This window comes from Solanum verrucosum, unplaced genomic scaffold (assembly GCF_900185275.1).
Source record: "Solanum verrucosum unplaced genomic scaffold, falcon-dt-bn FXZP01000007.1, whole genome shotgun sequence".
Classification (NCBI taxonomy): domain Eukaryota; kingdom Viridiplantae; phylum Streptophyta; class Magnoliopsida; order Solanales; family Solanaceae; genus Solanum; species Solanum verrucosum.
This window is the reverse complement of record NW_026020177.1, coordinates 6,190,477-6,334,655: the sequence shown is the minus strand read 5'-3', so window position 1 is coordinate 6,334,655 and position 144,179 is coordinate 6,190,477. Positions and strand designations below refer to the sequence as shown.

The 144,179-nt window shown below is 36.2% G+C and overlaps 1 protein-coding gene across 1 annotated transcript; it reads right to left on the bottom strand.

The window, feature by feature from the left end:
• Positions 1–136,061: 136,061 nt before the first annotated feature.
• LOC125829141 (uncharacterized) lies at positions 136,062–136,600 on the bottom strand. Its single transcript, XM_049508398.1, has 2 exons — positions 136,493–136,600; positions 136,062–136,376 (listed from the first exon to the last, which is right to left on the bottom strand). Exons 1-2 carry the CDS (start codon positions 136,598–136,600, stop codon positions 136,062–136,064), a joined length of 423 nt encoding a protein of 140 aa, XP_049364355.1.
• Between the last annotated feature and the right edge of the window lie 7,579 nt (positions 136,601–144,179).

Sequence of the window (144,179 nt, the reverse complement as noted above, 5' to 3'; positions counted from 1 at the left end):
GTCTCCTTAAGTTATGCATGTTCTAGTTGAATCCTTGTTTAAATGAGAAAATGAGTTTTCATGTTTTATGTTCCTCATGTTGATGTGCATTTGATATGAGTTGTCTATATGCTTCATGAGGCTAATTGTTGAACATGCCTAAATGTGCTTTTGAGAGTAATTTCATAATGTGCCTAATGATGTTGTGTTGAGCATGATGTGAGTTGGAGAAAGAAGTTCCTCCAACGAAATGAGAAATGTTGATGTTTTGATGCATAAAGAGTTGGTAGATGTTGTTCCTACTTTCTTGAATTGCTTGAAATTTGTTTGAGCTTATTGATGTGGAGTTGATGTTTCCTCCTATGTTTATGCATTGTTTATGATGTTGCATGATTGTTGGGCTGCTAGCCTTGAGTTGTTTTCCCTTAATGTGTTTCAAGTGTCATTCGAGGACGAATGTTCCTAAATGGTGGATAATGTAACGACTCGCAAAATGGTAGGATGAATTAGAGACTAAATGTGAGGGTTAATGTCATGAGCTAAGGGGTTTAGTTGTTGAACGTTAAAGTATGTACTAGACCGCTAAGCTTATAAGACCTTTTAAGGTTTGGATGAGGGTGCAAGGCTAAGAGCCAAGCCAAAAAGGGGGAAGCCTAAGCCAAAGGCCAAGGCTACCCAAGTTGGCTAGACACTGCCAAGGACCACGACCACTTTCATGACCAGTGGTCTGCACCACGGTCCGTGAAAGGGCTCGTGAAGGTCCCTTAGGCATGTGTGAGGCATGGCATTAAGGCCTAGCCAATGCCTAGGAACCACGACCTACACCACGACTCGTGGTCTTGACCACAGATCGTGGGAGGTGTCTTGGTCTTGCCTTGGCATTGTGGGAGCATAGGGTGCATGAAACACCATCTAGACACTGCCTACCATCACCACAAGGGTCTTCACGACCCGTGGTGGCCACCACTAGTTGTGGTACCACCCGTGGTGGAAGGACAATGAGCCTAGAAAAGGTGCCAAGCCAAGACACGCTTCACGAGCCACTTCACGACTCATGGTAATGACCACGGGCCGTGGGAAGGCTCGTGGGGTGGCCTTAGCTTGGTGGGAGTGTTGCATTGTTGAGAGTGCTACTTCCCCAAAGACCACAGGCACCACCAAGAGCCGTGGTGCCCTAGACGGTCCGTCAAAGTGGGTGTGAGACTCACTTAGCCTCAAAGGAGGCAAAGCAACTTTGCCTAGGTGCTGCCTCCATGATCACGAGCATCACCACGACTCGTGGTGTTGACCACGGATTGTGAGAGCTTCTGTAGTCTTGCCTTCGCCTTGGAGGGATTGACAAGGTTGGGAGGCACACTTCCTAGGGGACTACGGGTACCACTATGAGCCGTGGTGTCCTTCACGACTCGTCAAGTTGGGGATGGTACCTGATGGGGCTGCCCAAAATTGGGGTAATTAAGTAATTTTGTTTGGTCTAATTATTAAGTGGGGTTGATTTTAAATGGTTTATATCATCGTCATATATGGTTCTTAAGTCTTTTAACAAGTCCTTTACCCCCTTATTACCCTAAAACCCAAATCAAAACAAAAGAGTTCCTCCTTTCAAATATTTTCTCTCTAAAACTCAAGGAAGAAGAAAGAATCCATCGAAGCTTGGGTTTGGGCGATTTGAAGGTATTTCTTCCTCAATTTTCGTGGAGATTCAATAGCAAGGTATGGTAGTCTTCATCCTTATATAACTTTTCATTCAAGGAGCCAATTCAAAGGATAGTTCAAACTATGAAAATCTAGGGTTTTACTCAATCTCATGGGTTCTTTCATCAAACTATTTCAAAAGGTTTCTAATATCAAATTATGATTATTTTAGTGTTTAATTGATGATTTATGATGAAAATACTCTATGAACCCATGAATTCTCTCAATTCCTATTGTATCTTTATGAACTGGGTTTGATGATTTTGAAGGCTTATGAATGAATTATGTCTAAATTGCTTTGGCTTATCGAATTATGTCATTATGTATGTCTTAATTATGGTAAATTGAAGGTTTGTTGGTTATTTGTGATCATGGCCTTGAAAGGGCAAGTTATGGCTAATTTCATGTAGAAGTAGAATTGAGATTGAACTATTGATTCACTTGAAAGGTGGAGGTGTTTACTTACTAAGTATGTTATGATTATGGCCTTGTAAGGCAAAACGTGAATGATTAAGGTATGATTATGATGAGAACTATAGGTGTGTGGTTACTATGAATGTATTATGAAAATGTTTAGAAGACAATGGTATGAATGATAATGCTATATGTGAAAGGCTATTCTCACATACTCACACACTCACGAATGACTAATGAATGAAGTTCTATGATAATGTTAATGAATGTTGATTCTATTGAAAGGCTTTTCTCAATTTCACTCTAAATGAATGAAAAGACATATTGTGAAAGGACTTTCTCACAATATGGGATTCCTAGGTGAAAGGCTATTCTCATCTTTGAATCTATGAGCTTTCCAATGAATGAATAAATGTTGGGTTTGGGATGGGTACTCATCCATGAGTTGAGGCGGAGTACTTGGAAATAATCTCTTATCCCTTAATGAATTGATGTAATGAATGTCAAATACTCCGTGAGGAATAATGCCAAGCACCGAGTGGATATGGATTGAGATGAGTGCTCATCCGTGAGTTGAGGCGTGGTACTTAGTAGCAATCTTTTGAGATGGATGCTCATCCGTGAGTTGAGGCGGGGTATCTAGTAGCAATCTCCAATCCCATAAACTATGTGCCAACATAGGTCTAGCTAGTGGATCCACTTAAGCTATAAAATGATGGTCCTACCTTAGGCAAGTAGGAATCCCTTTATCCGGTGAAGGTGACATCGGGATTCCATGTTAAGCTCTCATGATCTATGTCGGTTAAGGCTTACCCCCACAAAGAATGTTAATGAACTATGGTTTCTAAAGGATGCACTACTTAGTGTGGGTGGTGGTATGGGATTCCACCTATGCACTGCACAAGTAGGCTTTGAGAGGGGTCATGGTGTGTTCCTTTATGATGTTAATGGAATGAATGGGATCTTATAATGATGTTAATGAAGGTGTTGGTCTTATGTCTATTGAATGAAGGTGTTCTTAATAAAGTTAATGAATGATGACTTAAATGGTTATATGTTAAATGTTAATATGCATGTCTTACTTCGATTGTAAAGGGACGTGTCCCTATCTTGTTTAAAGTTTGTCTAAGATGGCCATGAGAGACTTTAGTATTCCGCTGCTTTATGAATGAGTTTTATATTATTGGTTTTATTAAAGAAAAGTTTTAATTCTGTACTATTTCTATTACCTATGAGATGAATAAATGCTATGAGGCTTGTATAGGACCCCTTTGGGGTCTAGTATGTCATGTTACGACTAGGGGGTGCTCTCGGGACGTGACATTAAGGATGTATTTTTTTAATGCTATACAAACACATGTCGTTTTTGGCTTTTTCATCCGATGTTCGAAGTCCGCATTGGAGCTCCGACTAAATCTGAATCATGCACTACATTGCCCATTAGGGGTGACGCTCCCAATAAAATTTTCTCAATATCCAGGGCTTGAATAGTAGGTCTATGATTAAGGGTGAAATAATCTCATCACTGCACCACAACTCATCTTGGTATACTAACAAAAGGTACATGCAGATAAAAAAAATCAAAGAAATAAAAAGGATATTTAAATTAACAAACCAACTCTATTTTACTTTTGACCAGTAGACTTCAAAAAATAAGTTAATTCATAGTTTATTTCACTATAATACTGATCTTTTTCGACTGTAATTTTTACTTAAAGAGCTGATCAATTTATTACGTCAATGTTAAGTTAAAAATAATACAAGGTGGGGAACACATTTTATACCCTAACTAAAGCGGGTGAAGGAGAAATGTGTGTGATTGTTGTTGACACTCAATTTTGACCCTCTACAATCTAATTAATTTTTAAGCTTCTTCAATTTCAAATAATTTGAAATAATTGTTTTCGATAATAAAAAATACTCTAAAAATTATTTTCAAGTAAATTTTGTCAATTCCCCTATAAAATATATTGATTTATATAATTTTCAATTTGAATAGACATTTAGAAAAATAATTTTACCAAAAATAGAGTTTTAATTAAGTACACATTTTCTTTCCTTTAAAACTAATCACAATTTAATTAAGATCTTTCTACCGAAATATTTATTTTTGTGTTGTTAAAGTTAAGAAGCTTGAGTAATTAGTAAGAGTTTATAATTCGTCTTATTCCCATTCTATCAAATTTGAATTTGACGGAAATCTAAATCAAAGGACCTGATCCTTTGGATCTTCAATTAGATCCCATTTTTGGATTTAACCTAGCCCAACCACCTCATACCCGGCCCAATTCCTCTTTAAATCCATATTCTTCTCTCTTCCTCACTCTCATCGACCCTACACACTCCCCACTCTCTCTGATTTCTCAAAAAGACCGCACAAAACACTCCTACGCCCCCCTCTTTTCGTTCTTCTTCTTCTCCAAGAAATTCCACCCAAAAACCCTAAAGCCTTAACCAAACAAACCCATTTCTTCAATCTTGTACGAATCATACTTCAAATCGTGTTGGGGCATGAGCCTTTTGTAACAAGAGTAAGACCCTTGTAACCAAGATTTTTGAAGACAGAAGAAGAGAATAGGAAAAAAGAAGAAGAGAGAGAGAAAGATAAGATATTTTTGAATAATTTTTTTGCATTTCTCATTGATATTATTAAGGATATATAAGTAAATGACAAATACAATCGTAAGATGACACATATCTGCTTTTCTTAACAAAATTTAGGACTGAAAAGAAATTACTAAGTGCGACTAATTAAAACTTAAGGGACTAAAACAATTTATTGAAAACTTAAATAAACTAAGTAACAAACAGACAGTTGTGACACTCCATCCTCCTTGAAATCAGTCTTGCCTTCAAGAATCATCAAACTCGGGGAACTGATAAACTGATAATCTTCCCATGTGGCTTCTTCTGGCAATAAGTTTACCTATTGCACTAAAATTTGAGTAGAAGCTATGTGTCACTTCTTGACCATTCTTCTGTCTAGAATAGCAACTGGCTCAACTAAGTCTCTTGAAGAGCCAGTGGGAGGGTCCATTGCCGGAACAACATGTTTACCCACTTTTCTCTTGAGTTGGGAAATATGGAAGACTGGATGTATTTTAGGTAAAGCTAGCTTATAGGCTACTGGTCCAATCTTCTGGATCACTTGATAAGGACCATAAAATTTAGATGCTAGTTTCAAACTCCTCCTGATAGCTATAGACGTTTGTCTATATGGTTGTAGCTTTAGGAATACCTAGTCACCTACTTCAAACTCTCTTTCAGTCCTCTTGTTAGCAGCATACATCTTCATTTTGTTTTGAGACTTTGCGAGATTTTCCTTCAATGCTTTAACCATGATCTGTCTTTCTCTAAAGTACTCGTCAACAAAATAAACACTTGATTGTGCAATTAACTCGAAAGACAGCTATAGAGGTTCATAACCATATAACACCTTAAAAGGAGCAATTTTGAGGGACGTATAGTAGTTGATGTTGTACAAATTTTTTGCTAGAGATAGCCATTTGTTCCAGTCATTAGGCTTGTGTCCTGTCATATATCTCAGATAGTTTTCCAAACACCTATTCAACCTTTCAGTTTGTCCATCATTTTGTGGATGATAGGAAAAATTGTAAAGTAATTTCACCTACATGAGTTTGAACAATTCCTTCCAGAAATTACTTAAGATCACTTCATCTCTATCGGTGACTATACTTTTAAGGTAGCCCATGCAACTTGTAAATATTATCCATGAATACTCTAGCTATTCAGGAAGCAGAAAAAGAATGAGACAGTGCAATGAAGTGTGCATATTTGCAATACCTGTCTACTACCACTAAAATAGTGTCCTTTCCCTCTGATTTTGGCAGACCTTCTATGGAATCCATGGATATGTGTTCCCATACTCTATCAGACACAAGTAATGGTCGAAGTAAACCAGGATAGGCTACTTTTTTATTCTTACATCTTTGGCAGATATCACATTCTTGGACTAGAAAATTTACTTGATCAATCACGACAGACCAATAGAACACAACTTTCAACCTCTCATATGTAGCCCACACTCCGTAATGACCTCCAAGCCTAGAGTTGTGAATTGTGGAACTGACCATGCTTTCCTACCCAAGCCTCCCCCTTGTACATCCACACATGTTGTTGTAAGGAGATGTCCATTGTAGGATTAAGACTGCTGCTGAGAAGTGTTATAGCTTGTAACACCTCTTGGTCTCCCTCATAACTTTCTAGAATTTCTTCAATCCACTTGGGTTGTAATTGTGTAATCATCATACATTGTTGAGTATTAGTTCTCACCAGATGTTCTTGCTTCCTAGATATTGCATTAGCTACAAGATTTTCTACCCCTTTCTTGTAATGAATTCCAAAGCTTAACCCCATAAGTTTTGTTAAACCTTTGTGCTGTAATGAGTTAGTGATATTTTATTCCTACAAGAACTTCAAATTAAAATGATCAGTTTTAATTATGAAGAGTTGAGGATGAAGATAATGTATCCACTTGTCCACAACACGAAGGAAAGCAATTAATTCTTTCTCATATGTAGACAACCCCCTGATGTCTTTTACTCAATGCTTGGCTCATGAATACAATTGGTCTCTTGTTCTGCATTAACACAACTCCTATTCAAGTGTTGCATGCATCTACTTCTAAAACAAAAGACTTAGAGAAATCAGGTAGTGCCAACACAAGAGCACTAGTAATAAAAACTTTTAGCTGATCAAAGGCTTTTGCAGCTTCTGAGGTCCATTGAAATTTTTTATTTTTTGAGTAGGTTGGTTAAAGGCTTGTTTACTTGGGCATATCCATGTATAAATTTCCTGTAGTACCCTGTCAACCTTATGAAACCCCTTAACTCCTTCACTATTTTGGGATATGGCCATTCCACCATAGCAATGACTTTAGACTGATTTGTGCTCACTTTATATCATGTGATAGTGTTGCCCAAGTATTCAATTTGTGGTTGTCCAAACTCACATTTGCTTAGTTAGGCAAACAACTTGTTGTTTTTCAATAACGTTAACACCATTTCTTGGCATTTAATGTGATCCTCTATACTTTTCTGTATATTAGTATGTCATCAAAGAATACTAATATGAATTTCCTTAAGTGATCCTTAAGAAACATACACGAGGGATTGAAATGTGTTTGGAGCATTAGTCAACCCAAAAAACACGACTCTAAATTCCTATAAACCATGATGGGTTCTGAATGCAATCTTGTACTCTTCTTCTTTCATTCTCAGCTAATGATAGCCAGCTCTCAAATCCACTTTAGAAAAAATATTATCCCCAAACAACTCATCTAACAAGTCATCAATCATATGAATAGGATATTTATTTTTAACAGACTGTTTAGCTTTCTATAATCGATACATAATTTCCACGTCGAGTCTTTTTTCTTCACTAACAATGTAGGGGAAGCCAATGAGGATTGTCTTGGAATTACAGTAGTTGCTTTAAGCATGTCATTGATAATAGATTTAATGGCATTCTTTTGGTCAAAGAAGTACCTGTAGGGTCTTATATTGAAGGGCTGAGCTCCAGGGATCAAATTGATTACATGATCAGAACTCCATTCAGGTGGCAATTCACTTGAAATATAAAGTGTTCAATAGCTTGTCTATGCTAGGGTGTATGTCTAGTATGTGGAATAATTGGAGCTACCATATTAGTCCAGTCCATACCAAGGATCATGTCGTAACTCTCACTTTCATAAATCTCAGTTTAAAATTAAATTATTTCATTTTGCATTTTTCATCAATAAGAAAGGCATTCCGTTTAACAACTTATTTATTGCCCATTTGCAACTGTCACTCTTATAGGCCGTTGCATTGGTTGAACTGGCAACCTTAAAAATTTGACACTATGAGGATCAATGAAAGAATGAGTGGATCCACTGTTAATGAGGATTGTCATAGGAAATTTTCCAACATAGCCTATAATTTTAATAGTATAAAATCTGCCACTGTGGTACTCATCCCAAACAAAGCATTTAGAGAAACCTTAGCTTGTTCCCCCACTCCCTCTTCCAGGGTCTCATGTACATCCACAAATTCCTCTGGTTGTTCTCCCTCAGGTTCTGCCTCCACCCCTTCAATAGCATGTAAACACCTCTGTTTACATTGATGTCCAGGAAAATACCTTTCCTTACGCCTGTAGCATAGTCCCCTGTTCTCTCAATGCTTCCAAATTAGGTGGTAGAGTATTTGGTTTGAATGGAGCTCGGGTTTGCAATGACTTTTAATTAGGATAATTAATCTTCAAAGGTTGTTGATGAGTAACAAGAGGTATACTGGTTGTGACTTGTGGATTTCGAGGATATGTAATGGCTAGATGTCTTGTAGTAGTTGTTTGAGGAGGTCTAGTTGACACAAAGAGAATGAGAGCCTTAAAGGATTCTTCAGACAGTTTGGCCACTTCAAAGGCATCGAACACTGTCAAAGGATGTGCAAACTTTACTAGAAGCTTAAGCTCAGGTCTAAGACCACTAATTAAGCTTCGTACATAATGAGTCTCATTTAACAAGGGATTAATGATGGTCATATAACTTGCAAGCTCCTCAAATTTATCTTGGTATTGATCCACAAGTCCAACTTGCATGAGTTTCATCAATGATGTCTTGAGGTCTAATGTTGCCAAACCTCCTACAGACTTCAATGTAGAATCTCTCCAAAGTCATTCTTCCCCTATGGTTCATCACATAACTATCGAACCATATGTCTACCCTTTCCTCTAAATGTACTGAAGCATAACTTAGTGTATCCTGCTCAGATATGTTATATAATTTGAAGAACTTCTCACATTTCCTCAACCAACTCCTTGGTTTTTCTCCTTCAAACTCTCAGAAATTTGTCTTTGGTTTCACGGTTCTTTAATTGTTGGTAGGTTTATGGACATGAACAACAGGTGTGGGTAGTAATGGGAGTGTTGTAGAATGAGTTGGGTTCCTAAATATAGATGGGCTTGAAAAGATTGGGGCATGTTGAAAAGTGAACCCACATCCCACTTTAAACGTAGATTGAGACCTTACCATCGCTAATTTCGTGTTCGAGGTCTGATCGGCTTCCTATTCGTGCAAAATTCCTTTTGGTTTTGTATTTTGAGTCGACCCAGTTGATAATGGGCTCAGAGAAGGGGTTTTTGCTGGTAGCTCTAAACTTGAAATAATAAGCTCTAATTTCTGGTTAGTCTCTTGCATCTCAGAGAGTTGACTCTGGAATTGCCCATGATTTGATTCCATAGTTTCAAATCATTTGTTCGCGTCTTGTACAAAAACAGAGAGTTGTTTTCGAACTGCTCTTACGCCGTCTTGTAAGCTTTGAAATTTCGGTGAATAAGCCATCGGCAGGAGCAGAGGAACCTGCTGCTCTAATACCATTTGTAACAAGACTAAGACCCTTGTCACCTAGATTGTTGAAGACAGATGAAGAGAATAGAGAAAATAATAAGAGAGTAAAGAAAGATAAGATATTTTGATAATTTTCTGTATTTCTCATTAATAGTAATAACATATATAAGTAAATGATAGATACAATCATAAGATTACACCTGTCTGCTTTTCTTAACAAAATTTAGGACTAGAAAGAAATTACTAGGTGCGACTAATTAAAACTTAAGGGACTAAAACAATTTATTGAAAACATAAATAAACTAAGTCACAAACAAACATTTGTGACACCCTTGTACACTCAAGGCTACTAAAAGCTCCACAAAGGTATGGTCCATAATTTTTCCTTTTCCTTTTTCCCATTTCCGTTCAAATGGTACGAGTTTGTATGATACTTAGTTGGCAATCCTTATCTACCCGAGAATTTTGAAAATCCAATTCTCCCACATCGAAAATACTTCCAGAATTTTGAGATTTTCGGTGCTATAAAAAGGCCCTCTCCTCACTTTTCAAAAGGAGGTTTTTTTGAGACTTATGAGTACCCCGAAAAGGCTTGGGAATTCTTGGTCCAATAGTTTAAAGTTTTGTGGCTATTTCGAGTTAATGAAGAGGTGCAATTGTCTCTGAAAAATTGGTTGTTCTGGCTCGCTGCGCTACAAAAGGTAATCGGCTGCCTCTACCTTTATTTATGTTTTCATTTATATCTTACTTGTATGTTCTTAGATTAAGTTTAGGTTTTTTACAGTTAGATATTTTGATAATTTTCATGTCTATTTAGAGAATACCAGATGCGGGATTGGTTTTAAGTTTGTATTAGTTGCTAGTTCTCTCTTTTGCTGATCATAGTTAGGCATATTCCCTATCTTTAAACGAGTTTGAATATTTTGCTCAAGCTAGACATATGGTTAATTTCTTTTCCCTGGTCATTTATGTGCATTAAGTAAGGATTAATTTCTCTTTCATACTCTTCAAGTTAACTGTCTTAAGCATTGAAGTATGTTAACATGTTCTTGCCTCGTATTTGAACTAGTTGAAGGTTAAGTTTGCATATTTGAACTCTATTATGTAAGTTATTCCTATTTTACTTATCAGTGACCTTTATATGATATGAATTCGGCTTTAAGTATGGTGTTCAGATTAGTGTATTTTTTCTCCTTGTCTAATGTTTCTTGGCAATTCAGTAGCTTTCTGATTCTATCTTGTTGTTTTGGGTGCACTTTATTTCATTAAAATTGTGTTATCACTTCTTTACCTACTCTTCTTTGGAAATTATTTTCATTAATCTTCTTTAGTTAGCTCCTTTCCCATTCTATAACTGTTATCTCTTATTGTGTATTATAAAATGATACCTTAGAGTTCTCTATTAATCTTTTCTTTAACTTAAATGGAGATTGCTAAAGTTCTATGTCCATTTCAAATAGAGAGTTTTTTTTAATTAATATGTTAGGAATTCTAGATGTTTACATTGTTTGATAGCAAAATGTATTTGTTATTTAGATATGATTACTTGTATAAGATACTGCTTACCCTTTCTATCTTACTTTGTTTTGCATGAACCATCCAGTTTGAGTCCACTTGGACTCCCCATCTCTTGCATTCTCCTCTCTCCGAGTCAACCTTCTTTAAGCCGATTGAAAGGGAAGCTAATATTATGGGTTAAAATCCAAGTAACCACCAGCAACAGCAGCTCAAAAGACTGAAATGAGAGTGTTTTTGGTTTCAAACCAAATGGGCAGAAATCTGAACATGGTAGCAGCAGCAAGGAGCGTTTAAGCCAAGGGCCTAGATTCTTGTTATTAACTTTTGTTATTCTGTTTCCTGTTCTTATTATATTTTGGAAATGCTAACTTTTTAATTTTTCATCAATTTAGTTGAATCCTTAGACGAAGAGATCATTATTTTGAAACTATTATTTCGCAATTTTAATTTACTCAAGTTCTTCCTATTCAAGGTTTCTTAACTCGGATAAATTATTAAGTTAAAAATATTTCTAAACGAGTTTTTCTTTTTCATAAGTGGATGTGATGACACTTGTCTTTTCCCACCAAGACAAGCCAGCCTCAACCCAATGAAAACAAAAGAAATATGAAAAACAATAAAGCAAAAACAAGACAAAGGCGGATAACTTATTCATTCTAAAATAATACCCCAAAACCTGGTTGTCACGTGTACAAGCCACTAAAGTAAATATAGAATTTGAAATATAAATACAAGTCTCGACCTTTGTTTCTCCAAATCAATAAACTCTTTAAAATAAAACAATAAAAAAAGATTTGTTCATATGGAAATGAAGAAGAAAAGAAAAAACCAGAAAATTAAGCTCAAATCATTACTGTTTAAGGAGAGTCGAACTCACTGTGTGGCTTGAATGAGAGAGAATGAAGGGTCTTTATATAGCAAAAACACGGAACGAATTAGGGTTTCAACAATGGTAGAATATTACCAAATTTACCCTTATTATTGGCTTTACCCTTATTAAACTCAAATTTGATTTAAAACTTTGGATGTGATATGAAATTATGAGACGAAGTTGAAATTTTGTTTAGACATATGATTTTGACTTTTTATGTTGTACTAGCTTTTCAGCATGTGTGTTGCACGTGTATATATCAAGTTATGTAATATTCATATTTATTAATATAGAGATTGAACGTCTTTTTTTGATTGATTTTCTTTAAATGTAACTATAGATGGGTTGATCATCTATAAAAACTTATAAGGATAAAAAACATTAGAAGAATTATGGATCAAAATAATGAAAGTAAGAATGCATTTTTTTTAATGCTATACAAACACGTGTCTTTTTTGGGTTTTCATCCAGTGTTCGAAGGCCGCATTGGAGCCCCGACTAAATATGAATCATGCACTACATTGCCTATTGGATGTGACGCTCCCAACAAAATTTACTCAATATCCAGGGCTTGAACACGAGGTCTACGATTAAGGGTGAAACAATCTCACCATTGCACTACAACTCATCTTGGTATACCAACACAAGGTACATGCACAGCAAAAAAAAAAAGGATATTGAGATTAACAAACCAACTCAATTTTATTTTTGACCAATAGACTTCAAAAATTAAGTTAATTCATAGTTTATTTCACTATAATAAGAATACTGATAGTTTTCGACTGTAATTTTTACTTCAAGAGCTGATCAATTTATTACATCTACGTTAAGTTAAAAATAATACAAGGCGGGGAACACATTTTCTACCCTAACTAAAGCGGGTGAAGGGGAGATGTGTGTGATTGTTGTTGACAACCAATTTTGACTCTCCACAATTTAATTAATTTTTAAGCTTCTTCAATTTCAAACAATTTGAAATAATTGTTTTCGAAAATAAAAAATACTTTCAAAATTATTTTCAAGGAAATTTTGCAAATTTCCCTATAAAATATATATTTTTATATACTTAAAATATATATATTTATATAATTTTCAAGTTTAATAAATATTTGGAAAAATCATTTTACTAAAAATAGAGTTTTAATTAAATACATATCTTATTTCCTTTAAAACTGATTGCATTTTAATTAGGATCTTTCTTATCGAAACAATTATTTTTGTGTTGTTAAAATAAAGAAGCTTGAGTAATTAGTTGAGTTTATGATTTGTCTCATTTCCGTTCTATCAAATTTGAATTAATTGAAATCAATTTGAATTTGATGGAAATCCAAATCAAAGGACCTGATCCTTTGGATCTTCAATTAGAACCCACTTTTGGATTTAACCCAGCCCAACCACCGCATACCCGACACAATTCCCCTTTCAACCCATACTGTTCTCTCTCCCTCACTCTCAGCGACCCTAGAATCCAATAATGTAGCATATGTTGTTTGTGCATGAGGGGTTTCGAATGAATGCACAACACCCTATCAGGAATTCAGAGTTTAAGCACATAAGTTGATGTGCTAATAGCTGTTGCAGCTCAGGGTTTGCCTTGGGTTTGTGGAGTCTAGGAACCCAAGCCAGCGCATTCGCACACTAAGGGGCCGCGTTCGCTGATGGTAGCAGCCTTTGGCATTCACGTGAAGCAGCTGCATTTGTGATTCCCTGCTGAGTGGCCAGTTGTGTTTGTGAGGGTCAGCTCACTAAACTTTCAATTATGACTAATAGCCCATTTTATAGCTTTATTCCTATTTTTTGAAAGATGGTTTTGAGAGCTCCAAATTGGGCGATTTCAGTTGCAATGATCTGGGTTTTAGAGAGGTGACGTGTTGGAGGAATGGGGGAAGTGTGACGAGCTTTAAGAAGAGGTAATTTCTGCCCGAAAGGGGCTGCCCAAGTATTTTTTAGTTGACTTTTCTTTTATTTTATTGCATAGACTATTTTATCCCTTTTCCGAGCTTAGATTGTGCCCATTTTTAGGGGTACAAATTCCTTTAGCTATTCATGACCTTTTGGCCGAGTCATTTCTTAGATTCCTAATGTGGGTCCCACTTTCTTATTTTGACTCAATTTTTGGGTCTTTCTCTAATTATTACAAACTTTATGTCTAAATGTCCATACTGATGTTGTGATGAAAAAATTGCTAGCATGGTAGTGCTCAGAAGTTTTTTGAAGAGGAGAACTCAAGTTTAGTAGTTTTGGAGTGCATGTGTTTTACTTTGAGGTAGATTACAATCTACTTGTTCTTACATTGAGATCTATTAGATAATGTTTTCCATTTTGTTGGATGCGATTTGGCATTGTGTGTTAAGGGTTAGTATTATCTTCCTTATCCTTATTTATTGATTCCCGTTTACCCCTTACACTAGTTTATATTTGTGCAATCCTTAGTTTAGGTTGGAGTTTCCTCTTTTAGGCATTTTTTTAGTATTGTTTATCTCTTAGGGGTTGTTTCCCCTTTGTTTTTGGGTAGTCATTGCAATTAAGTCCTTGGAATGAGTCTAGATTGACGCTTAGCTTTTATAGCTTCTTCTTAGGAGTGTTTCGCTAGTTAGGTTCTCTTCCTTGGTGTTGGGACCGTGTGGTTTTTCTTGATTTCCCTAAATCAATCTTCCTATTCTTGATTTTGACCACAATGCCTTTACCTCGCATCTTAAGGGGAAAGATTTGATTTTTAGGTTCCACCCAAGTATCAGTCGGGTACACTTCCACTTCAGCCCGTTTGCCTAACTCTGTGATCAAAGAAGGGACAACGATGAAAAGGCTATGATGGAGTTTGGATTTTTGGAACTCATTCACTACCAAGTGTCCCACATTCAAAGGCATGTCATCAAGTACACAAGCCATAATCAGTGCCCACAATGCACACAAATTACATCCATTTTCTAGCTTCGACCATAAAATCTGAGCATAGAATTTCGAATTTCGTAATAGCCCATGGTAAATTTTTAACCAGGCATAGCTTTGATTCTAGCTAAGTGCTTGAATCACAATCCTTAGAAAATATCTCACTAAAGCCAGACCATGTTCCCTTAAGAAAACATCACAAAACGACCAGGGGGCTTCTAATGTGTAAAATGCAAAAGATAAGAGGGGTCACTAAAGTGAAGATCGCTTTTGGGATAGCGTGGTTGGTTTCACGACCAATTACTTCCTTAACATGAACAACCAAATCGTTTACACCTTTTTTCGCACCAAAATCAATTTCCAAGGGTTTAATTCCAACAATTATCAAACAAGCAATTCGAGAACTCGATAAAATTCACAACAAAAACTTCTGAAATTAATTTTGAGTTCTAAGGACATTTTATCAAACACCTGGTGAGCAACCTATTTATTCATCATTTTGATCATTTAATGGTTACTCAAGACTTCCCCAAATACAATAAATCAACCCACACACGTAAAATCAACAAATATCAAGCAAGATTTGGCCAACTCACATAATATTTTAACCCCCCAAGTTGAGAAGTTTTCACATCGACCTACTTTCTACAAAGAAAAAGGAATCCAAGAAAAAATTACCTTCGTAAGACAGTAAAAGTGAGAAAGACATACTAGATTGTGCTTTCAAAATAAAGAAAAAGAGTTTTGAAGTAGATTCGAGAGAGAAGGGGAAGAAAGCAAGAAGTTGGACCTTTTATTTTTATTTTCTGACCGTTTGTTTTCTGCATTTTGACTTTTGATAGCCTTAGTCTTGCTTAAGCAACGTTTTGGTCACTTTTGAGACTTTTCATTAAATGGTGGGGTTCTCTTTATTGAGTGCCCCTCTGCTTTAGTGATGTTTGCTTTAGCGCAAGGTTGTCGCTTTGCAATCTTCACTTAAAAGAACCACTTCTCGCTTTTGCAACTTCATAGACCAATTTTCGCAAGTCACTTTCTATCCATATCGACGAGCTCAATGACCATTATGTGATCCGCCCAGCCTTATTGGGTGAGCCTAGGCCCTAAAAAGTTCTCCAAGTCATATTTTAGAGGGGTTTCTGCCCAGAATATCATTTCCTTAAACTTCCCTGTATCCAAACCTAATCAAATCAACTCCAAACACTTTAAAATCATGAGGATTTGTCAAAATAAAAGTCTAATCTAACCTAAATTCAAAAAGTCAAAATTAAACTATGAATTAAATTTGTTTACATACTGATGGGTTGCCTCCCATCAAGAATTTTTTTTATCATCGAGGCACGACGCGTGTTACATCACCCTTTGTATTTCCAATTCGAGGCAATGAACCTTCTCCCCAGCTATAGATCATTTTCTTTCCAAAGATCATGGGTAGTACATGAGAGCATCAAGAGTTTTTCTCGATCTCTCCACTTTGATGACTTGAATTTCTTACCCAACTTCAAATTATTATTTTTCTCTTTGGAGCATTAGGCAAGAGTAAGAAGCTTAGTAGGCCATTTGAGCATTGAGTTTCATAATCAATGGCCTCCAAGTGAGTGATTCCGGCATCTTGGAATGTTATTGGATTGAAACGGTTGCATATGCCCAATTGCTCATAAATGATCATCTCAACCCATTTTTCTTCAAGACAAGGCAATGGTCTATCATAGGGCTTACGAGCCCAAAATTTTTATTGTTATCACATGAAGCTATAGAAGCAAATAAAAAAGAAAGTAAAGATAACTATTCAATATGTAGATGGAAACAAGTAAACTATAAATCCTTAATCAATTCAATACGCCTAATGGTTCCCCATCAATGGCACCAATTTTGATAGCACTCAAATTATCCTCAAAATAAGTTAAAGAGTAAGAGGTTGTTAGCAATAAAAATACCAAACAATAAAGTTGTGGTCAAATCCCAAAAGGAATAATTTGTCGGCAGTTGTAAAGACAAAGAAATACAAGCTACTAGTTTGAATCTAAACTTCATAATACACAATTATAAAAATGTGGTTTGTGAAGGTAATCAAATTAAGAATGGGAAAAGAAAAAATAAAGCAAGGGAAACTGGGAATTGGGAAATTTGGAATTCAACCCTCATTAAATGATCCATTGCAATCTCAAGACCTGCTAATTCAATAATAGGTAGGCTAGGTCATCTTCAACAGCACAAATCTTATTTTTATCTCATTATGCTATATCATGTAATCTATTTTCTACCTCAATCATGTATTACAATAAAAAACCTAATACCATAATTTAGACCTCTCTTTCAAGCAAGCTTTGCATTAAACAATGAAAACCTAAATCTCTCATTCAAGCACCCTCAAGATTCAACGCTAAAATATAATTATCAATCTAATTCTCCACTTCACGAATTCTCTTTCGAGCAACCCACTAAGATCTAAGCTAGATCTGAGTGTGCACTCTCAAATCATAAATGAAAACATGAAAATTAGACAAAACCAATTTCATGAATAAAAGCATGGAATCAAAAACAAAAGCAATAGAATGAGAACTCAAAGATCCAAAGGAATTGTCTATTTCTAGCACCAAACCCCAATCTCAATAAGGAATTACACCCATAATTCATTCAATATAAATCAAGGGAAAGAAGAAATGATATGAAATATTACTGTGAAGAACAGAATCTTCAATCCAAAAGATGAATAATGAGGGTACTTGGCTTCAAAGTCTCAACCCAATACTATTTAATTTCAATACTATGAGTTCTACAACAATATTCTAAGCTAAACTAAAAGATAAAATTTAATAATGATAAATAATTGAATAGTGCAAGAATGTTTCTCCTCAATCGTTTGTGAGAATTTAGGTTCAAAATTCGTAAAATTCCAATTCTACCCTTGTCTAGATATCCAGGTCTTGCGAAATCGGCTGGACGTTTGCAAAAATGAAAAAGTATCGCTATAGCAAACCATGCCTTTCTTGGCGCCTTCGAAAAAATGTACCTTGCCTGATCTCTTAGAAGACCAGTTGACTTTAGCTGACCATCTTAGAGAAGAGAACTTCTATTCGCAAGAGGAACCTTAGAGATAATTTTTCTGCAAGTGTAGCTCCTTTTTCAACTCCTTTCCATTATGTTCCTTTCAAGCAACAAATACTTGGAATCAACAAAATTCATTGAATAATAAGACTCTTTCGCTACTTGAGTACCACAAAATCATAAGAAAAGAGCCTTAAATAAGTGGAAATTCCCACTCATCGGTAATGTGATTCTGACAATTTCGTCAACTCTTGAAGGACCATTTTAAGCTTGAGGCATGATTGGTTTAGGCCACAAGGCTCCCTGTCTTAGTTTGTGCCATTAGGCATTTAACATTAAAGCTTAATGCAAGGTGTGATTTTTGTCAACATTCTTGGTAAAAAAACTCGGCTTAAAGTTCCATCAGCTTGGTAGATCCGAAATGTCGAGTTTGATACAGAATGTCTTTTATGTTGTTCCTGAGACTGGAATTTTGAGGTCTACTGTGGAAGTTGTTTAAAAGAGAAGCTTGGGAGTGAGACTCACTTTTTGTCAAAACGATCTAGGATACAAGTTTCGATGGTTCCTTTGAGTTTTGAATGTAGAATCCAATGATGTAGCATATGTTGTTTGTGCATGTGGGTTTTCAAATGAATGCCTAACACCCCATCAGGAATTCAGAGTTTAAGAACAACTTATGTGCTAATAGTTGTTGCAGCTCAAGGTTTGCCTTGGCTTTGCGGAGTCTAGGAACCCAAGCTAGCGTATTCGCACTCCAAGGGGCCATATTCACGGATGATAGCAGCCTTTTGCATTCACGTGAAGCAGCTGTATTTGCGATTCCCTGCTGAATTGCCAGTCGTGTTCGTTAGGGTCAGTTGACTAGACTTTCAATTAATACCAATAGCCCATTTTATAGCTTTATTCCTCTTTTTTGAAAGATAATTTTGAGAGCTAGGGAGCTCCAAATTGGGAGATTTCAGTTGCAATGATTTGGGTTTTAGGGTGGTGATGTGTTGGAGAAATCGGGGAAGTGTGACGAGCTTTAAGAAGAGGTAATTTCTGCCCGAAAGGGGCTGCCCAAGTTTTTTTTGGTGACTTTTCTTTTGTTTTATTGCATAGACTATTGTATCCCTTTTTTGAGCTTAGATTGTGCCCATTTTTGGGGTACAAATTCCTTTAGCTATTCAGGACCTTTTGGCCGAGTCATTTCTTGGATTCCTAGTGTGGGTCCCACTTTCTTATTTTGACTCAATTTTTGGGTCTTTCTCTAATTATTGCAAATTTTATGTCTAAATGTCCATATTGACGTTATGATGAAAAATTTGCTAGCATTGTAGTGCTCAAATGTTTTTTTGGAGAGGAGAGCTCAAGTTTAGTAGTTTTGGAGCGCGTGTGTTTTACTTTGAGGTAGCTTAGGATCTACTTATTCTTACATTGAGATTTCTTAGATAATGTTTTCCATTTTGTTGGATGTGATTTGGGATTGTGTGTTAAGGGTTAGGATTATCTTCCATATCCTTATTTTTTGATTCCCGTTCGCGCCTTACGCTAGTTTATATTTGTGTAATCCTTAGTTTAGGTTTGAGTTTCCTATTTTAGTCATTTGTTTAGTGTTTTTTATCTATTAGGGGTTGTTTCCCCTTGCTTTTTGGGTAGTCATTGCAATTAAGTCCTTGGAAGAGTCTAGATTGACGCTTAGCTTTTATAGCTTCTTCTTGGGAGTTTTTCTTTAGTTAGGTTCCCTTCCTTGGTGTGAGGACCGGGTGGTTTTTCTTGATTTGTGAGGTTTGATATTGTTATACTTGTAATTTTAATGAATCCCCTATCCTTTGGTTATACTTGAATCCTTGGATGAATATTATCCCCATAGGATAGAGCTAGTTCTTCAGTACTTTTGCGAAATTTTATTCTTGTAGGAGAGAAGACTCTTGAGTTAAGTTAGTCCTTCGCATGTTTATTATTTATGATCCCTTTTGATGCTTGATTAGCTTTTTGAATCCTTTTGTTATATTTGTTGAACTAAATAGAGTATTTCAGCCCGAGGCCTTGGTCGAGGACAAATTGGATTTCAAGTCAGTTCCTCTTCACTACGAGTGTGATGTTTGCAATTTATATTGTTTTTGATCATGAACATTTTTTTGGATGTTAAAGAAAAAGTAGATTGTAGCCTACTTGTTCTTAAGCATCCAAACCATCACGACCCGAAACTACTCCTTAGTCATAACACAATGCTTAGAATCAAAAGTGACTCCAAGCTAACCCTTGTTACTGGCATAGTTATGAGCAACTAAATATGAGCATGTAAAAGAATTAAAATGACTCGTCGAAAACATAATTGTGTAATAGTAGTTCAATATATTTTGTAACAAAGATTTTGTATATAACAATTGTAATCTTACAAGAATATGGAATAGAGTAGAGTGAATACATCAACTCTAACTAAGCCTATATATATAGAGAGAGAGAGGGAGAGAGAACAGTAGGCCCGCCTACGTGGTGCCACCACAAAACAAGATTCCCTTTTAATTTATTTATTTTCAAAACTAGCCTTCCATTTCATGAAAACTTGTGACTTTTATTAAAAGTTGTAAGTTTTATGAAAAGTTGTGACTTTTATGAAAAGTTGTGACTTTTATGAAAAGTTGTGAATTCAATGAAGAGTGATGACTTTTATGAAAAGTTGTGACTTTTATGAAAGGTTGTGACTTTTCCGAAGGGTTGCAAATTTTCCAAATAGTTGTGACCTTTCCGATAAGACACAAAAAATATTTGTTCACACTACTCTTTGTTGTCTATAAATAGAGGGATTTCTCTCATTTTAAAACAACGAAAATTCTGAACTTCTTATTCTTCTTCTTTTTCTTCTTCTTCTACACAATTAATATTCGTGTACTTTGCTCTTGTTGAGTTGCTCACTGACACCATTGCTTATGTTACAGATCCTTGTATATTTTTTTACAATCATAAATTTATGCTTATGTTATTAAAGATAAATGATAAGATGTTATAATTTTCATTTTCCTTTACAATATTAATGTTCTTTACTACGTAATCTTGTATATAAAATAATATAGTGTTTTAGTTTTAATCACTGATAGGTTTTAAGTATTATTTTATAAATTCTGTGATATTAAATTCCCGCGCGAAGCGCTAATAATTTTACTAGTACTTATTATAATGAGCAAGGACACGACCCTTTCTCCTTTTAATAAATACATGTGATTATAAATAATGTACTATAACTAAAAACTGATTCAAGTGCTCGAAATAAAAGAACTCATCACCTGTTGGCTTAAAGCTACGATTCAACACATTAGGATCCCGATAGTAAGAACCTGGATCAACATCACATGAAAAATATAGGCACAAGAGGTATGTGATTCAATACTTTGAGTGTACTGAGTATAAAATATATGCATGATAATTTGTAAAGCTAGACATGATGAATCTAAGACACAAAATGAATATTAAACTGAAATACATTAACTTATGTAATGACCAAGTAGTAAAACATGCAACTAATATATACTGAAATTTAAATAACTAAAGGTAAGGTTAAAGCAATAATCTGAATATCATAACATAAGATTATATAATAGTCTTTAACGAAGTCATAAAAACCATTGAAGAAAACATAGTTCTTTTATGAGAAATTTACCATTAAGCGACATAGACCATATATTCTATAAGATGAAATCTGGTGTCTTTCCCACACCGAAAAGAGATTTTCCTACTTGCCAAGGTAAGGACCATAAATATTACGTTAGGTTGATCCACTAGCCATGTGTTCCTAAGATAAATCTGTCATGACCTGAGCCTAAACCCTGGGAGGGACTCACACTCGAGAACCATTGTTGGTCCCAAGCGAACCCTTGGTCTGGCTTAACTCATAGCGAAAGACTTAAATAACAAGATAATATTTCTAAAAGATAAACTTAGGAAATAACTTAGAATGTCTTGAAAGAACATTCATCTAGCCAAAATGACAACTCAAATTTCAACATAAGGCAATAACAAGATAATGACAAATGAACTAACTAACTGTCTATGAAGCCTCTAACAACTGAGATGGACGTCGGGACAAGACCCACGGCATCCTAATGAACTAACTAATAAAGCAATAAAAAGGGATCATTCGGAAGCAAGGAGGCTCACCAACAACTTTGGAGCTCAACTAGAATCAACGAAGCGCTGGATGCTGATCCTGGTTACGTGTGTCTGCATCATAACAACGATGCATGTGAAATGGCGTTAATACATTGAATGTACGAGCATGCGAGGGGAATTCTAAACAAGACATAAGTTTGAAAGAAACTGAAAGAACATACGTGGGCTCAACTTAACTCAACTCAACTTAACTCAACTTAACTCATTTAAATATAATGCAATATAAAGAAAAACTTTTAAAACATGGATAACAACTCTATATGTATGCAAAGATATAATATAAACTCTGAATGTATATAAAAAAACAATGAACTCTGTGTATATAAGAATACAAAATATTGTTGTGGGAGTTTCTCCAACCGACAACCACCACTTAAGAACTATTGTGATGATACAATGTTTTGCCTCACGTTACTAGGGCCTTCCTATACCTTGCTGAGGGTATATAACCTAACTACTAAGTGGATCCACTAGTCTATTCTAAAAGCACTAAGGAATCATCTAAACTTTTCAGCCCATGATGGCTACATGATTTATGGGGGTTGGGAGTTGTCTGAACTCTCCCCTATATCGGTGCTCAGTACTACTCCCAAAATATTACTATCTCATATGTTTAAAAAAACATAACTTTTTTCTGTGGTTTGAGATAATTGCTCAAAACTTAGCTCAAAGGCTCTCTTGAAAATCAAAGTTTTCTCTCTTGCTTATTTGTGAAAGCTTTACTCTTTACTGAAAACTAGCTCAAAGGCTCTTTTGGAAATCAAAGTTTCTTTTTCTATTTAAACGTGAAAACATTTACTCTTTGGGAATACATAGTGCCGATATACTCTTTTGATGAAATGAACTTCTATCTTTACTCTTTACTCAATTCAAAACTAAAGCCTTAAAACAAAGTTAAAACATTTGTAAAAGACTTTTGGAAGACTCTATGAACTTCTCTTGACTTGACTCTTAACTTTCTTTGAATTGAATTATGGATTCAAGGCTCAAGATATCATGTTATGGATGATTTCATGTTGTTTAGACGTACCTTAGAGTGTATAAATCAACTAGAAAACATAGGCACGTTTCAAGGGAACTCGTACAAAAAGAAGTGGGAAAGAGTAGAAGACATGGCGTCCCTGGCGCTCTGAGTGGCGCGGCACCCCACCCCCTTCCCCAGATTTTTGACGAATTTCCTTGGTCGTTTTTCAACTCTAAACCCTCTAGATTTGATTGGTTCTTTCCCCAAACACTTAGATTCAACTACACAACCAAAATATGCAAGAATCTACTAAAAACACATCAATTTTCATGAATTTCACTCAGGGACTTCTCAACAACTTCAACAATCAAGAACCCAATAGAAACTTCAACAAAATCCATCAAGAACTCAATTTCTTTACTTTCAAGAACCTAATATCACTAAAATAAATCATGATTGGAGCGTGGATGAACGGACCCAATGCTATGTGATCTCACATACCTCGTAGGGATCAAACCTTGACGATGTTGGATTTTAAAAGGTGTGAATGGAAAATGAAGAGTTGCGACTTTTATGAAGAGTTGTGACTTTTATGAAAAGTTGCGACTTTTATGAAGAGTTGTGACTTTTATGAAAAATTGCGACTTTTATGAAAAGTTGTGACTTTTATGAAAGGTTGTGACCTTTCCAAAAGATTGTGACTTTTCCAAAGGTTTGTGACCTCTCCGTTAAGGCACAATAAGAACCTTTTCACACTACCCTTTGTTTTCTATAAATTGATGGATTTCCTCTCATTTTAGTTGAACTAATTTTTCTGGACTTCTTCTACTACTACTAAATCTAGTATTCTAAGTGTACTTTACTGCCGTTGAGTGATTCGCTGATACCGTGATTTTAGGTACCAATACACCGGTGAGTAAGATCGTTCTATCCTGGAAGGATATATTCCATTAACCTCGGGTACTTGAGGGAATAATTTTCTTAAGGGGACACTGTGCATTCAGTGTGCTCAATTTTCTTTCTTTGAGAAAAATATTTTTATATTGTTTCTAATCTGTTTCTGATTCTATTTTCTCTACTAGTTTTAATTTTCTAGTTTGAAAATACTCTTTAAACTTTGTTGTTTCTTACCAAGTTCTTTAAAGTTTTGTTCTAAGTATCTTAGGAATACAAGATGAACAGCAAACGAAATCCACAAGCCTAACTTCAACAACTTGACGATTCCTTGCTTTTTCTCCTCTTTTCTACTCTTCTTTTCTCTTCTCTCAAAACCCTAACTTATTTTGATGAAGCGTAAACTGAACCAAATCAGTTTAGACCCCAACTTAATTAACAAAAACAAAATTAAATAGTTGGGTAGTGAAAAGACCATAATACCCTTCTAAAATCCGATTTTGACTTTTTTTATCTAGACAACCCAACTTCAAATGAGCATATCTCCCTCACACAGACTCGAAATTGAGCAAACTCAGCAGCGTTGGAAAGCTAATTCAAAGAGATTTTATACAGTATCTTGTAGCACACCTTACTCATCCTGAGCTAGGATTTATGGTCGTTTAAATTTGACCCAAAACTCATACTTAGCTTAACTTTGTCAAACTTTTCAAATTTGATTATTTCCAAAAATGGTTTCTTTCTAATTCTATTTCTTTAAAAAATTGGGGTGTTATAAAATCCTATGGAGACACGTAGTTAGGGACAAAGGAACTACTTCTAAAGACCAAATCTCTACATGCAGTAGGGCTTCAATTCCCAAGTCCTCTCGATGCTAAGTAAAATCCCAGCGGAATAGACAAAGTCATAATCATATCATAGTAAATATACTCGGAAAGGTGACAATTATGACTACAAATCCAATCATAACTTCATATTAGAATAGCTCCTTTAAAAACCATAATTTCATAACTTCATTTAATGTGAAACTTATCTAATCATCTAAATCTTGATTTCTTTCAAATGTGAGAAAACATTTCAGAAATCACTAACACTTTATCGTAAAAGAATCCTTTTGTCATAAATAAGTCTTGCAAATTGAATCATAAATTTGGGTATCCATTCATTTTTATATTTTAAAAATGGATTGGGTACCCAATGCATTTAAAATTAGTGAAATATGAGTCCACTCATATTACACATTTAAAATATGGGTACTTAAATGGATATAATGGGTAATTTCTAGAGAAAGGATATTCACTGAGAAAATAAATTCTGTTTTTTGATATTCTGCATATGTGTATATTAGCTATCTGAAAATTTCTGCATTCTCACGATCTTGTTTTTCTTGTTTTCTTTTTCTGTTAGACCATTGCATATTAAACGAAAATCCACAATAACAGAACTCACTGAGAGTTTGTGGAAATTTTGGTGCAAGTGGTCGTCGTAGGTGCAACATCTTCGTCTTTTTAGAGTTAACATGATGGCGGACAATTAACTATGTATCTCCAGTTGATGTCCTGTCACAATTGTATGATTTAGTTAGTTATTTCTAACACTTGTGATCACCAAGTCCACAAATGTGACAAATTTCTTAATGTAATTTCAATCATGAGTCATGTTGTGGTTAGGAAGACTTAATTGTCAAGTCAAAGTGTTTTAGATACGCATAATAGAAACTAGTCATTTTGTATTGAGTACCAAACTGATCATTTAATGTCTTTAAAATGCTTTATGACTTGATCATTTTGGAGCTCATTGAGAATGCAGAAAACTTGATTCATGGGATAATATGGGTACCCATATTATCCATTTGATAGCTCATTTTTACCTGTTTAAAATATGAGTCGAGTCAGGTATTTTATCTATTTTTGTTTAATTCGTTTTTCATCGATTCATATTCTACTCGACTCACTCGTTTGCCACTTCTAGTAATAAATCATCATTTTCTTAAATCATGCATAGATTCATAATCATAATTTATGAGTTCATAAGCATAGTTTATATTCATAAAATCTGCATAGGCATGTGTTCATGTGAAATCAATAAAAATCATGTAATTTAGTTAAATCATGCATAATAAGATTAAACATAATTAATTTAATCACAATAAATTGAACTCATGGAGAATAGCATAAAACCATAGATTTTGGGTGAAATAAATTTGAAATAAAATATACTTTCTTGAAATACTTCTTAAATAATGCACTTAATATTAAATATAAGAATACTTTCTTCAAAAGAATCCACTAGAAGTAAAATATAATTTGTTGAAACTCTCCTAAAATGATGCACTTGAAATTAAAAATAATAGTACTTTCTTGAAATACTTCTCCAAAATAATGTACTTAAAACAAAATATTCTTTCTTGAGCTCGTTATTGAAATACTTCTTTGAAATCTTTAACATACTTTCTTTGTGAAATTAATGGATATGAAATACTATGAAAAGGTTTTTAAATAGATTTTATTAGAAAGGGATTCATGTGGTATAATAATCATGAACCATGCATCAATAATAATTAATGACATGAAGTAAAATAATTTTGCTTATAAAATCAAGAACCAATGATAAGAGATAATGGGAATTCAAAATAATAAAAATTGTGGGTAAAAACCCTAACCTTTGATCTTAAAAAACATATATCGTAGAATTAGGGTCCAAGGAAGAACAAAGTTCCTCACTTTGATAATCTTACATACCTTACAAGCTCCATTAATCTTGAAAAAAGAACCCTAACTTGAAGAAGAACAATCCAGAAATCCTTTCTTCAGACTTTGTGTTAGTTTCTTGAAAATCCAATAGTCAAGTGTTAACATTTCTATTAATGATTCATGATTATAAGAAGGAATTACAATTGTAAAGATTAAAATCTTTGGAGAAGGATTTACCTTGAAGAAGAATCTTGAAAAACAATTGAATGACCATTGCGTGAAGAAACATCTTGAAAAATATTTGAAAGAATCTTGCTTGGAAGTCTTAAGCTTTGATTTTCTTAAGAATTTCATCTTAGGGTTTGAGAGAAGAGAAGAAGAAGTTACAAGATTGAAATATAATTGTTTAGGGCTTTATAGTAGTTTAGAATACCGTTTTAAGGTTTTCCAAGTGGTATATAGACAAGAACATTACTTTTTAGAATTTCCTGCAGCTAGACTGCAACTTCACTACATTATTTAGTAAAATATTATAACTCTCTACACCAATATTGGAATGACATAAACTTGTTGGCGTTGGAAAGAAGACTGATAGACCTTTAATTTAATTGACTATGGGCCACAAAAGTCTTCATATTTTAAGAGATATGATCGTTTCAGGTTGACCTAAGAAAAATCTTATATGGAAACTCTACTGATAAGAAAACATTCAACTCAACTTTGTGTTAGAGGACTATTATTACCTTAATTAATTTCCACACTAAATAATTAACTTGAACACCAATACAAAATTAGGACTTAACACCTTCGCAATCACAAGAAGTATAAATAGCAAACATTACATTCCTAGAGCATTGGAACTAACCTAGAATCCAGTGTGTCCTCAACCAAGGCTTTGGGCCCAAATACTAAAACCAACTCAACAGTGATAACAAAAGGAGAAACAACTCAAATCAAGATGCAAAATGGATCATAAAAGGGGCAACATACAAAGATAAATTCAAGAGTCTCCTCTCCTACATGAATAGAATCACCCAAAGGTATAATACAACTAGGTGTAGTACCCTAAATTCAAAAGGGGGCAACATAGCAAATTTCAGAAGTTTAGGTGCTAGCCATGGAGGCCAACCATGGCCCGTGGGTAGGACCTCATACCATAGGTGTGGTCCATGGACTAGGCACCCAGACGTTGACTAGAGGTCCAAGAACCACAGCCTGACCAGCAAATCATCGGTCAGACCATGGTCCGTGGTCCATGGTCCATGGTCCAAGTCCTCAAATTACGGTTTGTGACCATGATCGATGGACCAGTAGGATGGACCGTCTGTCAGATCACGATCCGTCGATCAAGGTCCGTAGGCCATGGGTCAATAATTATTTTAGGGGCAATTGGGTCTTTTCCAAATTATTTTATCCCTATACGACGTCGTTTTGCCTATGTCTAAGACCCCTATATATATGTTGCAACCCCAAATTTCCCTCAATAGAAATCATTCTCTCAATTTTGTAAAAGAAGAACAAGTCTCCTCTCATAAATATTTCTCTCTCTAGAACGTGAAGAAGAAAAAGGGTTGAAGCTAGGGCTCAAGGTCAAGTCTCCATTCTCCATTGTTGTGGGCTTTGATATCAAGGTATGATAACTTTATTCATCCATGGAATCCTTGCATCCATTGAGGCCCTAAGATTCCCAATTGAAAAATAGAAATTCCCCAATTTGAGTTAGGGTTTTCTTCTAAGTTGTGAGTCTTTGTATATATTGATCCAATTGATTGGGTTATGATTGTTTATGTATGAATTAGGAGGATTACGTGTTTTTAGGATGAATTTACATTCACCCATGCTTAGCCCATGTTTCTAAGATGAAATTGATGTAAATGAGTTTTACTCCATGAAAGGAGAATTTATGGATTTAGATGTATTCTTATAAGATAAATAAGGTACATTATGAATTTCTTTGTGAGTGAAGCATATATGATGATTATGATAGGTATTGATTTGAGAGTGAAGCATATGTTATGAATTGTTGATTATTGATGTAACTAGTAAATGGGCCCGCGCTTCGCGCGGTTAGGACATTCTTCTTTAAAATTTATGAGAATAAATTTTTTCTTGTATTTTGATGTTATAGTATTTTTATATAAATATGTTTTTAAGAGTATAGAGGTTATTCAATTGTAGTTTACCATTTGTTTTATTAAAAGAAAAGGCAAAATTACAAATTATAACACTATTTTCTCCTAATTTACACAATTTCATTTTACAGATTCATTAATTTGGTTTTGAAATTTTACAATGGTTAGTTTATTTTTATCATCTATATGCATGGTCAATAGTGTCTTTAATTAGAGAGTCAAATAAATATTTTTCTCAATTTTCTTCTTTCAAATTTCTTTAGTATAACACTATCAATTACTTTCAAAATATTAAATAAATCCAAATTTCATAAGTAATATAGTTTTGATAGTTTTTTGGAATTGATGTTGTGCACAAACAAAACATTAATGATCCTTGAAAAGGATGAAAGAGAAGTAAGGGATAATGGGAAAAAAGTTCAAAAAAATACTTTGGTGTATATATATACACACATATAACTAATGTGTTTAGCAAGAGTAAGGTTCCATAATCATATGATATACCAATAAGTAATCTGTAGTCATTGTGTGTTTTAAAATTAAAATGCGATCTTCCAAAATCCAAATTTCATATGTAATATAGTTATGATATTGTTTTGGAATTGAAGTTGTGCACAAACAAAACATTAAGGATCCTTGGAAAGGATGAAAGAGAAGTAAGGGATAATGGGAAAAAAAGTTCAAAAAAATACTTTGGTGTGAGAGAATAGTCATCATTGTGTATCATATAATGTAATTAATTGCTAGTTTTATTTCTATCATTTGACTTTCTATTTTTTTTACTCCTGTTAATATTAACATTATTATGACAACAACAAAAAATCATATAAATTTGTAGAATTGATCTCTTGGAGAAGAAAAGATTTCTTTTGAGAATGTTGTAAATAAATGTATTCAGTAAAAAGGTATTTGTGAAACTGCAGTAGTTGGATTTACATAGAGTTTGTACTAACAAATACTTATAACAATAACTTTACAGAAACATAAACAACAAAGTTAAAACATGTACTCAAAAACAACAATTAATATCATAAGCATAAATTAATGACGGTAAAATAACATACCAAGATTTGTAACAATAGAATGAAACAGAAAGGAAAAATCGAGCTCACTGAATGCATAGTGTCTCCTTAAGAAAACCATTCCCCTCTAGTACCCGAGGTTTAAAGAAATAGATCCTCTCAGGATGAAACAATTTTATTCACCATTTTAATGATACAAAAACAGTGGTGTCAGTGAGTCACTAAACAAGATCAAAGTGCACAAATATTTAATTGTGCATAAGAAGAAGAAGAAGTTCATAATCAAATATTTAATTGTGTAGAAGAAGAAGAAGAAGAAGTAGTTCAGTATTTTCGTTGTTTTAAAATGAGAGGAAACCCCTCTATTTATAGACAACAAATGGTAGTGTGAACAAATGCTTATTGTGCCTTACTAGAAAGGTCACAACCTTTCATAAAAGTTGAAACTATTTATAAAAGTCACAAATTTTCATAAAAGTAACAACTTTTAATAAAAGTCACAACTTTTCAATAAAAGTCACAACTTTTCATGAAAGGGGAAGGCTAATTTCTGAAATAAATGAAGTAAAAGAGAATCCTTGTTTGTGGTGGCGCCACGTAGGTAGGCTAATTGCTTATGTATGAATGTGAAAGGCTTTCTCACATTGAATGATTCTAGGTTGAAAGGATTGCTCACCTAAAATGAATCCAAGATAAAGACTAGGAATTGATGAGGCTAAAGGTGATTACCCTTGACCTCTAAATGACAAGGATATGAGGCGATTAACCATATTCCTTAGAATAGAATAAGAGGAGATTATCCTTATTCCTTAAGGTTCAACAAGAGGCGTGTTACACCCCGTATCCAAAAAAGGGAAAATGAACCAGATTTTGGGATGTTGCAGGTGCCATACACCGAGGCCAACCACGACCCTTGGGTTGAACCACTGACCGTAGGTGGGTCTGTGGATTGGCTACCCTGCAAAGTGAATTGAGGCCAAGAACGACTGCCAGACCTACGGACCGTAGGTCAGACCACGGTCCGTGGTCAGGGTCTATGGATCGAGGCCCAAATACCAAATTTCTGACACCAATTGACAGTCCACCAGAACGGGCCGTGGGTCAGACCACGGTCCATCGGTGGTAGCTGACAGTTATTTTTCAAGGGGAAGTTGGGTCTTTTCCTAATTAATAAGTTCCTATACTATGTCGTTTTGCCTATGTTTAGGTCTCCTATATAAGTCTTAACACCCAAAATCACCCCATTTATTTCATTCTTCCAAATGCACAAAAGAATCCCAAATCTCTTCTCAAATATTCTCTCTCTAGAAACTTGAAGAAGAAGAAGAAGAATCAACCTAGGGTTTCAAGCTAAGGTTCCAATTCCTCCATTTAAGGCTAGCATTTGGATTCAAAGTATGATAGTTTTCATCCATGGAGTTCACAAATTCCTCTATTTCAAAAGGTAGAATTCCCTAATTGAGTTAGAGTTTTCGTCAACCAACATGGGTTCCATTCATTTTTGATTTAAATGACTGAATTATGATCTTCTATGCATGAATTCATGAAATACTATGGTTTTATGATGTTTTCCCCTATGAACCTATGTAATCCCCATGTTTTCAAGTTTTGAACTATATGATGTGGGATTTTGATCTTCAAGGAAGAGTTTTATGAAATTAAGCATGTATTATTAGTTTTACATGAATTTATGATGAAATCCATATCTAACCCAGGTTTTCTAAGAGTTGATGATTCAAAGTGGGTTTTGACCTCAAGGAGGTTAATTATGGTCTTATGCATTGTTTTATGAAATCTATGCAAATGTTTTAAGGGTGCTTTGAGAGTAAAGTACCAATGACGATGTTGTGTTGTGAAAGGATATTCTCACTAAACACATAACTAGCATGACGTGAAAGGTTTTCTCATATAGAAAGGATTCTTAGGTTGAAAGGCTTTCTCACTTAATTGAATCAAACACAATGAGCTATCTTAATTAAACTAGCTTGAATTGGTTGTCCAATGGCACCTCTTCATGAGTAATAAATTCAAGTAAGAAATGAATATTTCGTGGGATTTATGCTTATCACCGAGTGGGTATTGAAAGTAAGATGGAAGCTCTCCTATAGTAGAGGCCGTATTTCAAGAAGCAATATCTTGAGATGGAAGCACTCCCATAGTAGATGTCGGGTTTCTAGTATAAATATCTGTATCCCTTAACTATGTGCCCCCATAGGTTGGTTAGATAGTGGATCCACTTAAGCTAGCAGTTCAAGGTTCTACCCTCGGCAATTAGAACAACCATTTTCAGTGTACGAGACACTGGGGGATCATGTTGTAGCTCACATGGTATCAATGTCGATTAAGGCTAATTACCCACAAGTAATAATGAACTAAGGTTACTCAAGGAGTATCTCATATGAGTTCTAAGGTTTTGAAGAAGAAGTTAGCTTGCATTGACCATGATTTATGACTTATGTTTTATAACTCTTTCATATGATGTTTTATCTTGGTCAATTGCATGTCATTAAATGAAATGTCCCTTTTTGTATGTTTTAAATGTTTATGCATGGCTATCATACTTGGTACATTGTTTTGTACTAACGCATAATCTTGCCTACATTTTCCCCAAATGTAAGGTCCAATATTCAGGGTGCTCAGTTTCGTGCCTAGTGGGTGATTTGATTGATTCCTGAGCTTTGGTGAGTCCTCATGCTTTGAGGATGGACTTTCCTTGTTTAGTTTCTTAATGTTTTTTCTCTTTGTAACATGATGTATGGGCTAGGCCCAATTTCATTATATTGTATTAGATGGCTACGATGAGACAAGAGTTTAGACTTTTGATTTTCTTTTTATAATTTTTTTTGGACTTGGACTATTGTTTTACTCTTATTGTTCTATTTCTTATGTTATGAGAGCTAAGTGGCTTGTATGGAATCCTTCGGGGTTCTATACGCCATGTTGTCGTGACAAACTTGGTAATCAGAGCACAATGTTTAGAATGGTCCTAGGATGTCTCATAAGCCACATCTAGTAGAGTCTTGTTCATGAGTGTGAAGTGCGCCATATTTATGAATGAGAGGCTACAAGATGATTAGGAAACTCTACTTCTTTTATTACTCTAAGTCGTGCGATAGAGTTTAACTCTATAAGGTCTCTCTCATAATCCTTATCCTATGTTCTTCAAGATATGGCTACCCGAAGAGCTTACACTAAAAGGAATGTGAGGGAGAATGTGGAACAAGAAGCTCTTCCCCAAGCTCCTCAAGTTCCGGTCGATCCTTTGGCTGAGCATGTGTCTAATGCAGAGTTTAGGGATACTTTTCAAGTGTTAGCTCAAGACGTGATGGCCCAAGCTAATAGGCAGGCTGTGGTTCCCGCAGGCTTAAATGTGAATGCGGTGGCTTCAAGAGTAAGGGACTTCACAAGGATGAATCCTCTGGAGTTTCTGGTTCTAAAGTTGAGGAAGATCCTCAAGATTTTATTGATAAAGTTCATAAGGTGTTGATGATCATGGGAGTTACGCCGGTGGAAAAGGTGGAGTTGGCCGCTTATCAACTAAAAGGTGTGGCTCAAATTTATTATAATCAATGGAAAGAAGGTAGACCGGAAGATATGGGTCCTCTTGATTGAGAGAATTTAAAGCCACTTTTCTTGATAGGTTCTTTCCCCTTGAGATGAGGGAGCCAAGGTGCTTAAGTTCATTAACCTCTGGCAAGGGAGTATGAGTGTGAGGGAATATGCTCTAAAGTTTACTCAATGTCTAAGTATTCTCAAACGATGGTTGCCGATTCAAGGGCTAAAATGAGTAAGTTTGTTTCAGGTGTGTTTGAAATAGTGGTTAAAGAGTGCCGAACTGCAATGCTCATTCATGATATGGATATCTCTCGTCTCATGGTACATGCACAAGAAATTGAGGAGGAGAAACTCAAATAAAAGTCTAGAGAGGTAAAAAGGGCTAAGACCAGAGATGGTAACTTTTCACATGCAAGGTTCGATGGACAAAGTCGTCCTAGATTTCAACAAAGGTTTTCCGGTCAAGGTTCCTCCAATGCTCCTCCTAAGTTCAATAAAGATAGGGTGTCTAACCATAGGCCTCATGGAGGGAATGGTAGTGGATCATCATTTCCTATGTCTAATTGTGCTAAGTGTGGAAGAAAGCACGATGGTAAGTGTCTAGTCGGCACGAATGGTTGTGGTAAAAGTGGTCACAAAATGAGGGATTATCCAATGTTTACGACTAAAGGAAGAGATGGCAATAAAGATACTCCTAGTGGTTCGGGTTCCAATGCTTCTAAATAGACCACATTTATGCTCTTTAGACTAGAGGTGAACAAGAGAGTTCTTTGGATGTTGTTATTGGTATGTTGAAAGTTTTCCAACTTGATGAATATGCTTAATTAGATCCCGGTGCTACTTTGTCTTTTGTGACACCATATGTGGCTATGAGGTTTGATGTGCTCCTCAATGTGTTGTTAGAATCTTTTTCTGTCTCTAATCCTATTGGTGATTCTGTGGTGGCTAAGAGTGTCTATAGAAACTGTCCCGTTTCCTTGTCCCATAGAGTTACTCTTGTTGACTTGGTAGAGCTTGATATGTTAGATTTTGATGTTATATTGGGCATGGATTGGCTGCACTCTTGTTATGCTTCTATTGATTGTAGAACTCGTGTAGTCAAGTTTCAGTTCCTGAATGAGCCTATCCTACAGTCGAATGGGGGAAATTCTATGCTTAAGGGTTTGTTTGTCTCTTGCCTTAAACCTAGGAAGATGATTTCTAAGGGTTGCATTTACCATTTAGTAAAGGTGAGGGATGTAGATTCTGAAACCCCTACTCTCGAGTCGGTCCCCATAGTTAATGAGTTTCCAAAACTGTTCCAGATGATCTATCTGATATTCCTCCCGATCAGGAAATAGACTTCAGTATGGATCTTCTCCCAGATACGCAACCTATTTCTATTCCTCCTTACCATATGGCTCCAACAAAACTTAAGGAGTTAAAATAACAATTGAAAGATTTGTTGGAGAAGGATTTCATCCGACCGAGTATCTCTCTATGGGGTGCTCTAGTTTAGTTTGTTAGAAAGAAAGATGGGTCTCTTCGAATGTGTATTGACTATCGTCAGTTGAATAAGATGATTATTAAGAAAAAGTATCATCTTCCAAGGATAGATGACTTGCTTTACCAACTTTAAGGAGTGAGTTATTTCTCTAAGATTGATCTCCGATCGAGTTATCACCCATCGAGGGTGAAGGATGATGACATTCCGAAGACGGCTTTTCGAACTCGGTATGGTCATTATGAGTTGTTGGTAATGTCGTTTGGTTTGACTAATCCTTCGGTGGCTTTATAGATTTGATGAATAGGGTGTTTAGATAATACCTTGACATGTTTGTGATCGGTTCATTGATGATATTTTGATCTACTCAAGAAGTGAGAATGAGATATTGATAATTTGAGGATCGTGCTGCAAATTCTTAAGGACTAACAACTTTTTGGAAAGTTTAGTAAATGTGAATTTTGGTTAAGGTTTGTAGCTTTCCTTGGTCATATAGTGTCACATAAGGGTATTGAGGTAGATCCTAAGAAGACGGATGCAGTCAAAAGTTGGCCTAGACCTCTAAATCCTTTGGATATTAGAAGTTTCTTTGGTTTTGCCTGTTACTATAGAAGATTTATTGAGGGATTTTCTTTAATTACCTCTCCTTTGACGGCTTTGACTCAAAAGAAGGCTAAGTTCATATGGTCCATAGCTTGTGAGAAGGGTTTTCAAGAGTTGAAAAATAGGCTTACTTCTGCTCCGGTGTTGACCTTACTAGAAGCAACATATGGTTTTGTGATTTATCGTGATGCCTCGAGAATTAGGCTAGGGTGTGTGCTTATGCAAAATGGGAAAGTTATTGCCTACGCCTCAAGACAACGTAAAATTCATAAGAAGAATTATCCCACTCACGACCTGGAATTAGCGGCGGTTCTTTTTGCCTTAAAGATTTGGAGACACTTTGTATGGAGTTCATGTTGATGTGTTTACTGACCACAAGAGTTTGGAATATGTGTTTAATCCAAAGGATTTGAATCTTCGCCAATGAAGGTGGCTTGAGTTATTAAAGGATTATGACATGAGTGTTCTTTATCACCCCGATAAAGCTAATGTGGTAGCGGATGCTCTTAGTCGGTTATCTATGGGTAGTGTTGCTCATGTTGAAGAAGAAAATAAAGAGTTTGTTCGAGATGTTCATAGATTGGCTCGGTTAGGTGTTCAACTAGTGGACTGCACCAACGGTGGTGTTATGGTTCACAATGGTTCCAAATTGTCTTTTGTGGCGGATGTGAAAGCCAAGCGAGGTCTTTATCCAATTTTGGTAGAATTGAAAGAGGCGGTACTTAAGAAATCCAATGAGGATTTATCCCAAGGGGGAGATGGTGTACTTAGATACCAAGGTTGTTTATGTGTTGCAAATGTGGATGACTTAAGGGAACATATCTTGATGAAACCCTATAGTTTTAGGTATTCCACTCACTCGGTAGCCACCAAGATGTATCGTGACTTATGGGAGGTCTATTGGTTGAATGGGATGAAGAAGGATATTGCTGGATTTGTGGCTAAGTGTCCAAATTGCCAACAAGTAAAGGTTGAGCATCAGAAACCGAGAGGTTTATCCCAAGATATTAGCATTCCTACTTGGTAGTGGGAAAACTTGAATATGGACTTTATTGTTGGTTTGCCTCGCACCCGGTAACAACATGACTCTATTTGGGTTATAGTAGATCGAATGACGAAATCGGCTCATTTCTTTCCCGTTAGGGTTTCCTATTCGGCGGAGGACTATGCCAAGTTGTACTTGAGAGAAGTGATGAGGTTTCATGGATTGCCCTGTCCATTATTTTTTATTGTGGTACCCAATTCAGTTCTTAGTTTTGTATATCATTCCAAAAGGGTCTTTGTACTCGTGTTAAGCTTAGCACGACCTTTCATCTCCAAATCGATGGGCAAGTGAAGCGTACTATCCAAGCTTTGGAAGATATGTTTAGGTCTTGTGTGATTGATTTTAAGGGTAATTAGGATGACCATTTACCATTGATTTAGTTTGCCTCTAATAATAGTTATTACTCGAGTATTGATATGGCTCCATTTGAGGCCTTACATGGTAGGAGCTACAGATCTCCCATAGGTTGGTTTGAGGTGGGTGAAGTTTCCCTCGTAGGACTCGAATTGGTACATGAGGCCATAGAGAAGGCTCGACTCATTAGAGAGACGTTGAAAACAGCTCAAAGTCGGCAAAAGGCTTATGCCGATGTGACAAGAAGGGATCTTGAGTTTGGTGTTAATGATTGGGTTTACTTGAAAATCTCACCCATGAAGGGTGTAATGAGGTTTTTTTTATGATGGGGAAGCTTAGTCCCCTATATGTAGGCCCATATAAGATTTTGAAATGTGTTGGTAGGGTTGCCTTTGAGTTAGATTTGCCAAACGAGTTGGCATTGGTACAACAAGTTTTCCATGTCTCCATGTTGAAGAAGTGTGTTGGTGACCCGACATCCATTGTTTCGTTAGAGGGTTTGGGAGTTGATGAGAGTCTCTCCTATGAGGAAGTTCAGGTAGAGATTTGAGACCGGAAAGTCAAGAAGTTGAGAAATAAGGAAGTAGCTTCCGTAAAAGTGTTGTGGAGGAATCACTTAGTTGAGGGTGCTACTTGGGAGGCCGAGGTCGATATGATGTCCCAATATCCTCAACTTTTTCCTTCTACTCATAATTCAGCTTGAGGTAATGAGTTATTTTTGGTTTGTCCTTTGTTTTGCGAGTCATGTGTTTTATGTGCTTCCATGATTTCATTATGTTATGCATGTTCATGAAAGCTTATGTTTTGAATGAAAATGAGTTTATATGATTGATTTTCCTCATGTTGAGTTGCCTATAGACTTCATGAGATGAATTTATAAACATGCTTTAGTTATGCTTTTTGAGAGTAAATTGCATATGCGCTCCATGAGATTCTGTTGAGCATAATTTTAGCTTGGAGAAGGTAGTTCCTCCTTGAACATGAGTAATTTTGAGATTTAATGCATATTGGGTTGATAGATGTAGTTCCTACTTCCTTATGATGCATTGAGTATGCTTAGTTGGAGTTGATGTTTTCTCCTTGATTTGTGCATTGCATGCATGATGGGTTGATAGAGTTAGTTTCACCCATCTTCTGATGTTTTGAGAACATCCTAGCTTGCAGTCGATAGTTCCTCCTCAGTTGTGTGCATTGCATTGTAGGTTGGGTTGTTAATTCCTCTCCTACTGTTTTAGAACCAGTTTAAATCTTATTCGAGGATGAATGATCCCAAGGGGGAGATATTGTAACACCCCGTATCCGAAAAAGGGAAAATGAACCAGATTTTGGGAAGTTGCAGGTGCCAGCCACGGAGGCCAACCACGGCTCGTTGGTTGAACCACAGACCGTAGGTGGGTCCGTGTATTGACCACTTGCCAAGTGAATTGAGGCCAAGAACGACAGCCAGACTTACAGACCTAGGTCAGACCACGATCCGTGGATCGAGGCCCAAATGACAAGTTTCTGACACCAATCGATAGTCCACCAGGTCGGGCAGTGGGTCAGACCACGATTCGTCGACTGGGTCCGTCAGTGGTAGATGGCAGTTATTTTTCAAGGGACAGTTGGATCTTTTCCTAATTAATTAGTTCCTATACTATGTCATTTTGCCTATGTTTAGGACCCCTATATAAGTTTTTTAACCCCCAAATTCACCCCATTTATTTCATTCTTCTAAATTCACAAAAGAATCAATATTCTCTCTCTAGAAACTTGAACAAGAAGAAAAATAAGAAGATTCAACCTAGGGTTTCAAGCTAAGGTTCCAATTCCTCCATTGAAGGCTAGCATTCAGATTCAAGGTATGATTGTTTTCATCCATGGATTCCTATCATCCATGGAGTTCCCAAATTCATTTATTTCAAAATGTAGAATTCCCAAATTGAGTTAGGGTTTTCTTCAATTAGCATGGGTTCCTTTCATTATTGATTTAAATGATTGGATTACGATCTTCTATGCATGAATTGATGAAATACTATGGTTTTATGATGTTTTCCCCTATGAACCCATGTAATCCCCATGTTTTTAAGTTATGAACTATATGATGTGGGATTTTGATCTTCATGGAAGAGTTTTATGAAATTAAGCATGTATTACTAGTTTTACATGAATTTATGATGAGATCCATATCTAACCCAGGTTTTCTAAGAGTTGATGATTCAAAGTGGGTTTTGACCTCAAGGATGTAAATTATGGACTTATGCATTGTTTTATGAAATCTATGTGAATGTTTTAAGGGTGCTTTGAGAGTGAAGTACCAATGACGATGTTGTGTTGTGAAAGGATATTCTCACTAAACACATAACTAGCATGATGTGAAAGGTTTCTCACATAGAAAAGATTCTTAGGTTGAAAGGCTTTCTCACCTAATTGAATCAAAGACAAGGAGCTATCTTATGTTTTTTCTAGGACCTTTCATACAGATCATGAGGCCTCCGAGCTAATCTCAAGCCCTCCTGTGGAATTTGGGTTAAAATGGAGTTTTGATGTTGGACCCAGTTTTTTTCGAGATGACCTCTGTTGGAAATTTCAATCGCTTCGTTGAGTCTGGAATACAAAATTTGGTGGGGTAGCATATTTTATTTGTGTGTATGGGGTTCCAAATGTATCCCAAGCTCCATGTCAGTGTTTCCAACTCATGCACCACCAACTTGGTTTGGTCCCTCCTTCACCGAGGTGGAATGTATTCCTTCTAAATCATAGAGGGTTGTGCTTTAACATTATGATCGCAAGGGCCTCAGTTTGTAATTTAGATGAGTCGTCATATGGCGTTGACCACTCTTGGTCATCTTGTTCTCGAGATTCAACTTTTCTCATCTTTAAGGACATTTAAAGTGTGGGCCGTTATTGTGACCTTCTTCCTCTGCTATCGAGATGTATATTTGTGACTAGACATTTGAATAAAAGACTAGACCATGATTTCTTTTGTTCTAACATTATATTTTTCGATTATGAAACTTTGTTTTGTATGTTTTGGATGATTTCAAGTTTATATGTTCGGGAAGGTTGTGGCTAAGCATTGGAGTGTTTGGGGATTGTTGGGGAAAGCTTGTTTGCAGTAAAATCTGCTCTGAAGGAGCTGGTAGCCCTCTTGATTTTGCGTAACTTTGAAATTGTTGCATGTTGGTGTTTTGGTGTGTTCCATTCCTTGAATTGTGTTTCATTTCGGGATACAATTTCTGGGAGCTTAAATGGACCTTTTGATGGAATGAATTTTTTGATTCCTAAGATGGGTCCCGTATTCCCATATTGACTCAAATTTTTGTCTTATTAAAATGATTGGTGTCTAAACGACAGTGTTAATAATACTGTTCTATATTTGACAGATTTGTACCATTCGGAGGCCGTTCGGAATGGAGAAGCATTGGACTTTTGAATTTGAAGCATATGCAATTTGGTTTGAGGTAGGTTATGGCTTCCTATCCTTAAGATTGACCTCGTGAATGTAAATAAATGTTGATTTGTGTGAATTCAGGTTTGGTAGCTATTTTATCATGCTTAGTTAGTTACTATCAAGTTTTATGCTTTTGTCAGGTTTTTCTGGCTACTAGCATGTTGTTCTTCTTGTTCGTAATTATCTCTACATTGTGGCATGTTTTGTAATTGTTTATTATTGTGGTTGAAGGCATGTTCGGCCTTAACTAGGAGTAGACTAGTGCTTCCCTTAGACTTGTGCATTTAGGAGCATATGCTTGCTTCGGATGACATAGCTCCATGTACATTGATGTAGAATAATTAGGTCCGATAGAATGAGTCTTTGTTAGGTAGTAGCTCAATTCTGATGACCTTCTATCCATACCCCCCTCTTTTCTACAGTCCTTGTGATTCACGATTAGGCTATCAGGTGCAGTTGGACAGTTTGGGATTGGATTCGGTTCGTGCTTGGAGTTTTTGTGTTTGTCATCTTAGAGTGTACAATGTTCCAAGGTGGCATTGTGATGTTTATTTGATATGGTATTCATTAGAAGCCTTGTGGTCGAAGATTCAAGGTCTGGTCACACTACCCTATTGATTTGACATCGATTCTTCCACAGCCTTATGGTCGCAGATTGAAGGTCTGGTTATGTTGCTCTTCTATTAGTCCGAAATTCAATGTTTGGACATTTGATCTTCAGTCATAGTCCATGATTCGGGCTAAATATAGAGACTAAAGATTTATCACTTTAGATGAAAATCTATTAATTAAATACATAGTAGTAGACAAACATTCCACCTAGTATTATGAATTACTACTTGGTTGTGTGAATGGTTCTATTATCTATCTAATAATTCTTTTCATTCTTGATTTTACTAGCACTATAAGGAAGGGACAAAAGCACATCTCTGCTAAAGTAGACTCATCAACCCAACTTTGAGCCAAAAAATTTCAAGCAAATTAGCATTTTGGGTTTCGTAGTTTTATCAAAATGTATGCTCCCTTTGCATGTCTTGGGGAGATTTTTGTTGGTAAGTTCAATTTATTCTTGATTAAATTAGAGTTGTTTTTTGACCTATATAGTCACAATTTTCTTATAAATATTATGATACATTAGATTTTTTCAAGAAATTGTTGTGATTTCGATTTCTAAAAATATGATGATGTTGTTGTTTTTGTCAATGAAATTGAAGAAAGATTTCCTACCAAGTACCTTATTGGTAAGAATTGATTGAGTGGGGGTCGGAAAGGGCTTTCCAATGTTCACAACCTTCTTGAAAGAGATTCCCTGGACTTCCAATTGCTTCAGCCTTGCGAAATTTCGGTAATACGTTGTTTGTGCTTAAATCCTAGTAATTTTATTAAAGAAATAGTTACGTTTTTCATTTGATTTATCTTATATGCACAAATAGTGTAAATGAATTTCTTCATTAACCTTGAGATGTAGTATTAGGAACGAATATATATTAAACAAGGTGGGAGTTTGCCTCGTGGTGGACAAGATGAGGAAATTGAGACCTGGATGGTTCTGGTTTGTTAAGAGGAGAAGCAAAACCAATAACACAATGAAAAAGGAATCTACGCTTCTCCTCTTCACACACCAAAACAATCTCAATCTTGCTCCTTTCATCCTTTCCACCACAGGGCTACTCCCACCTAATTAAATAAATCTTCGTTCCTAATACTACCTCTCTAGGTCATGCAACAATTCATTTACACTACTAGTGCATATACGATCAATCAAATAAAAAACAACTCTTTCTTTAACAAAATGACTTGGATTTTATCACTTACAAGGTGTTACCTTAAATTCCCAGGGTTGAATCAATTGAAGACCAAGACAACTCTTTCAAGAACATTGTGAGCAATGAAGAAACCTTTCAATCCCCATACAATCCATTTTTATCAATTAGGTATTTTATGGAAAATTCTTCTTCATTTTCATCCACAAAAATAGCAGTGTCATCATGTTTTGACTAATGGGAATCGAAAAACTTTCTTAGAAAACTCTGTTGTATCAAAGTATTTATAAGAAAATCTAAACTATATAGTACCAAAATAACTCTAATTTTAAGTGCAGGTTAAATGAAGAATAAAAACTATCTATTTCTACCTCTTATTTAAAGTTCAGGTTAAATGAAGAATCAAAAGCATTTTAATAGAGATAATAAAACCGGTCGGACAACAAAACAACATTTCATATGAATATAATTTCTTTTAGATAAAATATCCTAATTGAATATGAAAATTTTAGTTTGAAATATATAACTTAATGAAAGAAATGTGAATGATAAAAACACTCTAACTTGTCGTTTTCAACAACTAATTAAGCTCACAAATTTCTAACAAAAAAATAATTTGTATTTTTCTTTTACATTTGTAATATATTTTTGGCTTGTTCTTCATGTTCTATGTTTTTCTGCTTCATTTGGACAAATATGGTTTTCACTATGTTTTCCTTTCATATTTTATCCTTCTTCATATTCTTGGTCATATTATTAAGAACATTCATTTGTATTTCATTTTTGTTAAATTTAATTTTTTTGCCATATTATTAAGAACATTCATTTCTTATTTTATTTTCTCTAATTTAATTTCTTGCTCATAGAACACATTTATTTCTCTGTATCCCTTCATTGTAAAATCTTTGTAAGACTAGTATCATCAAGGTAAAAAATATAATATATGTTATAGGTATTTTGGGAAAATGCATAAGTACCCCCCCCCCCTCCAGCCTATGCCCGAAATCCCAGAGACACACCTAACCTTTACTTAGGTCCTATTACCCCCCCGAACTTATTTTATATGTAATATTCTACCCCTTTTTGGCCTACGTGGCACTATCTTGTGGGCCAGCGCATGTTGACAATTTTTTCAAGGATAGTGCCACGTAGGCCGAAAAGGGGTAGAATATTATAGATAAATTAAGTTCAGGGGGGTAATAGGACCTTAGTAAAGGTTAGGTGTGTCTCTGGGATTTCGGGCATAGGCTGGGGGGGTACTTATGCATTTTTCCAAGTATTTTCACAATAAATTTGAAGCTTTTTTTCCAAACTAACTGAACTCTTTTTTTGTGTCACTTGCATTTTGCTATGAAGTACACATAAAAAGAACTCTGGTTTGTTGTTCATTGGACAAATAAAAAACCCAATTTTCGGTAGTTTGCGAACAAAGATTTCAGAGAATAATTTTTCTGGACAGAGAGAAAAAAAAGTCAAAACACATGTGACATGTAATAAAATTGAAATGCTATACACTTGTAGGTATCATTCCAAACTAATGAACATCCGATATGAATAATATTTAACTTCCTATTAGATATAAGAAGATTAAACTTGTAACCTCACAAAAAATAACAGATACCATTTTAATGAAGCCTGCAACTAGGATCTAATTATACTACTAATGAGGAAAAGTTTTTGATAAACATTTTTTTACCATGGAGAAGTTGCTAGGGCCTGGAAATGGAGTTAAAGATTTATCTTCCTTTGTTAAACCCTTAGTTTTAGAGTTCAGACATGCTTCGCTTTCAAAAGCTTATCATTAAAATTAAACATTTTCGCTTTTGCTTCAGCTAGCTCAACTATCTTTGATTCTAGAATGTTCATTAATTCAAATTACAAGTAAATGAGCTTACTATGCCTTGCGCGTTCAAATCTAACTCTCATGCAAAAACACTCACTGGCTTTCAACGAATACTCCCAAATTTCAAGATGATCACTAGGGGTTGAAATGGTGAAAGCTTTAATGGCATCCACAATTTAAGTAATAATTCCAGCATCAAGGTTGACAGTTAAGCCACCTAGTAAATGGTCATGCATAAATTAATTTGGGTGCGACAAATATCATAGTATTTGGTCCAAAAGAGTGGAAGAACCTTTGAGTCCATGATCAGGCGATAAAAAATAATGTTGAAACAATAATTTTCCTTGATCACATCCTTAAGTCCACTCTCTATCCTGAAAAATCTAATGCTTTCATAAACTTCGTAGTCATTATATCTATCATTGCCACGTTGATCTGTTACTAGACCACGATCCATGTTTAACTTTAACATGGCTTATTCTTGTTTGTCATCTAGATGAATATCTAATAAATTAGGCTCCAAGTATTTCTCCTCCTTTGTCATCTTAATGAATATATATAATAGGAGGCTCCAAGCCTTGACCTAGTTATTGCATCTTAGAAGCCTTTTGAAAAATACGCCACTTGCTATATTATTGATGTAATATAACGATGTTGGAAAAGCAAATTAACATAATACTCCATATTCTTACTGTCCACAACGATATCTTTTCCATTGGGACGAAGCTCTATTTGTCTCCTCGAACACAACGACTCAACTTCACAAACAAATGTCAAGCCTAACACATCTTGATCCACTAACTCTATATCCATATTTAGTATCTCCTTGCAGCTACGATACAAGAACATATCTGCGTCCCTAATGTCTTCCAATAATACACCTTTTAGAGCCAATTGCAAAAAAAGAAAGCGCACTAAAAAACGTCGATTTGTACATCATATGCTAAGGCCAATGAAGTCATCCTACCAGAGAACCAAAAATACTCAAGGTGTAACAGATTCACTTCAGATGTTGTAGCAAGAACAAATGGTAGGAGATACTGAATATTGAAAAACATTTTACATGGAAAATACTTTCGCATATTTTTGGTTGAAGGAATATAATTTCCATGTAAAATGTTTTTCCATAATCAATATCTCCTACCATTTGTACTTGCTGGAACATATGAAGTGAATTTGTTACACCTTGAGTATTTCCAGTTCTCTGGTAGGATGATTGTGTTGGCCTTAACATATGATGTACAAAACTGAGTGTTTTTTTATAGCGTATTTTTCTTGCAATTGACTGGAAAAGGTGTATTATTGGAAGATATTAGGGATGCGGATCCGTTCTTGTACCATAGCTGCAAAGAGATACTGAATATGGATGCAAAGATAGTGGATCAAGATGTGTTAGACTTGACATTTATTTGAGAAGTTGAGTTGTTCGGTTAAAGGTGAGAACCCTCGATTCCCAACAGTTAAAAACATGTAGAAAATTAAGAAAACTGACAAATAAAACGAAATTACTGTAATGTTTATAAAACAAGAGTTTTTAAATGACTCAAAGTTAACTTGTAAGGTAATTAACTTCCCCAAGGTTCTAGTATAAACGGGTACAAGAGCTTCTAAGATTACAAGTATAACATAATGACAAATGACGTAGCCTTCGACTTAACCTATGAAACATCAGTGACCCTACAACCAGACTATGCCAAAGAGGCATAGCAAGAGTAGTATTAGTACAACCACACGTACTTGTAGGCATTATCAATCAACCTGATACCCACCGCATAATATAAGAAATCGAATAGCAAGGAAATAGGCAATAAGACCCTTTATTCCTCCACCCTTATAATTCCCAAATGCTTTAAAAATATACTGGTTTACTTGGCTGTAACACCTTACTAGCTCCGTCCTTGGTCATAAATTAACCATTTTATCTCCTAAGTGAGGCACTGGATGTAACCACTACCAACCCGACCAACCACTCACAACATACCCATAACTTTTTCCAAACCACTACTCAACCCTTGATGCCATGGTACATTCTACCTAGACTCGCTAATCATTTCAAACGAATCCCCTTCCAAGGTAAGATCGAGTTACGTAACTTTTACGACAGGAATACCACCCCACTTCTCTACTTTCAAGAACACATACCACCCTTCTAAGTAACCCATAGTAACAAGTGGAGTCTCGGTCCCCATCTATCATATATACAACCTACTAAATCGGCATGACCATTCATAGTTAATTCCCCATAGAACGAGATATACCCAATTACCTTATAATACAGTAAACTCACATATGTGTATAGCATGAAGAATTCAATTATCATTTTAGGAGCAATGTACAATTCCATAATCTCAATCAAAAGTAGATACACAGTACAATGGTCCTCTCATGGAACCCACACCCAAAGTGTTAGTGAGTCGGAACGTCACACCCGATCCAATATGTATGTGTCAGAACGTGACACCCAGTCCTATATATGTGTCGAAACGTGACACCTGGTTCAATGTATGTGTCGAAACATGACACCCGATCCAGTCAGCACAACCACAATCACAATCACATCCATAATTATATTACTCATAGTCATACAATCAATTATTTGATTCATAGCATGCAGTCGTTCATACATAATCATTCATTACATTCAGTTCCTAACAGGTTCATGGCATGCAATTATACATACTTAGACATTACACCGAGTTTAATTCATAATCATTTCTTCACATACACACATGCATACAAAGAAAACACTATCCGACATGTATCACATAAAACTAGAAGTTGAACCACCACCTACCCCTAGTTCCACAGGACGGGGCTTCCCTCTAAAGATACACCTCTTACGCAACCACTAGGAATACAGGTACAACCACCCTTTTTTCCGATGCACGAAGGCCTACCCATGATTTCTACTATCAATTAATAATATTATGCAGTGAACACAAATTTAAGATTACTAAATTAATAAACCTAGCATACCTGGGGGAGAAGCAGTCGCAGAGGGATTTTAGCTCTAATCATCGTTTCCAGACTAAAGACGGTGGATTTGGCTGAGAATCCGCAAGCTATCATCATCCTTGCCATAGAAATCTCATCTTCCTTCCTTTATAAGCCTAGATCAGCCTTTTGAGGGTCTTGAGGTGATCTTTTCCTCTTTTTGGTGTTTTAGGTAAAGGGAGAGAACAAGACGTCGTGTTATTTAAGTTTTGTCCCGACCTTCCCTCTTTGGCGCTCCTTATCCCATTGGAGCGCCACCCCTAGTAGTAGTTTTCCCACTCGGGCGGGATGAGGGGTCCAGTTATCTGGACATTTTTCCTTTCCTCTTTAACGTCGCTTCGGGCCATTACAACAGATACCAAATTACCCCTCGTTTTCCCCGAACGACTAGCGAAGGGATAAGCACAAGCCATTTTTGGAGTACTTCTAAACTAACGAACCGACCCATTATAGAACCACAAAGAGTGGTGGTTTTTCAATTTTTAAGCACGAAAGGGTTCTCTACTTAAGGGACTGGTTAGGGAAATAAAAAAACACACGAAGACAAGCGACACACTGATTGGTCTTGTTTGATGGCGCCCGAGCAGCAGTCTTCCCGCTGAGGAGGGGATGCTGTGGCGATGACCCTCCCATTGTAGCGGGAGATCAAAAATAGTAAAGGGGGAAAAAGGGAATGGTTTCCCCAATTCCTCCCTCTCTCCCTCAAAACTCCCTAAAACTCTCAATCGCCTTACTCCAAACGGCGAATTCAAGGTAATGTTCTTATTCCTCACGCTATTTACTTCCATACTTACTTAACTGTGATTGCATGGTGTTAAATTGATTAGAAAAGTCTTAGGGTAGTTTCTTTTTAAATTGAAAATAAGTTTCTTGATTTGCAAGAAAAACACTGCATGGACACTTCCCTTACGTTCACAACGTCTCTATAATGTTCTGAGCGTAATGATTTCTTGAAAATTCGGTCAAAATAGTTTTGAAATGGGTGGGGTAAGTTGAAAAGTTTCTTGGTGTAAAGCTTTGATTCAGACACCATTTAGGGGTTATTTTTCTAAAATAATTGCATATTTAGGTACTAGGGAACTATATAGACTCAGATTTGCTGAAATATATTAAAATAAGGCTTTTGGGGCGAAGGGGCGCCATGATCGCGCATAGAGTTTTTTCCAGATGAAGGCCGCTCTGGCAGCCTCCATCCCGTTGTAGTGGTGGTATTCATCCCGCTACAGCGGAATTTTGGCCATTGTGGCGGAAGTCAGTAGGGCAGTGGCCCCTTGCCACTCTAATTAGAAAATTTAATTTTTCTTAGCCAAATATTGCCAAATCCCATGGAGTTCTGACGTATACCTTTCATAAATTTTGCAGGCTTGTCTACCATGGCTGGTATTAACGAGGAGAATCTCCCTTTCATTCGGTTTCCCGATGCTGCAAGTCGGGAAAGGTACCACGATCAGCAGAACACCAAGTTCTGCTCTAAGAGGGGTTTTCACTTGCTGGGCTTAGAGGATAAAGCTCCCGCCTTCCATGCCTGACTGATGGAGTCCACTCAGAAAGGCTCCCCTGCTGCGCGCTTTGGCTGGGTGAGGGAGTTTTACGCCATCCTTCCTACCATCCGCTGGGACGACTCTCACCCTGACATACGCATCCGGGGAGTTGACATCCCCCTGAACACTCAATTCATCAATGAGGTGCTCGAGGTGCTAGAGGTCCCCAACATGGAGTATGAGGCCAAATTCCGAGAGACAGATTTAGGCTGGCTAAAGGATACACTAGTTCCTCCTGCGCGCTGGGACCGAGTCACGAGTACTCACTGGTCACCTAATGCTAAGAGGTGGCTACACTTGGTTTCTAGGAGGATCCGCCCATCGGGCAACTGCATTGGCATAACTTTTCCCCAGGTTCTAGTGGTGTCTCGCGCTATGCAAAGAATTGAACTAAATGTGGGCACGCATATCATTTTTGAATGGAAGGTGTTCTACCGGAGCAACAAGAAGGCATTCTTCCTGCCTGGAATGGTGAAAACAATGTGCAAGTGAACGGGAGCCACTCTTGGACACCGATAAGGTAATTCCCATGGATCCCCTTTTTCACCCTCTTTTGTTTAGGCAGGCTTCCACCTCCAGGATTAAGAGAAGGAAGACGGACATGGATGGTAGCAGTCAAGCGGCTAGTGAGGCGGATGACGAAGGAGGGGAAGATGATGATGTCAATGGTACTTTCCCTACCTAGTCCTATTTCCCACTATACGGTGCTCGTGTGGAAGAGGACCTGGCGGCCGTCCAGAGGAGACTAAAGGTTCTTATCCTAGAGTCTCGACTCTAGTTCCAACCTCCACTACCTTCGATGTGGAGATGCTCCGCTACCTGCTGTGATTTTAGAGGAAGAAGGGTCTAGAGAGGGATCGTTTGATAGGCTGGATGTGGAAGGCAATTAAGGTCATTTTCTCTTGCGTCAACCCCACAGGGAATTTCCAGGCTCGAGCTGGAGGACTTTTGGGAGTTCCCCTGGTCGAGAAAGGCATGAACTGGCTAGAAGGCCCCGGAGGACCTAGAGTCAGGTAGCGACACTTCCCGTTCCCAAAGTTCCTAATTTGGTTTTACCCCTCTCGAGCATGTAAAAAACAGTGTTTCTATTTCTCTTTTTGCTTTTTCCTTAAATATTTGTAAGCACATGGATGCTAATTTTTGCTATTATCACAACTGCTGTTGAAATGCTAAGGATTATAAATTATGTTCTATTGCTGGGTACTGATGCGTTTTGCATGGATTTGTCCCATGTACTATTCGGGTCCATATGTGTGACTAAGGAAAAACAGGAGAGACAGGGCTGAGATTCTGTCTCGCCTTGTCCCGCTCTGGCAGGAGAATTTCCTCTCTTGCAGTCTCGCCCTGGCGGGAATAATCCCGCCCCAGCGGCTCCGACGGAACAAATTCCAAGACAAAATTTTCCTGAGGTTTTTCCAGTTTCTAAAGTTTATCATTGACTCCCAGGGTCATAACAAAGTAGTTAGGGTAATCCTCTTAGCTGGGATAATCATTGTCTACCCCGAGTCAACCCAATGGTACACACTCCAGAATCCCTTCGCATTAATCCAACACCACAAGCATGCCCATCCTAAGAATATACTTATCACTTACACAGTTTATAATCAGTTGCAACACGCATTCAAATCTTGTTTTACAATTCACATCGTAGTGTATCTAGAACCTTGCACCTAACCCAGTGATGACCTTTTTCTGACAACATGTTCCCGAAACTCAAGCAATTATAATTCGCACAATTTTGAACATTCGGGCCAGTACATTGCCAACATCGAACTCCAGCCAGGCAATACTGTGTACATGCTCATATCATAGCATTCAAGTAAATATACCTTACATACCAACAGTCACTTCAAATAGTAATACACACACATTCACAGTTTTCAAGCTACATAACAATGGCAAGTCAAAATTGATTAGCTCAATTTGTTCCATGGATGACCATTAGATGATCATACATGCATTTATACAGCCTCTAAGGCCAGATACCAATTGGAACCTTCTCAGGTCCAATTTACCTTTCTTGTGTCCCTTTAGCCGTGACTACGGCGTATGGTTCACTTTTTTGAGATACTAGTTGGAATCGGGAGATACCAATTGGACTCAACCCATACCATAAGCAACAACTTGCACCAAAAGAGAGAAGAAATGGAATGACTTACTAGAATGCTTCAGAGCTTCTTGAAGATTAGATGTGGACGTCAAAACACCAATCCAAAGGAGTCTATTCCACATTTGTTCTTGTACTAGGAGACCGATAAGATGGGCTCTGATACCAATTTGTCACGACCCAACTCACCGAGCCGTGCGGGCAGCTACTCTAACACCTATGTAGGAGAACCCTCGATTCCCAATAGTTAAAGACATGCGGAAAATTAAGAAAATTGACGAATAAAAGGAAATTCATGTAATGTTTATTAAATAAGAGTTTTTAAACGACTCAAAGTTAACTTGTAAACTAATTGACTTCCCCAAGGATCAAGTTTAAATAGGTACAAGAGCTTCTAAGATTACAAATATAACATATTAACAAATGACGCAGCTCCCTCCACATGAAAGGAAAATAAGAGTTGTTCGAGATTGACTTCGTCTTCACCTGTGAAACATCACACACCCTGCAACTAGACTATGCCAAAAAAACATAGCAAGAGTAGTATCAGTAAAACCACACATACTGGTAGGCATCATCAATCAACCCGATACCCACCACATAATATAAGAAATCAAATAGCAAGGAAATAGGCAATAAGACCTTTTATTCCTCCACCCTTATAATTCCCAAATGCTTTAAAAATATACTGGTTTACTTGGCTGTAACACCTTACTAGCTCCGTCCTTGGTCATAAATTAACCATTTTATCTCCTAAGTGAGGCACTGGATGTAACCACTACCAACCCGACCAACCACTCACAACATACCCATAACTTTTTCCAAACCACTACTCAACCCTTGATGCCATGGTACATTCTACCCAAACTCGCTAATCATTTCAAATGAATCCCCTTCCAAGGTAAGATCGATCTACTTAACTTTTACGACAGGATTACCACCGCACTTCTCAACTTTCAAGAACACATACCACCCTTCTAAGTAACCCATAGTAACACATGGACCCTCGGTCCCCATCTACCATACAACCGACCAAATTGGCATGACCATTCATAGTAAATTCCCCATAAAACGAGATATACCCAATTACCTTACAATACAGTAAACTCACATATGTGTATAGCATGCAGAATTCAATGATCATTTTAGGAGCAACGTAAAATTCCATATTCTCAATCACAAGTAGATGCAACAATACAATGGTCCTCTTATGGAACCCACACCCAAACTGTTAGTTTGTCAAAACGTGACACCTCATCCAATATATATGTCAAAACGTGACACCCTATCCAATAAATATGTTGGAACGTGACACTAGGTCCAATGTATCTGTCGAAACGTGACACCCGATCCAATGTATGTGTCAGAATGTGACACTTGATCCAGTCATCACAACCACAATCACAATTACATCCATAATGATATTACTCATATTCATACAGTCAATTATTGGATTCATAACATGCAGTTGTTCATACATAATCATTCGTTAGATTCAGTTCCCAACAGGTTCATAGCATGTAATTACACATACTTAGAAGTTTCACCAAGTTCAATTCATAATCCCTTCTTCACATACACACATGCATACAATGAAAACATTATCCGACATCTATCACATAAAACTAGAAGTCAAACCACCACCTACCCCTAGTTCCATAGGACAACGCTTCCCCCTATGATACACATCTTACGCAACCACTAGGAATACGAGTACACCCATCAATATTTCCAGTGCACGGAGTCCTACGCATGATTTCTACTGTCAATTAACAATATACAACACATCAAACACGAATTTAAGACAACTCAATTAATAAACCTAGCCTACCTGGGCACCAAGTAGTCGCAGAGGAATCTTAGCTCAAATCCTTGTTTTCGAACCTCGAGACAGTGAATTTAGCCGAGAATCCACAAGATATTGGCATCCTTGCGCTAGAAATCTCTTCCTCCTTCCTTCCCAAGTCTAGAGCAACCTTTTGAGGGTTTGTGAGGTGATCCTTGACTTTTTTTGGTGTTTTGGGAAAAAGGAGAATATAAGACTTTGCGTTATTTATATTTTGTCCCGACCTTCCCGCTCTGGCGCTCCTTGTCCCACTGGAGCACTGTCGCCCTAGCGGCTTTTGTCCCGCTCTGGCCGGATGAGGAGCCCAGTTCTCCGGACATTTTTCCTTTCCTCAATAACGATGGTTTGAGTCATTACATAAAGGCTCCAACACATAGAAACTTGCACCAAACTCAAACGAATGACCCGATTACTGAATTATCAGTTCAAACAAGTTATAAATTAATTAGGGCCGCTACATGTAAACTCTTAATGCTGAAATGAACAAAAAATAGAAAAAATAACCTTAAGGGTCATTACAACATCCACTAATAGAAGGTATTTGTCCTACAATCTTTTTCTGACCTTAAAAATACCCTCTGAGGTCGAACGATGACAACCCAAAACTCAGGTTGATAGGAAATTGATAAATTGACTTCATCTCTCCAAAACTCAAAATAGAAACCCCAACTACTTCATTTTGGTAATGACTTCCTTCCAACCAGACCCAAGACAACTGAATGCAATAAACCTATCTGCGATGAACCAATACCACACAAATAAAACATAATGAGGCGACCAACATACAAGAGAAGATGTTACTTAGATCTTAAGTAAAACTTTTTCCTTCCTACTTAAAACCTGTAAAGCTTTTTCCATCCTTCTCCAAACCTTATATTCATTGTAGATATCCTACCCATCCTGAACCATACAAACAATTCCCTGCACAATCTGAACATCGAAGAGTGGGAAAATCAATAATAAGTTATTCAGTCCAGAACACAAGGCCAAAGTTCAACCCCAATAACTCTCGAACCCAAAACATATGTTTTATATAACCTTTCGAACTTGAAATACTACTTTAATGGATGACTAATCAACAGATACAACCACACTAAGTCCAACTCCAATGAGAACCTTTTACTTATGATCTTCTAGAAAACAAAAGTTACATTAAACTGTAAGCCCCAAGTAATAGAGACTACAACTTAGAATCCACGAACCAGCGACCGAGTGCAAAACTAATTAAGCCACCCTAATCCAATGGAAATTGAACTGGTAGGTAGAGGAAAAACATATCAAAACTATCAAGAATGATGCAATAAAATCAAACAACCTCAAGGTAACCGCAATGGTACACACAAAACCTCACATCCTAAAACAAGTGAACATTGTTGATCAACAAATTACTTTTACTCAATCATAAGATGAGCCTTCTAAGAAGATTCCAAATGTCTAGCAAAATAGAAGTTTAGAAGCTTTTAATGAATGCCACCACATATATGAAAATCAAAAGTCAGACCTCTTAAATCATTGACACAACCATCATGGAACTCCAAAAAAATGAAGGTATTAAATAGTGACTATAATGAAAGAAAGTAATATTGCTCACAAGGTAGAACATTACCATAACCCAGAACTCAAACAATAATAGTTAAACACCAGGAAATCCATAAATGGGAACTGTCATGCCCCAAGCTACCCCCGAGACGCGGACACGGGACCTAGGACCACAAGTGAACCCAAGCTAACATTGCTGGCATGATCATGAGCATACTAAAGATAATAAACTGATGCGGAAGCTAAATCATAAAGTAAGTCTGAAATGATGAGGATACCCATATACTATTACATAGATAAATGAAAACTGATGAGTTTATTACAAAGAAGATCATAACTCAATACTAAGTTGAATCTAACTATGTCTGAAATAAGCCTCTAAACTGACTAGAAATATTGGGACATGCCCCAACTAGTCTAGCAAAACTGAAACTAAAGACTAAAAGCGATAAAGATAAACATGTCACTAGTCCTCGAAGAATGAGGACTCACCACTGATGCTGTTGAACTGAAGATCGGGAACCGATCTAAGCGTGATCTGGATGCTGAGAACCTGAACCTATATCACAAGAAGATGTAGCGCACGTATGCGTCAGTACTTGAAAGTTACTGAGCATGCAGGATAGAGTAAAGCTGAAATAACATATAATTGAACAAAGCAATAAAGCAATGATATAATCTGAACATGATATAGATACTGAAAATACTGAATACTGAGCTGACTGATGCAATGACCAAATTTATAACATCCTGAGACTGAATATTGATTGTACTGAAATATGGTCAATGCAATAGAGTCTGTCTGAATTGTGGGAGCTACTAATAACCGACATAAAACCACATGAGCTAAATGTGGAGTCCGATGTATACACCCCATCGAGATTACCCAATATACCCTACCAGAGGTATAGAGGCATGCTGGCGTGATCACTAAACTAATGTTGCCCACAAAGGGGACTTACACCGACGTGGCTCGTAGTTTTGCGACTATATGGGTACACTGAACCCTAGTCCAACTCGGTATTATGCTACTCCCAATGAATTAAGTGGTTAACTGGTTATGACTGAATTTCTGTAAACACTGGATAGCTCAAAATTGAACATGCAAACTGAGAATGCAATAATTAATCTGATAATGATGTATTCATAAACTGAGGCATGTATAACTGAATACTGAAATATCTGACCTAGCATGTGTAATTCAAGAACTAAAGAAATACATAGCTAGGGTTCTGAAATTTATGCGATAAACTGAGGAATAACATGATAATCTGATTTGGAACATTTAAATAACTAATTCATGACGATCTATTGAAATTCTAGAAACCCTAGGTCTGTTCATACTCATGGAATCAAGAATCTGACTGAATTCTAGGGACCTAATGGTCGAAAGGAACCCACTAGTGAAATCCCACATACCTGGTGACGAATTACACGGAGAAATATTTCGATTTAGGGGCTGGAACTGATGGAACCTTGCTGCGTTTTTGAACTAGGGTTCTTGACCTTTTTCTCCTATCTTGATTCTATTTTCTAAGTTTTGATTAATGATTTTGACTAAGGTAAGTTCTAGTTATGTTTCTAGGCTTAAACTGACTAAAACCTCATGATTTAGGGTCTAAATGACGTATCTTAGGGGTTAAACGAAATAGGAAAAGACTAAAAGACCCCTGACTTAGCTGCTGTCGGAGTGATTGACGGACGGGACTAACGGGCCGTCATTCAATCGACGGTCCGTCGATTGGATCCGTAGGTCAAGTCTGCCCGACAGGGCTTCACTAAAACGAGCATAACTTTTTACTCGGATGTCGGAATTTAGCAAACTCGATGGCGTTGGAAAGATAATTCAATTATCTATCATATCATAGGTTCATGGGACACACAATTCTTTTTGTGGTAAAATTTATAACCATCTGAAGTTGATCCATCAACAATTTTCAGCTAACTGGCTGTTAATCCTCACCTACGGTCAGACCTACGGATCGTGGATCGATTGACAGTCCGTGCTGGTCAACCGTCAATCAGGACTGAAGCTGGGCTTTTGGGGCATCGATCCACGGACACGAACTACGGTCTATGACCTGACCTACGGACCGTAAATCCGGCCGTGGGTCAACACTTAGCCAAATTTTCTGACTGAGTTCTGGGGAAGTTTTCTGTCACGAACCACAGACCTGCAGGACGGACCGTGAGTCCATCTACGGTCTATGGATGGTGTCCGTGAGTGCCGCCTCTAACACCAGAAATCTAAAATCTCTATTTTCGGATACGGGGTGTTATATTATCTCCCCCTTGGGACCATTCGTCCTCGAATAAAGACTAATCTAGCTGAAATAGAGGGAGAGGGCTGCAATCCCTACCACTAAACACTGAGAACTGAATTTCTAACTGAACTGAGTTCCAAGAATATGCAAATATACTGAAATTGCAAGTACAAACTGAAGGAACATGATTCTAAGACTGAATTTTCGCATGAATGACTGAAAAACTGAAGAGGACCTATTACCTCAAGCTGGAATGGAATCGGAAGGAAAGAGGTGAGGATACTTGGATTTCATGGCTGTTTCTGCTTCCCAAGTAGCTCCCTCTACAGACTGACTCCTCCACAAAACCTTGACTGAAGCAACTTCTTTGTTTCTTAACCTTCTAACCTAACGATCGAGAATCTCAACGGGTACATCCTCATATGAAAGGCTATCTTTCACGGCCACACTCTCTAATGGTACTATGGATGCTGGATCACCCACACACTTCTTCAAAAGAGAAATGTGAAAGACTGGATGTATTGATGCTAAGTCTGCTAGCAACTCTAACTCATAAGCCACTTTACCAATCCTTTTCAAGATCCATTAAGGGCTTGCATATCTGGGACTGAACTTCCCTTTCTTACGAAATCTCATCACCCCCTTCATGGATGACACTTTCAGGAAAACCGAATCATCAACTTGGAACTCTAGTTCCCTTCTTCTCACATCTGCATAAGACTTCTGGCGACTCTGAGCAGTCTTAAGTCTATCTCTAATGAGTTGCACTTTCTCCATAGCATCAAGGACCGAATCTGGTCCTATTAAGGCTGCTTCACCTACTTCAAACCAACTAACTGGAGATCTACATCTATGCCCATATAATGCCTCATAAAGGGCCATCTGAATGCTGGAATGGTAACTATTGTTGTAGGCGAACTCAATCATAGGAAGGTGATCATCCCAACTACCTTTGAAGTCAATCACACAAGCTCTCAACATGTCCTCTAAGGTCTGAATGGTACGCTCTGCCTGACTATCCGTCTGTGGATGAAATGTTGTGCTAAGGTTTACCTGAGTACCAAGACCCTTCTGAAATGACTTCCAAAAATGAGAGGTAAACTGAGGACCTCTATCTGAGATAATAGACAAAGGAACTCCATGCAACCTCACAATCTCATTAATGTAAAGCTTGGCGTAATCCTCCGCCGAATCTGTAGTCTTGACCGCCAAAAAGCGAGAAGACTTAGTAACCCTATTAACAATCACCCAAATGGAGTCATGTTGTCTGCAAGTACGAGGTAAACCTGCGATAAGTCCATGTTGATCACTTCCCACTTCCAAGTAGGAATGTCAATGTCTTGAGTCATACCTCCTGGTTTCTGATGTTCTACCTTGACTTGCTAGCAATTGGGGCACTTAGCCACAAAATCTGCTATATCTCTTTTCATACCATTCCACCAATAGACTTCCCGCAGATCACGGTACATCTTAGTGGCACCTGGATGAATAGAATATCTGGAATTGTGGGTTTCTGCGAGAATATGCTATCTCAATTCACCCACATCAGGAACACACAATCTACCTTGATAGCGAAGTACACCATCTACCCCTTGGGAGAAAACCTCCACTCTCTGATTGTGGACTGCACCCTTATGTTCAAGCAAGATTGGATCTCTATCTTGCTTTTTCTTAACCTATACTACCAAAGAAGATTCTTCCCCATTCTGAACCGTTACACCACCATCTGATATGCTCATAAGACAAACTCCTAGGCGAGAAAGTCTGTGAACATCTTTTGCTAGCTCTCTCCTTTCTTCCTCAACATGTTCTACACTACCCATGGATAATCTGCTAAGAGCATCTGCTACTACATTCGCCTTACCCGGATGGTAATGCACACTCATATCATAATCTTTGAGGAACTCAAGCCACCTTCTCTAGCGAAGATTCAACTCTTTCTGGGTGAATACATACTGAAGGCTCTTATGGTCTGTGAACACATCTACATGAACACCATACAAGTAGTGTCTCCAAATCTTGAGTGCAAATACCACTGCTGCAAGCTCGAGGTCATGAGTTGGAACACCACTGCTGCAAGCTCGAGGTCATGAGTTGGATAATTCTCCTCATGTACCTTAAGTTGTCTGGAAGCATAGGTTATAACCTTACCTTGCTGCATCAACACACAACCTAGGCCGACCCTGGATACATCACAATAGATCACATAACCATCTGAACCCTTTGGTAGAGTCAAGACATGAGCTGTAGTCAACCTAGTTTTCAGTTCTGCAAAGCTTTTCTCACAATCATCTGACCATTGGAACTTAACCTTTTTCTGAGTTAACTTAGTAAATAGAAAGGCTATGGATGATAATCCTTCCACAAACTGTCTGTAATAGCCCGCTAGACCCAAGAAACTTCTGATATCTATAGCAGAGGTAGGTCTGGGCCACTGTTTCACTGCTTCTATCTTCTGGGAATCTACTCGAATTCATTCATTAGACACAATATGCCCAAGGAAGGCAACTAATTGTAACCAAAACTCGCACTTGTTAAATTTTGCAAATAACTGGCGATCTTTGAGAGTTTGCAGAACAACTCCCAAATGACTTCCATGCTCTTCCTCATTCCTAGAGTAAATGAGGATATCATCAATGAAGACGATAACGAACAAGTTCAAGTACTGCTTGAACACTCTGTTCATCAAATCCATGAAAGCTGCAGGAGCATTAGTTAGTCCAAATGACATAACTACAAATTCGTAATGACCATACCGATTTTTGAAGGCTGTCTTTGGAATGTCACTATCTCTGACTCTAAGCTGATGATAACCTGATCTGAGGTCTATCTTTGAGAAATGACTAGCACCCTGAAGTTGGTCAAACAAGTCATCAATGATGGGGATAGGATACTTATTCTTGATTGTAACTTTGTTCAACTGCCTATAGTCAATACACATTCTGAGAGAACCATCTTTCTTCTTCACGAACAACACTGGTGCACCCCATGGCGAAATAGTGGGTCTGATGAAGCCCTTATCTAGAAGGTCTTTCAACTGCTTTTTCAATTCCTTAAGCTCAGCTGGAGCCATTCTGTAAGGAGGGATAGAGATAGGCTGGGTATCTGGAAGGAGATCAATTCCAAAGTCGATTTCCCTTTCGGGAGGAACTCCGGGAAGATCATCTAGAAACACTTTTGGAAACTCATTGACTACAGGGACTGACTCAAGAGTTGGGGATTCTGAACTGGAATCCTTAACCCGAACTAGATGATAAAGATAACCCTTAGAGATCATCTTTCTGGCCTTAAGGTAAGAAATGAATCGACCCATAGGCGCTAAGCTACTACCCTTCCATTCTAGGATTGGTTCGTCTGGAAACTGAAAATGAACAATCCTAGTTCTACAATCGACTGAGGCATAACAAGAATGTAACCAATCCATGCCAAGAATGACATCGAAGTCTACCATTTCTAACTCTACAAGATTTGCTGAGGTGACTTTATGGGAAACTGTGACAGGGCAATTTTTGTATACCTGTCTAGCTATAACTGGGTCACCGATTGGAGTAGAGACTGAGAAGGGTTCTTAAAGAGTTTCTAGGGTAACACTGAATTGAACTGCTATATAAGGAGTTACAAAAGACAAAGTAGCCCCTGGGTCTAACAATGCATAAACATCAAAATCAAAGACTCGTAACGTACCATTGACTACATCAGGAGAATCTTCCTGATCTTGACGATCCTGAAGAGCATAAAACCTGTTTTGGCGCTGTCCGCCACCAGTACTAGAAGAGTTACCCTACTGAGTAGGGCAACCTGTTAGTGCTGCTGAAGTTGTAGACTGAGCTCTACCATTATTTCCTCCTTGACCTTGTCTTGAAGGACAATCCTTCAATCTATGACCAGACTGACCACACCCAAAACATCCTTCCTTACCTGCAAGGCACTCACCTGGATGGTTCTTACTACACTTTGGGCAAGTTGGGTAGGTTTTGGTTCCTGAAACACTACCTTGAGACTTAGAGCCTGACGCCCTACCTCTCTGATCATTACGGAACTTGGGGGATGGAACACTAGCTGATCAAGGGGCTGGAGTCGAAGACTTCTGCTGAAACTGCGAGCAATTTTCACCACCCGATTTATGTTGGAAATACTCATAGTTAACTGTTCTTGCTTTCTTAGTCTCCTTAGCATGTTCCCTAAGCTTATCACCCTCAACTTGCTGAGCGTGAGTCATGAGCCTAGAGATGTTCATGTCTCCCAACAACATAGCAGTCCTACACTCTATCTTCACTAAGTCTGATACTCCATACATAAACTTATTCATCTGAGCCCTGGAATCAGCAACCATGTGAGGAGCATACCTGGAGAGTTGGTTAAACTTGAGCCCATACTCTTGGATAGTCATGTTACCCTGCCTCAAGTTCATAAATTCCTGGGCCCTTGCTTATCTCAACTCTATGGGGAAAAACCTGTCCAAAAAGGTTTCCCTGAAACAATCCCAAGTAATAGGAGCGGCATCTGTACCCCTGTTCTCCTTCCACTAAGTATACCAGATATGAGCCACATCCTTAAGTTGGTAAGATGCTAACTCAACCCGATCATTCCCAGTGACCTGCATCACCTCAAGGATCTTCTTGATCTCATCCAAGAAATTCTGGGGATCTTCACGAGTCTGCGATCCTAAGAACTCAGGCGGATTCATCCTAACAAAGTCACGGACCCTTGCTACTGTTGATCCACCATTTGCATTCACAGGAGATTGAACCCGCTGATTGTTCTAGTTAGCTACATTCTGAGCCAATATCTAAATGGCATTCCTGAATTCAGCATTTGAGACTTCCTGATCTGGAACTAGAGGAGCTGCGTTTGTATTCCTGGCATTCGCATTCCTGGCGAAAGCTCTACGAGGAGGCATGATCACTGAAACGTAGAATGTCAAGTTAGAATGGAATTAGATCATACCTTACGCTCGATAAGAGTAACAAGAAAATGAAGATTTTTCCTAAGACACTTTGTAGCCTCTCTCTCATTAGATGTGGTGCGCACTACACATCCATGAAAAGAACTATACCTAGTGTAGCTTTTTAGACATCCTAGGACACTTAAACCTAAGGCTCTGATACCAAGTTTGTCACGCCCCGAGCTACCCCGAGACGTGGACATGGGACCTAGGACCTCAAGTGATCGCAAGCTAACCCTGCTGGCATGATCATGAGCATACTAAAGATAATAAACTGATGCGGAAGCTAAATCATAAAGTAAGTCTGAAATGATGGGGAATACCCATATACTATAACTGAGATAAATGAAAACTGATGAGTTTAATACAAAGAAGATCTTAACTCAATACTAAGTTGAATCTAACTATGTCTGAAATAAGCCTCTAAACTGACTAGAAATGTTGGGACATGACCCAACTAGATCTAGCAAAACTGAAACTAAAGACTAAAACCGATAAAGATAAACATGTCACTAGTCCTCGAAGAATGAGGACTCACCACTGATGTTGCTGAACTGAAGATCGGGAGCCGATCTAAGCATTAATAGGATGCTGAGAACCTGAACCTACATCACGAGAAGATGTAGCGCACGTATGCGTCAGTACTTGAAAGGTACTGAGCATGCATGATAGAGTAAAGCTGAAATAACATATAACTGAACAAAGCAATAAAACAATGATATAATCTGAACATGATATAGATACTGAAAATACTGAATATTGAGTTGACTGATGCAATGACCAAATGAATTAAGTGGTTAACTGGTTATGACTGAATTTCTGTAAATACTGGATAGCTTGAAACTGAACATGCAAACTGAGAATGCAACAATTAATCTGATAATGATGCGATCATAAATTGAGGCATGTATAACTGAATACTGAAATATCTGACCTAGAATGTGTAATTCAAGAACTAAAGAAATACATAGCTAGAGTTCTGAAATTTATGCGATAAACTGAGGAATAACATGATAATCTGATTTGGAACATTTAAATAACTAATTCATGATGATCTATTGAAATTCTAGAAACCCTAGGTCTGTTCATAATCATGGAATCAAAAATCTGACTGAATTCTAGGGACCTAATGGGCGAAAGGAACCCACTAGTGAAATCCCACATATCTGGTGACGAATTACACGGAGAAATCTTTTGATTTAGGGGCTGGAACTAATGGAACCTTGCTGTGTTCTTGAACTAGGGTTCTTGACCTTTTTCTCCTATCTTGATTCTATTTTCTAAGTTTTGATTAATGATTTTGACTAAGGTAAGTTCTACTTATGTTTCTAGGCTTAAACTGACTAAAACCTCATGATTCAGGGTCTAAACGACGTATCTTAGGGGTTAAAGGAAAGACTAAAAGACCCCTGACTTAGCTGCTGTCGGAGTGACTGACGGACGGGACTGACGAGCCCGTCATTCAATCATTGGTCCGACGATTGGATCCGTAGGTCGAGTCTGCCCGACAGGGCTTCACTAAAATGAGCATAACTTTTTACTCGGAGGTCAGAATTTAGCAAACTCGGTGGCGTTGGAAAGATAATTCAATTATATATCATATAATATGTCATGGGACACATAATTATTTTTGTACTAAAAGTTATGACCATCTGAAGTTGATCCATCAACAATTTTCAGCTAACTGACTGTTAATCCTCACCTACGGTCAGACCTACAGACCATGGATCGATTGACGGTCTGTGCTGGTCAACCATCAATCGGGACTAAAGATGGGCTTTTGGGGTATCGATCCACAGACCGGAACTACGGTCTGTGACCTGACCTACGGACCGTACGTCTGGCCGTGGGTCAACACTTAGCCAAAGTTTCTGACTGAGTTCTGGGGAAGTTTTCTGTCACGAACCACGGACCTGCAGGATGGACCGTGAGTCCATCTACGATCCGTGGATGGTGTCCGTGAGTTCCACCTGTAACACCAGAAATTTGAAATCTCTATTTTCGGATACGGGGTGTTACAGGAACTATACCCCAATGTTGGCGAAATGAACCAATAATAAACAAAGTTTACACCCTTGTACAAATTTACTTACTCCTCCTCGTTGGTCGTCAATAGAACATATGTGTATTACTCAATAGTCCCCACAAACTCCACAAAACCTTCCATAAAAAACCTCTGACCAAGTCATCGCCATACTCATAACATTCTAAACTACTCACCTTCTAACCTCCCAAACTAAAACATAACCATCCGACACTACTTATGTGGAAAGAATCAATCGTTGGATTAACAAGCAATTCTAAACACCAAGACTATGATAATGAGACAAAAAGAGCAAAACCTCAACCTTGCCACAAAAGAATAAGGAATAGGGTTTAGGCAAGGGAAATAATAGTTTAAAGTAATTTTGAGCCAAACAAACCAAATATCACACCTTCCATCACACCACTTAGTAACTAACGTCATAAGAATTAACTAGGGGACAATGAGTGACAAAGATATTCGGAAAAGCTAATCCAATCAGAATAAGAGAAAAAATAACTTCTATGAGAAAGATAGTTAAGAACAAAGCCACAATATATTACTCCAGGGCTATTCCAAACATATAAACAATGCCAAAACTATCCACTACTAAATGAAATAATGTAGAGGGGATAAACATAGACACATAACAAAAAATAGGGATTTCACAACAAAATACAAGTAGACAGCAAGGCACATAGGAACGTATGGGATAAAAACCCCAAATATACACCCCATAAGCAACCATGGGGTAAATAAAATATGAGATCACACTTATACTAGTGATACCTAGAACCTCAGCCCATGGCCTGCCTACAAGAGCATTGAATGGAACGTGTCTGACCCTTAACTGAACATATGCACCACTAATTACAATACTGGGGCACCACCTCTAACACTATAGAGACTTGCCCGAGCTGACTTTACCAAGACCCTAGGAGCGTGAATATATTGACCATGCAGTATCAAAAGTTGACCCCTATGAAACTCCTGACCAAAGTTATCAAACTTGCAACAATCATAACACTTCATACTAAAAACAACCTACTAAGATGGCCTAACTAAAATAGAATGAACCACAAAACCTAAATATCCAAAATGAAAATACTGAGAAATTTTTCATGAATTCTATCCACTCTAGGTACCCTAACTTGCCACAGTACTGCCTAGAACTTGAGGTGGTCTCTCCATGGGTCGGGTAGGTTGAGAGTGAGGATGATCCTAACTAAGATGATTTCAACCTCGGGGTGAGATCCTATCACCATTTTACTGATGGCATGACCTCTTACGACTAATTAAGAAAGTGTCAATTCATGCCTACTCTATGACCATCGCATGACAAACCACCTATGGAAAAGAAGACCCTCTTGCGATCAAGTGTTCTGATGCTAGATGAAGTGGAAAAGTCAATACTCTAATAAATTCCATAATAGTGTATTGCCCTATTATAAATAATTAAGGAGTATTTGTAGCCTACTCGAGAATTCGGTCGTGTACTCAAAAATATACAAGGAACCCTTCTTGTGGCCTACTACCTCAACTCAAGCCTTTGAATCACTAGTTGTACCAAGAACCTCACTAGACTTTGGTGTACCTATGATGAGTCTAAGAACTCCCACCAATGAATCTTGGCGTAGTCAAGGCAACAACTAACTCTATCAGAACCTGGTCTGCCCCCTAGGCCTGTAGATATCATTAAATATCCTCGATGTACTAACAAGGGAACAAAGCCTTAGTGGTATGATTCGATGTCCCATCCACATCGATCGAACAGTTCGTACTAAACATCTAAGAGATTAGATTCTATATAAGTAGTTTTGGAAGTTTATCAAATAAAAAATACATTATAAGGAATCAAGAACTGGGTTCCTAACATTTCCTTATAGCCTCTTGAAGAATGGATACAAACATCTCCACACCGATTCGTAAGACTTTACTAGACACTTGCTATCATATCGATGATATCGGCTAACCTAGAGCTCTAATACCAATCTCTCACAACCCTAAAATTCAGGTCATCATTACACCTACGGTGTTCAACAAGTAGGTAAGCCAAACCAATAACGTAGACTTTCATCGGTGAGGGGACCACATAGTTTTTTTACTTTGTGAGATTCTCTTTGGTTATACTACTATTTTTTATGAAGCACCAATCCCTTGGTTAGACTTGGATACTTCAATCCATATTATCTTTGTAGGATGGACCTAGTTGTATTGTACTTGTTGGTGATTTTTTCATGTAGGAGAGGAGACTTTTGAGTTAGTCTTTGTATGTTGCCTCTTTATGATTCCTTTTGCTTCTTGATTAGAGTTGTTTCTCCTTTTGTTAGCATTGTTGAGTTAGTTTTAATATTTAGGCCCAAAGCCTTGGTTGAGGACCAACTGGATTAAAGGTTAGTTCAAATGCTCTAGGAGTGCGATATTTGATATTTATACTTTTTGTTATGCGAAGGTGTTGTTTGTACCGGATGATTCTTAATTTTGTATAGGTGTTAAATTCAATTATTTAGTGTGGGAATTTATTTGGAAATTAATTAAAGTAAAGTCCTCTAAAACAAAGTTGAGTTGAAGGTTTTCTTATTAGTAGAGTTTCCATATAAGAATTTTTTTAGGTCAGCCTGAAACGATCATATTTCTTAAAAGGTCTATCAGTCTTCTTTCCAACACCACAAAGTTTATGTCATTCTAAGATTGGTGTAGACAATTATAATTATTTTACTAAATAATGTAGTGAAGTTGCAGTTTAGTCGTGGGAAAATTCTACAAAAAGTAATTTTGTTGTCCATATACCACTTGGAAAACCTTAAAACGGTTTTCTGAACTTCTATAAAGCCCTAAAAAAAAATTATTTCAATCTTTTAACTTCTTCTTCTACTCTGTCAAACCCTAAAATGAAATTCTTAAGAAAATCAAAGCTTAAGACTTCCAAGCAACATTGTTCTTCACGCAATGTTCATTCAATTTTTTTACAAGATTCTTCAAGGTAAATCCTTTTCCAAGGATTTTAATCTTTACAATTCAAATTTCTTCTTGTAATCATGAATCATTAAAAGAAACCTTAGCAGTTGACTATAGGATTTTCAAGAAACTAATTCAAATATCTCAAGAAAGGACTTCTAGATTGTTCTTCTTCAAGTTAGGGTTCTTTTTTCAAGATTAATGAAGCTTATAAGGTATGTAAGATTATCAAAGTCAGGAACTTTTTTCTTGCTCGCACCCTACTTCTACAATGTTTTAACTTTGAAGTTTCAGTCAAGGTTTAACTTTGGTCAACATTCTTGGTAAACGTGGTTGGACAAAGAATTATGTCAATATGATAAGCTCCAGAATGTTGAGTTTTGTCTAGAATGACATTTTATCGGATCTCTTTTTGATCTTCAACTTGGGCTGGTGCAACAATTTTGGTTTTTGCATTTGCATCCTAGGAACCAGATTCGATGAGGACTACAATTGTTTGCTTTCGCATTCATAAGATAGACACGGAGTTCATTGAAACCAAGCTGTTTGGTCATCGTATTTGTGAGCCAAGCTCTCCATTCTTGAAGTGATCTAGCTTTGATCCTCCGCTTTCGTGAGAGATCCTCGATGTACACAATGGATGATCTGGGTCAAAATGACCCTGTTGACCTCTATGATTGCGGTCTGGGGCCACATTTGCGGTAGTTAGCTGGCTGGCTTTTTAATTAACTCATTTTCAGCTTTCTTCATTTTTTTGAAAACTTCAATTTTTGGAGGTAGGGAGCTCCAAATTTGGTGATCCTAGTTGCGTTGGTTCGAGTTAGATGTGATGCCCCGAGCCTATACCCCGAACGTGGCTGGCACTCGAGAACCATTGTTGGCCCCAAGTGAACCCTTGGCCTGGCTTTCTTACTTAGCGGAAGACTTTACCCATGAAAAATACCTTTAAAACAAGTAAACTGACCTGCTCAAAATATAACTTAGAATGTATTATAATAACATTCACTGTCAAAGTGGCTACTCAAGTCTCAACTTAACTGAAAAGTAAAGACTCATGAACTAACATCACTAACTCTATTTATGAATCCTCTAAATTCTGAGGGATGTCGGGACAAGACCCCCGATCATCCTAACAACTGAAATAAGCAAGCAATAAAACAAAACATAACCCAAAAGGATCCTACGGAAAGCAATGAGGCTCACCAACTGACTCTGAGTGCTCAACTAGATCAACGATACGCTGGATGGTGATCTTGGTTACCTGTGTCTGCATCATAATAAGATGCAGGCCAAATGGCATCAGTCCATTGAATACGAGTATGCAAGGGAAATTCTAAAACAAGACATAAGCTTGAAAGGAATTGGTGAACTTACCTGGCTCAACTCAACTCAACTGATTTCAATATAAAGCAGCGTAAATAAATACAGTATAAAGAAAGATTTAAAACATGGTTTTCAACTCTCTATATTTAGAAATAAAATAATAACTTTGTATGTATACAAATATACAATATGAACTCTGTTTGTATATGAAAATACAAATATTTCTGATGTATATAAAAATACAAAGTATTGTTGTAGGAGTTTCTCCAACCGACAACCATCACTTATGAGCTATAGTGTTGATACATCATTTTGCCTCACGCTGCCAGGGCCGTCCTATACCTTGCCGGGAGTATAGAACCTGAACTACTAAGTGGATCCACTAGTCTATGTTAAAAATCAATAAGGAATCATCTAAAAAGTATGACCATTTTCTACCCTCGGAGTATAGAACCTGAACTACTAGGATAGCTACATAATTTATGGTGGCTCGGAGTTCTCTGAACTCTTCCCAATATCGGTGCTCAATATTATTCCCAAATTATACTAGCTCTTTATGTTTTAAAAACATACTATTTTTGTGGTTTGAGATAATTACTCAAAACTTTGCTCAAAGGAAATCTTGGAAATCTCAGTTTCCCTTCTTGCTTAATTGTGAAAACATTTACTCTTTTCTGAAAACTAGCTCAAAGGCTCTTTGGAAATCAAAGTTTCCTTTCTTTGCTCAAATGTGAAAACATTTACTCTTTAACTGAAAACTAGCTCAAAGGCTCTTTTGGAAATCAAAGTTTTCTTACTTGTTTAAATGTGAAAACATTTTAAACTCTTTGGGAATACATAGTCCCCATGTACTTTTGAAGAAATGAACTTCAACTTTATTCTTTACTGAACTCAAAACTCAAGTCTTAAAACAAAGTTAAAACATTTGTAAAAGACTTTTGGAAAACTTTATGAACTTCTCTTAACTTGACTTTTGACTTGACTCTTAACTTCTCTTGACTTGACTCTTAACTTTCCTTGAATTGAATTATGGATTCAAGGATTGTGATTTGTGATAGTAAGGATCTCATGATGTTTAGGAATGATTTTAGATACTGGAAACATGATAAAAAATTAAGAAATCATTGCCTGAAACCTGGTCCGTGACGCGGAGGTATATTTAAATTTTAGTCGCAAAAATACTTCTTGAGGCAGAACGGTCCGTGACCGCTCCGAGACATGAGGAGACTTTTTGTGAAACTTTGGGACAGTCCGCGATGCGGCCCCACTACCCAAATTTGCCCGACTTTTCCTTCTTTCATTTTCCAGTCCCAATTCACCTAACCTCGACTATTCTTCTCAAGTTTTCTTTAGATTCAGATACCCAGCATATGAACCCATGAACCTAACTCAAAATAACTCTAAAAGTAAGCGTAAAGATCTTAGAAACTTCTCAATTCAGCCCATTCAATAGTCATCAACCTTCAACTTTCTAGAACTAACTTCGCTGAAATAAGCATGCTTGGCACGTGGGTGAACGAACCCAACGCTATGAAAGACTCACATACCTCTTAGGGATCACCCCTTGACGAAATCCACTAGCCTAGCTTCAAGAACTTGACGATTCCTTGCTCCTTCTCCTCTTTTCTCCTCTTCTTTTCTCTTATCTCAAAACTCTAACTTGTTTCTCAAAAGCGTAAACTGAATCCAATCAGTTTAGACCCCAACTTAATTGCTAAAAATGAAATTAACTAATTGGGTGGTGGCCCTTCTAAAATCTGGATTGGACATTTCCTTATTCGAACAATCCAACTTCCAATGGGAATAACTCACTCATACTATCTCGGAATCGCGCAAACTCAGCGGCATTGGAAAGATCATTCCAAGAACTTCCCTACCATATCTAGAAGTACCTTGATGATTCCATAATTTGGACTCATTTATGGCTATATTTTGAGAGAATTAGTGTCCTCAAATGAATATTTTGTCTTAATATCTAATGAAAATCCTTAAGTTTCAGGTATTCGGAGTTTGAGGTAAAGTATGGACACTACTTGGCAAGAAGGAACAAGGCGGCTGAAAAGAACGAAGAAATAGAGGCCTGAAGATCGCCGAGCCCAGTTGGCGAGTCGTCGATCGGCCTGGAGATCACCTTTTGTTCCAGTGTGCTGAGCCTTGAAGGAAAAGGTCAAGTTGGCGATGAAATGGAACAATCGGCGCATCGCCGAGCAGTTCTGCGAAGCAGTACCATGTTGCACAATGACTCAAAACGCGAAGAGGCTGAAGGCTAAAATAGGAAAGCGATGAAATCGACCAAACGGCGGATCGCCGAGTGTATAGGCGATCCCGACTAACTTCGCCGAAGGGTCCTCTGCAGAACAAATATTCAAACACTATAAATACTTGTTTAAATTTCTAGCTTAGTATCATCACTATTATTATTTCAAACTTTTTACAGTTTTTAGAGAGTTAAAGTTTTAGAGGGTTTTGGAGACGTTGTTCTAAGACCTTGAAGATTCAAAGGGTTTCAACTCCAAGAAATTGGACGTGGGTCTCGAAGATTCTTCACTTTTGACGTGTTTTAAGACTTAATTTGTCATACCCAGTTCATGGAAACTAATATTGGTATAATTTTTATATCTTTTACATGCCTAGTTAAAACCCCAATTCTTGGGGTGTGATTTTGTGAATATGGGTTAGATTATATGTTGGGTCTTGCTTGTTGATGGTTTATTTGTTGTTTAGATGTGATTTCGTTTAGTAGTTGTGTATGAACTTAATGGAATTGTAGTTGCAAATACGATTTCATCTTAGTGTTTTTGGCCTTCTCGAGAGAGAGGTCATAAAACTAAGACTACTAAATTGATAGCTGGTGGTATTGGGTCGACATGGATTCAGCTCGAGAGAGTGAATCCTAGTCCTTCTCCCATACATTCAGCTCAAGATAGTGAATGGGCTAAGCAGAGGTTGTGCTTAATGCAGCAACTCGGTGTTCGAGAGAAACCAAGTTGATTTGGGGTAAGTTGCTCGAGAGAGAATTTACACCCACTATAGTCTAGCCTAGTTACAAATACTCAACAATTTACTATCAAAAGCAAAATAATTTAGTCTATCCCGTATTCCTATCAGATCCCAAGAATCCCGTCTCTCTAACTCGTTTTTGTATATATTTGCTATTTTTAGTTGTTAATTAATACAAAACCCCCCATTGATAATTGACGCTTGCGTCACCCCTTTAGATTTAGTATGTTTATATTCCATAATGTTTACAACTATGACTAATTAGAACTTAATTTTATTTTTCTATTAATTCTCAAAACCACTCCCTTAGGATTCGACTCCAACCCTTGGTTGGGTTACTTTACTATTGTACGATCGTAGACACTTGAATTGGAAGTTGTGTCTTGATTACACAAACAGCAAAATGGCGCCGCTGCCGGGGAGTGGTGTTATTTGAGAATTTTTAGTAAGTAATTTTTTTGTTTTTCTTAGTTGTAGTTCTACTTACCTAATTTGTAGTTTTGTTTTATCTGTTTGTGTAACTATTTCAGGAAAAATGAGTGAGAATGAAAGCTATGGGTATCAAAAGAATTACCCCCCCCCCCCCCCTTTTGAAATTGTTGAACCTTTGGGCAATCTCCTGACATTCAAGCAAGTAGGGGGAGAAACCATCCAAGAGATGTGGCTGAAATTTCAGGCTGTGCTACACCCATGCCCAAATCATGGGATGTCTGATAAAGTGCTGCTGGAGTGCTTCTATAGGGGTCTTGGACCCAAAAATAGAAGTACCGCTGACCAACTTTTCGAGGGTTGTTTGCTACAATAACCTTACGAAGTAGTAGTCAAACTCCTCGACGGCATAGTTAAGACCAACGAGGAAACTAAGAGAAAACAAGAATGGGGTACAATGTTAACTCAACTGAATTTCTTAACCAAGAAACTCGCGGAGTTGGAAGAGCAGTCCACGAAAAAGGACAAGCACTTCCCCATTTGAAAGCGTAAAGAGTGGAAGAGGCAGGAAAATGGGCAAAATGAAGAAGTCCTCTCACTCATTCAACACAAGAATGAGGAACATGACAAAGTGTAAAATGAGATAAAAGATAACATCGAAATGTTGAATGAGACGACTACCTCAAATTCCATGATTATTCAACTACTGGATGCCCAGATAAATCAATTGATATCATGTCACTGTTCACAACATAATGAGGAGTCGCCTAGTGACACCATGGCCAACTCTGAAGATGAGAACTAGGTGTTGACTTACGTCATGCCACGACGTTAACTAAGACGTTGTTTGGGAGGTAACCCAAAACCCTTTTTACTTTTATTTATGTTTTGGTAAAATAATGGTGTGTTGTTTGTACGGGTTGAAGTGTGAAAGGTGCTCGAAAAGTGTAGGGTAGTGAGCAACAACTCGAGTCGGTGAATCACTGAGGAGGTTGGCGAGCCCGACCTAATCTACCATTTGACTCAAGACATATTCAAATTGGAGTTTGTAAATCTAACCGAGCCCAAGAAATTATTGACGAGTTGCCGACCATGTCGGCGACCCCGACGTAGACCGTCGTTTGGACACCACATTAACTAGATGTCCTGTAAAACTCGGCGAGGTAAATGACTACTCAACAAAACGCCGAGTGGTTCGGCGATCATGACTAATGTTGCCGAATGGGCGAGAACTGGACGGTTTTTCGGACCACAGGTTTAAAAATGCTAATTCATTCACTTTCCCTCACTTGTTATCTTTCCAAACTCACACCTGCACATTATTCTCTATATTTTGCGCTATCTCAAGGTGTTAGTTATCGATTTGTGCTTCAAACTAGGATTACATTGCCGCCTAGCATCTCAATATCAATTTAGTCAGCATACAAGGTTGGTTTTTCAAAACCCTGAGTTTATTTTTGATAAATTTTTACTCTTTTGCAATGATCTTATCTTGTTGTATTTTGCTAGGCCTCTCTGGTAGGATTGGATTGCTAGTTGCCTATTTCTATTCGATAATCTTGCCTGTTTTACCTAGCATGTTGAAATCCCATTTTCTAGTGCATTAATTTGAGTTAATTCGTAATGGGTAATGATTGTTTGTTATGGGTCTTATTCGAATTTATGTTGTATGTTCTTTTTAAATTGTGTTTTCGGGGGTTGCAGGGCTGATTTCGAGATGTTTGGTTGAAAATGGGCACAACGAGTTGTTTTGACAAGCTGGGTCGAGCCCACTGAATTACTCAGTGATTCGCCTAATTTCCCCACCTCGCCTTTGATATTATGTTGTATGTTTTGTTGGCTTCTGAACCTTTCAGCGAGAAGCATGAGGTGGATGCTAACAACTGAAATAAGCAAGCAATAAAGCAAAACATAACCCAAAGGGATCTTTCAGAAAGCAAGAAGGCTCACCAACTGACTCTGAGTGCTCAACTGGATCAACGATACGCTGGATGCTAATCTTGGTTACCTGTGTCTGCATCATAATAAGATGCAGGCTAAATGGAATCAGCACATTGAATGTACGAGTATGCAAGGGGAATTATAAAACAAGACATAATCTTGAAAGGAACTGAAGAACTTACTTGGCTCAACTCAACTGATTTCAATATAAAGTAGTGTAAATAAATGCAGTATAAAGAAAAGCTTTAAAATATGGTTTTCAACTCTGTTTATTTGGAAATACAATAATAACTTTGTATGTATGCAAAGATACAATATGAACTCTATTTGTATATGAAATTACAAATATTTCTGATGTATATAAAAATACAAAGTACTATTGTGGGAGTGTCTCTAACCGACAACCATCACTTAAGAGCTATAGTGATGATACAGCTTTTTCACTCACACTGCCAGGGCCGTTATATACCTTGCCAAGGGTATAGAACCTGAACTACTATGTGGATCCATTAGTCTATGCTAAAAAGCACTAAGAAATCATCTATAAAGTATGATCCTTTTCTACCCATGATGGCTACATGGTTTATGGCAGCTCAGAGTTCTCTGAACTCTCCCCCATATCGGTGCTCAATACTACTCCCAAAATATACTTCTTTCTGTGGTTTGAGATAATATCTCAAAACGTAGCTCAAATGTTATCTTGAAAATCTCAGTTTCCCTTCTTTCTTAATTGTGAAAGCATATACTCTTTTTTGAAAACTAGCTCAAAGGCTATTTGGAAATCGAAGTTTCCTTTCTAGCTCAAATGTGAAGGAAATCGAAGTTTCCTTTCTAGCTCAAATGTGAAAACATTTACTCTTTAACTGAAAACTAGCTGAAAGGCTCTTTTGGAAATCAAAGTTTCCTTACTTATTTAAATGTGAAAACATTTGAAAATCTTTGGGAATACATAGTCACGTATACTTTTGAAGAAATGAACTTCAACTTTACTCTTTACTGAACTCAAAATTCAAGTCTTAAAACAAAGTTAAAACATTTGTAAAAGACTTTGGGAAAATTTTATGAACTTCTCTTAACTTGACTCTTGACTTCTCTTGAGTTGACTCTTAACTTTTCTTGACTTGACTCTTAACTTTCCTTGAATTGAATTATGGATTCAAGGATTGTGATTTGTTATAGGAAAGATCTCATGATGTTTAGGAATGATTTTAGATGGCTAAACATGAGAAAAGATCAAGAAATCACTGCCTGAAAGTTGGTCCACGACGCAGAGGTATATTTAAATTTTGGTCGAGAAAATACTTTTTGAGGAAGAACGGTCCGTGACCGCTCTGCAACGCAAGGAGACTTTTTGTGAAATTTTGGGACAGGTCCGCGACGCGGCCACACTACCCAGATTTGCCCGACTTTTCCTTCTTTCGTTTTCCAGTCCTAATTCACCTAAACTCGACTATTCTTCTCAACTCTTCTTTAGATTCAGATACCTAACATATGTACCCATGAATCTAACTCAAAACAACTCTAAAACTAGGCGTAAATAGCTTAGAAACTTCTCAATTCAGCCCAATTCAAGAACGAAAAACAACTATGAAAACACCATTCAAGATTCATCAACCTTCAACTTTCTAGAACTAACTTTGTTGAAATTAACATTCTTGGCGCGTGGGTTAATGAACCTAATGCTTTGAAAGACTCACATACCTCGTAGGGATCACCCCTTGAGGAAATCCACGAGTCTATCTTCAAGAACTTGACGATTCCTTGCTTTTTCTCCTCTTTTCTCCTCCTATTTTCTCTTCTCTCAAAACCCTAAATTGTTTCTCAAAAGCGAAAATTGAATCCAATCGGTTTTGACCCCAACTTAATTGCTAAAAACGAAATTAACTAATTGGGTGGTTAAAAGACCATAATGCCCTTCTAAAATCCAGATTGGACATTTCTTTATTCGAACATGCCAACTTCCAATGGGCATAACTCACTCATACAAACTTGGAATCACGCAAACTTAGCAGCTTTGGAAATATCAATTTAAGAGATTTCCTACCATATCTGGAAGTACCTCTAACTCACCCTGAGATAGAAGTTATGGCCGTTTGAAGTTGGCCAAAACTCAACTAATTCTAACTTAACAAAACTTCCTGATTTTCTTTCTTTCCAAAAATGGCTATTTCCAATTATTAGCTTCTTCCTAGTTATTTCAAATTACGAGATGTTACATTAGCATGTTAGAGTTTTTGTGGAGGTCCGGAGAGCATTTCTCACCCCAGAGGGGGATGCTTATGTATTTTTAATCTTGATTAAGTTTGCACGTTGTCGTTTGGCCTATTCTAGGTTTGGAATTGTGTCGCATGTCAGGGAATGAGCTCAGGTAGTCAATTAGGACCTTTTGAAGATGTCAATTTTGGAATTCCCAACACGGCTCCCACATTCCCATTTTGACTCAATTTTTTAGTCCATTTCAAATTAATGCAACTTATGTGTCTTAATGTTTGTATTGATGTTGTGATCAATATTTTTATACAATGGCAGTGATCGAAGGTTATTTGTAGAGGAGAGCTCTATTAATGTGATTTTAGAGCCCGTATGTTTTCCTTTAAGGTAGGCTACAATGTACTTGTTCTTATATTGAGCTCTATTCGGTAATGCTTAACATTAATTGCATGTGATTTGGGATTTTGTGTGGTGGGTTAGGATTATCTTCCTTATTCTTATTTCTTGATTCCGTTTAACCCTTAGGCTAGCATAGAATTGTTCAATCCTTATTTTAGGTTTGATTTTCCTTGTTTATGCCTTTGTTTAATGTGAGTTATATCATTAGGGTTGTTGTTCAATGCTTTATAGTATTCAGTGTAATTAGTACCTTAGAATGAGATTTGGTTGAACCTTAGATAATTATGGTTTCTTCTTGGGAGTGTTTCATCTGGTTTACGATCGAAACTTTCCTTTTGAGCTATATATGAGTTAACCTTTGGTTCCTTCATTGATTTTTCTCACCGCATGATGGAGCTAGTTGTACTTTGAGGTGGTTTTATACTGTTGAGCAGGAGATTCTTGAGTTAGTCATTTGTATGATTATTATATATAATCTCTTTTGCTGCATGATTAGAAATGTTTTTGTCATGCCCCGAAGCTACCCCTAGGATGCGGACACGGGACCTAGGATCACGAGTTACCCCAAGCTAACCCTGCTGGTATATCATAACCATACTTAAAGATTTACTGGAATAAAAGAATATTGTGTGGAAGCTAGAAACACATCATAAAATGAAATTATACGGAATACCCATTCTAAGTCTAAATATATATAAAATTGAGTTCAATGAAAACTGAAATATCAAACTCCAAAGCTAAAACTGAATCTAACTATGTCTAAAATAAATCCTGTAACTGACTAGAAATGTTTGGACATGCCCCAGCTAGATCTAGCAAAAACTGAAACTAAAGACTACAAGTAGAAAAGATAATCATGTCAATCAAAGAATGAGGACTCACCACTGATGCTGCTGAAATGGAGATCGGGAACCGACCTATGCATGATCTGGAATCCTGAGGACCTGAACCTACATCTTGAAAAGATGTAGCACAGAGTATGCGTCAGTACTTGAAAGGTACTGAGCATGAAGGATAGAGTAAAACTGAACAAACATTTAACTGAACAAAGCGATAAAGCAATGATATAATCTGAACATGATAAATATGCTAAACATACTAAATATGAACTAACTAAATGGAATGACCAGGTATATAACATGTTGTAACTGAAGACTGAACTGTAACTAATAGCCTGGTCAATACACTAAAATCTGAATGTGGGAGCTACTAATAACTGACATAAAACCACATAAGCTAAATGTGGAGTCCGATGTATACGCCCCATCGAGAGGACCCAATATACCCTGCCAGAGGTATAGAGGCATGACTAGCATGATCACTAAAATGTAATGTCCACTCGGTCTAAGCCTACTCCCAATTAGAATGTATATAAGCAATATTATGACTGAAATACTAAAGTATTGGATATCTCAATTACTGACATGCAAACTCTGAGAATGCAACAATTATAACTGATAATGTGACATTTGTAAACTGAAGCATATATATCTTTTTAGACTAACCTAGCATGTGTAATTCATGAACTAAACGAATCTACACAACTCGGGTTTTGAATATCATGCAAGAAACTAAGAAACAACATGATAATCTGATTTGGATCTTTCTAACAGCTAAAACCCAACAATTTCTAACATTCAAGAAAACCTAGGTCTAGATATTATTAAGGGAATCAAGATTCTGACTAAAAACTAAGGACCTAATGGGTGAAAGGAACCCACTAGTGAAATCCCACATACCTAGTGACAAAATTCAAAGAGAAATCTTTCAATTTCAAGGCTGGAAGTGATAAAAACCTTGATGCGTTCTCTTGAAGAGTTGCTTGACATCTCTCTCAAATTTCCTCTGAGATCGCTTGATTTTGGTGAAAGATTGATTAGGGTAAGTTCTAATTAGTTTACTAGGCTAAAACTAACAAAAACTCCTTAGTTTAGGGGTTAAACGACGCATAGAGAAAAGACCAAATGACCCCTAACTTAAAAGTCTGATGGGGCTGACCACGGTCCCTTTGACAGACCGTCAAAAGGACCACGGACCGTGGAGCTGGTTATGGTCCTTGGTCAAGTAGCTGCTGGTTCTAGGCCTTCTCTATACGGTCCACTTCACGGACTGTGTGAAGGATCACGGACCATGAAGGTCCTCGTGGTCCTTAACCTGGGTTAGGGGCTACACTGGATCAACTTAACGGAAGCCATCACGGCTCGTGTGGTGGTCCACAGTCCGTGAAGGGTCCCTTGGTCCACCACTCAGGGCTAGTGTGAGTCCATAGACAGGTTGATAGATCATGGTCCTTCTCACGATCTGTGAACCCTGTCGTGGTTCACCTGGTTCTGCTGGTTTTTCTACTGCATTTTATAACTCTGGTTTCCGAGGTGTTACAATATCTCCCCCTTGGGAACATTCGTCCTCGAATGAAGTCTAAACTAGCTGGACAGGGAGGGAAAGAGCTGCAAACCCTACCACTAATTACAAGAAACTGATTTCTGACTGAACTAAGTTCCTAAAACATGCAAATACGCTGAAAATGCAGGTACAAACTGAAGGCACATGATACTAAGACTGAAACTACACATGAATGACTGAAAAACATAAGAGTGACTATTACCTCAAGCTAGAATGGAATCGGAAGGAAAGAGATGAGGATACTTGGCCTTAATGATTGGCTCTACTTCCCAAGTAGCTTCCTCTAGGGACTGACTCCTCTACAAAATCTTAACTGAAGCGACTTCTTTGTTTCTTAACCTTCGAACCTGACGATCAAGAATTTCAACTGGCACCTCTTCATAAGTGAGACTATCCTTTACAACCACACTTTCTAATGGCACCATAGATGCTGGATCAGCCACGCACTTATTCAACAATGAAATGTGAAAAACCGGATGCACTGCTGCTAGTTCTGCTGGCAAATCTAACTCATAAGCCACTTTACAAACTTTTTTCAAGATCTTGTAAGGGCCTACATATCTAGGACTGAGCTTCCTTTTCTTGCCAAATCTCATCACCCCCTTCATAGGTGACACTTTCAAGAACACCCAATCATCAACTTGAAACTCTAAATCCCTTCTCCTTACATATGTATAGGATTTCTAGCGATTCTGGGTTGTCTTAAGTCTATCTCTAATGAGCAAAACTTTCTCCATGGCATCATGCACCGAATCTTGACCTATCAAGGATGCTTCACCTACTTCAAACCAAACAACTGGAGATCTACATCTACGCCCATATAATGCCTCATAAGGGGCCATCTGAATGCTGGAATTGTAGCTATTATTGTAGGCGAACTCTATAAGAGGAAGGTGATCATCCCAACTCTCCTTGAAATCGATCACGCAAGCTCTCAAAATATCCTATAGGATCTGAATGGTACACTCGGCCTGACCATCTATATGTGGATGAAATGATGTACTAAGATTAACCTGAGTACCAAGACCTTTCTGAAATGGCTTTCAGAAATAAAAGGTAAATTGAGGACCTCTAGCTTCAATGATAGACAAATGAACTCCATGCAACCTGACTATCTCATTAATGTAAATCTTAGCGTAGTCCTCTGCCGATTCTTTAGTCTTAACAACCAAAAAGTGTGTAGACTTAGTAACTCTATCAACTATCACCCAAATGTAGTCATATTGTATGTGAGTACGAGGTAAACCTGTAATGAAGTCCATGTTGATCAATTCTAACATCCAAGTAGGAATGTTGATCTCTTGGGTCATACCCCCTAGTTTCTGATGTTCTACCTTCACTTGCTGGAAATTAGGGCACTTGGCCACAAAATCTGTTATATCGCTTTTAATACCATTCCACCAAAAGACTTCCCGCAGATCACGGTACATCGTAGTGGCCCTAGATGAATAGAATACCTGGAGTGATGGGCTTCTGCAAAAAATTGTTTTCTGAACTCACCCACCTTAGGAACACATAATCGACCCTGATAGTGAAACACACTATGTCCCCCTTGGGAGAAAACCTCAACTCTCTGCTAATGAACTGCACCCTTCAGTTATAGAAATATCATATCACTGTCTTGCTTTTCCTTAACCCCCGCTACCAATGAAGATTCTGACCCATTTTGAACCATTACACCACTATCTGCTATGCTCATAAGGCGAACTCCCAAACGAGCAAAACCATGAACATCTTTTTCTAGCTCGTTTCTTTCTCCCTCAACACGTGCTATACTACCCATAGATAGTCTACTAAGAGCATATGCTACTACATTGGCCTTACCAGGATGGTAATGCACACTCATATCATAATCCTTGAGGAACTGAAGATATCACCTCTGAAAAAGATCAAGTCTTTCTGGTTGAACATATACTGAAGTCTCTTATGATATGTGAACATAACTACGTGAACACAATACAACTAATGTCTCCAAATCTTAAGTGCAAACACCATTGCTACAAACTCGAGGTCATGAGTCGGATAATTCTTCTCATGCACCTTAAGCTTTCTAGAAGCATAAGTTATAACCTTACCTCGTTGTATCAATACACAACGTAGACCGACTCAAGATGAATCACAATAGATCAGATAACCATCTGAATCCTCTGGTAGAGTCAAAACATGAGTTTTAGTCAACCTAGTTTTCAGTTATGCGAAGCTTTTCTCACAATCACGTGACCACTGAAACTTAACCTTCTTTTGAGTCAACTTAGTCAATGGAGAAGCTATGGATGAAAATCATTCTATGAACTTCTGTAACAACTAGCCAAACCTAAGAAACTTCTGATATATGTAGGAGAGGTAGGTATGGGCCATTGTTTCACTGCTTCTATTTTCTGAGAATCCACATGGATCCCTTCACTAGACACAATATGCCCAAGGAAAGCAACTGATTGCAACCAAAACTCACATTTTCTAAACTTAGCGAATAACTGGCGATCTTTGAGAGTTTGCAGGACAACCCTCAAATGAGTCGTTTGTTCTTCCTCATTCCTAGAGTAAATGAGGATATCATCAATAAAGACGATAACGAACAAGTCCAAATACTGCTTGAATATCATGTTCATCAAAAAGTTGTAGGAGCATTGGTTAGTCCAAATGACATAACTACAAATTCATAATGACCATACCGAGTTCTGAATGCTGTTTTTGGAATGTCACTATCTCTGACTCTAAGTTGATGATAACCGGATGAGGTTTATCTTTGAGAAATGACTAGCACCCTGAAGTTGGTCAAACAAGTCATCAATCCTAGGGGATAGGGTACTTATTCTTGATTGTGACTTTATTCAACTGTCGATAGTCAATGCACATCCTGAGAGAACCGTATTTATTCTTCACCAACAACACTGGTGCACCTCATGAGGAAATACTAGGTCTGATGAAGCCCTTATTTAGAAGGTCTTTCAACTACTTTTTCAATTCATTAAGCTCAGATGGAGTCATTCTATACGGAGGAATAGAAATAGGCTGGGTATCTAAAAGGAGATCAATTCCAAAGTCAATTTCCCTTTCGGGAAGAACTCCGGGAAGATCTTTTGGAAACACTTCTGGAAACTCATTAACAACAAGAACTGACTTAAGAGTTGACCTTCGGAGCTTGAATCCTTAACCTGAACTAGATCATAGAGATAACCCTTAGAGTTCATCTTTCTGGCCTTAAGGTAAGAAATGAATCGACCCACAGGTGCTAAGCTACTACCCTTTCATTCTAAGATTGGTTCGTTTGGAAAATGAAAATGAACAATCCTAGTTCTACAATCGAATGACGCATAACAGGAATGTAACCAATCCATGCCTAGAATGATATCGAAGTATACTATTTCTAACTTTATAAGATCTGCTGAGATGATTTTCTGGGAGATTACGACAGGGCAATTGTTGTATACGCCCGAAGGTACCCCATATAGAAACTTGTTCATTTGAGCCAAGGAATCGACAACCATGTGAGGAGCATACCTGGAGAGATGGGTGAACCTGAGCTTTTGCCTCTCTCACTCTCTAGGGAAGAACTTGTCCAGAAAAGTTTCACTAAAACACTCCCAAGTGATAGGATTTGCATCTGTAACCCTTTTTTCTTTCCATTGCGTTAACCAGATGTGATCTGCATCGTTAATCTGATAGGATGCCAACTCTACCCTATCATTATCAGTCACTTGCATCACTCTAAAGATCTTCTTGACCTCATCTATGATGTAATGGGGATCTTCACCAATCTACGATCCTAAGAACTCATGCAGATTCATACTAACAAAATCACGAACCCTAGCTGCCACTAATCCACCACTAGCATTTGCAGAAGCTGGAACCTGTTGGTTGTTCTTGTTTGTCACACTCAAAGCCAAAAACTGAATGGCATTTCGGAACTTAGCATTCGAAACTTCCTGGTCTAGGACTAAAGGATCTAAATCACAACAATTAACTAAAGTACAAGAAATACTATACAGCTAAATCATAACAATTAACTAAAGTTTAAGAAATTCGATTAGGAATACTATACAGCTAAATCAAAACAATCAACTAAAGTTCAAGAAACCCTAAGTCTAGATAGTAATAAGGAAATCAAGAATCTGACTGAATTCTAGGGACCTATTGGGTGAAAGGAACCCACTAGTGAAATCCCACATACATGGTGACGAATTCCACTGAGAAATCTTTCAATTTCGGGGTTGGAAGTGAGGAAAACTTGTTGCGTTCTTGGAGGGAGTTTGGTCGATTGCTTCTCTTTTTGCTCTAGCTTGATCGATTCTTGGAGAATGAATTAACTAGGCTCAGTTCTGATTTAGTTAGAAGGATTAGACTGACCAAAACAACGTAGTTTAGGGATTAAAAGACGTAATTTAGGTGTCCAATGCAAAGGGGAATATACGAAATGACCCATGACTTAAAACCTGGTGGGGCCAACGACGGGCCTGTCCAACGGACCGTCGACTGGTCTACGGTCCATCCTTGTCAGTCGTCACTTGGCATTTGGTACTGGATCCTTAGGACCTCGATCCACAGACTAGACCACGGCCCGTGGTCTGACCTACGACCTGTGGGTCGTGCCTTTTCTAAATTTTTTGGGGTTCTCGGGAGGGGGTAACAGGTGGCCAATAATGGACCCGACCTACGAAATATGGGTCACCCTACGGTCCATAGGTGGCCTTCATTGGTAGCGCCTGCAAATTTTGAGAATCTGCATTTTGGCCTTTCTAGGATACGAGTAGTTACATTGTCTCCCTCTTGGGAAAATTTGTCCTCGAATGAAGTCTAAACTAGCTGAGTATGGAGGGAAAGAGCTCCAAATCCTACCACTAACTATTAGAAACTTAAATCTGAATTAACTGAGTTCTAAGATCATGCAAATACACTGAAAATGACAGACTAACTGTAAGAACATGATACTAAGACGAAATCTACGCAAGCATAACTGAAAAACTAGAGAGAAACTATTACCTCACGCTAGAATGGACTCGCAAGAAAAGAGATGAGGATACTTGGCATTCAATGCTACTTCTGCTTCCCAAGTAGCTCCCTCTACTGACTAACTCCTCTACAAAAGTTTAATTAAAGTGACTTATTTGGTTCTCAGCCTTTGAACCTGACAATCAAGAATCTCAACTCGCACCTCTTCATAAGTGAGACTATCCTTCACAGTCACACTCTCTAAAGGCACTATGGATGCTGGATCACCAACACACTTCTTCAACAAGGAACAATGAAAGACTGGATGGACTGCTGCTAGTTCTGCTAGAATCTCTAACTCATAAGCCATTTACCAATACTTTTCAAGATCATATAAAAACCTACATATCTAAGACTTAGCTTCCCTTTCTTGTCAAATATCATCACCCCCTACATAGGTGACAGTTTCAGGAAAACCCAATCATCAATCTCAAACTATAAGTCATTTCTCTTAACATCTATATCAGATTTCTGACTACTCTTAGTTGTCTTAACTCTATCTCTGATGAGCTGAACTTTTTCCATCGCATCATGAACTGAATCTAGCCCAATCAAGGTTGTTTCACCCACTTCAAGCCAACCAACTAGGGATTTACATCTACTCCCATACAATGCTTCATAAGGGGCCATCTGAATACTAGAATGGTAGCTATTATTGTAGGTGAACTCTATAAGAGGAAGGTGATTGTCCCAACTACCCTGGAAGTCGATCACACAAGCTCTCAACATGTACTCTAAGGTCTGAATGGTACGCTCTGCCTGACCATCCGTCTGGGGATGAAATGTTGTGCTAAGATTAATCTGGGTACCAAGACCTTTCTGAAATGACTTCTAGAAATAAGAGGTAAATTGAGGACCTCTATCTGAGATGATAGAAAAAGGAACCCCATGCAACCTAACTATCTCATCAATGTAAAGCTTGGCGTAGTCCTCCACTGAATATGTAGTCTTAACAGCTAAAAAGTGAGCAGACTTAGTAACCCTGTCTACTATCACCCAAATAAAGTCATGTTTTTTGCAAGTACGAGGTAAACCTGTAATGAAGTCCATGTTGATCACTTCCCAATTCCATGTAGGAATGTTAATCTCTTGAGTCATACCTCCTGGTTTCTGATGTTCTACCTTCACCTGCTGACTATTGGGGCACTTAACCACAAAATCTGTTATATCCCTCTTCATGCAATTCCACCAAAAGACTTCCCACAGATCACGGTACATCTTACTGGCACCTGGATTAATAGAATACCTAGAGTTATGGGCTTCTGTAAGGATATGTTGTTCAAGTCAACCACCTTAGGGACACATAAAAGACCCTGATAGCGAAGTAAACCATTTCCCCCTTGGGAGAAAACCTCAATTTTCTGTTGATGAACTGCACTATTCAATTGAAGCAATAAATGATCATTGTAATGCTTTTCCTTAACCTCTACTACCAATGAAGACTCTGACCCATTCTGAAATGTCACACCATCATCTGATATGTTCATAAGGCAAACCCGCAAGCGAGCAAGCCGGTGAACATCTTTTGCTAATTCCTTTCTTTCTTCCCCAACTTGTGATACACTACCCATAGATAGTCTGCTAAGAGCATCAACTACTACATTGGTCTTACCAGGATAGTAAAGCACATTCATATCATAGTCCTTGAGGAATTCAAGTCATCTGCTCTGGCAAAGATTCAACTCTCTCTGGGTGAACACATAATTAAGACTTTTATGGTCTATGAGCACATCTACGCGAACACCATACAAGTAATGCCACCAAATCTTTAGGGTAAATACTACGGCTGCAAGCTCGAGGTCATGAGTCAGATAGTTCTTCTCATACACCTTAAGTTGTCTAGAAGCATAAGCTATGACCTTACCTCGCTGCATCAATACACAACCTAGGCCGACCCTGGATGCATCACAATAGTTCACATAATCGTCTGAACCCTCTTGTAAAGTCAAAACAGGAGTTGTAGTCAACCTAGTCTTCAGTTCTGATAAGCTCTTCTCGCACTCATCTAACCACTAAAACTTACCTTTTTTTTTAGTCAACTTAGTCAATGGAGAAGCTATGGATGAAAATCCTTCCACAAATCTTCTGTAATACCCGGCTAAACCCAAAAACTTCTAATATATGTTGGAGACGTGAGTCTGGGCAATTGCCTCATTTCCTCTCATTTTCTAAGCTTAGCGAACAACTGGCGATCTTTGAGAGTTTGCAGGACAACCCTCAAATGAGTCGCATGTTTTTCCTTATTCCTAGAGTAAATGAGGATATCAACAATAAAGATGATAACGAACAAGTCCAAATACTGCTTGAACACCTTGTTCATTAAATCCATTAAAGCTGTAGAAGCATTGGTTAGTCCAACTGACATAACTACAAACTTATAATGACCATACCGAGTTCGGAAGGGTATTTTCGGGATGTCACTATCTCTGGCTCTGAGTTGATGATAACCTGATCTGCGGTCTATCTTTGAGAAATGACTAGCACCCTGAAGTTGGTCAAAAAAGCCATCAATCCTGGGGATAGGGTACTTATTCTTGATTGTGTCTTTGTTTGACTACCGATAGTCAATGCACATCCTGAGAGAACCATCTTTCTTTTTCATGAATAACACTAGTGCACCCCATGGGGAAATATTAGACCTGATGAAGTCCTTAGCTAGAAGGTCTTTCAACTGCTCTTTCAATTCCTTAAGCTCAGCTGGAGCCATTTTGTAAGGAGGAATAGAAATAAGTTGGATATCTAGAAGGAGATCAATTCTGAAGTCGATTTCCCTTTCGGGAGAAACCTCGGGAAGATCTTCTAGACACACTTTTGGGAACTCATTCTCTACTGGAGCTGACTCAAGAGTTGAGGTTTCGGAGCTAGAATCCTTAACCCGAACTAGATGATAGATGTATCCCTTAGCGATTATTTTACTAGCCTTAAGATAAGAGATAAATTGACCCATAGGCAGTGAGCTACTACCCTTCCATTCTAAGACTGGCTCATCTGGAAATTGAAAACCAACGATCCTAGTTCTACAATTGACTGAGGCAACCAATCTATGCCGAGAATGATATCAAAGTTTACCATTTCTAACTCTACAAGATCTGCTGAGGTGACTTTTTAAGAGACTGTGACAGGATAATTTATGTATACCCGTCTTGTTATAACTGGGTTACCAACTTGATTAGAGACTGAGAAGGGTTCTGAGAGAGTTTCTGGACTAACACCGAAATTGACTGCTATTTAAGCAGTTACAAAGGAAAGAGTAGCCCCTATATCTAACAAAGCATGGACATCTAAATTAAAGACTTGTAACGTACCAGTGACCACATAAGGAGAATCTTCCTAGTCCTGGCGAGCCTGGAGAGCATATAACCTGTTCTGGCGCTGACCGCCACCAGTACCAGTTGAAGTACCCTTCTGAGTTGGGCGAACTGCTAGTATTGCTGAAGCTATAGACTGAGCCCTATTGGTGTTACCTCATTTTCCCTACTTAGAAGAAGGGTAATCTCTCAACATGTGACCAGTCTGACCACAACTAAAACATCCTTCCCTGCCTGCAAGACATTCGCCCGGATGGTTTTTTTCACACTTTGGACAAGTTGGGTAGGTCCTGTTACCTGAAACACTCCTCTGAGATTTTGAGCCTGTTTCCCTAACTTTCTGATCTTGTCGAAACCTGGGGGATGGAGCACTAGCTGATGAAGGTGTTGGAGCTGAAGACCTTTTCTGAAACTGTGAGCGATTTCCACAACAGATTTCCTTTGAGAGTACTCATAGTTCCCGGTTCTAGCCTTTTTGTTTTCCTTAGCGAGTTCTCTAACCTTATCTCCCTCAACCTACTCAGCATGCGTCATGAGCCTAGAGATGTTCATATCCTCTAACAACATAGCATTTTTGCTCTCTGTTTTTACAAAGTCAGATACTCCAAATAGGAACTTACTCATCTGTTCCCTGGGATCAGTAACCATATGTTGAGCATACATAGAGAGTTGGGTGAACTTAAGTCCTTACTCCTGGACTGACACGGAACCTTGTCTCAAATTCATAAATTCCTGAGCTTTAGCCTCCCTCAATTCTCTTAGTATGAACTTGTCCAGAAAAGCTCTGGTAAAACACTCCCAAGTCACAAGAGCTGCATTCTCACCCTTATTTTCCCTTCAATGCGTGAACCATATGTGAGCCACATCCTTAAGCTGGTAGGACGCCAACTTTACCCTATCATTCCCAGTAACTTGCATCACTCCAAAGATTTTCTTGACCTTATCAATGAAGTTCTGGGGGTCTTCAGCAACTTGCGACCCTAAAAACTCAGGCGGATTCATCCGGAAAAATCTTGGACCCTAGTTGCAACAAATCCACCACTAGTATTCATAGGAACTGGAACATGCTGGTTGCTTTGATTGGCTACACTGTGGGCCAAAAGTTGGATAGCATTTCGAAACTCTGCATTCGAAACCTTATGATCTGGGACTGGAGGAACTACATTAGCGTTACGGGCATTCACATTCCTTGCGTAAGCTCTTCGAGGAGGCATGATCTGAAACGCATAACGTCGAGTTAGAAAGGAGCTCATACCCACCCATAAAAATAATAACAAGAAAGTGAAGTTTTTCCTAAAACACTTTGTAGCCCCCCCCCTTCCTCATAAATGTGGCGTGCTTCACACTGACTCTACTTAGTGCGACTTTTCAGACATCCTATGACTCTTAAACCTAATGCTCTGATACCAAGTTTGTCACTCCCCGAGGCTACCCCCTTGACATAAACACGGGACCCAGGATCGTTAGTGACCTCAAGCTAACCCTGAGCTGGCATATCAAAAGCATACTAAGATAAACTGAACTAAGAGATATTGTGCAGAAGCTTAAAACGTGAGATAAACTGAAAATGGGGAATACCCAATATTGATCTGAATAAATAAGGGCTATGAGTTTAATAACAACTGAAAAATCAAACTCAAACTAAAGCTGAAACTGTATATGTTTGAAATAAGCCTCTAACTGACTAGAGATGCTGGGACATGCCCCTAGCTAACTCTAGTAAGACTGAAACTAAAATGAAAGACTGAAATATAAAGAACATGTATATCGCCCTCGAAGAATGAGGACTCACCACTGATACTGCTGAATACGAATCGGGAACCGATCTACACATGATCTGAATGCTGAGGACCTAAACCTACATAACGAAAAGATGTAGCGTAGAGTATGCGTCAGTACTTGAAGGTACTGAGCATGCAGGATGGAATAAAGCTGAACAAACATATAATTGAACAAAGCATATTGAGCAATAATATAATCTGAACGTGATGAAGATACTGAGATATACTGAATATGACTAAACTGATTGCAATGACCAAGTACAGAACATGCTGAAACTGAATGTTGAAATATAACTGGTAACCTGGCCAATGCACTAGAATATGACTGTGGGAGCTACTATTAACTGACATAAAACCACGTGAGCTAAATGTTGAGTCTGATGTATACGCCTCATCAAGAGGACCTAATATACCTTGCCAAGGGTATAGAGGCATGACTAGCGTGATCACTAAATATGATGCCTACAAAGGAGACGTATAACCTATGGGGGCACGTAGTTTTGGGACTATGAGGGTGACAGACCCTAGTTTGACTCGATATTAAGCCTACTCCCAACTGGAAATGAGTACGATACAACATAGCTGACATATACTAAATAGCTCGATATTGTGACATGTTAACTAAAAATGCAACATTAAATACTGTTAATGAAACATTTGAAAACTAAGGCATGTATATCTGTTTATGTGACCTAGTTAGTGTAATTCATGAACTAAACAAATCTACACAACTAGGGTTCTGAATTTCATGCAAAGAACTAAGCAATAATGTTACGAAAACCTGATAATTCGATTAGGAATATTATACAGCTAAATCACAACAATTAACTAAAGTTCACGAAAACCTAGGTCTAGATAGTAATAAGGGTATCAAGAATCCGACTGAATTCTAGGGACCTAATGGGTAAAAGGAACCCACTAGTGAAATCTCACATACGTGGTGACAAATTCCACGGAGAAATATTTCAAATTTGGGGTTGGAACTGAGGAAAACTTGTTGCGTTCATGGAGAGAGTTTGGTCGACTGCTTCTCCTATTTTTGCTCTAGTTTGATCAATTCTTGGAGAATGAATTGACTAGGGTAAATTCTTATTTACTTACCAGGCTTAAAATGACAAAAGTGACGTATTTTAGGGGTTAAGCGACGTAGTTTAAGTGTCCAATGCATAGGGGAAAAGACCAAACAACCCCTGACTTAAAACCTGATAGGGCCAACAACGGGCCCGACCGATGGACCATCGACGGACCTACAGTCCATCCTGGAGCTGTCATTTGGCGTCAGGGATTTGATCTGGAGGACCCTGTCCACGGACTGGACCACGGCCCGTGGTCTGACCTACAGTCCGTGGATCCGGCCGTGGGTCGTGCCTTCTCTGAATTTTCTAGGGTTCTAGGGTGGGGGTTGCAGGTGGCCAATTGCAGACCCCTTCTACGGTTTATGGGTCACTCTACGGTCCGTTGGTGGCTCCTTCAACTTCAGAGAATCTGCATTTTGGTCTATCTAGGATATGGGGTGTTACAGGAATGAAAAACCTAGTACTATTGGAACTACTAATTTTTATTGCATCACTCACATTCATTATACATTGCCCATTGCCAGCATAATTGGTTGTTAATATTTGTACCTGTTGGTTATTTAGGGGTCATACAGGTTTAGTTTGTTCTTGTGTACCTTCAGGGTACATAGGGGCCGGTAAGATTATGTTTCGATTTCTTGTTCACTTGCATCAGTAAGAAGGGGTGGTCCTTTGTTTGAAGGTAGATACTGCCCTCGTCCCCCTCCCACCACCCCCTCGATTTGACATTCTTATGTAGGGTCTGTGTGGAGTAGACTTTTTGGCGTCCGCGTGTTATTTATGTTTATTTTCATAAGTATTCCTCTAGCTAGCTATGTACCTTAGTAGTGCCTTGTCGTGAATAAGTTGATTTTATAAGTATTCCTCTGGCTAGCTATGTACCTTAATAGCTATTTTCATAAGATAGGTTGTCCCAATATCTATCTATTTATAACTATTTTTGATAAACATGTGAACGAAAGTAAAAAAATAAAAATAAAATAAAGAATCGTACACAATTGAAAAAAAAATTCAAAAATACATATGTAAAATATTTAAATTTGTATTACTTTTATAGTATTAAACATTTCATTTGAAAAGTTAAAATTTGATTATTATTATTTATGTAAAAGAAATAAATAGCTTTAATAAAAAGATGAGACTGCTAGTAAATTAAAGGAATAGAAGATGATCGGTTCTTTTCATATTTCGGATTCTTAATTAATGATATTATATTTGATTAAATAAAAATTATCCTATTTTACATGATTGAACTAGAAAGGAGTGTGCTAAAGAGGTTACAATATATTTTGCAATAATTTGAATTATACCTAAAACTAGAGTTATCATTTTCTTTAGTAGGTTAAATTATTTTCTTTTTAATTTAAAATTGCGTTCACAGATATTACATATAACTTTGTCTTTATTATGTATTGAAAAACCTTTTTCTCTATGTTTCTCCATGAGAATTTAGTTATTCCAGAAATTTACAAAGTCATAATAATTTTTTAATATCACGAAAATATTTTAATGATAATCATTTAATTTTTTGTATTTTAAGAAAATTATAATTATAATTTTATGATTATTTATCAGTTTAATTAACTTTTGAAAAGAATTTGTATATGGTATAGAAAGAGGAAGCATCCTGATAAAATATCGAAATGATTAACTATTACTATACATTTATTATTAAAGGATATATTTAATTTTATGAGGATACTTTTTTTTTTCTTCGATTTAAAACAAACAGATGACGGAGTATTATATATATATATATATATATATATATATATATATATATATATATATATATATATATATATATATAACTTCTTTGTCCTATTAATTTTAAAAAAAATTATTAATTATTTTTATAGAAATAGTTTAAAAATTTTAAAATCCTAATATTATCTGTCATTGTTAAGTTATATGTATTACTAAAGAATAAAATCTACATGATATTTATAAAAAAGGTTAAACAAAACAAAATAAAAATCCATAAAAAAAAATAAAAAATAGGCTCATAATAAATCAAAGGAATAGAAGATGGCCCGTTCTTTTCTTTTTAATTTATAAAATTATATTTGAGAAGTGAGAATGTTAGAATAATATTTGGTGTCTTTGAGAAACACATCTTTACTTTATTAGGATAAAATTTTGTAAGTATCAAGTGTTCATTATTTGAAATCAAAACATAGTATATGATTACACATGCACTCATGTTAATAATAATTCATATTGTTCATAGTAATTTTTAAATTGAAAAATTATTATATTTTAAAATCTCCACGCAACGCGTGAGTACGTATGCTAGTAATGTTTATACACGAATATTCCTTGATCACATCCTTCAAGTCCACTCTCTATCCTGAAAATCTAATGCATTCATAATCTTCAGAGTCATTATCTCTATCGTTGCCATGTTGATCTATTACTGGACCACGAACCAAATTTGACATGAACATGGCTTCTTCTTGTTTGTCATCTAGATGAATATCTAGTAAATTAGGATCGAAGTATTTCTCCTCTTTTTTCATCTTAGTGAATATATATAGTAGGAGGCTCCAAGCCTTGACCTAGTTATTCCATTTGAAAAGCCTTCTGAAAAATACGCCACCTGCTCTGCTATTGATGTAACGTAACGATGTTGGATAAGCAGATTAACATAATACTCCATGTTCTTACTATCCACTACAATAGCTTTCCCATTGGGAAAAAGCTCTATTTCTCTCCTCAAACCCAACGACTCACCTTCACAAACAAATGTCAAGCCTAACCCATTTTGATCCACTATCTCTGCATCCATATACAGTATCTCAATCCAGCTATGGTACAAGAACGGATATGCATCCCTTATGTCTTCCAATAATACACCTTTTCCAGCCAATTGAAAGAAAAATACGTGATAAAAAAATCTCTGATTTGTACATCATATGCTAAGGCCAACGCAGTCATCCTACTAGAGAACTGGAAATACTCAAGGTGTAACAGATTCACCTCAGAAGCTGCAACAAGCACAAATGGTAGGAGATATTGAATATGCAAAAACATTTTACATGGAAAATATTTTCCTTCAACCAAAAATACGCGAAAGTAGTGTTTGGTATGAAGGAAAATATTTTCAGTGTAAAATGTTTTTTGCATATTCAGTATCTCCAACCATTAATTTGTGCTTGCTGCAACATCTAAAGTGAATCCATTACACGTTCAGTATTTCTGATTCTCTAGTAGGATGACTGTGTTGGCCTTAGCATATGATGTACAAATCAAAATAAATTTATCGCTTTTTTTTCTTGCAATTGGCTGGAAAAGGTGTATTATTGAAAGACATTAGGGACGCGGATCCATTCTTGTATTGTAGCTGCAAGAAGATATTGAATATGGATTCAAAGATAGTGGATCAAGATGTGTTAAGCTTGACATTTGTTTGTGAAGTTGAGTTGTTGGGTTCGAGGAGAGAAATAGAGCTTTGTCCCAATGGGAAAGATATCATTTTGGATAGTATGATCATGGAGTATTATGTTAATCTAATTATCCAACTTCGTTATGTTACATCAATAGCATAGTAGGTGGCGTATTTTCCAGAAGGCTTTTCAGAAGTAATAACTAGGTCAAAGCTTGGAGCCTCCTATTATATATATTCATCAAGATGACAAAAGAAGAGAATTACTTGGAGCCTAATTTAGTAGATATTCATCTAGAGGACAAAAATGAAGAAGCCATTTTTTATGTCAAACTTGTACTGCTATCCAGCAATAGATCAACGTGGCAACGATAGAGATAATGACTCTAAAGTTTATGAAAACATTAGATTTTTAGTATAGAGAGTTGACTTATAGGATGTGATCAAGTAATATTCTTGTTTCAACATTATTTTTAATGGCATGATCATGGACTCAAAGGTTCTTCCATTCTTTTGGACCAAATACTATGATTTTTGTCGCACCCCAAATTAATTTATGCATTACCATTTACTAGGTGGCTTAAATGACAACCTAGATCTTGGAATTATTACTAAAATTGTGGATGCCATTAAAGCTTTCAACATTTCAACCTCTTGCGATCATCTTGAAAATTGGGACTTTTCGTTGAAAACGATAGAGTGTGTTCGCATGAGAGTTAGATTTGTACGCGCAAGGCTTAGTAAGCTGGTTTGCTTGTCATGTGAATAAATGAACATTCTTGAATCAAAGAAAGCTGAACTAGCTTAAGCAAAAGAGGAAATATTTAATTTTAATGAAACGCTTATGAAAGCAAAACAGGTCTGAACTCTAAAACTAAGGATTTAACAAAGGGAGATAAAATCTTTAACTCCATTTCAAGGCCCTAGCAACTTCTCCATGGTAAAAAAATTGTTTATCAAAAACTTGTCTTCATTAGTAGAGTATAATTAGCTCCTAGTTGTAGGCTTCCTTAAAATGGTGTTTGCTATTTTTAGTGAGGTTACAAGTTTCATCTTCTTATATCTAATAGGAAGTTAAATATTTATTCGTATCAGATGTTCATTAGTTTGGAATGATACCTACAAGTGATTAGCATTTCAATTTTATTACATGTCACATGTGTTTAAACTTTTATTTTTCTCTTGGTTCAAAAAAAATATTCTCCAAGATTTTTGTTCGCAAACTTTTGAAAATTGGGTTTTTTATTTATTTCCACTATACAACAAACTAGAATTTTTTTTTATGTGTACCTCATAGCATAATGCATGTGAAACAAAAAAGAGTTGAGTTAGTTTGGCAAAAAAATACTTCAAATTTATTGTGGAATTAATTACTTATAACATATATTCAATTTTTCCCCTAGAAGATACTAGTCTTGCAAAGATGATATATTGAAGGGAAATAGAAAAATAAATGTGTTCTTTTAACAATATGAGCAAGAAATTAAATTAGACAAAATGAAATAAAAATGAATGTTCATAATAATATTGCCAAAAAATTAAACTAACCAAAAATGAAATAAAAATGAATGTTCTTAATAATATGACAAAGAAATTGAAGAAGGATAAAATATGAAAGGAAAACATAGTGAAAGTCATATTTTTCCAAATGATGAAGAAAAACATAGAACATGAAGAACAAGACAAAAATATATAAGAAATAAAAAGAAAAATACAAATTATTTTTTGTTAGACATTTGTGAGTTTAATTAGTTGTTGAAAACGATAAGTTAGAGTGATTTCTCCTTATACTTTTCATCATTCACATTTCTTTCATTATGTTATATATTTCAAACTAAAATTTTCATATTCAATTAGGATATTTTATCTAAAAGAAATTATATTCATATGAAATGTTGTTTTGTTGTCTGACTGATTTATTATCTCTCTGAAAATATATTTTATTCTTCATTTAACCTGAACTTAAAATAAGGGATAGAAACAGATCATTGCCGAAGCAAACTGGTCAGCCCAACTACAAGCCAAAAAATTTCAAGCAAATTTTCCTAATAGGTTTCCTAGTTTTGTCAAGTATATGCTCCCTTCGCAAATCATGGGGGGGGGGGGGGGGGGGTTGTTTGGTAAGTTTAATTTCTTCTAGATAGAATTAGAGTTATTTTGGTACTATATAGTTTCGATTTTCTTATAAATATTTTGATAAAACAATTTTTGGTAAGAAAGTTCTTTGATTCCAATTTGTCAAAACATGATGACATTTTTATTTTTGTGGATGAATATGAAGAAGAATTTGCCATCAAATACCTAATTGGTAAAAATGAATTGCGTGGTTGTTGAAAGGTTTCTCCATTGCTCACATTGTTCTTGAAAGAGTTGTCTTGGTCTTCAATTTATTCTGCCCTGGGAATATAAGGTAACACCTTATAAGTGCTTAAATCCAGGTCATTTTGTAAAAGAAAGAGTTGTTTTTTTATTTGATTGATCTTATATGCACTAGTAGTGTAAATGAATTGTTGCATGACGTAGAGAGGTAGTATAAGAAACGAAGATATATTTAATTACGTGGGAGTGGGCCTTGTGGGGGACAGGATGAGGGAAGCGAGATTGAGATTATTCTTGTATGTGAAGAAGAGAAGCGTAGATTCCTTGTTATGGTATTATTGGTATTGCTTCTCCTCTTAACAAACTGGAACCATCCCAGTCTCAATATCCTCATCTTTTCCACCAGGAGGAAAACTCCAACCTTGTTTAATATATCTTAGTTCCTAATACTACATCTCAAGGTTAATGAAGAAATCCATTTAGTCTATTGGTTCATATAAGATAAATCAAATGAAAAACGTAACACTTTCTTTAACAAAATGACTAGTATTTAAACACATACAAAGTGTTACCTTCAATTTGCACGGCTTAATCAGTTGGAAGTCCAGGGTATCTCTTTTAAGAAGGTTTTGAGCATTGGAAAACACTTTCCAACCCCCTACTCAATCAATTCTTACCAATAAGGCACTTGGTAGCAAATCTTTCTTCATTTTCATCCACAAAAACAACATCATCATATATTTGCAAATCAAAATCGCAACAATTTATTGAAAAATTGTATTGTATCATAATATTTATAAAAAATCCTAGACTATATAGGACTAAAAACAAATCTAATTGAATCAAGAATAAATCGCACTTAGAAACAAAAATCTACCAAAGACATGCAAAGGGAACATACATTTGACAAAACTAGGAAACCCAAAACACTAATTTGCTGGAAATTTTTCGACTCACAGTTGGGTTAATGAGTCTTCTTTAGTAGAGCTGTGCTTTTGTCCCTTCCTTTCAGGTCTATAAAAATCAAGAATCAATTTTTTTTTATAGAGATAATAAAACCATTCAGACAACCATGTAGCAATTCATTATACTAGGTGGAATGTTTGTCTACTACTATGTATTTAATTAATAGATTGTCATCTAAACTTCTAAATATTTAGTCTCTATATTTACCATGAATCATGGACTGCGATCGAAGATCAAATGTCCAAACAATTAATTTCAGACTAGTTGAAGAGCAGCCTAACTAGATGATGAGTCCACAAATTGGACTCATTTAGGGCTTTATTTTGATAGAAATAGTGTCCCCAAATGCTTATTTTGTCTCAATATCCGATGAAAACTCTTAACTTTCAGGTATTTCAAGTTTTAGTGGAAACATGGACACTTAGGCGCAAAAAGGAACAAAAAGGGTGAAAAGAACGAAGAAGTTGAAGCCTGAGCATCGCCAAGCACAATTGGCGATTCGCCGAAGTGACACACTCCGGCCTTTGTTCCAGTACGCGAAGCCCTGAAGGAGAGGGATCAAAAAGGCGATGAAAGGAGAAGTCGGCGCTTCACCGAATAGTCCCGTGAAGCAGTACTATACCGTCCAATGGTCCAAAACGTGAAGATGCTGAAGGCAAGTACAAAACGGTGATGAGACAGAAGAAGGGCGAGTGCCGAGTCATTCGGCGGCCTCGACTAACCTCGCCGAGCGATCCGCCAGCACTAATTTCTGAAGTCTATAAATACTAAAAACTTTATTAATTTTAAGAGAGTCGAACCATTATTATAATTTTCACAACAAAATAGTAATTTTTTGGATATTTTCTCTCAAGTTTGGAGAGGGTTTTTTTGGGAGACTTGAAGAAAGCAGGATTTCATTTTCCCCAAGTTGGAAGTGGGTCTTCTCCATTCTTCTTCCTTTTCTTAAATCAAGGTTTAATTCCTTATACCCATTTTATTTTAGTATCATTTTAGGTGTATTTTGTTATTTCTTGATGTGTGGCTAAACACCCTCATTCTTGGGTTGTGATTTAGCAAATATGTGTTGATATTGTTGTTGGGTCTTGCTTGCTGATAGGTTAGATGTATTTTAATGGTGATTTCACCTAGTGGTTGTGGTTTAATTTAATGGGTTTGTAGTTGTGAATACAAAACCACCCATGTGTTTTCGGCTTGCCCGAGAGGGAGGTCGCGAAACCAAGACCGCTAGACTGATGGCCTAAGGAGTGGGTCGACATGAAGTTCATCCCGAGAGGGTGAGCCCTAGTCCCATATCCTAACACTCGGCTCGAGAGAGTGAGTGGGATAAGGCGTAGGCTAGCCTTCATGCGGCAAATGGGTGTCCGAAAAGAACACATTTGAAACGGGGTATGTTGCCTGAGAGGGAACTTATTTCCATCTAAAGCTTAGCCTAGTCACTATTATTTTTCAAATTTCCTATCGAAAGCATGTACCCAACGATTTATCTCAACTTGTATTGCGGTCACACCCCAAGGACTTTTCCCCATACTTGATTTTCTTGTTATTTTTGTTGTTTTTAACTACTTGTGACAAAACCCTCAATTGATATTTGACACTTTTGTGTCACCCCCATTAATTTACTATGTTTTTACTCGTTAATGTCTTTAGCTACGACTAATTAGATCTAACTTTTATTTTTCTATCAATTCTCAAAACCACTCCCTTGGGACACGACCCCAACCTTTAGTTGGGTTACTATATTATCGACGATCGTAGACACTCATACTGTAGGTTAGTGTCGTTTGTCATGATAAGCATCAAAATGGTGCCGCTGCCGGGGAGTGGTGTTATTTGAGAATTTTTAGATTAATAGAATTTTTATTTATTTTTATTTTTATTTTTGTTCTTCATAGTTGTAGTTCACTAACTTAATTCTTAATTTTGTTTTGTGATTTGTCTGAATCTAAACAAGGGAAAGCGAGAAATATTCGGGAGTTAATGGAGTTTCCTCCATTAGAGGTAATGATGTATCGGGATCGTATCCTAACCTTCAAGCAATTGGAGGATGAGTGGATCCATGAGACATGGGTAGGATTCAATGAACTACTAACTCAATGCCCCACTCATGGAATTTTCGGTCCGATCCTCCTTGATTGCTTCTACCGAAGGCTTGGCCCCAGAAACAAGATGTTGGTTGTCCAACTCCTTCCTAGCGGAACAATAAAGCAGCCATATACACTAACAGTCCAACTGCTTTACAATATTGCTAAAATAAGCCACGAGGTTGAAAAGGATTTCTTGATGACCGCACTAATGACTCAAATGGATGAGTTAAGAAGAAATATGGTGAAGGTCGAAGCTCATTGCAAAAGGAAGGATAAATACATTCCCTCTCATAATAGAAGAAACAATGAGAATAAGGAGATCAAACACATTGAGGGAATTCTCTCAACAATTCTCTGCAAGGTGACCGAGCAAGACAAAGAGCTGGAGGGATTGAAAGAAGACATCGAAGGAATGAAACGAACTATTTGGTCTCATTATAAAGTTGTCCAACTGCTCGGGGACCTAATGAGTCATGTGGTGCCTCTACTCCATCCGCAGAAAAAAAAAGGTGGCATAATGAGGACATAGCCAACCCCAACAACGAAACTTGAGCAATGACTTGCGTCGTGCCATGACGGTAAATAAGGCGCTTCTTGGGAGGCAACCCAAGGTCTTAAATTTTTAGGATTTTACTTTTATGAATAATGGTGTGTTATATTGCAGGTTAAAACGAGGAAAGTGTGGAAAATTTCAGATTGGCGAGCAGAAAGTCCATTCCGCGACCCTAAACAGGTTGGCGAGCCCGACTGGATCTGCCGTTTAGCTCAATACAAGAGTTGTACAGAGCCTGTAAAACTCGGCGAACTCAAAAAGCAGCTCGGCGCATTGTCAACAAGTTTGGCGATCTCGATGCAGACCGTCGAATTCACCCCCTGAAAATTGAAGATTTTGAAGAAAGGGCGAGATAAATGACCTCTCGGTGAATCGCCGAGTGGGTTGGCAAGTATGACTAACGTCGCCAAATGGACACAAATTGAACAGCATATATTGCCAACAGTCACACTTCCTCATTCTTTCTCACTTTCAAACTCCATAACTTCACACCAAGGTAGTAATTTCCATTTTCTCACCTTAAATTAGTATTGTAGTCATGGATTAGCGCTTGGAACTTGGATTTTCATTGCCGCCTAGCATTACAATTTTGTTTACTCAGCAAAAAGGTTAGTTTCTGAAAAACCCCCGTTCACTTTTGAAAAGATCAACCTCATTTGCAATCTAGGTGTCCATTAATGTGTGTTAGATCTCCCTGATATGAGTAGAAATTTTTGAATGCCTGCTTCTAATTTGTAAATTGGGGCCTATTTGCTTTTACTGTTTGAATTCTTTTTTATCTCTGCTTACCTTGAAACTAAATGTTGTGAACTATGCATAATGGGTGTTGACCATGGATGGGTGCTATGGGTCTAGGCTGAATTTCATTAATACATAGTTTAATTTTGTTTTTGAGGTTTGTACGATCGATTTTGAAAAGTGAGTTGAATCTCAGGCACGTTAGGTCAGTCGGCGAGCTGTGTTGAGCTCGCCGAATCACTTAGTGATTCGCCTACTAGCCCTAAATTGCCCTTAATTTGATATCTTAAGCGATGAGGGATCTGTAACTTTCGGCGGACATATTCATGATCGCCAAAGAGGTTTGGCAATTCGCTGATTAGATCGACAAGTCTGTGTGCAATTTTGTGCTACAATGTAATTACTAACTATTCTCTTTAACGTTTTGCAGATATGTCCAAACGACCGACCAGAGGAAAGGAGAAAGTAATTGTGATCAGTGAAAATGCACCTCCACCCAGGGGCAACGCTACCACAGCTTCAAAAATCAAGGGGAAGGGCAAAACCTTTGAATTATCCGATGCAGGCTCTGACAACACAGGCTTCTACACTACTGAGCCACCCACATATAACAGTGAGAATACGGAATCTGACGAAGACAGAGGCAAGGAGGGCTGAGTTACGATCCAAAATGATACATGATCCATATCGGATCACAGATAGTCAATCCACCACTCCAACTCCTCCAGCTTCAGAGCAAGCATTAGTGCTGGCACCTCTAATACAAGTTCCCCAACATGGATCAACGAATAGATCAAAGGCGGACGGTATGAGAATGATCATTGAGGAGAAATGACTTTCCATAAATGGGGTTATTGATAGGTATCCAGAGGTGATGGAGTGCCTGAAACACCACAAATTCCAAATCTTCACAAGACATCGCGGCTCTTACATACCAAGCTGGGTTAGAGAGTTCTACGACGCATACAATGCATTGGTACCTCAACAGAAAAGGCTAGTCTCATTTTTTAAAGTAGTTGACTACGTGGTTGTCAAAGGAAGGAAGGTAGCCTGTGATAGTGAGGCTATCAACACAGCTTTGGGTATGTCTGATAAGATTAATGACCACTGTCAGCACTTGATCAGAGCACAGAAGTTGGATGCGATGAAAAAGTGGTTAGCTTTGCTAGTCTCAGATGATAATGCTCTGACATGGTTAGCAGAAGGAGTTCTAATTGAGAAGAAAAATCTAAACATAGTTGCACGATATTGGTTCGAATTCATCAGCAGCTCAATTATGCCATCACAAAATGAATCAATCCTTCGTCATGTTAAGGCAGCTTGCCTTGGATGCATCATGGAAAAAACCAGGATAAATCTCAGGATGATCATTGCCTCTGAGATCCGTATGCATGCGAAGCAGAGCCAGACATCTCTCCCCTTCCCGGTATTAATCACCAAATTATACAAAAGAGCTCGGGTGCCTAGAGATGCAACGAAGGATGTGGAATTGGCTTCCACCACCTCCACCAGTATCCGAAAGATCGAAGCCGAATATCTTAAGGACCAAACAGAAAAGAAACAAAAGGAAGTTGTGGCCACTAGATCTATACCTGCAAAGACATTTTTGCCTACTCCGACCCCTGGGCCTTCAGGTATATGTGATGTCAATACCACTCTTTTGACCCTACAGTTCTCTTTGTTGCTTCATCACCACCCAAACCTACGGTTGTTGTTGCCTTCTGTGATCCGATCACTCAAGCATCCTTGATCCGAATGGGACAGCTTGCCCAATCTGCTAATTATCGGACTGCCAACATAGAAAGCTCCATTACAGGCATGATTCAGGTTGCCCTCGACAATGTTGTGAGGCCACTGAGCACTTCTATCGATGCTCTAGAGGCTCGGATAGTAGTGTGTGAGCATGATCAAGAAGCCACAGAGGAAGTAATAGCCTTAAAGGCCACCATTACAGAGCTGAAGAAAGATGTGGACTACCTAATGTCCACTGATATATCCATGATCTTTGGAATAGTGAAAGTTCCAGATGTGCCCGAAACACCTCAGACTACCGCAGGACATGGAAATGGAATGGAGCATAGAACTGATCCTGAATCAGAGGCAAAAACTGATGAAGAGGTATTTGACGAAGTTACAAAGGATGACATAGCCGAGACTGAAGAAATCATGATAGATGTTGTTGTGCAAGCTTGTTTGGCAAAGTCTCCTGCTGCGGAATCCAATGGAGCTGGTCCTTCTGGTGATCACTCCATATATTTATGCCATGATAGATGGAGCAACCGCATAGCTAGGATCACTTCTTTACCTCTCTGTTTGTCTTACTTATTTTTAGTTTTGGATACTTTTGTTTGCATTTGAGGACAACTGCATTTTAATTGTGGTGGGGTGAGCCCCACACCTTTTGTTGTGAGCTACTCGTGCTTTGTGCTGATATTTGGGTTGTTCTGTTTTAAAATGTGTTAATACTGCTTTATGTGGATGTTTGAGTTGTGGCTCCACTTATTTTTAATTGCAAAATGATTTTGACCCTTCCGAAAAAATTTGAATTTTTCACACATTTTTGCCACCACTCGTGAGTTGAACGTGGTTGTTCTTTTGCAAAAAATTGATTCTCGGTTTTGATCAATACCGATGACTTGAATAGTTCTCTCAATTGAAAGAACATGAATGTATAACTAGGATGAGGCCAAATGAAGTTGCATAAACAATATGTGAACTCTTTGCATCTCGTTGTGATTAGCCATTTATCGAATTGATTCTCCTGTAATGACCATTGCACACTAGCGAAAGTGTGTAGTCTTGTTTGACTTAAGTGTCGATGCCTTGTGTGATTAGCTTGCTTTGAACCATGCATGAATAAACCTAGAATTTTCCCTGTTAGTCTGATTGATTTAAAAAGGTTTCCTCTTGAGATGATCTTAGGCAACTTTAAAGAGTGTGAGCCAAATTTAACATATACCTCTTTTGTGGCCTACCCGTGAGCGTGTGAAACTCTCTTGAATCCCCTTTGGGCCTTACCTTTCTTTAAAAGAACCTTGATGAACCCTAGACCTTACTTGACCCACTACCTATAATCCTCTTGATTTGTGGTTTAGCTAATAGCCAACTTAGTCAAAAAGCCTAAGTTGGGGGTGTGGTGAAAACGAAAAGGAGAAGTCAAGAAGTGCAAGAAAAGTCCCTATTAACCCATGGTGTTGCAGAACAATGGAAACCCTTCAAAAAAAAGTGTGTGGAATAAAGTACAAAGGAAATTGGGTTTCCAAGCAATCCATGGAGGTGAACAAAAAGATGACTTAGAAGCACTAGAAAAGAATTGATAAAGGAAAAGAAGGGAATGCCTTGAGAATACCACATCTCACGAGGAAAAAGTCACTGAGCTTAAATGACCAGACCTTTGCACTCATCCCCATTACAAGCCTTAGAAATACCTTTTTAATCTTGAGTGAGCTGGACCGAAGATCGATCGGAAAATAAGGGCAAGCCTATAGGTGAAAACATGCATTGTGTTCCTCTTTTTCAGAGTGAGTGTTGCATTTGATTCCTGATCCTGAATTGATTAACCTCTGTGTGTGAATATGGAATCATTCTTTATGTGAGGGCATTTAGATACTTTTTGTTGAGCTTGAACTTGCACAAGTCGCAAGTATTGCGAGCATGAGAATCTTTGGTAATGGTGTGTCACAACTTGAATCTTTGAGTACACAATTGATCCTTGCATAAGTAAATTGAGTCTTGTTGTGTGCAGTCATGATTGAGTCTTATGTAGAACTGTTTGAGTCACCCTTTTTGAACGGCTGAACTCAAGTTTGCTTGAGGACAAGCAAATGTTTAAGTTGGGGTGTTGATGAGTCCAAAAATTGGACTCATTTTGGGCTTTATTTTGATAGAAATAATGTCCCCAAATGCTTATTTTGTCTCAATATCTGATGAAAACTCTTAAGTTTCAGGTATTTAAAGTTTTAGTGGAAGCATGGATACTTGGGCGCAAAAAGGAACAAAAAGGCTGAAAAGAACGAAGAAGTTAAGGCCTAAGCATCACCAAGCACACTTGGCGATTCGTCGAAGGGACCCACTCCACCCTTTGTTCCAGTACGCAAAGCCCTAAAGGAGAATGATCAAAAATGCGATGAAAGGAGTAGTCGACTCTTCACCGAATAGTTCCGCGAAGCAGTACAATACCGCCCAATGGTCCAGAATGTGAAGATGCTGAAGGAAAGCACAAAACGGTGATGAGACAGAAGAAGGGCGAGTCGCCGAGTTATTCGGCGGCCTCGACTAACCTCGCAGAGAGATCCGCCAGCACTAATTTCTGAAGTCTATCAATACCTAACTCTTTATTAATTTCGAACCATTATCATAATTTTCACAATAGAATAGTACTTTTTTTGATATTTTCTCTCAAGTTTGGAGAGGGTTTTTTTGGGAGACTTGAAGAAAGAAGGATTTCATCTTCCCCAAGTTGGAAGTGGGTCTTCTCCATTCTTTTTCCTTTGCTTAAATCAAGGTTTAATTCCTTATACCCATTTTATTTTAGTATCATTTTAGGTGTATTTTGTTATTTCTTGATGTGTGGCTAAAACCCTCATTCTTGGCGTGTGATTTAGCAAATATGTGTTGATATTGTTGTTGGGTCTTGCATGCTGATTGGTTAGATATAAATGGTGATTTCACCTAGTGGTTGTGGTTTAATTTAATGGGTTTGTAGTTGCAAATACAAAACCACTCATGTGTTTTCGGCTTGCCCGGGAAGGAGGTCGCGAAACCAAGACCACTAGACTGATTGCCTAAGGAGTGGGTCGACATGAGGTTCATCCCAAGAGGATGAGTCCTAGTCCCATATCCTAACACTCAGCTCGAGAGAGTGAGTGGGGTAAGGTGTAGGCTGGCGTTCATGAGGAAAATGGGTGTCCGAGAGGAACACATTTGAAATGGGGTAAGTTGCCTGAGAGGGAACTTATTTCCATCTAAAGCTTAGCATAGTCACTATTATTTTGCAAACTTCCTATCGAAAGCATGTACCCAACGATTTATCTCAACTTGTATTGCGGTCACACCCCAAGGACTTTTCCCCATACTTGATTTTCTTGTTATTTTTGTTGTTTTTACTACTTCTGACAAAAAAACCCAATTGATATTTGACACTTTTGTGTCATCCCCTTTAATTTACTATGTTTTTACTCATTAATGTCTTTAGCTACGACTAATTAGAGCTAACTTTTATTTTTCTATCAATTCTCAAAACCACTCCATTAGGACATGACCCCCAACCTTTAGTTGGGTTATTGTATTATCGATCATCATAGACACTCATATCGTAGGTTAGTGTCGTTGGTCACGATAAGCATCACTAGACCTTGAATCTGGCACCATAAGGCTGTTGAAGAATCCTAGGTCAAATCAATAGGGTTGTATGACCAGACCTTGAATCTTTGACCACAAGGCTTCAAAAGAATACCATATCAAAGAAACATCACAGTGCCGCCTTGGAACAATGTCCACTCGAAGGTAATCAATATAAAAACTCCAACCCTAAATCGAATCTAATCCCAAACTGTCCAACTGCGCCTAATGGCCTATTCTTGAATCACTGGGGCCGTAGAAAAGAAGAGGTATGGATAGAAAGTCATCAGAGCTGAGCTATAGCCTAACAAAGACTCATTCTATCAGACCTAATTTTTCTACATCAATCTACATGAAGTTACGTCATCCTAAGCAAGCACATGCTCATTAATACGCAAGTATAAGGCAAGAACTTGTCTACTCCTAGACTAAGGCCGAACATACCTTCAACCGCAATAATAAACAAGAACAAAACATGGCACAATGTAGGGATAGTTGCAAACAATAAGAACAATATGCTAGTAGCCAGAAAAACCTGACAAAAGCTTAAAACTTGATATTAACTAACTAAGCATGATCAACTAGCTACCAAACCCAAATTTAGACAAATCAATATTTATTTACATTCTCGAGCTCAATCTTAAGGACAAAAAGTCATAGCCTACCTCAAAGCAAATCGAATGCGCTTCACATTCACAATTCCTATGTTTCTCCCTTCCGAACGACTTTCGAATGCTACCACACTATCAAATATAGAATAACAATATTAACACGGTCATTTTGAGACCAATCATATTAATCAGAGAAAGACCAAAATTGATTCAATATGGGAATGTGGGACCCACCTTAGGAATCTGAGAATTCATTCCATCAAAAGGTCCATTTAAGCTCCCCGAACTTGTATAAAAAAAACATAACACAATTCAAGGCACAAAACACACCCAAACACCAACATGGAACAATTTAAAATTTAAACACAATCAAGAGAGATGGCATCCCCCTTCGGAGTAGATTTTACTGCAAACAAGCTTTCCCCAGGAATCCCTAATTACTCCAATACGTAGCCACAACCTTCCCGAACATGGTAAAGTTGAAATCCCTCAAATCGGACACTAACAACTCTCTCAATCACAAAAGGAAATGCTAGAAAAAAAATTCAAATATCAAGTCACAAATACACATCATGATAGCGGAGGAAGGAGGTCACGATAATATCCCACCCTTTAATGTCCTCCGCGATCACAAAAGTCAAACCTTGTTAACAAGATGACCAAGGGTAGTCAACGCAACATGAGCACTCATCTTGATTACAGACTAAGGCCCATGCGATCATAATGGTAAAGCACAACCCTCATGATTGCGAAGTCACACATGCCACCTCGCTGAAGGAGACACCAACACAAGCTGCTAGTGCATCAACGAAAAATATTAATAGGGTGCTCAACATTCATGTGGAACCCCGTGCACGCAAATGAAATATGCCACCCCACCAATTTTGTATTCCAGACTCAATGGAGCTGTTGAAAATTCCAACTAAGGTCATCTAAAAAAAGTGGATCCCACATCAAAACTCCATTTTAACCCAAATTCCACAAAAGGGCTAGAAATTAGCCCGGAGGCCTCATGATCCGTATGAAAGGTCCTAGAAGAAACTTGATATTCCAAACCTGACGGAACAACCACAATTGAATTATGAGGTCAACTTCTTGAACTTTTGACCAAAGGGAACCATTTATGTTTCTGAAGTTTCCAAATAAAGAAACTTGAACAGAATCCAAAAAAATGACCAGGTGACTGAATTGTCATTCTTAGCAAGTGTTAACTGACTTGGGTCACTAATGAAGTTGGTCTTGTGATACCATGACAACACTCTCTTCCTAAATCAAGGTGGAAGAATATACTCATCGTTCAAGTATATGTCGATGACACTATCTTTTGAGATACATTTGATTCATAATGGGAAACATTTACCAATCTATGTTAATGGAATTGATGAGTTTGAAATGAATATGATGGGGGAACGAAAATTCTTTTTAAGCTTACAAGTTAAGTAGTCATGAACATGCATGTGATCAATCAACAAAAGTATATTAGTGATCTGCTAAAAAGCGTCCGTCTGGAAAGTGCCAAGCCCATTAATACACCAATTAGGACCGCTACAAAACTAGATATTGTCAAACCAAGTCCATCCATAGTTAAGACAATGTATTGATGAATTATTGGATATTTACTATATATCAAAACAAGCAGACTAGATATACTCTTCAATGTTGGAATGTGTTCAAGACTTTAGACATATCCTAAGAAGTCCTACTTGAAAGATGCAAAAATGATTCTAAGTTATGGAGAATCCATATACCTTATATGTAAACTACCGATTTAAACTATGATGTAAGTGTTAAGCACTGAAATATAGTGTTAAGACTCTTTCGTGTGATGGACTTAATGAACTATAAGATAACAGTGGGAATTAATTAACACTATTACACACAAATGTTAAATGTCATACAAAATCAGTAACCCAAGTAAAGAATAGTTTAGTACCCAAAGTTGATTAAAAAAAGAGATACACGAGTTGTTAGCAAGATAGAGAATGAGATATTTGATTCTCCTCCCTCCGTTTATTTATGTTCGAGTGAGTTTACAAGGAGCTAAAGATAGAAATAAATATGCAAATGCATATTTCATGTCTTGCGGAGACATTGAGTCTTAAATTTAAATTCTTCGACTTCGGTTTTTGGGTAAAAATAAAAGGGTAATATGAATACGAATAATAAAAATCTTAACACTAAACAACATGGAAAGCAACAATAATAGGATCATTTATGTGATGTGTATGTACTAACTAACCATAAGTACGAATATTAATCTGAACTCATGAACATGTATGAATTCTATGATTGCCTTCTTTTTAACAGAGAAAATAACATATCTACTATACATCATGATATCCAAGATCCATAAAATAAACAAAAATGAAATCACAGACAACATACAGATCTAAATTAAAGCACTGAATTCTAAAATAATGTAGTTCAACATACAATAGATAAAGTGCTGTAAGGATTTACCTCTTGTGGTATAGTGAATTGTTTATTATCATAGGTCTCAAATCTACACTCGTTCTTCAAACAATCTTAAGAGAGAAAGTGAAGCGAATACAAATATTTTGTGAGATGGTATGCAGATTAAAGAGAGTGGTGTTCTTGTGAGTGTAAAATATTCTCTATACTTGAAGATTTTATGTGCCTTGGAGCATGAAATGAAAGAGTCATCTCTTGGGACAGGCATATGTAAGAAGGGGTAGGGAAAAAGACTATTTGTCTCAAAGAAAGGGAAAAATCTTAACATATCCATGGAGGAGGAAAGTTTCAAATTAGCATGAAAATTGCAAGAGATAGAAGGGGGATAGAGTTTGGCTAATGAGAATAAAATAGATTTAGGGTTTGGGCAACAATATTTCCTTTTATGTGCTGATTCAGAATGGTTTATTTTGGAAAAGAATTGACACAACATGAAAACATATAAACTATATTACATACATTTTTTTCCTGATTTTTCTTTCTCTATCTCCTTTAAAAGGAAAAAATTATTATTTTATTGTTCTTTGTTTTCCCTATTTCCTTTAAAAGGAAAAAAAATATAACTTTTTTGTTCTTTTTTTCTCTCCTTAATTATTTGTCACTGTTTTAAAATAGGGTTATTTCTTACCTTTTTATTGTCTCTTTTTCTAAATTCCTTTCCATACGTATATTTGCTTCTCTACCAAATTTTCTCTTCTTTTCCATAATTCACTCTTTTTATGTAATTCTTCCTTTTCCTTAAAACCACTCCATAATCAGAAATTCAGAGTTCTTTCATTATTTTCTCTTAGGGTTATCATTATTTCTTTTCTTATCTAAAACTTCTCACCCATCTATTTATCTCGATTTCTTTATTCTCTACTTTATGATTTTTACTATCTTTTTTCACTCTAAAATCTTCTCCCCCCACCCCAAGTTTAAAATCTAATAATTATCTTAGCCTGAAATCTCAGGTCATTATAACACCTACTAACAAAATCAGTAGATAAGCCAAACACATAGCCCATAACCTGAACCAACAAGCTATTACACGGAAAAGAAACACATAGAAAGTAAGGAAACAACATCAAATAAAATAAAGAGACCTAGAATCGTATGTTTGTTTCATGAAAAACATTTTTTAAAGAAAAACATTGTTTCATGCAAACCTCTTTTTGTTTAATAAAAAAACATTGTTTCATGAAAGAAACATATAGAAAGTAAGGAAACAATATCCAAGGGAAAAACTTTTTTTAAAAGAAATTGAATACTCACTTCGATGAAAGAAAAATAATGTTTCATGAAAAGATGTGTTACTTCACATACTTATGGCCTTCTTACATCTAACTTAGGCCTCCTTCTCCTCAGTCCTAGAGATTAGCATTCATATGTCGTCATCCTTCTTTTCTTCTTCTCCATACTTACAACTTAAGATTATTTTTTTGTTCTCTGATTTTCTATTTCACTTCTTTCTACACGTTTAATAGGTAAGCTTTTGAAATTCAAGACTCGGTAAATCATTGGGCATCAAATTAGAATTCAGAGTTAGAAAATGAATTTAATGACCCTTGAGGTTGTTTTTGTATTTTTTCATACTTTAACTATTTTTCCCCTTGACATAGCGTAGTTGTAGCTCTTGTTTCGTGTTGAATCGGGTTGCACACTTCCCAAGGTGTTTGGGAGTGCTTTGAGTTAAGTTTTCCCTTTTGGTGCCTTTTGAAATAAAAGAAAGTTGACTTTAGTCAACATCTAGAAAGTCTGATGTTGAATGAGGATTCTGTCAATTCCACCAGCTCCGAAAGGTATTTTATGGTCTAGTAGTGTGGTTGGTTTGAGTTGTGCGGATTTCATTTTAAGTTTGTGCATTTGATATTTTAGCTTTAATTTTTTGGCCGAATGTTTGACTACTGTAAACAATATTGTTAAACGCACTCAGAATTCGATCTGCGCAATTAGCTTCAGAATGCCATTTATTTTATCTAGAACAACCTTTGGTTTTGATCCCAAGGTATTTGTGGATGAGTTTAAGGCTTTTTTCTCGCTATAAGTGTTGACTTGGGTTAAAAAAATTATGAGATGATATTTGTTGTTTTTTTCAATTCCGTTAAGTTTGGAATATCACTTTTCATTGGGTAGCATAATTTGTTTTTATTCACAGTGTTCTGAATGAATCCTGAGCTCCCATTAGGGGAATTTCCATTCTTGGTGAACTTTTGACGAAATGCTTGGCCTGCATTAATATTTATTTTGAAAAATAAGTTTTATATATAATGACTTATTTAAGTTCACGTTAATTAAAGTAATATTTTTATTTTTTTCAACTTTTGTGTGTCACTTATATATGTGTATGAGAGTTGATAGTGATATGTGTCAACACGACAAAATTTCTCTTTTTTTTTATAATTTAAATTATTTATAACTATTTGTAATTATAATAACTAATAAATTACAATTCAAAAAACAAAACAAAAATTTAAAATCAATTTTTAAAATCTATCTATATATAAAAGGAGAAGAAAAAATGACACATGTCAACACCACAAAATTTTCAGCATTGTAAATAATTTTAAATAATTAAATGAATAAATATAGACACGTGTTAATGAATGACACATGTCAACAATACAAAATTTTATAATTATAAAAAAATTAACTAATTAATTAGACCCAATTAATTCTACGTAGTTACACAAAATTTTAAATACACAATAATAAAGTATTATTAAAAAATTAGAAATAAAGATTACTGTTTTATTTTGGATTTAAAGGAATCAGTTTCCACGAAAACTGTTTTCAAATTTGAATTTAAATTTTTCTTTTTTGAAATACAATTTATTATTATTAATAATAATAATAATAATAATAATAATAATAATAATAACAATATAATAATAATAATCTATCTATATATAAAAGGAGAAGAAAAAATGACACATGTCAACACCACAAAATTTTCAGCATTTTAAATAATTTTAAATAATTAATATTTAATAATTAAATGAATAAATATAGACACGTGTCAATGAATGACACATGTCAACAATACAAAATTTTATAATTATAAAAAAATTAACTAATTAATTAGACCCAATTAATTCTACGTAGTTACACAAAATTTTAAATACACAATAATAAAGTATTATTAAAAAATTAGAAATAAAGATTACTGTTTTATTTTGGATTTAAAGGAATCAGTTTCCACGAAAACTGTTTTCAAATTTGAATTTAAATTTTTCTTTTTTGAAATACAATTTATTATTATTATTAATAATAATAATAATAATAATAATAATAATAATAATAATAATAATAACAATATAATAATAATAATAATAATAATAACAATAAAAATAATCTATTTTCTATTTCTTTTATATATATAATAGGAGAAGTAGAAAGTGCCACGTGCATCACCACAAAAATTCAATAATTTTAAAAATTCAAAAAATAATTTAAAAATCTTTTAAATCAGTATCTAAAATTAACCAAAAAGAAAAAAAAGTGTAACAACTAAATAATTACATGTTTTTTTTTTTCATAAAATAAAAAATTGGTTACTGTTTTTCAAAATTTAAAATTTTTATAGTTATTTGAAACAATAAAATTTCATTATATATATATATTTACTGCTTTTTTTTTTTTTGGTTAAAACAATCAAATACGCTCTCTGCAATTTCTTAGTTCATGGCTATGTTTCTATTTGCATTTCCTTTGGGTGATTTTAGTATTGTTTGAATTATTATTTTTTATGATTAGTTAATGAAGAGAAGATCTCTTGGCTCAAAAGAATATTCAGAAAGAGATGTATACGACATTGATGTTTCTTCTAAGATAAGTTTATAGTTTCTCCTATTAATCGAAAAGAGTTTGTTTAATTTTGTTTAAGATAAGAAGTATGTTTTATACTATCAATGTGCTTATTTAATTTTGAAAGGAAATATGTTTAGCTTTTGTTGTATTATAGTTATGTTGTCGGTTGATATGAATACTATTCTACTTCTTAGATCTTCATAAAATGTACCATTATATATTAACATGAAGCGATCTGAATTTTGAAAGGAAATATGTTTAGCTTTTGTTGTATTATAATTATGTTGTCAGTTGATATGAATACTATTCTACTTCTTAGGTCTTCATAAAATGTACCATGATATATTAACATGAAGCGATCGGAATTTAGAAAGGAAATATGTTTAGCTTTTGTTGTATTATAGTTATGTTGTCGGTTGATATAAATATTATTCTACTTTTTAGATCTTCATAAAATGTACCATGATATAGTAACATGAAACGATCTGAATTTTGAATTTGTTCTGCTCTCAATATTAAAATGTGTTCTTTAACAAAATTAAACAATTAAACTTAAATGTTCTAGGTGTTCTTTTAAGTATTTTGGAATTATTGTATGTTCATTGCACTAAAGTGATTGCTCAATCAATATTTTTTGACATTGATGAACAGAATCTCAATTCCGTTGATGTCTTTCTTTTCTATTGAATTGGTAAATGAAAATCCATTCTGTATCAATCACTTTTATATTTGAAAAATGTAATAAAAAATAAATAATAGTTTCTAACACTTGAATTACAATTTATGTTCACATAACACAAATCCACATAAAAATAAGATTTCATTTTATGTATATTACAGTGCTTATACTTTAATTCTTTTTTATGATGCATGTGGTAAATTCTTTTATAATTCTTATGCAAATTCTTGATTTTTTTAATGCAACAGAGGTATTATGCTGCATGCATATCCTTATTCATGTTTCATGTTCTCTCTCACGTTTTGGTGCCTTTTTGTTTCAAAAATTAAAAAAAAAAAAATATATATATATACAACTTTTTTTTTCCTTTTAAGAAATTCATAATTCAAATTATTGTAATTATTAGATCAAAATTTAACAAAAATAAAATAAAATTACAAACTCCTAAATAATTTTAAAGCTAATTATAATTTTCAAATTAATTTTATACTAATTTTCAAAAAGATTTCTAAAACCAAGAAGTACTATCCTATTTTCTTTAATGTTTGCATTATATATATATATATAGGAAGCAAATTAAAAAAATCAGTTTAAAAAGAAAAAAACAAAAAGGAATCCCCATGTTTGCATTTTTTTTTTATTAAAACAAAATAATCTGCATATAAAATAATATGTAGAATTTATGAATTAAATTAATTTAACAATTGACAATACAAATAAAAAGGGTAAACACTAAAAAAAACAATACGGTTTTGGAAAAATAAATAAAAATAAAAAGAACTTAACTACTTGTGAGGTCTCCTTTTGAAATTTATTTTTAAAAATGGTAGTTATCCCAATTAGTATCCAAACGTGTAAGTTTTTAAAATTTGAATAATAATTTGATTTTGTGTATCCTTATTTTATGAATTTTTATTTGTTTGATTAAATGAAAATCGTTTTACTTTACAAGTTTGAACTAGAGAAAAGTGTGCTAAATAGGTTGCAATATGTTTTATAAATTATATTTATATTTTAACTAAAGTTAGAGTTATTATTTTTGATGCTAGGTTCAAATTCGATCTATAAATTTTAAATTTAATTAATTAACACAAATATCAATCTAACACACACCACATATGCTATTATTAATTTTCATTATACAATGAAAAATAGAAATTGTTAGAAAAATGTGTGATGTCTTTAAAGAATGTATGCCCACTCCACATATATTAGGATAAAGTTTTATTAGCATCAACTATTAATTTAAAATCAAAATATTATATATGATTCCACCTCCAATTTTAATACTCAATAATAGTTCATATGAATTATTTTTAAATTAAAAAGTTATTCATTCTAAAATATCCGCGCACCGCGCGGGTACGTATACTAATCATATATATATATATATATATATATATATAAAGCTAGATAAAAAGAAGTGATGTGGCACCTCTCAATGACCTAGGATCCTATTTATTTTTTTTGTGGTTTTTTTTTGAGTTTTTTCATTCATTTTTTTCATTAATCTATTTATTAAATAATTAAAAAAACAATCATATTCATTACATATAATTATATCATATGAAAGTTACAAAAAAACATCCACCTATTTGTATTCTCTAATTAAATAACATGTCTCCTCAACTTCCTTCTACTTAATTCTTATGATTTAAATCATCTATGGTGTTGTTGCAAGTTCATTTATATTTTCTCCAACTTCATATTGTTAGTATTATTTTTTTGTTTTTCAGCTTTATGAAGATTATAGATATATTTTTAAAAATTTCTTCTTGTGTTACAATAGCCAAACAAAAGTTTATCAAGATGAAGAAGAAAGTTTGAAGCCGGTGTAAGATTCATAAAAGGAGATGATCAAAAATTAATTTGATACAAGTCATCAAAATGAAGAAGAAAGTTGAATGACGGTGGAAGATTCATCAAGAGTTGGTCAGATTATAATTTGAAAAAGTAGAAGTTTCAATAATTTACAAATATATAGATGCACTTATTGTTGCTTATATAATTTTTCAATTAATTATTTATATATTCACCAAGATATGTACCCTTCAAGAACAAGATTATATTACAAAGCACACTTTTTGTATCAAGGGCAACATGATCTTCAAATGACTATTTTGTTGCTTAAATATTATATTTTTTTGATATTTTCATCATACAAATTTTTGTCTTTTGAAAATACTGTCCTACTCTATCGATATATACTATGTATATAACATGTTAATATGACATAATTTCTCGATCAAGATTCCATCATCTTTTGTTTAGTTTCATCCGCTTCTTTTCATTCTAATTTAGATGATATAATAATTTTTTTTCTTTTGTGGAATTTGAATTGACTAAAAAAAGAGATGAGATCCCCTCCATTAAGTTTTTGTTTCGTATTTGTTAACACTTATGTAAAATTAGTCTATATATATGATTGTTGGATTCAGTTTTCACAAAACATATAATTCTTTTAATTTAATGAAATTTGTCCAAATGAACCAAGTTTGTTCAGCCAATATCCAATTACAATGAACATATTTTCTTAAGTTAAGAAATACTAAAAGTAGAAAAATAATTATGCATAGAGAAAATTGATATTTGTTTAATTAAGTTGATTATGAATCTGTAAAGAAGAGTTTACTCTCTTCATTAATGAATTTGTTTGATAATTAAAAAAATTATAATATTTATTACATCTCATAAATTACAAAAACCTCCATCTATTCACATTTTCTACTTAAATAACATATCTCATCAACTCCTTTCTATGATTCTCTTCATTACCTCTACATTTAGTTTTCCCAAAATATAATGGCTTTAAATTTTAGTCTATCATTTGCACATCAGCTATTCAAGGTTTACATGTAAGAACATTTTCATGGATGCATATGTTCTTTCTCTATTTGTGGTTGTAAGCTTTTGGTAACAAGACATACTCTAACTTCGTTTTTTTTCTAAGAAGGAAAATACTACTGTGTTGCGTTGTTCTTTTTATTAGTTGGTTGATCCATCTCATGACTTACAAAAATCTTTGTCTATTTATATTTTTTACTTAAATAACATGTCTCCTCCATTCCCTTTTACCTAATTCTTTCTCTCTCCTTTTAAGACTTCTTCCCATTTTTCTTTCATTTACAACATATATTAAAATTACTTAAAATTATGTCATTTATCTATTACATATATGAGCGCTCTAAATAACTTTAAAAATGAATGATTTATTTTCCTGATGACGCTGTGTACATATTCCATATTCAAAAATTCATTTCATTTATAATTATTTAACTTTGTAAATGAGGGGTAAAAATGAAAGAATTTTTCAACATCTCCCTTAAACTTTGAACAATTCACTTATTTTTTGAACTATGAAAAATGGCTCAACAATTCACTTATTTTGAAATAGAGAGAGTATATATTATTTATTAACACTCAAAATTTTTAAAGTTTGTACTAAAATAATGAAATATATTTTTCTATTTTCTAACTTTTTAGTAATTAAATAAAACGACCACAACGAAACATACAAAATCCACACTAAAAATGAATTGACGTACTATATTTGTGAAATATATTGAGTTATAAAGATAAACTTTTTTATTTGTGTGAAGACGGAAAATAATTATAAATAATTTCGATATGATATAAAAAACAGACAATAGCAAAAACTATTTTATAGTAAGAGTCCTACTTATTCTTTTTCTCCCTTTCTTTTCTTTTATTTTTTGCTTTTTGTCATTATTTTTAAAATTTGATTTTCTCTAAATAATTACACATTTAGTGAGTTTTGTAACTCCTCAAGATTTGAAATTTAATTATTTATTATTTGTATAATAATTCATTGATAATTAAAATAAATAAAAATGACGATATAATTTTGTATCGAGTTGTTTGTTGAAACATTAATATTGATTGTTTTTCAATTTTATTATTAGGATTTTATATATTTATCTTTTATTTGATTAGAAAATAGTTATTCGTTCTTTCCTTTGTATTACTATTGACATGCCTTTTGTTATTTTTCATATTTTAACTTGCACAAAATAATGACTTTTAAAAAATATTCTGTACCTAACAAGTATGATTTTTTGTTAAATAAATTATATTTAGGAATGATTTAAAAAAGGTCTAAGTTCAGTAGTTCCTCATAAAAATTAAGCATCCCTTCTTTTGAAAATTGAGAAGGATGAATTATTTACTTTTCATTTGATGATCAACGGCAAATAGAAAATTCAGCAGAAAATTAAGTTAGTATTTTTTTTTTTCAAAATATAAAACATGTTTTTTTCACCCCAACAAAATAATAAGAAAATTGTATCTTATAAATTAAAACAATTATGATAAACATTTTAAAGTTTTTACCTAAGTATTGATCATATTTCTTCTTTTTTAGTATGTGCTACTTTATAAGAAAATTTTGTCTCTAAAATAGTTGTTATGATCGCGCGAAGCGCGAACATGTTAACTAGTCTATATATATATATATATATATAAATCTGAATGAAAAATCGCTGATGTGGCACTTCTTAGAAGCCAGGATTCCTATTTATCTATTTTCTCAATTTTTCATCACACTAAATATAATATGATTAAATATTACATTCAATATATTAAGCATTAATTGCATTGCAAGAATAGAAAGAAAATTACCATTTATGGACTATAAAGGTTTAATTACAATTTTATTATAATTAAGGAAAGAGAAAGATTACAATAATCGTTTAATTACAATTTTACTATAACTAAGGAAAGATAAAATTAATTCAACATTCTATAATCACATTTAATATTCTAAATATTAATTGTATAGTTGGAACGGAAGAAACATCCCATTTCCAGAAAAAGAATATTCTAATATCCTAATATGAAACTTTTGGCATTCTCTATAATATTAAAAATTATATATTTCATTTAGAATAATTACGTATGTATGGGATGAAACAATGAAATCATTTGCAACTTTATTATTAACATAAATACATAATGATTAAAAATATTGTGAGTATATAAAGAGAATCACATTTAAGGAAAATAAAAAATTAATTACAATATATATTTTTATCTATTTTTTTTAAACCCTCTATATTTCTTTATCTATGTTTTTACTTTATTTTTAAATCCTTATCTTTCTTTCTTTCTTTCACGTTTTTTCAAGAAAATAAGAGTATAAACATTTTTTTTATTATAGTCATTTATATCAATTTCTTATATTTCCATCTTCAATTTCATTAAATTCATCTCTTTATTCTATTTGTGTATAAGCTGATTATCCTTTCATATTCTGCATTAATGTTATTTATTAAGATTAATTAAAAGTCATTATAATATTCTTTTAAATACGGTAGCAAAAGGAGCCCCAATTCAAATCCAACCATGATTTTTTTCACAATTTTCTTTTCTAGCTTTTCAATATTGCTATTAGAAAATAATACTTTGGAGAGACATAAGGTAATCTTAACTTCCTTACTATTTTTATGTTTATACTATTATGAAAATATTTTTTTTCCATTTCATTAAATTATATAATCAACAAAAATATGATGATTATATTATATATAACAATTAACATTGAGGCATCTTTCATACTGTCAAATAATTGTTCCAGCAAATTGAGATTTACATTTTTATGAATTTGTTTGGTTGTTGTAAAGGGGTTCATAATATGGATATTTAAATTAAATTAAATATAAATGCATTGTTCATATATTTCCTCTCCTTTTTTTTCCAATGAATTTGGCAGGCTTTATCAAGCTAAGGGTTTCAGGACACATTTTTTTTGTCTCTCTATTTTTTTTTCCATATTTCACTTGTGAAAATACGTTAAATATGTTATTGTTGTTACATTATTAGATAATATTTAATATTATTTTTTATGAGAAATTGTAATTGTTTCTGTAAGTTATCATGGCATGGTGTGATATTGGTGATTGTCGAGACATGTATGGAGGAGCAGACATGGGAAAGGTTCTTACAGAAGCATCTTGTCATTTGAATACTTTTTCTATTTTCATGTAACACCCAAAATAATAATAAAAAATTGTTGGATAATAAAGAGATGTCAAATGAAAAATTGTCTCAATATATTATAATTGATTGATTTATTAGTTTCATTATTCATACATATTAGAGGTTTGGTTTAATTTTTTGGAAAATAATATTAATTTTTTTAATTATATTGTTCAAAAGATATTGATTGTTGAATTCGAATTATTATGTTTTACTCGCGGGTTCAAAATTTATTTAAAAATAAAAAAGTGTTAATTATATGTTTAAAACTTACTCCCAAATGAAAATGTGTTAACTAATAACTATATGTTCAAATAATTTTAAGCACGGATAAGCTTATTTTGTTACCATTATAATAGAATAGTTAAGATGAATTTATCAACAAATTAACAAGAAATCCTTACTAGATTTGTACTTAATAATTTTAAACTTAACAAGTATAAGGATCTTTAAATTTAAAATTGTGTTAAGATTTGAATTTTTTTATTGACGGATAGTCTTAATTAGATAAATTTTAAAATTTTTACTTAATTAACATGTCATATTCCTCTTGCTAAAATATATTAAGTGGATATTTAATTTTTAGAAGGATTGTAAATTATTTATATATATACATGTTTCTTTTTAAATCTTTAGTAACTTATTGACTTGTGCTAAATAGTTATATCACCACAAAACAGTTAGGAAGAGAAAAAGTGAGGTGATATTTTTCTTTGGTCAAGAAATACAATTATATTTTTTTTAGATTTCCTTTTATATTTATGTGCTATATTAAAAGAATTTAAAAAATATTTAATTGTTAATTATATTAAATGTGCATTGCAAAGAAATTAAAAAGACATTTTTATAATATGTTAAATGTAAAACTCAATTTGTCTTTATTTTCATTAATTACTCCACACAACTTTTTATTATTATGACCTATTAAATAATTATTAGTCATATACATCATATTATTTGGTATTTCATATAGTAGCCCTGTAAATAAAATCATTGTAAGATTTTATAGAAGATCACATTAGGATTTTAGGTTGTTATATTTTCGGTGCTTATTATATTCATAGTTTAATTTGATTTGAAGAATAAGATGAAAAATGGTGATCGGCTTGTGGGAGTGGACGTCCATAAGAACTCGAAAGATATGTGTATTGATTTCATATTTTTCCTTCTATTTTTTAATGAGTAAGGAATTAAGAATGATGTTGCATTTTTGTTGATATGCTTTATCTTTATTTTGCATCTTATGTGAATTTCTTATTGCAATTTTTTGTTCAAAATAGTAAATAATTTAATAACTTTATTGGAAGTCTACTAAGTACTCATCAAACATATTTCTCTTACATCAATATTATATTTAATAAAATTATCAAAATTTTATCACTTTTTATAACCGCGCGAAGCGCGGAAAAGTTCACTAATTTATAATAAACAAACATGAAAGCAGTTACGAAAACTATACACGTGTATAGTTGTAGAAAGAAGTAGAAATATTTAATCGAAAAAACTGAAACTGTAGCATTAAATATAAAATTGTATATTACTTTTAGAGAAATTAAAAGATGTTGGATTATTTAAGGAGTCCTAATTTCTCTGTTACTTATCAATTTATAAAATACCATTTTAAAGACGAACCAAAATTTATTCCAAAAGTCGATCAAGTTTACTAATCATCTGTGGATCATTTAACCATGTTTTGTGTGTAAGTCTTAGGCACAATGTACCATGAATTTGATAACTTCCCATTACCCATCCACTGCCACATAGTTCTATAATCAATAAATATGTGTGTTGATAACCTTTTCTTTAATCCGTAGGTATGTTAAATTAAATTAAAAAATTAAAAAATCATGAAATAAATAATTATAATTATTTTAAATAATTACGATAAATTAAAATAGTTTTTAATATTATTTTTCATTACATAAAGAAATCTCTTACTATGTAGATTTTATATAAATGAATACGTTAATTAAAAGAAAAAACAATTTGGTAACTCCCCACTACCCATTCATTACTATGTAGTCCTATAAGTTTATGAAAATTTATGTTGATAACCTTTTATTTTATCAATACCTATCTTAAATTAAATTTTAAAAATACAAAATAAATAATTACAATTATTTAAATAATTACGATTATTTTAAATAATTACGATTATTTTAAATAATTACGATTATTTTAAATAAATATGTCAAATTTAAAAAAATCAGATTATTTTTTTGTTTTTATTTAGTAAATTTATGTTTTTTTTTAATTTTGTAAACTGAAAATATAATATGATATAGTGTTAAACAATAATTATACACAAATCATTTTACTTCTCACATAATATATTTCAAAATATGAAAAGGTAACATTTTAAGTTTTTTTTTTTTCCGATGGATGATTGGTGTGTGAGTTCCCTGGATTTCAATTTTTATTTTTATTTTTTAGATATTGTTAAAGTTATTATCTACACATATTTAAAGTTTAGTATTTGTTTGATATTATTATTTGATAATTAGATAAATTTTGAAATTTCCAATAAATCAATATTTATGATTACATTTATCAACTAACCGCACAAGGTGCGGGCATATATACTAATTAATTTTAAAATTAAAAAATGATTCTACTCAGATAATTTGGTATTCTTGAGTCTTTTATGACTTAAAAATGGTGAAATTACTTCTTGCATGATTTTTCCATGCATTTTGGGCCACCTTTCTACTGTTAAGTCCGAGGTGTAATTTTGGGTGTCCCATTGACTAGGTTTTGGGCTACATTTTACTATTTAGTACTTTACTTATAAGTCTGAGGCATCATTCTTGGTGGCCCATAGATATATATCCAAGTTTCTTTTCTTGTTGATGAGTCTGAGGTACCGCTTTAGGTAGCTTACCATTTCTTTCGGTCATTTACCTACTTACATTCTTATTTCATCGCGTTTTCGAGTTATTTAGCTTGTTGAGTGTGTTTGTTGCTACCTTATTTTTGTGTGTACCTTCTTCAGGAGTTATGATTGTTAATTCTTGTTCTCCGCATTGGTTTTGTTAAATTTTAGGACTTATCCTCTGTTATGTTAGTATCATTGTGTTTATCTTTATATATTTGATCTTTTTGAGCTCGATCGACCTATAATGCCTACTAAGTAACCCATATTTTGGTACTCATACTACATTTTTTCATCTTTTTGTGATTCAACACCAGCACGAGCCACTCTCTATGAGCGATGGATCTCCTGTGATTGTCACAGACTTGGATCGTTGGGAGCTCCATCTTTTCCAAAGAATGCTACCTTTGTGGTGACAAAAACGATGCTTCAACTAATTGAAATAATGGGTTTTTTTTTAAGTGGATTGGAAAATGCAAATCCTAACGACCACTTCCAGAAATTTGTGAATGTATGTAGCCCTTTTGAAGTATAGGGTATCACACAAGAATCAATACGGCTGAGAATATTCCATTTTGTTTGGTGGGGGACATTATTAGATAGTTGATTGAGTTGCATTCAGATTCTATAGTCTCATGGGAAAAAGTAATTGAAACTTTCCCTAAGAGATTCAGCATAGTAAGTGGAGAACCCGTAATGAAGCGCGGTTGCATTTTGAAAGGTGATTGTTACAATGCCCAAGCCATGGTTTTGTGGATGAGTTTCCGTCGCAATACTTCTACCAAAGCCTCGATTCTGTAAATAGGGGATTAGTTGATCATCATGTTCAAAGAGGGATACTGAAACATCCATTTGTAGAAGCATCAAGATTTCTTGATGAGATGACTAAATTTAACGAAGCTTGGTATACTACTAAAGATCATGTTTCACTTCCACATTTGGGAATGCTTAAGGAGAAAGAAGAGAAAAATCAAGAGCCTGATAAAAGCATTGCTTAGTTAATGACTCAATTTAATATGTTATCTAAGCATGTTATGGGTAGTAGTGTAAATTCAATGAATAATGTGCCTCAAAAGAGATATGAAGAGAGATTTTATTCGATTAATGTATCCTAAGCTTGCCGAAAATCAAGGTTGGACTAAAAGTAGTGAAGAAGGTTGGCTTGGAAATGAATGTGGATATGATAAGTATGCATCACTTCATGATGTTCACAACTCGGGTAACAGTCCAACGAATGATGTGTTAATCAAAATTCTTGATAAAGTGAAAGGGTCCGATGTGATTTTGAATGAAATGAAGAATGATTTTTTGACCTTGTCAAATACTGTAATATCCCATTCATTCTCCATTAAATCACTTGAAGAAAAAATGAGTAAATTGGCTGCTCTTATTTTTTCTGATCCTAATGAAGAATTGGTTCCCTTTTCAAATGAAAATTCAATGAAGGCCATTCAACTGTCAGCCATAATAACCCGAAGTGGAAAGACATTGCAAGAGAGAAAAAGGCACGATGATGTGGTTGCTCAAAGGGTAGCTGCCGATGATAAGCTACCTATGGATCAACTGGATGCACAAACAAAGGAGGTTGAAGATGATCCTAAGCCAAGTGTGAAAGATAGTGATATTGCAGCTCCAACAATACCTCCAAAAATATCAAATAAATCCACCTTTTCCTCAATGTTTGAAGAAGAAATATGATAATGCAAAGTTCCCAAAATTCTTGAGGATAGAGAAAGATTTTGAAGTCAATATTCCTTTGGTGGATGGTTTGACTAAGATGCATCGGTAAGCAAAATACTGGAAAGAATTATTTACAAAGAAGAGGATGATAAAGTATGAAACAATTGAGACGCCACAAACTTGTGGTGCGCTGATGACAAAAAATGCAGTTCTGAAGAAATTAAATTTGGGAGAATTCATAATTCCATGGACAATTGGTTTATGCACATTTGCAAAATCCTCATGCGATCTTGGTGCGAACATTAATTTAATGCCATAGATGATTTTTAATAAGCTTGGACTCAATGAGCAAAAACCAACAAACATGAGACTCTTGATGGTCGACCGCTCAATAAAGAGGCCGGTTTGTGTGGTATGAGATGTAATCGTGAAGGTAGATAAGTTTGTGTTCCCCACTAATATTGTAGTGCTAGATTGTGAGATTGATATTGATATGCTAGTTATTCTTTAGAGGCTATTCTTTGCCACGGGCAAAGCTCTAGTTGATGTGGAAGGTTTTGAATTGAAGTTTCGAGTCAATGATGAAGTACATGATTCAATATTCATATATCAATTAAATATCCAAATTATATGCATGTTGTATCTCAATCAGATTAGATCGACATAGCATTTGCAAGTATTGGGAGGATGCATATTGTGGGGAGTCATTGGCAGCCGTGCTACTAAATTATGATCAAGCCGACATAACTGACTATGATGAAGATATGGTTGCTTTTGTAAGTGTAGGCACCAATACTTCTTTCCAAAAGAAGTTGGATCTTGATTTGTTGTAACGACCTTCTCCCATCGTTATAGAAAAGCCAACGGGGAAAAATTTTGGGCTGTAAAACTTTTTGATAATAACTTGAAAATTCCTAGGCAAGTCCAGATTTGGATGAAATTGGAGTCAGTGAAGTCTAGGGAAATATGGTAATGAATGAACTATCTAATTATGAATTTGATCACACAAGTAGATAGCTAAGACGTTAAGAAACTCGTACGACTTTACGAAATTGAATTCGGGCAAGTAGAACTCCCGATACTGACCTTAGCATAAATGGGTAATTTCTGATTGTCATGGGTTGAAGGTGTGTTGTGAAATGGGAGATTGAGACTTTCATTCTGTTTCCATGCAAGCCACCAGGGGGGAATTATCCCTCCAGGGCAGGGCCGCTATAGCGGGCCAGTTGCGACTTAAGTTGGAAATAAACCTCAAAAATGTCATTATTCTGCAAACTTTGTTCTTAAGAGTTAGGAGATGGCCCAAGGCGATTTCTTGACAGTTTTCCACTAATTTTGGTGCTAAAGGTAAGGATTTTACTCCCCTAATCCATTTTTCGATCCGTAGAACTTAAATTATTGGTTATTAATTATTGGGCGAGGGTTTTTGGACTGAATTGAATGGTGGTAAAAAGCACTAGTTGCACCTTAGGATCATGGGTTTGGTCTTGGGTTATTAGGTTTGTTATAATCCGGGTAAATTAGACCTTAATTATTGATCCTTGCGTTATATTACTTGTTTGTAGACCTAGAACAAGAGAAAAGAATCTGGAAAGGGAAGAATCATGTTTCTTAGGAGGATTCAAGCTTGGTTTTGAGGTAGGTGATGGTTTGATATCATGTTTGTGTGATGTATGTTAGTATTTGCTTCATTGTAATGTTTGTATGTATGCAAATGTTGCACTGTTGATAACACCTAATGCAAATGAGTATGAATGAATGATTGTAAGCCATGAATTAACACTTGATTGTATGATTATGAGAATGTACATTGTGATTGTGGCATGTTGAATGGATCGTGTGTCACGTTCCAACACACTAACTAGGACCATATGTCACGTACCGACATACATATTGGAACGGGTGTCACGTTTCGACACACTAACTTGGATCGGGTATCACGATCCGGCACTCTAACAGTTTGGGTATGGGTTCCATGAGAGGACCAATGAATTGTCGTAATTACTTGTTAAAGAGAATGTGGATTTGTAAGTTGTTCATGATTGATAATCGGTATATGTGTATATATTTTGTGCATGTATGTGTTTACCTTGTTGTGATTGCTGGTATATGTTGTGCTTATTGGAATAGCCGCATGATCCTTACAGTACACTGTGGTTGTGTACTGATACAGCACTTGCTCTTTCTTTGTTGAGTACCGGCAATCTTTAGGCGGCTACAAACATACCTCATTTAGGAGATCAGTGAGTAAGATCAGATTCAAGGGTGAGCAAGTTCTTTCAGGCATCCATGGGTCCTCTATGTTTTAGTCCACTCTTTTCGGACTCTAGTTAGACCTACTCGTATGTTTAGTTTGGGTTGTACCCATTTTCCTTAGACTTGTTAAACTTTAGATGTTTTGGTACATTGACTTTCAAATTCTAGGGGTGTTTTCCGCAATGTTTTAGTAACGATTTGTTAGACTTTCATAGTTTATTGGAACTCCACTTTATTTCTGCAGTTAAACCTACTTCCGTATCTTTAAATTTTTAGTTTTTTGGTTAGCTTATTAGTATTAATGCTGCTCCCATCGAAGGGGTAGTGTGGGTGCCAATCACGACTGTCTAGGTCGTGACAAAGTTGGTATCAAAGCCCTAGGTTCGTTGATCTAATTGTACCAAAATGAGTCTAGTAGAGTCTTGCGAAACGGTACAGAGACGTCTATACTTTTCTTCGAGAGGCTAGGAAAAACTCATTTCTTTCTACTCCCTTCGTGCTATGACTTGAATCCAATTGATATCTAGGTGATACAAATTGGTATATGAATTTCTCCACTCTATTTCGCATCTGGTTAGTAATCGAGTTATAAAAGTGGAAAACAACAACACCAACAATAGAAAAGGTGTCCTTGGAAATAGGTATGTTTCCTTGACTCACTGTGGGCATGCAATGACTAGAGACAAACATGAGGTTTTTATTATGTTCTTAAGGTTGAAACCTTCATTATTCATGGGTACTGAATTTGAAGATTCTTATGATTTTCTTGTTGATTGTCATGAGCTGCCTCATAAGATGGATAAAGTAGAGTGATTTAGTGTTGAGTTTATGATATACCAGTTTAAGGGAGACACCAAAATGTGGTGGTGGTCTCATGTTGAGTGCCAACTAGTAAATGCACTACTCACGACCTGGGAAATGTTTGATAGCTTTATTTATGGAGAAGTATATACCCTAAACTTTGAGGGATAGGAGGAGAGATGAGTTCATGAATATAGAGCAAATTCGTCGCTTTGTGAAGGGATTAAGGTAAAATTTGCAGATTCAAGCTTATAGGTGACAATATTCACGAAGTTTTGTAAGGGACGACAACATAATGAACACCATTACTTTGGAAAAGGAATTTAGTATTGTTGTCATAACATGTATGGGTTGCTTGGTAAGTGATGAAATTATGTTGCGACAATAAAGGTTTGAATCTCTACTACGATTTCCTAGATTGAGTGTATATCCAAGAGGGTCATGCTACAACTACTCCAATAGCAGTGAGGCTTACTTGGTTAAGTTATTAAGTGTGTTACAATTGTGGAAAACCTGGACATATGAGGAGAGATTGTCCCCATCCGCGCATGTCTTACCCTGTGCCGTAACAGACCATAGCAGTGGTACCAATGAGCAGCGGTAGTAATGGCAGAGGACGTCCACAATGTGGGCGAGGAGGGAATCAGCAAAGTCGTAGAAGACGGGAAAATGGTAATGCGGGTAGAGGAGCAGCCCAGCCAGGCATAGAGGTTTCCCATCAAGATGATAGGGCCTAGCTTTATGCCTTTTCGGGCAAGACCGAGGTTGAGGTGTCTGATGCAGTGATCCCAAGTACTATTATTATCTATGATCGGATGGCAAATGTGCTAATTGATCTGGGTTGTACTTATTCTTATGTGTCAGTTCAATTTTCCTTGTGGTTTGATATGATTTGTGATGTACTTTATGCCCCCATCAATGATTCTACCCATTTGGAGAGTCAATTATAGTCACCCATGCGTATCGTGCTTGTTTTGTTATGTTTATGGGATTCCAAACATGGGCTGATTTGGTTATTTTGGATATGACTGACTTTGATATAATCTTAGGCATGACTTGGTTGTCCCCCTAATATGCTGTGTTAAATTGTAACACTAAGTCTGTGACTCTAGAGATTCCGAGTAGGAAAAGGTTAGAATGGGAAGGGGTGTATAAGCCTAAGTCAGCTAAGATCATATCCTCTATTTGGCTAGGAAACTGCTGGGGCAGGGTTGTTTGGCTTATTTGGCTCATATTCGGGATGTTGAGGTTGGATATCCCTCGTTTGAATTCATTCATGTGGTTTTAGAATTTAGAGATGTGTTTCGTACTGATTTTCCTTGTATGCCTCCGGATAGAGATATAGATTTATGTATTGACTTGGAACCTGGTACCCGCCCTATTTCCATCCCTCCTTATCACATGGCTCCGGCGGAATTGAGAGAGCTTAAGGCTCAAATCAAAGAACTTTTTGATACAGGTTTCATTCGTCCTAGTGCTTCCCTGTGGGGGTGCTCCTGTCTTGTTTGTTAAGAAAAAAACGGTAGTATGAGGATGTGCATAGACTATCGACAATTGAATAGGGTCACTATTCGGAAGAAGTATCCATTGCCTCGGATAAATGATCTTTTTGACCAGTTGCAAAGTGCATCCATTTTCTCTAAGATTGATCTAAGGTCTGGCTATCATCAGTTACAGATTAAACCTGAGGATATACCAAAAACGACATTTAGGACCCCTTATGGGCACTATGAGTTTCTAGTTATGTTGTTTGGGTTGACAAATGCACCTACAACATTCATGAGTTTGATGAATGGTGTGTTAAAACTATTTCTTGATTCGTTTGTTATAATATTTATTGATGACATTTTGGTTTATTCGAAAAGTAAGAAAGTGCATGTCGACCATCTTTGTATTGTTCTAGGTGTTCTTGGGAGACAAAAGTTGTATGAAAATCTTTTGAAGTGCGAGTTCTGGTTGAATTCAGTTACCTTTTTAGGGCATGTAGTTTCAAAAGAAGGGGTAATGGTAGATCCCCAAAAGATTGAAGCAGTTAAGAATTTGGTGCGTTCTTGCTCTGTGACTGAAGTTAGGAGTTTTGTGGGGCTCGCTAGCTACTATCGCCGGTTTGTGAAAAACTTTGCTTCTATTGCCACACATCTGACAAGGTTGACCAAAAAGGAGGTACCTTTCGAATGGACTGAAAAATGTGAAGAAAGCTTTCAAAAGCTCAAGACTCCACAACACCTATTCTAGCACTACCAGTTGAAGGTAACAATTTTATTGTTTATTGTGATGCTTCGCATTTGGGTTTGGGTGTTGTGTTGATGCAGGATAAGAATGTCATAGCTTATGCATCGTGATAGTTGAAGGTGCATGAGAGGAATTATCCAACACATGATTTAGAGTTGGCAGCGGTGGTGTTTGATCTTAAGATCTGGCGTCATTACCTCTATGATGTCAAGTGTGAGGTGTTTACTGATCATCGTAGTCTAAAACATGTATTCACTCAAAAGGATCTGAATTTGAGACAACAAAAGTGGATGGAGTTACTCAAGGATGATGATTTGACCATCACTATCATTTGACTGAGGCTAACTTGGTAGCAACCGCATTAAGCCAAAAGACGGTAAGTATGGATAGTCTAGCTTGCTTGAGTGTATCCAAGCGACCTTTGGCTAAGGTTTCACACCTTAGAATCTAAGTTTATGCAGTTGGGCATCTTAGAGATTGGTGGGGTGTTAGCTAGCATTGATGTAAGGGCCACCTTCCTTGAGGAGATCAAGGCCAAACAGTTTGAAGATGAGAATTTGAATGAGCTTAGGAAGAAGACGGTGTCTGGTAAGGCACAAGGTATGGTTCTTGATGCGGGAGGTGTGCTTAGGTTTAAAGGAAAAATTTGTGTTCCCTGGGTGGATGATTTGATTCAAAATTTATTGACACAGTCTCATGGTTCGCGATATTCTGTTTATCCGGGTGTGACCGAGATGTACCACGATTTGAAACGACTTTATTGGTGGCCTGGCATGAAGAAATATATAGTGGAGTTTGTGGCTAAGTGTAGAAATTGACAACAAGTAAAATATGAGCATCAAAGGCCGACAGGTTTGCTTCAGAGAATGTCAATTCCAGAATGGAAGTGGGAAAGGGTAGCTATAGATTTTGTGGTTGGTCTCCCCAAGACGTTGGGGAAATATGATTCTAGTTGGGTAGTGGTTGATAGATTGACTAAGTCAACCCACTTCATTCCAGTCAGAGTAGACTATAATGCGTAACAATTGGCTAAGGTGTATGCAAAAGAGATAGTAAGGATGCATTAGGTGCCCCTTTCTATCATCTCAGACCGTGGGACGCAGTTCACATCCAAGTTTTGGGTAAAATTGCATAAAGAGTTGGGTACTCAACTCACCTTTAGAACAACTTTCCATCCATAGATGGACAGGCAGTCTGAGAGGACAATTCAAGTGTTAAAGGATATGTTGAGAGCATGTGTGATCAACTTTGGAGGACATTGGGATAAGATTTTACCGTTGTGTGATTTCTCTTATAATAACAGTTACCACTCTAGCATTGATATGACACCATTTGAGGCACTTTATGGGAGGGGATGTAGATTACCCATGTGATGGTTTGACGCTGGAGATGTGAAACCTTTGGGGGTAGACTTAGTGAAGGATGCTCAGGATAAGGTAAGAAACATCCAAGCTAAGCTCCTAGTAGCCCATAGTCGACAGAAAAAGTATGCAGATCATAAGGTAAGGGACATGGCATATCAGGCTGGTGAAAAAGTTCTTCTTAAGGTGTCACCCATGAAAGGGGTGATGAGATTCGGCAAGAAAGGTAAACTTAGTCCTCGATACATTGGATCATTTGAAATTCATGACAATGTAGAGCTAGTGTCTTATAGATTGGCTTTACCTCCTAACCTACCAGGAGTTTATCTGATATTGATGTGTCCATGTTGAAGAGATATCATGGTAACGAGAATTACATCATAAAATAAGACTCAATTTTGTTAGACAAAGACCTCCAGTATGAGGAGGAACATATTGCAATTCTTGATCGCGATGTCCGGAAGCTGAGGACCAAAAATATTAAGTTTGTAAAGGTTCAATGGAAGCATCTTCCGGTTGAGGAAGCTACTTTGGAAACCGAGAAGGACATACGAGACAAGTATCCACAATTGTTCGACAATTCAGGTACTACTTCACTCTTGTTTTAGCCTGTTTACCTAATTTTTCACTCGGGGACAAGTGATGGGTAAATTGGTATCTATTGTAACGAATTTCTCCCGTCTTTATAGAAAAGCCAACAGATAAAATTTTTGGGCCGGAAAACTTTTTTATAATACCTTGAAAATTCCTAGCCGAGTCTAGATTTGGATGAAATCGGAGTCATTGATGTCTAGGGAAATCTTGTATGAATGAGTGATCTAATTATGAATTTGATCACATGAGTAGATAACTAAGACGTTAATGAACCCGTATGACTTTACAAAATCGAATTCAGGAAAGTAAAACTCCAGACACTGACCTTAGCATGAAGAAGGTGTTTCTGATTGTCATGGGTTGAAGGTGTATTGTGAAATGGGGGTTTGAGACTATAATTTCGACTCTCTATTCTAGGCGGGAATCATCCCGCCAGGGCGGGGCCCCTGTGGCGGGATGGGGCTCGCCATAGTGGGCCAGTCGTGACTTAAGTCGGAAATAAACCCCAAAAATGTCATTATTCTGCAAACTTCGTTCTTAAGAGTTAGGAAACCACCCCAGACAATTTCTTGACCGTATTCCACTACTTTTGGTGCTAAAGCTAAGGATTTTACTCCCCTAATCCATTTTTCGATCCGTGGAACTTAGATTCTTGGTTATTAATTATTTGGGAGGGGGGGGAGGAGGTTTGAACTGAATTGGATGGTGGGAAAAAGCCCTAGTTGCACCTTAGGATCATGGGTTTGGTCTTGGTTTATTAGTATTGTCATAATCCTGTTAAATTAGGCCTTAATTATTAATCCTTGCGTTATATTACTTGTTTGTAGACCTAGAACAAGCGGAAAGAATCCAGAAAGGGAAGAATCAAGTTTCTTGGGAGGTTTTAAGCTTGGTTTCGAGGTAGGTGATGGTTTGATTGCATGTTTGTGTGATGGATGTTAATATTTGCTTCATTTTAATAAATGTATGTATGCGAATGTTGCACTGTTGATCACACCTTATGCAAATGAGTATGAATGAATTATTGTAAGCCATGAATAAACATTTGATTGTATGATTATGAAAATGTACTTTGTGATTGTGATTGTGGCATGTTGAATGGATCGGGTGTCATGTTCCGACACACTAACTGGTATCGGATGTCACATACCGACATACATATTGGAACGAGTGTCACGTTCTGACACACTTTGATCGGGTGTCAGAATCCAACACACTAACATTTTATGTATGGGTTCCATGAGAGGACCATAGGTTTGTCGTAATTACTTGCTAAAGAGAATGTGGAATTGTAAGTTGTTCATGATTTATAATCGGTATATGTGTATATATTATGTGCATGTATGTGTTTAACTTGTTGTGATTGTTGGTATATGTTGTGCTTACTAGAATAGCTGCGTGATCCTACCAATACATTGTGGTTGTGTACTGATACTGCATTTGCTCTTTCTTTGTTGAGTACCAGGCATCTTCAAGCGGCTATTGAAAGACCTCGTTTAGGAGATCAGTGAGCAAAATTGGATTCAAGGGTAAGCTAGTTCTTTCAGGCTGCCATGTGTCCTCTATATTTTAGTCCACTCTTTTCGGACTTAGACTTTCTAGTTAGACTTACTCGTATGTTTAGTTTGGGTTGTACCCATTTTACTTAGACTTGTTGAGCTTTAGATGTTTTGGTACTTTGACTTTCAGATTCTAGAGGTGTTTTCTGCAATGTTTTAGTAATGATTTGTTAGACTTTCGGAGTTTATGGGAACTCCACTTTATTTCTGCATTTAAACCTGCTTCCGTATCTTTAAGTGTTTAGTTTTTGGGTTAGCTGATTAGTATTCATGGTTTTCCCATCGGGGGTTGTTTGTCACGACCCGAGAGCACCCTCTAGTTGTAACACGGCGTACTCGACCCCGAAGGGGTCTAATACAAGCCTCATAGCTTATTCATTGCATAAGATACTTGAAAATAGAGAAGAATTAAAAACTTTCTTTACAATCGAAGACATCTTCATTAAATAGCAAGCGGAAGACTTTCTAAACTTTATACACTATGTCTCAAACCACCTAATACTTTGAATACAACATTGGGACTTAGCCCATACAAAACTTTAACAAAACTAAAAGACATAAAAGGAACAAAATGGATTTTGTCCTCGAAACTATAAGGACTCACCAAGTCTTCATCTTCAAGCACCTTAGAAACCTATCCTTCAAGCATAGAACACCAACATCTCCAGAGCCTATACTTTGGTAAAAGGGAAAACGAATGGGGTTAGTACATTAGATGTACTAAGTATGATGACCATGCAAAAACATGCTTGAAAGGGGACATTTGAGTTGAAAGTCATGCTTTTATGCCATTTTTGTAAAACTTCATGAACATTGATACAAGAGGCATAATATAAGTCGCAACCAACATACAAAGTCACATAATTCACATTTGAACAACGTCACATATAAACCCTTACCTTCACTTGGAGCCTCCACCTCAAGTTACCCTCAAGCTATACCTTGTGCAATGTATGGATAACGTCCCATACCACCATCCACACCAAGGCATCACCTTAAGGTCACCAAAAGTGAACTTACCATTTATCATGCTTCATATTACAAGTAATCATGCTCAACCAGTACCAACATACAACACATAAACATATTCATCAAGTAAGTCATTTCATGATCTTAGGACCTCCATCTAAAGTTACCCTAAGACAAACCTAAGTAAGACATGAAGTGGCAGCCCATACTACCTCTTCATACACACCTAGATATTCCTCAAGGCTACAATAGACAAGAACCTTTATATTTCAACATAGCATGCTAAGTATCTCATTTCATCCATATAAGCTACTCATTCATCATTTCATTTAGACAATAAGTCAACATTCTTCATTAAAATCATTTAGGACACATTCATGCATTTAGATGACTTTCATTCATTAGCCATTAAGGCTTAGAGAACTCGCTATAGTACCCTCAAAGCCTACTCGTGCAATGTATATATAGCATCCCATACTACTACCTACACTTTGTAGTACCTATCAAGTAACTAGAGTGCACATCTCACATGATGGGAATAAGCGCTTAATCGACATAGACCATGCAAGCTAGACATGGAATATGGTGTCATCCCTACACCGTAAAGAGGTGGTCTCCTTGCCGAAGGAAGACCGGTAGTATTAGCTTGGATGCACATTGGATCCATTGGCCAATATCCTATGAGGGCACATAGTTATGTGATATGAAGATGTTCATTGGAACCCTAGCCTAACATTGGGAGAGTTTCCATTTTACCATATCCACTCGGTGCTTAGCCTACATTCCCATAGATTATTTCATTCACATTACATTAGTGTATTAGGGAGGAATGCCATAGGCTATCGACTCATGATACATTATTACCATGGAAGGAATGCTATAAGCCTATCGATCCATGGTACATTCAAACATAGCTCTAGGGTCCACATGAAAGAAATGCTATAAGTCTATCGATTCATGGTCCCTCATTACATTCTTATACTCATGAAAGGAATGCCACTAGCCTATCGATATATGGTACATTGACTCATTAAGAAAGGAATGCCACTAGCCTATCGATTCTAGAGTCTTCATTACATTAGATCATTTATAAACAGAATGCATAAAGCCTATCAATTCATAGCCATCAAGTCAAGACACATTCATCACTCATATATTAAAGGAATGCTGTAGCCTATCGATTTATATTCATCAAGTCAAGACACATTCACTAATTATATATGAAAGGAATGACATAACCTATCGATTCATATTTATCAACTACAATATAGAAACCCTTCATATTCATCATTATCACTTATGAGTGTCAAATTGAGAAATAACCTTTCAATACCAACACAAATACATTGAATACATGTTCATCATTCTATCATTGAATCACATGTAAGTCCTTCACATTATACAATCATATACACAACATCATGACAATACTTCAATTCCTCATATAATATCTTCAAGGCCATGATCACAATGTGCATGTAAGTAAACACCTCCACCTTTCAAGTGGATCAACAATTCAAGAGTAATTCTACTACATGAGAATTAGGTCACAACTTACCCTTCTCCAAATTCATACTCACCATTACTCAAATCTCCAACAATTCACCATAGATTGGCATATATAATAATAGAAATCAATAATACAACTCAATCTAAGCATAATTCCATCAACATTCATTCATAATCATAAAACCCACTTCATAAGCCAAATTTAGGAATTTAGAGAAATCATGGGTTCATAGAGTTTTTCATATTAAAACCATCAATGAAACATCAATCTAATCATAGTTTATCATTTGAAAATGTTTGATGCAAGAACCCATGAGTTTGAGTGAAATCTAGGTTTTTGGTGAAACTTGCAAACCTTGAAAACATCTTTGAAATTGACTCTAGAGTGAAAAATAACCCTAGATGAAGGATCACCATACCTTTTAATTGAAGAATCCCACGAAATTGGAGTAGAAACACTTTGAAATCCCCAACCCTAGCTTGAACTTGACCTGGACATTCAATGGAATTCTAAAGAGAACTTTTAGGAGAGAAGGGTTTGATTTGAGAGATGAAATCTAAATGAGGGTTTTAATGTTTAAATATTCTTAAAATACCTTAATACACTTAAAATAATGACCCACATTCTTAAAATATTTAATTGACAAATTACTAAAAGAACCTCACTTGGCCGTGAAGTGAAGTGAAGAGTATGCGTCAGTACTTGGAATGTACTGAGCATGTAGGATATAAATAATAGCTGAACAAAATATATATAAGCTAAACAAGTATAACTGGGTAACAATGTATTACTGAAACATACTGAAAAGCTAAACTGAATGCAATGACGAAGTTCAAATCATGAACATGACATGCTGATTGGATATTGAGGTATATATTGAAAACCTAGTCAAATGCACTAGTAGTCTCATTGTGGGAGCTATTATTAACCGACATAAAACCACGTGAGCTAAATGTGGAGTCCGATGTATACGCCCCATCAAGATGACCCAATATACCTTGCCAAGGGTATAAAAACATGACTGGAGTGATCACTAAATATGATGCCCACAGAGGGGACTTATATCATACGGAGGCACGTAGTTCTGGGACTATAAGGGTACACTGAACCCTAGTCCAACTCGGTGCCAAGCCTACTTCCAACTGGAAATGTGTATGAAACAACATAACTGAAATACTAGATACCTCTATGTTCTGACATGCAAATATTAAAATGCAACATTTAGGAACTGACAATGTAACATTAGAAAACTGGAGCATGTTTATCTGTTTAACTAACCTAGCAAGTGTAATTCATGAACTATCCAAGAAAACATGATAATTTGATTGTGAATACTACAACAGCTAAATCACCACAATTATCGAAGGTTTTATTAATTCTAGGTCTAAACAAGATATAGATAATCAAGAATCTGACTGAATTCTAGGGACCTTGTTGATGAAAGGTATCCACTAGTGAAATCCCACATACCTGGTGACAAAATCTACGGAGAAATCCTTCGATTACAAAGTTGGAACTAAAGAAAACCTTTTGGTTGTTCTTGGGAAACTGAAGCATCTTTCTTCTTCTTTTTGCTCTAAGTTTGGATGATTTTTGGTGAATAAAGGTTCTGGGTGTGTCTAACTAAGTTATTAGGCTTAAATTGAGTAAAACGACGTAGTTTAGGCATCAAACGACGTAGTTTAGGCATCAAACGACGTAGTTTAAGTGCCCAACACATAAGGGAAAGAACAAAAACGACCCTGACTTAAATCTAACGAGTGCTACCTACTACAGGACTGACGGACCATCGGTTGACCTACTAACCGTTAGTAGGAGTCGTCGGTCAAGCTCTGCCCTCCAGGGCTTGACTAAAACGAGCATAACTTTTTACTCGGAGATGAGATTTTAGCAAACTAGGATGTGTTGGAAAGTGGATTCAATTATCTTTCATTTGATAGGTGATGGGCCACCTAAACCATTATATGCTAAAATATATGACCGTTTGAAGTTGACCTAACAACTATTTTCCTCTGAATAACTGTTGACACTCACCTACGGTCCTACCATGAACCGTACTGGTCGACCATGGGTGGGATCAGAGACCATCAACTTTGGACACCAATGACGGCCTCCACCTACGATCCATGGGTCCATCGATGGATCGTGGCCTATGACCATAGGTCTCATCCTTTGGTCCTGAAATTCTTCTATGTCTAGGATTGAACCACGGAACCCCACCTACGGTCTGTGGTTCTACCTAAGCTCTATCGGTGGCTTCAGTCTGGAAAGCTGCATTTTTCTATTTTTCTCAAATCCGAGGTGTTACAATATCTCCCCCTTAGGAAAGGTCTCCCTCGAATGAAGTCTAAAAAAGCTGAGTATGTAGGGAAGGAGCTCCAATCCCTACCACTAAGTACTAGAAACTAATATCTAACTGAACTGAGTTCCAAAAACAAGAAAATATGCCGAAATGCAAGAATATTCGAAGGAACAAGATACTGAGACTGAATTACACAAGAGTAGACTCAGAGACTAGAGAGGAACTATTACCTTAAGCTAGAATGGAATTGTAAGGAAAGAGGCGAGGATACTTGGCCATCATGGGCTGCTTCTGCTTCCCAAGTAGCTCCCTCTACGGGTTGACTCCTCCACGAAACATTTACTGAAGCGACTTTCTTATTTATCAACCTACAAATCTGACAGTCAAGAATTTCAACGGGCACATCTTCATAAGTGAGACTATCCTTCACAACCACACTCTCAAATGGTACTAATGATGCCAAACCACCAACACACTTCTTCAACAAGGAAACGTGAAAGACTGGATGAACCTCTGCTAGTTCTGGTGGTAACTCTAACTCCTAAGCCAAATTACCAACCCTTTTCAGGATTCTATAATGACCTACATATCTGGGACTGAGCTTCACTTTCTTGCCAAATCTCATCACCCCTTCATAGGTGACACCTTTAGCAAAACCCAATCATCGATTTCGAACTCCAAGTCCCCTCTCCTCACATCTGCATATGACTTCTGATGACTCTGAGCTGTCTTTAGTCTATCTCTGATGAGCTGAACTTTTTCCATAGCTTCATGAACCAAATCTGACCCAATCAAGGTTGCTTCACCTACTTCAAACCAACCAATCGGGGACCTGCATCTACGCCCATATAGTTCCTCATACGGGCCCTTCTGAATACTATAATGAAAGCTATTATTATAGGCAAACTCTATGAGAGGTAGGTGATCATCCCAACTACCCTTGAAATCGATCACACAAGCTCTCAACATGTCCTCTAAGGTCTGAATGGTACGTTCTATCTGGCCATCCATCTGTGGATGAAATGTTGTACTGAGATTTACCTAGGTACCAAGACTTTTCTAAAACAGTTTCCAGAAATGAGAGGTAAAATGAGGACCTCTATATGAGATGATAGACAAGGGAACCCCATGCAACGTGATTATCTCATTGATATAGATTTTGGCGTAGTCCTCCACTAAATCTGTAGTCTTGACAACCAAGATGTGAGCAGACTTAGTGACTCGATCTACTATCACCCAAATGGAGTCATATTGTCTACGAGTACGAGGTAAACCCGTAATAAAGTCCATTTTTATCAGTTCCCACTTCCATTTACGAATGTTAATCTCTTGAGTCATACCTCCTAGTTTCAGATGTTCTACCTTAACATGGAGTTATGAGCTTTTGTAAGGATATGCTGCCTCAACTCATCAACATTAGGAACACATAAACGACCTTGGTAACGAAGCACACCATCTCCCCCTTGGGACAAAATGTCAACTTTTTGCTAATGAACTGCACCACTCAACTGAAGTAATGTAGGATCACTATCCTGTTTTTCCTTAACCTCCGCTACCAATGAAGATTCTAATCCATTCTGAACTATAACCCTACTTTCTAATGTGTCTGGACGGGAAACTCCTAAGCGACTAAGCCGGTGAACATCTTTGGCTAACTCTTTCCATTCTTTCTCAACATGTGTTACACTACCCATAGACAACTTGTTGAGAGCATCAACCACTACATTGGCCTTACAAGGATGGTAAAACACATTCATGTCATAGTCTTTGAGGAATTCAAGCCATCTCCTCTGACAAAGATTCAACTCTTTATGGGTGAACACATACTAAAGGCTCTTATTATCTGTGAATATATCTACATGAACACCATACAAGTAGTGTCTCCAAATCTTAAGGGCAAATACTACAACTGCAAGTTCGATGTCATGAGTTAGGTAGTTCTTCTCATGGACCTTATGTTGTTTAGAAGCATAAACTATGACCTTACTTCACTGCATCAATACACAATCTAGGCCGACCCTGGATGCATCACATTAAATCACATAACTGTATGAACCATTTAGTAGAGTCAAGACAGGAGTTGTAGTCAACCTAGTCTTCAGTTTTGAGAAACTTTTCTCACACTCATCTGACCACTAAAACTTGATCTTTTTCTGAGTCAACTTTGCCAATGGGGAAGCTACGGATGAAAATCCTTCAACAAATCTCCTATAATACCCAACCAAACCCAAGAAACTTCTATATTTGTTAGGGAGGTGAGCTTGGGCCAGTGTTGTACTGCCTTAATATTCTGAGAATCTACTCAGATTCCTTCGCTGGATACAACATGACCAAGGAAAGCAACAGACTGTAAACAAAATTTACATTTGCTAACCTTAACAAATAGTTGGCGATCCTTGAGAGTTTGCAGAAAAACTCTCAGTTGAGTCGCATGCTCCTCCTCATTCTGAGAATAAATGAGGACATCATCAATAAAGACAATGATGAACAAGTCCAAATACTTTTTGAACACCCTGTTCATTAAATCCATGAAAGTTGTAGGAGTATTAGTTAGTCCTAAGGACATAACTACAAATTTATAATGACCATATCGAGTTTTGAAAGTTGTCTTCAGGATGCCACTATCTTTGACTCTCTGCTGATGATAGCTAGATCTGAGGTCTATCTTAGAAAAGTAACTAGCACCCTGAAGTTGGTCGAACAAGTCATAAATCATGGGGATGGGATACTTATTCTTGATTGTGACTTTGTTCAACTACCGATAGTCACTGCACATTTTGAGGGAACCATCTATCTTTTTCACGAACAACCCTAGAGAACCCCATGGAGATATACTGGGTTTGATGAATCCCTTATCTAGTAGGTCTTTCAATTGCTCTTTCAATTCCTTAAGCTCGGCTGGAGCCATTCTATAAGGAGGAATTGAAATGGGCTGGGTGTCTAGAAGGAGATCAATTCCGAAGTCGATTTCCCTTTCGGGAAGATCTTCTTGGAACACTTATAGAAACTCATTTACTATTGGGACTGACTCAAGAGTTGGGGTTTCGGAGCTTGAATCCTTAACCCGAAGAAGATAATAGACATACCCTTTGGAAATCATTTTTCTGGCCTTAAGGTAAGAGATCAATCGACCTATACGCACTGAGCTACTACCCTTCCACTCTAAGACTGGCTCGTTTGGAAACGAAAACCGAACGATTCAGGTTCTACAATAGACTGAGGCATAGCAGGAATGTAACCAATCCATGCCTAGAATGATGTAAAAATCTACCATTTCTCATTCTACAAGTTCTGCTGAGGTGACTTTCTAAGAGACTGTAAAAGGGAAATTTCTATATACCCGTCTAGCTGGGTCACAAATTATAGTAGAGATTGAGAAGGGTTCTGAGAGAGTTTCTGGACTGACACCGAATTTTACTGCTATATAGGGAGTTACAAAAGACAGTAAAGCCCCTGGATATAACAATGCATAAACATCTAAATGAAAGACTTGGAATCCTCTCACTGTTGGTACCAAGTGTAGGCCACTCCCTTCAACCAATAGGTGTCCAAACCTGAACTCTCAACTGGAGTGACACCCATAATGCCTATTACCTTCTGGATGTCGCTGAGAAACTCCTATGGATCCTCTCCTAACTTAGACCTATGAAACTCCTGAGGGTTTATCCGAGTGAAATCCTGGATTCTTACTACTGTATTGTTAGTCTGCGGTAGAGCTGGGGCCACAACTTGCTGATTGACTTAAGCGATTATAGTCTGAGCAAGAACTTGGAAAGCAGCCCTGAACTCAGTATGCGTGGCTTGCTCATTCAATGGGTCTATTGAAGTTGTTTGATGATTCCTTGTGTTATCTCTTTTGGGAGGCATTTTCCAAACGTGAAGAGTAGGAGTTAGAAGGATATTAAATAGAGTTCATACTCTATCACACGAGTTGGAAAAGAAAGAAGGGAATTTTTTCTTAGAACATTTTGTAGCCTCTCCATCATAAATGTGGCACGCTTCACAACCATGAAACTTAGTGCGACATTCAGACATCCTAGAACTGTTGAACCTAATGCTCTGATACCAAGTTTGTCAGCCCCAGGGATACCCTCTTGACGGAACACGGGACTTAAGATCACGAGTGACCCCAAGTTAACCGTGTCTCTAGTATATCATAAGCATACTAAAAGATAACTAATTAAACACGAACTATGCAAAAGTTAAATCAATAGATAACTCAAAGTGGAGGATACCCAACTAATCTAAATATATAAAATATACTAAGAGTTTAGAGATACTGAACAGTCACTTATAAGCTAAATCTAAATCTACTACTATGTCTGAAAAATCCTTTACTGAATAGAGCTGTTGGGACATGCCCCCAGCTAACCCTAGCAAATCTGAAATTGAAATAAAAGACTGAATATGAAAGATATGTCTATTGTCCTCAAAGTATGAGGACTCACCACTGAAGTTATTGAATACAGATCGGGGACCGATCTATGCATGATCTGGATGTTGAGTACCTGAAACTACATCATGAAAAGATGTAGCGCAAATTATGCGTTAGTACTTGGAATGTACTAAGAAGGCAGGATATAGATAATCGATGAACAAAATATATATAAGCTGAACAAGTATAACTGAGCAAAAATGTTAATACTAAAACATACTAAAAAGCTAAACTGAATGCAATGACCAAGTGCTAATTATGAACATGACATGCTAACTGAATATTGAAGTATATACTGAAAACCAGGTCAAATGCACTAGGAGTCTTACTGTGGAAGCTACTATTAACCGACATAAAACCACGTGAGCTAAACGTGACGTCCGATGTTTACGCCACATCGAGAAGACCCAATATACCTTGGCAGGGGTATAAAGGCATGACTGGCATGGTCACTAAATCTGATGCCCATATAGGGGACTTATATCCTTAGGGGGCACATAGTTCTGGGACTATGAGGGTACGCTGAACCCTAGTCCAACTCGGTTCTAAGCCTACTCCCAACTTGAAATGTGTATGACATAACATAAATTAAATATTGGATATCTCAATGTTCTGACATGCAAATATGAGAATGCAACACTTTGGAACTGACAATGTAACATTCAAAAACATGAGCATATTTATCTGTTTAACTTACCTAGCAAGTGTAATTCATGAACTAAGAGAATCTACACAAATAGGGTTCTGAGTTTTATGCAAGTAACTAAGCCAACTTTCCAAAAAAAAACATGATAATTCAATTACAAATACTACAACATCTAAATCATAACAATTATCGAAGGTTATAGAAACCCTAGGTCTAAACAAGATATAGAGAATCAAGATATGACCGTTTGATGTTAACCTAACAACTATTTTCCTCTGAATAATTGCAGACCCTTACCTAAAGTTAGACCTACGGTTCGTAGGTCCAACCACGGACCGTTGTGGTCGACCGTAGGTGGGATCAGAGACCATCAACTTTGGACCCCAACGACAGCCCCCACCTACGGTTTGTGGGTCCATCGAAGGACGATGGCCCACGATCGTAGGTCTCATCCTTCGGTCCTGAAATTCTTCTAAGTCTAGGACTGAACCACAGAACCCCACCTACGGTCTGTGGTTCTACCTACGGTCCATCGACGGCTTCCGTTGGTTCTGACACTAGATCCTAGAAAGCTGTATTTTCCTATTTTTCTCGAATCCGAGGTATTACAATTTAACTTCATTCAAAAACCCAATTGAAAAATCCTCAAAACAAAGTCTCAAAAAAAATGCTCAAAGTTATACATAGGACAAATTTCCCAGGAGAATAATTGGATTAAAGCCTGGATTCCACCCCCACTTGATTCTGCTTTTTAAATTTCAATTTATAGTTTCCCAAATTTTGTCCTTCAAGAACATTAAGCGAAGTAAGTCGAGCATCGCCGACCAAGTCGGCGACACGCCCATTGCCCCATTCCATCGCCGATTTGCCTTGGCTCTTTATCCTCAGGCTTCTGTCACTTTAGGCGATCAACACTACAAGAAAATGGGTCTTCAGTGAAAGGAAAATTAGTTTCTAAAAGGGTAAATTCAGTCGTTATTGGTCATTTACGACTGGACAAAAATTAGTCGTCACCCACCGTTAGTAGCTTCGACGTTAAAACTAGACAACCAAATTCTAATCCGGTCGTTAAGAAGTCTTTAGTGACGGAAAAAAATAGGTCATTAGATCTTTTTTACGATCACATTTTCCCTTCGTTAATATTTATCTTGGTCGCTAGATAACTTCAAAAAGTTATATTATAAGCTCTGTTAGCGACCAGAATCCATATTACATCAAGAATTTAACAACCAAATTTCCCTTTTTTGATATTTTGAAACAATAAATATTATTAAATAAAAGGTTACATTTTGTTCGATTCCTTGTGATTGATAATTAAAAATCATTATTTCATATGTAATTAAACAAACATTTCCAAAGTCATAAAGTAGAGTCAATAATATAAATTGATGATAATGTAAACATTGTACGTAGTTAATTACAAAGAACGAAGAGGTTCTAAAAATCCTACAAAAAGAAAAATAAGAATCTAGAATGTATATATATGTAGAGGTGGTAATTTATATTTTAAAGAAAATAGCCTAGATTATTGTAAAGTAAGTTTAATTAACTTCTTGCACTTTGACTTGTTCATCTATGCTAATATCTTCAATTGTTTCTCAACTCACTCCACACTAAAAGATCATTTGTCACTTCAAATTCTTGATCATCTATTGCAAGGATAAATATTTGCATCAGTTAATTGAATAGTTCAATCGGATATGTTGCGGAGACAAATAATAATTGTATAATTGTTTTCTCATCAAAAATCTAGATTTTAAAAAATTAAAATGCTTTGTTTCACAAGAAAATTCAGCAAAGTATTAAAGCACAACATTAACAAAATATATATAGCAACAGTTGGGTGCAAAGAGAGTACAATTTTCTTAAAAATCTTAATAAATATATAGCATCACAATGATTAAGTCCTTAAATCATTTCGCCAATCACAATGATTTTCAACTAGTTGTTTCTCAAGTTTGGAGGCAAAGAATGATACGGACCCAATAGAGAGAATATGGAAGAAGTTAATTTTTTTAAAAAACAAATGACTATAAGCAACTTAATACTAACTAATTTCTAATGAAGGTGCTCCAAGGATTCAAATCTCTGCCCAAAATCTAATGGATGTTCAGGTGTTGTAAAGGGAGGGCAGCTTGCTACAACATCAACCATCGTTCTCAAGACTGAACATTGTTGTTTCAGTGATGCCAAGTTTTATCCTTTGAAGACAATCAAATTTCTTCGTTTAGATTCTCAAGTGTTCCTATTCCTCAACTCCAAATGCAAACAATACTTCCACAAAAAGCTGAAGCCATCCATACTTACTTGGACAACTATGTATAGAAAACAAGAAGCTACCTAAAAGAGGTGACGTACGACTAAGAAGCGTTACTCTAGGTTCATTATGGGTGCAACCTTGGAGGTAATTCACAAAGGCTTTTCTTTGTGAAATTATGGAAAGGATCAAAAAGACAAATTATGAAAAGAAGGATAAGAACGCAGAGATCATGTCAAGTTACAAAAGATAGAGGAAACGGTAATATGTCCCTAGGGGAATAATTTTGATTTTAACTGGTCACATGAGCTAGGTGATATCGATACTTCATGCCTTAAGAAGTAAAAAGCTTACTAACCTGTAAACTGATTCAACCAGTACTTTATTCACTTGATGATGGTGGTGATGAAGGATTTCTAAAGATTGCACTTTAAAACATTTTACATTTCTTCTCTATGTTATCCAAGCGTCTTTTCATTGATTCATTTTCTTTTTGATTCGCATTCAGTTCTTCTAATAGTACAGTCTTTTCCTTTCGTCTTGCATTTAGCTCTTCTAACAATGCAGACTTTGGAGCGCTACCTCCTTTCAAATCCTTACTAGTTATCCCACCACCGAATTCAACCACATGACTCGTGCTCTGAGGTCCGAAACATCTTTTTACCACCTCGATATTTAGTAAGCGATGGCTCAACTTGTAGTAGTTCTTGAAATTCGTCCTGTAAAATACAAGAAAATTTAAACATAATGCAATATATATTCAGTAAAAGTATGTAAACTGAAATTTGTAAATGGACATACATATTTTTTATTAGTTTCAGGTTCGAGAATCTTGTTGTCCTACTTATGAGTCTCAAAGAAGATAGTCTCCATGTCCGGTGAATTACCAAGCTTTGCTCCCTTAACATTCAAATAGTCACATATCTGAAATGAAGAGGAGGTTTCTTAATAGGAGTAGAAGAATTGCATACGTACCAATTCATAAATTTTCTCTCTAATTGGCTTG

Excerpts from the sequence above, each read along its gene's own strand:
- LOC125829141 (XM_049508398.1), bottom strand. The coding sequence starts at position 136,600 with ATGGAAAAAGTTCAGCTCATCAGAGATAGACTAAAGACAGCTCAGAGT. Across the intron at positions 136,377-136,492 it reads AGTTCGAAATCGATGATTGG|GAGTTAGAGTTACCACCAGA; the intron begins GTTTTGCTAAAG and ends AATTTGGCTTAG.